This window comes from Cynocephalus volans, chromosome 6 (genome assembly GCF_027409185.1).
Source record: "Cynocephalus volans isolate mCynVol1 chromosome 6, mCynVol1.pri, whole genome shotgun sequence".
Classification (NCBI taxonomy): Eukaryota; Metazoa; Chordata; class Mammalia; order Dermoptera; family Cynocephalidae; genus Cynocephalus; species Cynocephalus volans.
This window is the reverse complement of record NC_084465.1, coordinates 20,181,724-20,325,902: the sequence shown is the minus strand read 5'-3', so window position 1 is coordinate 20,325,902 and position 144,179 is coordinate 20,181,724.

Below are 144,179 nucleotides of genomic sequence, written 5' to 3'. Positions count from 1 at the left end.
TTTTTTTTTTTTAAAGCATCAGACAACATGCCAATTCCTTAATGGCAACCAGTAGCTGGGTCTCAGTAGCCACTGCTATCTTTACATGAGAGAGCACTCTTTAGTGTGCCATCTCATCTGTCGCTGTCTATCATCTGATTGACTTTCATCATTGACATTATGTGATATCAATCAGTGAATTCATATCCGGTCCTATAAGATATTTGAGTTTACCAATTATGGCCTAGAGTCTTTACCTCTAGAGTCTCCGCCCTATCAGAATTGTTATTCTCTCCACCCAATAGAACTCTACTAGTAGACTACTTTCTCCTAATGTCTGTCTTCTACTCCCCTCCCACCTCTTATCTTTTTTAATTTTACATGTTGTAAAACTTAGTTAGGGTCTATAGCACAATTGCTTCCTTACCCTAATATTCTATGTGATGGCTCCTCAGGTAGTTTCCTGGAATCTTGAGTACCAGTGGTTCTTGTTGGCCAAGGATTTTTGTTCTGTTGAATCTGTCTTTGGTAAATAGCATCAATTTTGTCTTTATACAAACTGTCCTCAGTGGCACTGGTTGGTATGTACATAATCTGTTACTTGGTATGTAGCTCCCTAGGTGTGAAGCAGATTCACTATTTGCTTCCCTGGTGGAAATCAGAACACTAACTAGTCGTATCTATTTCCCCCAGGGCTTCCTATAGAAGTGGCTTTCTGGGGGGTCTTACAAAGTTAATTCCTCAGTGCTGTATGTTTTTCAGGGTGTGTTTCTTGAGGGGAAATTATTCAGAGTCTTTATGATCGTCAAGAGGAAGAAAGACAGTTCCATTGCCTCTCTATCTTGAATATTTTCTCTTGACACAGTCAGCTAACCTTGTCCGTATTGGTGACTTCTCAATGAGAATAGTATAGAATAGATTACTTTTATTCAGCAAGGTCAAATTACAGGTTTCTAAGGAGCTTGGCAATAGCTTCAAAGTTTTCTACATTCAAACTATGTGTAAAAGGGTGTATATAAAAATAAAGCAATAGAAAAAGACTTGTCTTTAAAACCCAAAGTAAATATTCAAATTTCACTCCAGTCACTACTTAAATAAGAGCAGTCTATTTGAATAGAACTCATTTGTATATTACCTTCAGTCAAAGTTTTCATTCATTCAGTCAGTTTGACAGACCTAACTTATCTTTGCGTCATAGGTGTAAGAATCCAGTGCTATTTTTCCATAGTGGAGGCTATACACATATATTAAAATAGTTTTTATTACTATTTTTAATTCATCTTTTTGATGTCTATAAGTTTTAGATTAGAAAAAACTCTGTATTCAGGATGACAGAATGATGTTACTGAATGGTCAAATCAGGAATTCTCAGGATTATTATATTTCATAGGCTGTCTAAATAGGATCCAAACCAATGGCGATAAAACATTAAATAAGTGCAAAAATTTTAGCTCAGAAATTATACTTCTAGGAATTTGTTCTAAGAAAATGATTAATGATTTATTTATAGGTTTTGCTAAAGACTTCTTGCTAGAATAGTTTTATTGTAATGATAAATGGAAATAACTTAAATGTTTGAAAGTATAGTGTTGGTTAAATTAGTTATATTATATTCATATCATTTACCCATTAAAAAGATGTTTTAAACAAACAAACAAAATAATCCATTCACACAATGAAATTCTATGAAGCCCTAAAAAGGAATGACAACTCCAGGGTGTATTGTCAAGTGAAAAAAGCAAAATTCAGAAGAGTATATTTAAAATGCAATCATTTGTGCACGTGTGTGTATATTTATATACTAAAATAAAGCATCCAAAAAAAGGAAAGATTTATAAAAGCAAGATTTCTCTGAAAATACCTTGTTAAATACTGTTGACATTAGAAACTTATGAATGATTTACATTTTCAAAACTAAATTGAATCAAAAAGATACACTAGAGTAACTTCTATAAATTAAAAAATGAAATGGATGAACTTAATGATTTATCAAGTTTATGGCATTAGCCACAGAGAGAATGAATTAATTCAATTGGCATTAGAGACAGTACTTTAACCTATGTATATCTAGTGTAACATATTATAAGGACAAATAGCGTTGAAAAAATATTTGCAAGTTTATTCTGTTCTCTGGTTGTTATTAATAACATTGTTATTATTTTAAAACTCTTTTACATCTATTGTAAGATAATGTAAATATGCAGCTATTTTACTGTTATCATTACCACGATTTTCAATTCATAGAAAAGAAACACAAGTAGAAAATCAAAGAAGTTAAGTAAAGATCTAGTAATATACATTTTTTTTAATGAAACATAGCTAATTGTACATATTTGTGAGGTAAAGAATAGTAACATACAGTTTTAATTGACATTTTCAGTGTGAACACATTTTATTTTTCATTACACTGTATTTCCTATCTCTGTCCATTTAAAAGGCCGGACAGGTAATGACAATTCATTAACAAGGGTATATCTAGTGCCCAGAATGTGACTTTAAATATTATTTTAAATTAACGGGGGAGATGGCTGATTTCAGACCTGGGATGAAATATTTTCAAAGCTGAGCCTGGGACATGTTCTGCCAGAATGCAGGAAAGGTGTGAATGATTACTGCATTATATCAAAATGACAGAAGAACCAATGTGGAAGAGCTACCATTGGCCAAAGTCAAGACAACATTGCTTCAAAACAGAATAGTGAATGAAACTTACTGAAACATGTTTATTATTTTAAAACCTATTAATTACAATGATACTAAGTAGAAGAAAGAAAAAAAAAAAACCCAAAGAACAAAAACAAAAAAGCTCATTGCATTAAGTGTTCCCAAGACCACTTCCTCATTCAATACTCTACTTAGCATATAGTTGTACTCATGGCTAAGATTTAATACAGTAAAAGGATATAAAGCAAAATCAGCAGGAAAAGTCACATGCGGGAAAGCCTGGAGAAACCAAGCTCAGGCTTCTAGGAGTGCTTTCCCGTTGGAGTCACACACAATGCACTTAGTGCTGCCAGCAATGAGTTATGACAAAACATATGAAATGCTGTCTGTCAGGGAATCTTGTTAGAGACTCAGTGCCCAAGGTTTTTATAGGGCTGGTCATACAGGAACCTAGCGTGTACTGAAATTCCAGATGCCCAAAAGGAAGGCTGGTGTTCAGTATAAATTACGTTGTTTCTACAAAAAATTTAGGTACAGTGAACCACTCTTATTAGTTCTGCCATTGTTAGTAACTCTCTCAAAATCTGAGTTTCTAGATGCCAGCCAAAGCCTAACTTTTTAAGCAGGACTTCGTAAAGATAGTCACATTCAGCCATAAAAAAGAATGAAATTCTGCCTTTTGCAGCTACATGGATGGATGAGCTTGGAGAAAATTGCATTAAGTGAAACATGCCAGGCACAGAAAGAGAATCCTGCATGTTCTCACTCATAAGTAATAGCTAAAAAAATTTTAAAAAGAAAGAAAGAAAGGAAAAAAAATCACAATGATGCATTGAACTTTCAGAAGGAGAAAATAAAGCAGTGGTTACTAGAGGTGGGAAAGGGAGATGGGGAGGGGGCTAGCGAGAAATTGGTTAATGGACACAAGGAATGATTATCTTCTCTAATGGTGAATATTAGATCTCACAATCAGCTTAGCATAAGCACAGCCATGTTAACCACTTCCTCACCCTGCCCCCTGCACCCTCCCTCTCTCTTAAGCGCTTTCTAAGAAAAACTGGATTCTGTGCAGAACAGAATCTTGTGCAAAACAAGAAAACCGCAGAGTAGCAACAAAGTGCTGAATGCTCAAAATAGCTATGAAACCCCTTCCCCTAATTCAAACCCTATAAAACCTCTATTAGTTTGTATGGGGGTGGGAACTGATCTTTCCGTCTCTCCTCCAGGTTTGCAGGAAATAAACTCCCTGACGTGGTAAGCATTTGGCTTGGAGTCCTTTGATCCCTTTGTCTCGCCTACCTAACAATAAACATGCTAGTTATCCTGATTTGATCATCACACATTGTACACAGGTATTGACATTCAACTTTGTATCCCCAAAATATGTTAATTATTTTTCAACTGAAAAAAAAAGGCAAGCAGTCACAGACCTGTTATGTTAACTCTTTTCTGTATACTCATTTTATTGGATATATTGAAAATGACTAGGGTAGTAAATAATTAATCTGAAAGTTGACAAAGACAAAGAATTAAATTTTTATTTTGGCTTTTCTCTGTAAACTATATGTCAGAGAAACCAAATCTACCTAGCTGATAAAAGAAAGTTCTCTACATAAAAATTCCAGCTAATAAATTTGAAAGAAATAATAGAACTAGAAAATGTTCACTGTGTAAACTTCAGTGGAAGAATTAATCCATACAATTATCAATGGATGAAAACATTAGATAAATTGTTAATGGGGAACTTTATAATAGTAGAATCATGCTGTCACAGAGCTAACTTCCATTTAGAGAAATAAATGCTGCCAAAAGAAAAAAAAATGATAAACCGAGAATGTGCAACATTCTACAAAACTGGTTTTCCAAGTCAATGGCTGGTGAAAAAAGAAAAAAAAAAAAGAAAATAAATAAAGTAGATCATGTGTACTTTGTGGGGTCCTGATTCAAATGATCCAAATGTAAACAGATATTTTGAACAAAATTGGGGTAGTTTGATTATAGCTAAGTAGTAGATAACCCCCCAAAATTGTTATTAATTTATGTAGCATGAAAATGGAATTGTGATTATGTAAGAAAATTTAGACATTTTAAAAGAAGATACACATTAAACCTTAAAATGAAATGCAAAGAAGTCTGGCATTAATTTCAGAATGTATTCAAAAGGAAAAATAAAAGAGAGATAAAATAGGGGATTTCTGCTTCTGGCAGGGACCAGATTTACTTTATAATTTTTAACAAGAAAACCAGACAAAATAGGCCAAATACACAGTTTAGACATTGAATGACAGTCAGCACAGTTGAGTTCAACAATTGCTGTCTTTGAGGCAATTTCTAGGCCAGAGTGTAAGGACAGGAAGCTCAAGCAACCATGTATTCTTGCTTAGTCAGTGAACTTGAGAACAAAGTTTGAGGAGGCCACAGTGGCTAGAATTCTGGGACAGAATACCAGAGTGTAGAGAGCTGAGGAGAAAAAGAGTGCACACTCTGGAGGCCCCTGTGATGTTCCTTTCTGGGTGAGTGAAGAACTGTGCATGCATATGAGAAAACTAGCCAAGGAACATAACCTCCAGAAATCTGTAGGCTAAATAATTCCTGGAGCTATTTTAAGGTTAGGGATAATTCACATCTCCAGTAGTCACAGTGGGAAAACTTTCTACTGTGTGGGTCTTCTAGAAGAAATCAGAAGGGTTTGGGTTGTTGTTCTAAATTAGAGAGGCAGCTCTAGATCTGCTTTGTTAAAATGTAAAAGCATGCCTTGAAAGGATCAAATTGACTGACAAGCAAGCTAACTGTATGGCCAGAATAAAGCCAAACTATTTTTTAAAACACAAAAATATACAGCAGTATCTAAAAACATGATATTCACAATGTTTGGTATAGAATAAAAAAATTATCAGGCATGCAAAGATAAATAATAATATGACAAATAATAAAAAATTAATAAAAACAGACAAAAATGCCAGAGAGAATGGAATTATCCAGCGAGTATAATAAACAGCTATTTAAAATATACTCCATAACAGAATAAACTGAACATCATGTGGATAGAAATTGAGGATATTCAAAAAGTGACAAAAATGGGACTTTAGAAATAAAAAAAATGTAATGTTTGAAATGAAATGTGTATTGGATAGGATTAATAAGAGATTAGATTCTACAAAAAAATAATCAGTGAACTTGATGGCATAGCAAAAGATACAGTCTAAAATGAAACACATAGAGAAAAAAGAATGGGAAAAAAAATAGCCTCAATGAGCTGTGGGAAAATAATAAGCACACGTGTAATTTAAGTATAGAGTCATAGAAAGATATGAGGAGGTGGAGAGGGGACACAGTAGAATACTACTCAGCTGCTAAAAAATGTTATATTGTATCATTTGCAGAAACATGGATGGAACTGGAAACCATCAGGTGAAGTGAAGTAAGTCAGGCACAAAAAGACAAATACTGCATGACCTCACTCACATGTGGGTAAAAAAAGTGGTTCTCATAGAAGTAGAGAGTAGAATAATGGTTACCAGAGGGAGAGGGGGGGTGGTGGGGGAGGAAAAGTGGTGGACTAATGGGTATAAAACTATGCTACCCACCCTAAGTGAATCATTGTGCAGTATATGCATATATTGAAACAACACGCTGTACCCCACAAACAGGTACAAGTAAATGTTAAAATATTTTTAGTAAAGTTTTCTAAAAATTCCAAATTTGCTGAAAACAAAAAACCTTCAAATCCAGGAAGGTCAGTAAACCCCAAGTAGGAAAAACATAAAGAAAGCTACATTAAGACAACATTATGAGCAAATTGTTATTAATTGATAATAAAGAGGAAAATTTATAAGCAACTAGACATAAAAAGACATTAAATAAAGAGGAACAGTGATAAGAATACAATAGACTCATCATTAGAAACTGTGTACACCATAATAAGATATGGGAATGATAGTCTTTTTTTTATTATGAATATTCACCAGATACAAAGCTGATTGTCACCCCTTGTGCCCATGATGTGAGGGCCAGATTCATACTGGCAGCATACCCATTACCACAAGTTGCTTTTGTGCCCTGTGTCCCCCATCCAATTATCCCCAACTTTCCTCCCCCTCCCTCTTCTCCCCCACTCCACTTTGTAGCCTAAGGAATGTTCTCTCCTTCAGCAAGACCAATGCACCACTGTGGTCCTTCTTTCCTTCTTTCTTAGCTCCCACTTATGAGTGAGCACATGTGGTATTTATCCCTCTGTGCTTTGCTTATTTCACTCAACATAAGTTTCTCCAGGCTCATCCATGTTGTTGAAAATGGGAGTATTTCATTCTTTTCTATGGTAGAGTAGTATTCCATGGTGTATATATACCATGGTTTCCTTATCCAATCATTTAATGAAGGACATTTAGGTTGGTTCCATTCTTGGCTATTGTAAACAGAGCTGCAATGAACATGTGAGTGCAGGTATCCCTTTGACATGATGATTTCCATTCCTCTGGGTATGCATTTTTTCATGTCCCTGTTGGCGATTTGTATGTCTTCCTTTGAAAAAATGTCCATTCAGCTCCTTTGCCATTTTTTAATTGGGTTATTTGTTTTTTTTAACTGTATAATTGCTTGAATTCCTTGTATATTCTGGAAATTAATCCCTTGTTGGATGCATAGTTAGAAAAAACTTTCTCCCACTTTGTAGGTTGTCATTTCACTCTGTTGATTGTTTCCTTTGCTGTGCAGAAATTTTTTAGTTTGATATAGTCCTATTTGTTTACTTTTTCTTTTGCTGCTTGTGCTTTTGTGCTCATGTTCATAAAGTCTGTGCACAGACCTAATTGCTGAAGTGTTTCACCTATATTTTCCCTTAGTAATTTTACAGTTTCAGGTCTTATGCTTAAGTCTTAGTCCATTTTGAGTTGATTTCAGTGTATGGTGAGCGATGCATATCTAGTTTCATTCTTCTGCATATGGATATCCAGTTTTTCCAGCACCACTTGTTGAAGAGGTAGTCTTTTCCTCAATGTACATTTTTGTTGCCTTTGTCCAATATCAGATGGCTGTAAGCCTGAGGGGTGATTTCTGGGTTCTCAATTCTACTCCAGTGGTCTGAATGTCTATATTTATACCAGTACCATGCTGTTTTGGTTACAATAACTTTGTAGTATAATTTGAAGTCAGGTAGTGTTATGCCTCCAGCTTTACTTTTTTTGCTCAGGATTGCTTTGGCTATTTGGGGTCTTTTGTTGTTCCATATGAAAGGTAAGATTGTTTTTCCATTTCTGTGAAGAATGTCATTGGTATTTTGATGGAGATTGCATTGAATCTGTAGATTTCTTTGGGTAGTACAGATATTTTCACAATGTTAACTCTTCCAATCCCAGAGCATGGTACATCTTTCCATCTTTTTGTGTCTTCTTTAATCTCTTTCAGAAGTGGTTTGTAGTTCTCATTGTAGAAGTCTTTCACCTCCTTGGTTAAATTGATCCCTAGGTATTTTATTTTTTTCATGACCATTATAAATGACCATTGAGTATATAAATGCAACTGATTTGGGGGCATTTATTTTGTATCCTGCAACATTACTGAAGTTATTAACCAGCTCTAGGAGTTTTTTGATAGAGTGTTTAGGTTTCTCTCTATATAGTATCATGCCATCTGCAAATAGAGATAGTTTGAATTTGTCTTTTCCAGTTTGGGTTCCCTTTGTTTCTTTCTCTTGCCTGATTGCTCTGGCTAGTACCTCCAGTACTATGTTAAATAGAAGTGGTGAGAATGGGTGTCCTAGTCTTGTTCCTGTTCTTAAGGAAAGGACCTCAGTTTTTTCCCATTCAGAATGATACTGGGTATGGGCTTGTCATAAATGGCTTTTATTGTGTTGAGATATTTTCCTTCTATACTTAATTTGTTGAGAGTCTTTATCATGAAGGGATGTTGAATTTTGTCAAATGGTTTTTCTGCATCTATTGAGGTAATCATATGGTCTTTGTCCTTGAGTTTGCTGATGTGATATATCACATTTATTGACTTTCATATGTTGAACCATCCTTGCATCCCTGAGATGAATCCCACTTGACCATAGTTTATAATTTTTTAAAATATCTTTCTGTATTCTGATTGCTAATATTTTGTTGAGGATTTTAGCATCTATGTTCATCAAGGATATTGGCCTATAATTTTCATTTTTTTGTTGTGTTTTTATCTGGTTTTGGTATCAGAGTTATGTTGGCCTCATAGAATGAGTTTGGGAGAGTAGTGTCTGTTTCAATTTTTTGAAATAGTTTGAGAAGAATTGGTACTAACTCCTCTTTAAAAGTTTGATAGAATTCAGCTGTAAAGCTGTACAGACCTGGACTTTTCTTTGTTGGAAGATTGCTGATTACTGCTTCAATCTCCTTCCTTGTTATTGGTCTGTTCAGATTTTCTATCTCTTCTTTATTCAGTCTGGGTAGTTTTTATGTGTCTAGAAACTTATCCATATCTTCAAGATTTTAATATTTGTTGTTATACAGTTGTTTATAATAGTCTCTAATGACTCTTCATGTTTCTGTGGTATTGGTTATAATGTCTCCCTTTTCATTTCTGATTTTTGTTATTTGGGTCTTCTCTCTTCTTCTTTTTGTTAACCTAGCTAATGGTTTGTCTATTTTATTTATCACCTCGAAAAACCAACTTTTTGTTTTATTGATCTTTTCTATTGTTTTTTGGGTCCCTGTTTCATTTAGTTTTGCTCAGATCTTAATTCTTTCTTTCCATCTATTACCCTTAGGTTTTGGATTGTTGTTTTTCAAGTTGTTTGAGGCATAGTGTTAAGTCATTTATTTGAAGTCTTTCTGTTCTTATGATATAAGCATTTATTGCAAGAAATTTGCCTCTTAGTACTGCTTTTACAGTATCCCACAGGTTTTCGTATGATGTATCTTTATTTTCATTAGTTTCTAGAAATTTTTTGATTTCCTGCTTAATTTCTTCTTGGACCCATAGGTCATTCAGGAGCCTATCATTTAGTTTCCATGTATTTGTATAGTTTCCAGAGTTTTTCTTATTATTTATTACAATTTTAGTCCATTGTGGTCTGAAAAGATACTTGGAATGATTTCAATTTTTAAAAAATTTGTTGAGACTGGATTTGTAACCTAATATGTGGTCTATCCTGGAGAATGTTCCATGAGCTGATGAGAAGAAAGTGTATTCTTTAGTTGTTGGGTGAAATGTTCTATATATATATCTGCCAGGTCTACTTGGTCTAAGGTGTAGATTAAGTCCGGTGTCTCTTTGTTGACTTGTTGCCTGGAAGATCTGTCCCATCCTGAGAGAGGGGTGTTCAGATCACCCACTGTTAATGTATTAGGTCCTATTTCTTTCTTTAAGTCTAAGAGTGTTTGCTTTATATATATGGGTGCTCCAATATTGGGTGCATACATGTTTATCATTATTATGTCTTCTAGCTGGATAGGTCCCTTTATCATTTTATAGTGGCCTTCTTTGTCTCTTTTTATGTTTTTGATTTAAAGTCTATTTTGTCCAGTATAAGAATAGCTACTCCCACTTGTTTTTGGTTTCCATTTGCATGGTATATCTTTTTCCATCCCTTCACTTTTTGTCTTTGTGTGTCTCTACAGGTGATGTGGGTCTCTTGAAGACGGCATATACTTGGGTCCAGCTTTTTAATCTAATCAGTCAGTCTGTGTCTTTTAAATGGGGAGTTTAGTCCATTCACATTTAGAGTAGTTATTGACAAGTGTTGCTTAATTCCTGTCATTTAATCACTCCTTGTTTAGATGGTTTAAATATGTTTTGATCATTATTTCACCGTTTATTTCACTTCTTCAATGTTAGTTGGGAATTTAACGTGGGATGATTTAGCTTCTTGCTCTTTCTTGCTGGCATTTTTGTTTTAATGGTGAGTATTGCTCTTTCTTGTGTGTTTGTGATAGTGATCACCATTATTCAGATTCCAGATGAAGGAGTCCCTTGAGAATCTCTTGCAGGGCTGGTTGTGTGGTGATGAACTCCTATAGCTTTTGTTTGTCTGGGAAATACACTTTTTCTCCCTCATATCTGAAGGAGAGCCTTGCTGAGTAAAGAATTCTTGGCTGGGAATTTTTTTCTTTTAGTACTTTGAATATAGCATTCCACTTTCATCTGGCCTGTAGAGTTTTGGTTGAGAAGTCTGCTGTTAGTCTGATGGGGGTTCCTCTATAAGTGACCTGATGCTTTTCTCTTGCTGTTTGTCTAGTTCTCTCTTTGTCTTTGAGCTTTGCCAATTTAACTATAATGTGTCTTGGGGAGGATCTTTTTGGGTTGAATCTGTTTTGGGACCTTTGAGTTTCCTGGATGTGAAGGTCTGTATCTCACCTTATACCTGGGGGCAGTCTTAAAATACTAAAAAACAAACAAACAAACAAACAAACAAAAAAACAAAAAAACAAAAATATCCCTCGAACTACAGTTCTATATCAATTCTACTCTTTACTTCGTTTATAGTTTCTTTATTTAACTATTCTTCATTTTAACACTAAAGTTTTTTTTAGTTAAAAAGTAAAAGACATTTTTAGACAAACAAAGCTGAGAGAATTTAACCCCAGTAGACCAGTACATCAAGGAATGTTAAAGGATGTTCTTCAGGAGGGAAGAAATAAAATACTGGATGGAAATGTGAATCTAAACAAAGGAATAGAGAGCACTAGAAATGATTAACATGTGGGTTAATACAAAAGAGATTTTATTGGTTTTACGTCATTTTTAATGAATTTCAAAGATAGTTTGACTACTTAAAGCAAAATAAAAATAGCTATACATTGGGGGTTTGGAGATATAAAATGTATGACAACAATAGCACAAAGGCTGTGAGGGGAAAATGGAAGTATACTGTTGTACGGTTCTTGCACTGCAACAACTTATCCTACTGTTGCAACTTACCCTACTGTAGTAGGGTTATGAGGTGGTATAATATCATTTGAAATTAGAATGTGATCAGTTAAAGATGGAAACTCTGGAGCAACCACATAAAAATAAAATAGAGTTACAGCTAATATGTCAATAATGGAGATAAAATGGAATTAAAAAAAACTCAATGCAACAGAAGGCAGAATAGGAAAAAAGGAATGAAGAACAAAGGAAGCATATAAATAAAATCTTCAGAAAGTAGATGTAAACTCAGTTACATCAATAATGACAATTATTCATGGAATAATTCAATGGAACCCCCTACAATTTGATAATAAGACAGACAACCTGATTAAAAAATGGGCAATGATTTGAATAGACATTTCACTAATGAAGATATGTCTAACAAGCACATGAAAAGATACTTGTCATCATTAGTCATTAGGAAAATGCAAATTAAAATCACAAAGATGTACCATTTCCCACTAGAACGTCTATAATTAAAGAGAAAGACAATACCAATTAATGACCAGGATTTGAAGAAATGTGAAATTTCACAAATTGCTGGTATACATGTAAAATAAAACAGCTATTTTAGAAAAAAGTTTAGCAGTTTTTAAAAGGTTTAACACAAGTTTAGAATAGGACTTAGCAATGACACTCCTCAGTATTTCCAAGAAAAATGAAAATATATGTCTACACAGAGAGTTGATATTGAATGTTTATACTTGTAGTTATAGTAGCTATAAAATCTAAGTGATCCAACTCATCCATCAACTTGTAGATGGTTAAGAATAATGTGGTATATTCATTAAGTTGGATACTATTTATCAAGAAAGAGAATAAAGTATCGATATGTGCTCCATCAAGAATGAATTTCAAAACCATTAAGCTAAGTGAAAAAAGCCAGACACAAAAATGAACATATGATTCAATTTATATAAAATGCCCAGAAAGGAAAAATCTATACAGACAGAAAGTATATTAGTGGTTGCCTTGGACTGGGCATAAGAATAAGGATTACATGTGAATAAGCATGAAGGATGTTATGTGATAAAAATATTCTAAAACTGGATTATGGTGATGGTTGCAGAACTTGGTAAATTTACTAAAAATCATTGACCTGTACACTTACAATTGGTTAATTTGTGGCCCCTAAATTATATTTTAATAAATAAAATTGTTATTACAAAAAGTAAATAAACACTTCTAATAAAAGGCAGAGATTTTCAGATTGCATAAAAATCAGGATCTAATTTATTCTGTCTAAAAGAAACACCTTAAATATTAAAGACTCAAATAAGTTCAAATTAAATGAAAAATGAAAAAGATACAACATTAAAACACTCATGGGGCCGAGCCCGTGGCGCACTTGGTAGAGTGCTGCGCTGGGAGCGCAGCAACGCTCCCGCCGCAGGTTCGGATCCTATATAGGACTGACCAGTGCACTCACTGGCTGAGTGCCGGTCACGAAAAAACGACAAAAAAAAAAAAAAAAAAAAAAAAAAACACTCATGAAAATAAGCTAGAGTAAATAATATCAGACTAAGTAGATTCCAAAACAAGAAATATGAAAGAGACAGAGTATTATTTCATAACAATAAAGAAGTCCATTCATCAAGAGAATATAAATAGTGTTAATATGCGTGCATTTAATAAAGGAACTTAAAAATTAGGAAGCCAGAAATGATAGAACTGAAAGAAAAATAGAAAAATCTACAATTAGAGTTACAGATTTAACACATATCCTTTTAGTATTTGATAGAATCAGTAAACAGACTCCACTGTACATTTCACAACACTTAACTTCACTTACCGATAGCCAAATATACATTATTTGAAAGTGCACTTGGAATATTTATCAAAATAGATCATGTACTGTGCCCCCAAAATAAGCTTATACATTTAAAATAATTGAACTTAGACAGAATATGTTTTCTTTCTTTATTTCTTTTTTTTCTAGATCATGGTGAATTTATTTTATATTTATTTATTTATTTTTATTTTCATTTATCAATATACAATGTAGTTGATTTTCGTGCCCCTTTACCAATTCCTCTTTTCAGAATATATTTTCTGAACACAATGGAATTAAACTAGAAATCCATAACAGAAAAATAAATAAAAAGCTTTTAATATAGACAACTGAAATTTAACTGCACACTTTAAAATAACCATGGGCCAAATAACATATCTGAAAGGAAACTAAATGATATTTTGAACCAAATAAAAGAAAAAAAAAATACGAACATGCCAAAGCTTAGAGGATACAGCTAAAGTAGTGCATAGAGAGAAATTTACAATACTAAATGCTTATATTAGAAAAGCAGAAAAATCCAAAATAAATGACTTAGGATTCACTCTCAAGAAGCTTGAAAAAAGAGGAACAAATTAAACTGAGAATAAAGAGAAAGATGGAAATAAGAAGAAAATAATTCCAAGAAATACAGGGTTGTATGAACATTTGAGAAACACTTCACATAGTTCATCACTTTATGAGACTAAAAAAGGAAAGTTATATAATACCTTAATGGGTATAGAAATAGCATATCATAAAATTCATCATTTATTTGTGATAAAACTCTCAGAAAAATAGGAATAGAACAGAATTACCTCACGCTGATAAAGAGCATTTATAAAAAATCTTCACCTAACATCACACTTAATAGTGAAGTATTGAATGCTTTGCTCCTAAGATCAGGAAGAAGGCAAGGTTGTCTGCTCTCATCACTTCTATGCCCATTGTTATAGAGATTCTACCTGTGTAATAAGCTAAGAAAAATAAGTGAGTTACGCAGACTGGAAAGAAAGTGAAACTGTCCTTATTTCTAAAAAATATAATCATTTATGTAGAAAGTACTAAGGAATGTGCAATAGCTATTAGAATCAATAAGTTATTTTAGCAAAATCACAAAACAGAAAGTCAAAAGCCAACTGTATTCCTATATACCACCAATGAACAACTGAAAAATAATATTACAATATCCAGTACCAATTACAGTAACATCCAAAATAACAAAATACATGTAAGACCTCTGTATTATAAACACAAAAATATTACTGAGAGAAATTAAGGACGACTTACATAAATGGAGACATATACCATGTTCATCAGTCAGGATACTTGATATGGTTTTTATTTTAATTCCCTCCAACTTATCTATAGATTCTTTGCAATCTCACTAAAGTCCCAGAAGTTTTTTACACAGGAATTGACAAGATGATTCTAAAATGTACAGAAAAATAAAATGACTTAGAATGGCCACAACAATATTATGAAAAATAAAAAAGTGCAAGACTCATATTACCTGAATTCAAGACTTCCAATAAAGCTACAGTAACTGACAGTGCATTACTGGTGAAATAACCAATATACACCAATTACCTTTTCTTTAAATGAAACCGATAAAAATAGTAGAGTTATAAAATAGATTAATTACGCATAATCCTTTTCAAAAGGAGCCTAATATCTCAGAAATAAGCAGATTCAATATGTTTACATTAGAATTTGACCAAATGCTGTTCAATGTAGTAGGAGCTGAGGAGCATGTTCATATACGGAGTTAAATGTCCAAACTAGAATGAATGAGTGAATGGGACTAGGACATGAACGGCTGGTGCGTTAACAAATACATCGGCAGGTACTTATATTCACGCATCAGTGTGACATGCTAATTTGAGGGTAACAACAAAAGTGTAGAAGTTATATTCTTATTTTGGAAGGTGAAATTTACCTGGAAAAGATAGAAAGACATCTCTATATAGCTCAAGAGTATACTACAAGTGCTCAGTCACACACATACAAACATATACTTTCTGGGAGAATCCAGGAAAAAAATAATTAGAAGTGGCTAAGACTCTTAGAAGTGTTATTGAAAATGGGGTGAACGGGGCCCATTTAATATTCTTTTACATTAATTGGAATTTTAATATGTGTGTGTTTTATTTTTACAATAATAAGAAAACAACATGTTGAAACTTTTATCTGGATCCATCCAGTGCCTAACAAGAGCTAAGCTTATGAGGTACTTAATACATATTTGTTATCTTGCTACACATGTAAAATAACTTTTAAAAGCTTAAATAGGATAATAAGTTCAAATTAAAATTGTACAAAATAAGAATTGAGTGGAAAATGAGAAGGAGAAGCTGATTAAGTGGGAAGAGGTGTTTTAGTTGCATGATCATGGTGATTTTTGTTGTATGGTGAGAAGGGTATTACACATAAACAAATTTGTAAGCCCGTTTTGTAAATGCCTCCCTAGGGGCTTTGGTGTGCCTGTCAGCAAGAGGCGGATCATGCAGAGAACTCAGGGGAAAAAGCTAAACAGCAATTCACTTCAGTCCTTTGCTTTGCATTCAGATGAATATGCAGATAGGTTCAGTGAAGTGAACCTGGTTACAACATCACTTTGACATTCACATTAAATTATTTTAAATGGGCAGAATACAGATCAGCTCATGAGTTTAATTTATCTTTTTTTGCGTCATGTGGTTTTAGTATCATTTTGTTGTGATACTGTCATGCATGAGAGATAAAAATGTTTACTTCTTTGTGCTTATTATCTTATGATAAATACGTATATCTTTTATACAAATTTAAATCAAAAAATATATATGATACTGAACAGTAAAACGTACATTTATGTGTATATATATTTCAGGGGTCTTCAAAAAGTTCATGGACATATTCATATTATCTCTTAATTCTATTTTTCCATGAATTTTTTTTATATATAAACCTCCATATGGGGGTCTCCATCCATGAAATTTCTGAAGACCCCTCATATGTGTTTGTATTATGCTTCTCTATCTATCTATCTATCTATCTATCTATCTATCTATCTATCTATCTATCTATCTATCTATCTAACTATCTACCTATCAATCAGTCAATCATATATCTCTCATCTCCTAGTTTTTCTAGAGGAGAATAATACCATTCAATCTTTGGGTCTAAATGGGAATCTCATTTACTTAGCTATACTCTTATTTATTCTTTTACCCATCCTTCTATGTACAAAGGTTATAGGTTTAAGAAAAAACAAAAAAGGAAAAAGACATAAAAAAGTTCCAACAGTACTAGGGTAGTTGGCTTCTTAGCTGTTTCTGAAGTCAATCCTAGCTATCACCCACTAAATTATAGCTACTTATGTAAAGACAGTAAATTGATTGGTGAATCATATCAAAATCCAGAATCCTTCTAAATGTTTTTTTCAGAGCTAGCTGGCATGATTATATAATAAGTTACAATCCTTCAGAATAAAATCAATGCGTTTGTAGAGAGAGAGACTAAGAAGACAGAAGAGAGAGGAACATTGACTCTTTTCCAAATAAATAAATAAATAATAAATAAATAAACTCCAGTATCTTTTATTCTATAATTGTATAGCCTCTTTAAGCCTCTATTTCCCAATACACAAAATTACAGTTATGATTAGAAACAAAAATAGTTTGGGAGATTGTTGTGAGAATTGAAGTAGTGATGAGGAGGTGGAGAAGACAAGTGTCACCCTATCACAAAGTATGTCACTGAGAACACACTTGTTACTCAAAGTGTGGCCCTTATTCTGGCAGCAGGGCATCATCTGGAGCTTGTTAGAAATGTATTCAGCCATCCCTGCAAACCAGTTGAATCAGAATTTGCATTTTAACAAAATCCTCCATGTGTTTTATGTGCCCACAAAAATTTGAGAGGCACCAAATTAATAAATAGGCTTTACTTGGGAAAGAAACTTTTTGGGGAAATGGACCAGCCAATGTTCAGCAAGAATAATCTCACTGTCTCCTGTATCATGCAGACACCCACAGTGGTCTGGGTATGTGTTCCAAGGGAGGATCCTGTCTCCTTTTTTACCTTCTTATAATACAAGTATGAATTTGGGATTAGGAAATAAACTAACAGAATTTAGACACCAGCTGCAGAGAGGTGTCTGAGAACCAGCTGGTGACATTCTGAGAAATTGATTTCAGGCTATGTATTAGAGGATATGGAACCCTGGTAAAGTGGCAGGTTGATTTGGACACAGTCAGCTCTTACTGGGAACGATAATCCCCCTTTCTCATTTATCATGAACTTGCAGAGGCTTTCTCTGGACAGTCCTGTTTGTCTCTCTCCATACATTAAATGGAATAATGTATATAAACAGCCATGATTTTTGTGTGTTACACTGTATTACAGTACCCGTCACATGGTAGACTTCAATAAGTAATTACTGTTGTTTACATATGCCTTGAGATAAAGTCAAATTTTGGCAGTCATCATTGACTTGCATTTTATCTAGAATCAACCAAAACACTTTGCTAAGGACTGAATTGTGCCCCTCCTCCTTCCAAATTCATGTCGAAGCCCTAACCGCCAATGTGATTGTATTTGGAGATAGGGCTCCTGAAGAGGAGATTAAGATAAATGAGTCTCTAATCTGATAAGTCTGGTGCCCTTATAAGGAAGAGATTCTGGAGCTCTTTCTCTGCATGCACCAAGGAAAGACCCTGTGAGGACACAGCGAGGACACAGTTGTCTACAAACCAGGAAGACAGTCCTTACCAGGAACCAACCATGCTGCTACTCTGATCTCAAACTTCCAGCCTCCAGATCTGTAAGAAAACATGTTTCTGTTGTCTAAGCCACCCAGTCTATGGTGCTTTGCTGTGGCAGCCCAAGTAGACTAATACACACTAAATTTTCTCAACTTCAGTTCATGCTTCTTCATCTCTCCCTCATCCTGTAAGTGTAAGTTGGCTTTTTCACCTAATTCCAGGTATTTATCTTTTTTCCTGTTAAATTTTGCCTGTTGAAATCAATATCATTCCAACCAACGCAGACTGTTCTTCTATTTTATAATAAATTATCTTGCACAAGATTTTTTGCTTATACTGCTACTACCCATTGTGTTTGCTGCTCCCAGCCCACCCTTTTTTCCTCTCCATTTTCTTGCCCCTTCCTTGCTGCTTCTTAGGCTCTGTGCTCATTAATTGATCAGGAAATTTGTGTTGTTAAAAGGAAAAAGGGAATGGTGTGAGGGTCATTGGAAAAACAGAAGATAGAGCCATGGTTCTCAACCTTCACTGCATATTCACTGAAGTCTGGTCCACACTCAAAGAAATTCTGATTTAATCTGACATGGGTGGTCTCTGAGCACTGGGAGTTTGAAGAGATTCGTAGAACGTTCTACTGAGTAGTCCAAATAGAGAACTACTGAGCTGTATGCGGGCTAACCTGTATACTGCACACCAAGAATAAATCATGCTTCAAAAAGGTGAATTTCATTGTTTAAATTCTTCTCTCTACCACTCTTTCTTTCTAGTTTTGGATTGAAAAGCTCTGAAATAAAAGCAAATGGAAGTGAAGTAGTGCCAGTCCACTTAATCAGGGTTATGTCACGATCTGTACAGCCTACTTTGCCAATCCAAACAAGGATAGAAATGCAGGATTCGGTAGAAGGCCATGTCTGGCCCTGACCCAGGCAAGTACGAAGAGAGACCAAGAGAATTGGTTAAAGACAGCCCAATGTTAACGGTGGAATGAAATTGGACGTGTTCCTGTATAGTGAAGTGTGGGGAGGAATTGAACGTTCCTGTCCTTTTCACTGATACCACAACAGTGGTTTCCAGTGTCAGAAAGAAGTCTCAGTATAAATAATTTACTTGTACTATCCTGACAAGTTTTTAGAAAAAGGTACATTAAATAAAAATTATCATTTATTACAGAAATAAAGTGAGGTAGCTTAATGGACAAAAAAAAAAAAAAAAAAAAAAAAAAAAAGAATTTTGTGGTATATCACAGATCTGGGGAAAAGATGAAGACCTGTGCTTAAAGATGGGTGGAAACAAGAGAAGATACTCTGGGTGTCAACACTTGAAGTTTCAAATTCACTTCGTGAGTGGTATCACTAAAATGACTCTACCCCACCATTATACATCATGACTCAGAAACTGATTAGACATCATCAGAACCCAGTCCACATTTCTAAATATGAGCACTCAGTTGGTCCAGCTTGGTTCAGATATCTACTGCTGTCCAATCCATTATAGTCTCAGATGTCAGCATCATTAAAAAAAAAAAAAAAAAAGATACTCTTAGGGAAAAGTCTCAAAGGAAGGGAAATGGTTGTGAGTGGGCAGACACCTAAAATGTGTATGTATCTACCACAAACACTGAATCTCAGTTTTCTTTGTTATTAATAACAAGAACAGCCCCCCCCCCCCGGCCGCCACCCGGATATAAATATATCAGTGAAATGGGGATTATCTTCATAAAGAAACTTCTACGTCCAAAGATTTCAACCTCATGGCCCCGTTAATGGTATTGACACCTTTAAAACTCAACAGTGGGGATAGAGATGAATGTGGGAAAAGAAATGAAATGCCCGTGGGGAGAGCCTTGCAGGAAACAGGTGGTCACGCTCCCCCAGGAGGTGCCGCAGAGGAAAAGGGGCCTCGCAGCCTGTTCCTCACTGCAGGTCGCTCTGCTGACAATGACGAAAAAACATCAGTGCGCCACGATAAGCATTCTGAGCAAAGAAAAAAACCGCTCTGGGTAAGCACTTCCTTTTTCCTTGAGTTCTTTTGAAAAGGCAGGTGACTTAAAATAAGTTTTCTTCCAAGAGAAGGAGCATCGTCTCCACTGCTTTCTAGGACCGAAAAGACTGTACGGGGAGAAACGTTCCTGGAAAACAGAAGAGGGCTGTGAAGGTGAACTGAGTCAAAGGAGCATTTGCCCACAGGCCCATGCCAGTCGTTCTCTGACACGAACACCCTCAGAATTCATTCTTAGCGATGGGTTACCGAAACTGGAAAATTCATTATGATATATTTGGAGAAAATCGTATCTTCTAGGCTTCCACTAGGTTACAATCAGCTCTTCCTTCTTTATTTTTTTTTACTAGTAATAGATTGCTTGGGAGAGTTCTGTCCTCAGTCCAGCTGCTGTTTCGACTGCTGGATGCTGAACTCAGACTATCAAGAGGGAAGTTCAGGTGCTCGGAAGTAGGAGAACAAAGTTAAGAAAGGACACATAGTCTTACAGAGGTCCTGTTGCTTCGTGATTCTCAGTTGTGGGTGGCTGAGTAGACTGGTTGGCTACTGCTGTGAGATTAGGATTGTGGGTTATATTGCACCCCTTCGTAGTTACATCATCATTTCCAAGTCCATAGATTATGCTCTTAAACTTATTGTATTGTGCTCAGCTAAACAGTACGGGTTGAGCTGTACACATCCACTCCCATAAATAATTTTATTTATTTATTTGGTTTATGGAGTTGCTTTAAATCCCGAGTCAAAGGTATCTAATACAGAGAAACGTAAGCGTGTCTTCTCTTCTGCTCTATTTTGTTTCTTGCAATTCATCAAATTCATGATGCTATTTATAAAACTTATTAAAAGTTAAGCAGGCAACTGAAATAATTTACGATATTTCTGAGCCTGCATGATTATCACTCAAACCTGTGAGTTACTTGTCTTGACAGAACTATCTTTATGGAGAGGGTTGGAAATGCTAACCAGGCTAGCAGTTTGGGGCATCTGTCCTTGGAGTCCTCCAGAGTTTCATGTGATCACGTGTAAGCTGGGACTATTTTAACTCCTCTGTCGGCAGCCCCTTCCTCACTTGGCTCCCTGTGCACATAAGAGGCAGGCAGGGGAGGAGAGAAAGAGCCACGTCACACAGGAACGTTCCCTTGGAGAATTACAGGGATGGCCTTATCATCCACATCCTTCATTTAACAAACTCTAACTGAGTATTGATGTGGAACCAGGCACTGGTTATGCAGTGGCAAACATGCAAAAAACTTTCCCTGAACAGAGCTTGTCATCTAACAGAGAATACAAATCTTCAATAATCACATACCTTTATACCCCAAATGCAGTAAGTCCTGTGAAGGAAAGTGGAGGGTGCTGTGAGAGTAGAGGTGGCTTTGATTTGGCCGGTGGGGCAAATGTCCAATGTCCAAGGCAGTCCAATGTCCCTGAGAAGCTGGAACTTTCCTGTGGCCAGGGGCAGAGAAGTTATAGTCTCTAGGGTTTCCTGGAGGTTTCAGGTGGCATCAGAACATGTAAATGAGGACACGGGGCTCTTGGAAAGACGGGGCTGACCATGAATTCTTCTCAGTCCCATACAAATGCACTTTGCTTCTGCCTTCTGTTTCAGACCCTCACATGGGCTCCCCATTACACCCCACCTTCCCATCCTCAGTGTCACTGCTCTGCTCCTGGCCTTTGCTCCCCATCCTTTTCCCTTGCTAATCTTGCATGTGGCCTTTCTTTCTGACTGTGCAGCATTACTACAGAGGCTGACACAGAGGGATCATTTACTTTGCTTATACTGGAGTGTTAATTACTTAGTTTCCACAGCAAAATATTCTCTTACATGTCTGCTCAATATACTTTTAATTTCAAAAATGCTCTCAAAAACGTGTGATAAAGAGAGACAAGAGGGATAGGTGTATTGTGTAGACTGAGATGAAGCATAAACACATCTGGGGAAACAGAAGGAATGATTTGCAAGAACAGTCAGCTGCTGTCTGTGTGTAACAAGTTTATGTGTTTCTCAGAGTGTTGGGGAGAGAGAAAGAGAGTAGGTTTATATTTTAAGTGAGGTAGTTAATCGATGTCAATTTCATACTTAATTACGCATTGCTTTTGAATTGGTTTGAGACAATGCTTTTATCTTAATAAAGATAACTTTGGTGATATACTGTTAACAAATAGAACAATAAAGAGAAGAAAATAAAATGATGAGTAATCCCATCACCCATAAATAGTCATTCACAAATTTTAGTTACTTTTACCGTAGCAAAATTAAGTAACTTGTAGAGAAGCTCTTTGAGAAGGAATCCCGTCTTAAATTTAACTAATGTTAAAATGATATATCTTTTACTTACCTTTACATTTAACTTACTTGTATCTTTATATTTAAAGTGGGTTTTTTATAGGTGGCATTTTTTTCTTATCAACTTATTTGATTCTGTTAACTATTATAATTTTTTTTCTACTTAAGTCCAGAAACTTTGCAGATGTCTTACTAACTCTTCAGTTGATTTGAGGTAAGTCTTCAGGAAATTACTTAAATTTGGTCGAAGATTATTATACTTGAGAATGTAGTTGTGAATTCAGAGAAGACACTGGATAAGTGAGAGAGGTGATTGAAAAAGGGGAGAAATGTGGAAGAAACTTTTTTTTTCCTGTTCAAGTATATAAAGTTTTTCTTTTATTGATAGGTGTGTTTCCTTATTAATGCTGCTTAGGCATTCAAGAAGCTAAAAGACATTTTTAAGACATTACTAATAATAGAAATTGATACGTAGAAAGCACTTTGCATGTTACAAAAAACATGTGGATATGTTACTTCATTTAATTAACACAGTCCAGCATAGGTGACATTCACATAATTGATGGAAACACTGGACTCTTATTAGACGTTGGTTCCAGAACTCACAAAGCTCCACAATGACCAACCTAGGACTAAGTCAGACTTGGGACTCTTTAGGTCCACATTCTGTGTCCTTTATATACAGTATTTCAGATAAGAATCAGATCATGGAAGACACAAATCATTCCAAACAACGCCTCTCTCACACACCCAAAGGATCCCAAACAAGTGTTTACTCCTTCCCAGTAAAAGAAACTTGCAATCGGAGTGTTTCTCCACTGGAGGGCACCCCTGCGGAGTTGTGCTCCACGCTGTCTTTCACCAACATTGTGTGATGTGGTTGTGGTTGAAACACTAAAGCTGTGGGCATAGGGTGCAGTGAAAAGCACTTTTAATAACAAGTGGAAAAAAAATAAAAGTTTTACTTTTCTCTGCTTGGTGATGCCTTCCCTACGAAGTATGTTGTAAATCACGGCACTCCTAAAAACATGCTGTTTCACTATTCAGCAAAGCCTTTTCTTGTCTCTGATGTTTGTTGGGTTAGCAAGAAGAAGGAAAATAGTTGTATTTTTTAAACACATTATTTCTGTTGACCTAACAGACTCCAGGTAAATTAGTATTCCTTGAAAGAATCAGTGGTTCCCATTTGTTAGAGTTTATGAAGATGAAAGCACAAAATATTTTATAGAAATTCCTTGAGGCGCAGAACATCAAAACTGGAAAGGATGTTAGAAGCCAAGTTCCTCATTTTATAGGTAATAAAACTAAGTCTGAGATTTGGAAATGACTTGCCCTTAATTTCCCAGCTAACCTGAACGAGAGGCTGACCTAGAACCCTGGTCTCATGTTTGCATTGTCTCATCTGTTCCATGAACCTGTGAAGAAGTGTTTTAGTGACACTGGTCCATAGAATCCTTTGGTGGCCTGATTCTGTCATGTTAATAAAACTTGATCAGAGATTCTTGATAAAGTACATTGTCCACATACATTTTAATTTCCATTAGGAAATGCTATGGTTGTACCAAATCAGTTGGTCCACTGCTAGATTAGACCGGGGGGGGGGGGGCTTTCGCATCTCCATGCCCAGTAGATCTCGTTGCAGACAATTCCTAAGCATATCCTGCAGGTGCATGCCTCCACATTCTTAGATTTCCAGAAATGGAGATCTCACAGTTATGTGATTATCTAATGCTACTGAGTGAGTAATCACACCTTGCTTTAGTTGGGGGAGAGAGGATAGCTTGGGGAATGGGGGTGGGGGGTACAGGGTAGAGAGAATAATTTAAGATTGCTGCCTTCTCTTATCTGATGACCAGGAAATACAAGAAGGGCTATGTGATTCATCCAATGTTCTGAAATTAGATATCAGAACAGGCATCATATAATGCAATAGAAGCCTCATTAGACTTGTAGTCAAATATTGTAAGTCATGACTCCATGGTATAATTGGCTTTTCAAGTCTGAGAATCCACCTAGACACTTTCCTTCTTCAAATCTTTTGTCTAAACTCTGGAATATGTTCCCCTCAACTCTTTCCTCTTAATCACCGTCATATTTTTTCATCTGGATGTGCCCTGTACCCTCCAATTCCTCCCCAATATTGCAGTTAGCTGGACATTCTCCCAAAGCAAATATGATCTTCTTTCTTCCCTGATGTAAATTCTTTGTTAGCTCCCGAGTGTCCAGACTGAGAGCTGTTTAACTGCAGCTTGGAAGGAAGCAATTCCATTTACAGAGCCAGAATGCATCCTTTTTTCCTCCTCCTCATTTGCTTTCCCACCTGAGAAACTCTCTCTCTAGTTTGTCCCCTCTTCCTTGCTGAAATTACATTTCGGTGTGGTGAAAGAGACTGGAAGCTGAGGAAGTTTTCGCAGGAATGGGCTTAGTCTTAGTCACGTGTACCAAAAAGAGGTTTGGTATTTTAAATTATAAGCAGCAGATGCCTGTACAGCATAGTGAATCAGAAAGATTCTAAAAGATTATACCTCCAAGAAAAAAGTAATACACATACATACATACATATGTATCTGGGCTGAGCAGTCACTAGGCTCCTGATGTGACTTGACCTACATTTCTCGCCCCCTGGGGAACCACATAAGTGTTTTGCAACCTCCTTTCCCACCTCTGCCTACCATGCTGTGTTGCCTCTGGACATTTTATATCCCTCCTCCTCTTTTTGTTTGTGGTAATTTTATACATGACAGCTACTAACAAACTAGGGGAGAAATGATAGAGAGTCCTATTTAAATGACAAATGCAAGGCTTTAGTATAAGCACATTCCCTGTAAATAGTACAGCATTCTCAGCTAAAAATTTAAAGCAGGAGATATTCAATAACAAGATTTTTTAAAGCGAAGGAAACTGGGGCTTTATTTCATCCCAGAGTCTTTATAAATACACTTTGGAGATTCATTCAGTTGCCTTTTTTAAAGCACATATCCATCTCCACCTCCCCAACATATATAAAAGATGGCGAGGGGATTTTTCTCACCCATGTGGGAAGGGATCTACAGCAAATTTGGGAGGTAATTTAGTAATACATTCAATCAACATGTATTCATTCCACAGCTCCCAGAGATCAGGTACCTTGCTGGGTCCAGTGGTTGGAGATACACAGATAATGGAGTGTTGCTCTCCATCTCTTCACATTGTAGAAAGGGACATTTGCTGGGAAACTGACATGTAAACAAATATGCACATGGTGTTCATGCTATAACAGAAATGCATGTAAAGTGCTATGTCAGTAGAGTGAGAGAAAACTTAAAGCTTCAGATAGCAACTGAAGCATGCTTCCTGGAAAAGATACTATCACTGGTGGAGACCCAAATGTGAAGGAGGCAGGGGCTGTCACTCAGGAAGGAGAGTGGCCCAGGCAGAAGTACTGGGTTTCTTTACGTCTGACACATGCAGTAGTGTAGAGCTGTTAGAGCACAAGGTTCCAGTGGACCAAGGTTTCTTAAGGGGCGATTTTTGTCCAGGAACCACTGACATACTTCAGGAAGTTAACCAAGCATATACACAAAACTGTTCATTACCTTCTTTGTATGCACTTTTGGAAAAAAATTTTTAGCCTCTTTTAATTTACATATTATTATTTTATTTTATTTTAATTCTAAATAAGTATAAAGTGGCAGGGAACACTATATCTGGTCAGGTAATATTTTACTGTGATTATGTCCATGGCATGTCAAACATCCAGACCAAATTCCAAGTTGACAGACGTGAAAGGAAACCTACCTTAACAGGATGAGAGGAAGCCTGTCTTCATGGTGTGCTGAATATCTGCCTTGAATAACAGCAAACCTGGTTGAAGGTAGAAAAATGAAAAGAAAGAAAGCCCAGTGAAACAAATATCTCATGGATTTATTTTCATCATAAGCTGTGTTGGCACACCAAAACTAATGTGTTTCTGTGCAATAAGGATCTTGGCCACAGGAGTATGAGGTCAAGAAAACAAACAAAACAAAACTCCATAAGCCGGTTAATTCTGAGAGCATGTCAGTGTTGAAGCTCCACGAAGGTTGTTTAGTTCATGTCCAAGCAGAGGAAGATGCACACTTTTGGAGACACCTTGGTGATATACCATGACCTAAACTTCACTTTGTGACTTGCAACCCAGGAAGAAGTAGAAATGTATCTGAATGCCTATCAAATCAAAGTCTGCTTATGGTTTTTTATTTGTTTATTTTTGGATGTTTGTTTGCTAAAGGAAATTTACCACATGCTGGAGAGTTTTTGAACACTATAATGAGGCTTGAACCTTGATTTAATCATATTGATCAGAGCGGTGTTAAATTGAATTAAATTTGGCCTAAAGCTGCCTCTGTACATATATTAAATTTGGCCTAAATATTTCTCCATACATAGTGAATTGTAAACAAACTTGATGGGTGAATAGACTGTAACCTACTCTTGAAACAAGTAGTCGAATCTCAGCCAATCACAGCAGCTGAGTTTCAGCCAATCACAGGAGGCCAACTGTTCAAACTCTGTTCAAATAAGGCAAATGCCAAGCTGCAGCAGATCCAGCTGTCCCTGTACCTCACTTCCGTTTTCTGTACGTCACTTTCCTTTTTCCATCCATAAATGTTGTCTGAGCATGTGGCAGAACTGGGGTCTCTCTGAACCTACTCTGGTTCTGAGGGCTGCTTGATTCATGAATTGTTTTTTGCTCAGTTAAACTCTGTTAAATTGTTTAAAGGTTTTAACAGAGGAAATAACTATTGCCGTGTGAGTAGATGCTGTTTATTGTCTGTATGCTATTTGAAACCAATTTGGGAACCTGGGAGAACATGCATCTCACTCTGGGAAACACTGGTCTATGTCTATGTACATACTTGCATTTTATTCCAGTCCAATTTTGGAATCCCACAGGTTCCGAATAGCTATGCTGGTTCCTTGCCTTAGAGCTGCCCCAATGCATCCCATAGGACTATTTTATCATAAGGTCTTTTTCAAATGCTGGTATCAGATTAATCTTTTCATGGGTTGTAAAATGCCTTATGCTGATTCTTGTTCCTATCGATCGATCCATCCATCGGACAGTTTTGTGATTTGGTGTGTGAATTGGCTTGAAGATTTTCATTGTCTTTCCAGGTGTTAGGAGCCACTCACCCTTCTTTCCACCTGTTTCTACTCATTGTGTATCTTGGCCATTGACACTTAAGGCTAGATCTGTATATTTTAGATTTTTTAAAGCTGTTTTCTTATTTTTTTGCTTAAAATAAGACATTACATAGATGTTTGTTTCTAGGCAGATTTAAAATATCAAAAATATAAGTGTTTAAAGCAGCTTAAAAAAATCTATGCTTTGTACAAATGCAAAGTGGTTTCAACAATACTTTTCAAGCAAAAAAACGTGTAAACATGACTATCTAATTGATCTTTAAATGCTTATAAATGCCTCTCCTTATTTCACTATTTTTACCCTGATAATCTTTTGCTCTACTGATAATCTTATAACAAAATCATAAAATATGGGTTTGACATCTGAGTAATTAACAGTTAAATGGTTAGAATAATAGAATGCACAAAATAGACTTAGTGATAATTTTAAGTAATTTTAGATGTTTGTGTTTGATAGGGAATCTTGATTTTGTCTCTTGTAACTATGACTACACTTTTTTTTCTGGGTGAAAGCATGGGAAGGATGACTGCAGGTTACCACTTGCCAATTGGTTTGTTTATTGGGTGGACATCATTTTGTCTTTGACTGTTGCTGTCCCAGTTAATGCACACTGCACGGAATGCCGGATAGAGATAAAGTGCATTGAAAAAATAGTGAAAAAAACTTGAATGGTTGGATAGTTCCAGTACACTCTATAATAAAAGCATAACACATACTTTATATTTTTAAATGGGACCTTGCAAAAATAAAGCATTCATCCCTTTACTTGCTTATTGTGAGTCCATATTGCTTGGAGAAAAGCATCTCTCTCTGTCTCTGCCTCTTTTTCTCTTTCTTTCATGGTAAGATGGTCAGTAAGCTGGTGAAATGGCTGGCCTGTAGAAACTTTTGCCAGCCAATTGATTGATTGTTTACAAAATTGGAAAAAATACACGTCCATAAGCAGATACATTCAGGCTTCATCTATACAAGTATGGCACAAATAAATCAACTGCTCTGTTATTAATTTTTATTTCAGATAGCATAAAAGACAATGGCCAAATAATAAAGAAGATCACTGCCCAGTTTATCTGAATCTATTTTTACAATGACAGAAATAATTCTCTCAGATATGTCGTGATTTGGCTATTTCAGTAGCCTCCAAGAACAAATCAAATCCTCTGTATTTCATTCCAATTGATGTCATAGGGATCAATGATTATCAGTTAAATAAATGAATTGAGGGTGACTCAGGGCTGTCATTCTCTACCTATCATTCTAGTGTAACTTAGCTGTCCTTCCACAAATTGTCATGAAATCAAAGAGTAGACAAGTATAATTAAAATTAAATGTAGAAGATTTGAAAAAATTAATTCAGTGCAGGTTCAGTTACTTTGGATCATGCTGACGCACTCGGCCCCCTGGTGGACACACAGGATAGTGATTTTTGACCTGCTTCTCCAAGGATTCTGGATATTTTAGAGAATGGTCAGACATCTGTCCATTTTGAGTGAATACCAAGGAGGTACAGAGTGAGAAGTATTTGCAAGGCTGTCTTATTCATGCCCTTAACTTAGGGCTTCGAGCGTTTTAGAACTGTCCAACCAAACATCCCTGTGAGCAATTTTAGTTGCTGAACAGGGACATTTCTGTCCAAATGAACTGCCACCTGGTCTAAAACAATTGAGTTGCCTTTGCTCTTTTGAATAGGTAATAAAAAAATGATAATGTAAGAATGTTTTTCCTTTCTATCCTTTTAATTTGTAATTGTGCTGTCCTGAGATACTGATTTGAGAAAGATGAAGATATCTCAAATGAGGGTGTCAAGTAGCATCTTCTATAAGTTAATTTAAAATGACATGTCCACACATATATAGACTATGTTTCTCAGGAGGTTGGGGGACACAAAAAGAGGTAAATAGGATATGAAAAAATAATACCCCTTCTTGTCTAACTGGAGTGAGACTCCTACCTGGTTCTCAGTTAAACTACCACTCTAAGCTGTGTTCTAGCTGCTCATAAGTTCTTTTCCACATCTATATCCAGGGGAGAAATGCCCAAACTAATTTTATTTCTAAACTTGTAGGGGATAAGGATGGGAAGAGGGCGGGGCAGTAAAGGGGAAGGTGTGGGCAAGTTCACCTGTCCAGTTCACCGTGCAGGTATGGACTGACTGTCTACTCCGTGTTCTCGAGGGGATTATCTAAAAGTGGGTAGAGGTGCTATGCGTTTCCCCTCAGCTCAACATGATCACTGTCCCCAGAAAGTAGGTTCTCCCAAACATTTCCCTGGGAAGAGCGGGTCTTAGCAGCAGGTAGAACGAAGGGGAGCTTGCTTTCGCATGGCTGGAGCCTCGTTTCTCTGCTACATCTGCAGGATTATCAGCCACTCTCCCTGACATGCGGAGCTGACTCATATGCTGGCTCCTCCCAGAGCAGGATTCTCTGTTCCCACTTGCCTGCTTTGAATTTGGGGTGGTTTCTCGTGGGCCGAGGTTGAATCTCTGAAGACTCTTGCGGACCTCCTGGAAAGTGAGGTGAGTTTGAGCCCCCGCCCTCTCCCTGTGGGCCACCCATCTACTTGTCCTTATTGCCAAGTTACTTAGTACAAATTACTTATAAAGCATTTCCTGGCCTGAGTCTAAGGGAGTGTGGAGTGGACAATTATTGCTAGAGCCACAATGTCCATCACAGGGCAGGTCAGCAACCCTTCCTTTCCTAGTGCTGTCCTAGGGAATGACACATTCACTTAACCTATGGCTCCAGGTCTCCTGGTTCCTAAGGTTTCTGGCTGTGGTAGAGTCTGCCCAATTAAACTTATGCACATAGTCTAAGTATACCTTAATGATTCTCTATAAATGGGAATTTCCTCTTAAATGGAATGGGATATAAGTCCTCATGGCTGTCTCATCAACCTCTCACCACTCCTAGCGCAAATATTCTGTGGAACATGTAGCCATAGTTTTGCAGGTCAATTTTTTAGAGTCCTATTTTACAACCACCCCCACCCCCATTTTTTTTCTAAAGATACACAGAGGAAATGATTTTCCGCAGCCTTACATACTCTTGACATACAGTAGCTCAAAAGACTGGTGCATAGACATAATAGGATAAAGGTTTATGCATAATTCCCGGTAACCTTGTTGTAACTCAAACTCTAATTTGCCTGTTGTAGTTGAGTAGTTAGGCATTTATGTTCCAGAGCAATGTTTCTCAAAGTTTAGCATGATTTTGAATCACCTGAGAGAACTTGTTAAAATGCAGATTCTGATTCAGTAAGTCACGCTTAGGGTTTAGGATTTTGCATTTCCAGCAAGCTAGCACCCTGGTGATGCCAACCTTGATGGTCAGTGAACGACCCTCTTTGTAGGAAGGCTCTAGATGGTGATATGTCTAGCCAGACACATAATCTGGCCCTTTTAGCTTTTAGCATATAGTTATGCCTTGACCTTTTCATATCTATATATTCAGCACTTTCCATATCTATATATTCAACATTTTCAAAGCTGTCATTCATTATTGCACTTGTCCCTGAAAACTGCGGGGCTGCTCTTATAATAGAAACCTTACCATAATCATTATCCTCAATCACTATCCAGAAGAAAACACCTGGATAAGGTATCTTGGCATAAATTTTTATCCCTATTTACTTACTGCTTCTTCTGCCTTATTTTTTGATTCAGTTCATACATTTTCCCTTGTGCTTTCTGTAAGAATTAAATTATTATTCAGGAACTGGTAGAGTAACTGGCATGTGGTAGATTCTCAAAAAACATTTACATTAATTGAAGCATCTTTCCTGCAGGGCCCTTCCACCTGCTTTCGCTGAACACTGGGTCTCCGCTTAAAGCAGGGATTCTCTAGTATCTCTGACCTTGGAGGTCCCTCATTCCTTGGACCACAGGGTCTAGGGGTGTGGACATTCTCCCAGCTCCCTATTTCTCCTTCCTGACTATAACTTTTCCAACCTCTTACCAAAAGCCTTTGTTATTTTAGATTCAAACCACCTCAATGCTCCTTTATGTCCTTTCTTGTCCACCACTTTCTGGATATTTTTAATGTGATAGGATTCACTCTCTTTCTTTCCACTCTACCTCTTCCTAAAATCATGTATGTGAATGACATACCCAATTATCCAACCTCAAAGATGATTAAACTCAATTTCAATAAATTTCAGCATTCTACTTCATCCACCTACTTATATGGCTACATCTTCACTTAGGGAATATTGGAGTCTACTACATTGAATCATTTGATTGATTTTGCTGATCACAAAATAATACAAGCCCATAATTCATAAAGTTAAAGCCTATCTTCATGGAGTAGAAAGCAAAAACTTCTACATAATTCTACATAATCAGCAATTAAAAACATATCCTTCCAGACTTTTTCCATAAATAGATTACCTAAATAGAATGATATCAAATATATATTATAGCATAGCATTTTGTATATATATTTCAATTTCATTTTTATTTAATATATAATGCCATATTAATACATATTAACACATAATGATAAATTAATCCTTTTAAGCAGTTATCTAGAATTTCACTTTATATATAAAAACTATAATTTGTTTAATCTAATTCCCTCTCATTAGGCATTTAAGTAGTCTGCAATATTGTAGTAAGCAATGCTTCCTCAGAAATTTTGGATTATTTCTTTTTACTCTTTCTTCATTTAACTTAGAATTTTTTGTACAAGTGAAGTAACTGGATCAAAAAGTATGCACAATATATTAGATTGTACTTTGCAAAGTTGAAAACTTTACATTCCTACAATGTACTCATTTTGTCACATCCCCGCCACTAGTAAATATTATTCATCTTCTTAATTTTTTTCCAATCCGTTAGACAGACAGTATCTCATTAATTTAATTTGGATTTATTTGACTAGTACTGAAGTTTCACGTATTCTCACTCACATATTGGTCATTTAAAAACACAGATGTTTGACTAAAACCTCCGTGTTTTCCTTTATATGCAAAAATAACAGAAAGAGATTGAAGTTTGGGGGTTTTTTTTGTTTTTGTTTTTTTTTCTGCCTCTTGCCTTAGGCTTTAGAAATTTAACTTCCTTTAGTAGGTAATTTCAGCTTCTGGAATTTTAAATGCATAGGATGTAATCTGCAGGTTAAAGTAAAACTGTCATGTCTATTGACTTTATGACTTCAAACCCATCATAGGGATATTTAGAAGCCAAATTTCTCTCTCTATATATATGTCTAATGAATCTCTTTTCTCACTCTCTGATTCTCTCTCAATACTGCATTTGGATTTGGATTTTAATCAGACCAAGTCAACATTTAATTTTCACTTGCTTTAACTATTGTGTTCAGTGAAGCAGAGAATCCATTCATCTTAACAAATACAGAGAAACACAAATACAGCAAGAAAAAGAACCTCAGACATGCTTGTGTCCTCTCTCTCAGAACAAGCATCAGCTTGGAGTTTCTTATGCCCAGAGTCTGTTCTACGGGCTAGTTTGACACATAGTATCAACTCAAAAGATCAGCCTTTCTTTGTAAGATCAACATTTGATCTTCTAGTTATTGCTATGATTGTTGATATTTAATTGTTCTTTTCTTTATTAAGATGTCACTTACCTCCTCCTCTTAATTTTTCCTTACACATACAAAACCAAGTTGGGATTTGGGCTTGACAATAACTATCTTTTCCACCTTTTCTTTCTCCCTGAACACTCTTCCCACCTGCCCTTTCTTTCCTTTTCACAGAACTGCTTTACCATTTCAATCTCGTGGGCAAATTCTGAGGATGTCTTTCCTTAAATTACCTCTCTTTGTTAATGACGTGAACAAGGAAGCAAGGCATTCTACTCTAAAATGTATTCAAAATACCATGTTCTAGCTTTTGCCTCAGTATAGTAGAGTATTAAACCTCCTATCCTAATATCAAGTCTCTTCTTACTAACCCAGGCTAATTTGGGTGCTATTTCTTAATGAGAGCACTGTACTTTTGGCAGGTGGGTATCTAATGATAGATGTTTATGTGTGTATGCTAGATGTGTTAGTTTCTATTGCTTATAACAGAATATCTGAAACTAGGTAATTTATAAAGAAACAATATTTGTTGCTTACAGTTTCAGAGGCTGGAAAGTTCAAAGTCCAGAGAACACCTCTGGTGAGGGCCTTCTTGGCGGGTGGTGACTCTCTACAGCAATGCAGGGTGTCACATAGTGAGTGGCTTGAGCAAGAGAGAGAGCCAGCTTCCTCACTTGCTCTCCTTTTAAAGCCATTAGAACCATGCCCATTACTCCATCAATGGATCATTCAAAGGGCACAGTCCTCACAATCTAATCACCTCTTCAAGACCCTGCTTTTCAAATAGGATAACAGGATTCCCCACCCTCTTTACACTGTCACAGAGGGGATTAAGTTTCTCATACATGAAACTTTGGGGGACATATTCAACCCATAGCACTAGACATAATTAAGTTTTTTTTTTTTTTACTTTTACATCATTCCATCATTAAATATGCTATCTCTTCCCCAAACTTATTCATCCCTCCTTGACTTTTTTCATTGCATCTCAAATATTTTCACTGTTAAGGCTGAGTTAAATTTCACCTTCTCCATTCTCTAGTCAGTGACATCTAGTCCCATTTCTCACCTAATGGGAGAATTTCTACATGACATCTCTATAATTTGATGGTGCATCCTCCGCTCAATTAGTTCCTGTGACGGGTTACATGGTACACCAAGAGATAACTCATACCATTATGCACTAACTGATGTATTGAACTTTTTTCTTAAAGTATTTCTACCTCATTGTAATTTATATACATTGATCCTAATTTTTAAAACAGTACATTTTCTGTTTCTCTTTCTCTTGTATGTTGGAATATTTCAAGTATTTGGAAACTACTGAGTTTCTTCATGTTAATGTTCTAATCTATGATGTGTTCTGGGGAATCTCTCAACAGATTTGTCTCTCTTTTTTAGGTGTCTTCCTTAGAATCTGCCATTCATAATTGAACACAATATTTCAGATATGGTCTGATTAGTATGGCACATAATGAGGCTATTATTTACAATGTCCTGGATGTTGACTTCTCTTCATGTAGTCTAAAGTTTCATGGAATTTTTAGTAATCATTTGACAATACGGCTCACACACTTTGCAATAAATTGTATATATCCACCATCCGAAAAGTATCTTAATACTCCTTTTCAGTCAATAGCTCTTCCACCTCTGACTCCAGGCAACCAGTGATCTGCTATGTTACTATGGATTAGTTTTCATTTTCTGGAGTTTTATGTAAATGGAATCATACACACATGTATAGTCTATTACAAAAAATTTTTCTCCTTTGGAAAATATGTGGCTTTTTCTTAAGGAAATCCAGATTATTCTGAAACTATGTTTGTACAATTGAATTTTTAAACCTAAATTCAAAAGATGTCTCCTTTTAAATTTTATCTTGTTGGTTTCAGTTGAGTGTTCCTGAATGACAAAATGACGTTGAGTCCTGAATCTGTGATTCAAAGTATTAGCTAGCTGTGCTTTCTAGCTGTAAGCTTTCTGTAGTTTTGATAAATAAATTTTAATACATTATTGCAGAACACAGAATCATAAAATATTAGACCTGAAAGGACCTAAGTTACAGATAAAATAGCTGATCAGAACAACCAAAGATAGAAGCCTATGGCGCTGCACTGGTGATGGCCTGTCAGGTTGATTCACAGCCATGGGCCTGGCTTTCTCCTTTCCTTTCTACCTTACCTAAGGCGCTATGGCAATTTTTATATCTACCACTAAGCTCTGACATGTTTTCTAAGATGAATAAAGCTTGCTTTCTTCAAATTCCCTAACCAGGCTCTTCATTCTTCCCAGATACCATCTGTGCATTTGTATATGTGTGTGTTTAAAATCTTTTTTTCCTGAGGTATAATTCACATAAAATTCACCCACTTTATGTGTAAACTTCAGTAAGTTTTAACGAATGTAAACATTTATGTAACCACCCCTCCAATTAAGATTCAAAATATTTTTATCAGCCCCCAAAAGTTCTCTAATGTCCTTTTCAGTCAATATGCCCTACCTGTGACCCCAGGTAATCACTTATGTACTTTATGTCTCCATGAGTTAGTTTGCATTTCTAGAGATTAATATAAATGGAATCATGCAGGATGTATTCTTTTGTATCTGGCTTCCAGAATGTTTTTGAGACATATCCATGATGTTGCATGCACCAGTAGTTCATTCCTTTTTGTTGATTAGTAGTGTTCCATTGTATGAATTTGTTCATCCATTTACTAGTTTATGGCCGTTTGGGTTGTTCCTAGTTCTAAGATACCATGCATAAAGCTGCTCTGAACACTGGTGTGCAAATCTTTCTATGGATACATGTTTTCATTTCTCTGGGGTGCATACCTATGAATGAAAATTACTGAATCATATGTTTAACTTTATAATAAACTGCCAGAGTATTTTTCAGGCTGACGACTTCATTTCACCTTCCTTCCAGCAGTGTGTGAGAGATCTAGTTGATTCACATCTTTGCTAACATTTCGTTTTTCTTTTAGCCATTCTATGGATGCATAGTAGTAACTCATTGTGATTTATATTAGCATTTCTCTGATGACTATCAGTGGTGAGCATCTTTTGATGTGGTTTTTGCCATATATATATCTTTTGTGAAGTGTCTTTTCAAATCTCTTCCCAGGCATTCATTCTTTTTCTCTCTTTCACCGAATTGCTGTTATCTCCATCTTTCTCTCATGCCTATTTTTTGTTGTTGTTTAGAATGATTCCTTCTGGTAACTCACCCAAGCTCTTCCCCTTCTAAGTTGCAAGCATCTCCTCAAGCACATATCTGCTTAAAAATGTCTTCTGTGAGCGCCAGAATAGTCCCAGTTGTTTTCCCAAGCAATATCTTCAAGCCAGGGACACTACCGGGTGGACGTATTGAGAGAGAAAAAAATGCTACATGAAAATGTGTGAAAAATGCTTGTTCACTAAACTATCTTCACGGCATAATCTCTCATATAAAACAAAAGAAACCAATTTTTAACAGACAATTGAAATTTCTGCCCCATAAATATTGGTGCTTTGAATCAAAGCCAGTTAATAAAGTTGAATTAAGACAAAAACTTCTCTTCTGTGGTTTGCTGGGTTACTTTTATTGAACTTGTTAATATAAAGCAATGTTCTGTATAGAAGATTTTTAGCATCTTTTCATGAATTATTTTTTTAGTTTCTAAAAGCTATAACTCAACTTGACAGTAAGCCATATTCAACATTTTATTTGATCAGGTTAGAAACGTTCAATTTCTTAGAGATACGTTCTGCTACCTATTTCAACTACTTGGAACGATTTGCAAAATTTTGGGGGTGATTTGCACTATTAGAACATAGAAGGAAGATAGGGAAGGTGAATATAGAAGAAAATAGTTAACCAGTTAAAGTCATAGCATCACATTTCACACCTAAAAAGCTTGCCAGATCACAGAATAAGAATCTGCCCACCATGGGCGATATGGTACAATGACTGCACAATACTCAGGTTTGGAGAAAGTCTGCTTGTGAGCATGTTCCCTTCAAAATGCTTTTCTCTCCCATTTGGAAACCTAGTGCCTACCTGGTATTCTTTTGTCTTAGTGTCTTCCCCTGGCTATCTGGGGTTCTGACAACAACGTGATTCCCACCCAGGACCGCCTTATCAGTGATTCTGGTCTAAATGACAAATACTGGGCCCTCTTTCACTAGGCTTCAAATTCATTAAAATATATAATAAGCTCAGCTTTTTTCAGGCAACCTATTTCCATTGATATTTTAAATATAAGTGGATTTCCTCCATTATGCCCCATAATGTCTCTGTGTGTGTATTAGTTTGGTTTGACACTTTTGGTATAGCTACGCAATACCAAAATAGTAAAAAAAAAAAAAAAAAAAAAAGCTAAGAATATTATTAGCAAATATTTCCTCATAGTTAAGGTGTGGGAAAGTGGGGATCATTGTTCCACAAGTAGATCAGAACCTGTGAGTATATATTAGTATCTTCTGGTCTTAATGCTTTATCTTTGACTACCCTGTCTTCATTTTTCAACATGTCAAAGGACCCAGTGCACAAAAAACAGTTCCAGCAAATTGTGATGCTACTAACAACTCCTTACCAAGGTAGAGCAAAGGCAGCATCACTCCTGAATTCTCCCCCATACCCCCAAAATGCATTTGCACCAATGATCTTAAGAATTTCAGAAAATGCAGTTATCACCAATGTTTGGGGACTCTGGTTTATACAGTGCTAAATTAATGGGCTAATTGTTTTTATTTATATTTTTTTCTAAATGAAATTGACTCAGTGTTTGTATAAGTTGATTTCCTCTCTGGGATTGGGTCTGAACTAACTCTTGGTTTACGAGGACGTGTTCCCATTTCTGGCTCCAAAGACATGTGAGGTTAAAATTTCTTTAACAAGGGCTCCTAACGTGGGAAGAAAAGAAAAACAATTTAGTAGGGTTTGGCAAACCACCTCAAATTATACATAGAATATAATGTAAAGATTCTTTTCTTCTCTTTAACATTATTATAATTTTAGACTCATAAAGTGTTTTGCACATAGAAGTGAATATATTACATGTGCAGAAGGTATACAGTTCCTCTGCAGAACCCCAGTGTGCATACCATCTAGTATGATAAATAGAACAGGACCACAGTCTTCAAAGCTCTTCACCTCCCCCACCTGACTGGGTTGTCCTCCAGCAGGTCACCACTGTCCTGAATTGTGACATTCTTCCACGTTGATGCATACAGCTTCTGTACATTCCTTTTCATTTTTCTGGCTGTATTTTAGTGCATATGAACTTATTTACTTATCCATGCTCCTGTTGAAAGTCATTTAGATTGTTCCCAGTTTTTACTTTTGGTTTTTTAAAAATTACAGAAAGGATTGGTTTGAACATTATTGTATGTATTTCCTGGTGCACATATGCAACAATTATTGTAGGCCTTGAAGTCAGAAATGTAATTGTTGAATTTACATGTTTTCAACTTCACAGATCATCATTTTTTACCCATTATATAAGATGTATAAAATGCTACCTCATATTTGTCTTTATTTCACCTGAGTTGACTGATTGTGTTAGCATTATTTATTGAATTTTCTCTCATATCTGTACTGATTTACAATATCGCCTGTATAATATACAAGGAGACTTCAAAAAGTTCATGAAAAAATGGAATTAAAAGATGAAAATTAAAAATATAAATTTTATTTCTTGACATGAATTCCATCAAGTTCAGAACACTTTTGTAAGTGATGATACCGGCCATTTAGTCCACCCCTGAAGAGCTGAGGGTCCTGGTAATTTAACCATGTAAATGCAGTCTTTTTTACAATAACTGAAGGAAAATGGGTATCCTTTAAAGAATTTTTAAGATTAGGAAACAAAAGTGAGTCAGAAGGCGGCAAATCAGGACTATAAGGTAGGTGCCTAATCATTTCCTTTTGAAACTTTTGCAAAATTGCCCTTGTTGGATGAGAGAAATGAGCAGGAGCATTGTCATGGTGGAGAAGAACTCTCTAGTAAAGCTTTGCTGGATGTTTTTCTGCTGAAGCATTGCCTAACTTTCTGAAAACACTGTCATTCTTCCACCTCAGCTTCACCCTAAATTTGATGTTTGTTTTTGCTTTAATCTTAGCAGAATTCACATTGGTCTCATAGGGACTTTTTTCAAACTGATGTTATCCTTCTTAGTACTTCAGACTAGATCCTCCTCAAACATATTATGCAAAGTTAGTACGAAGGAATTTTGAGATCCATGCATATTTTTTTCACGATATGCATTTTCTATGTTTTTTGGAAGACACCTCATATCAGTAGTTTTCTAACATGTTTCTGGGTTCTCAGTTCTATTCGTTTTGTCTTTTTTCAATATTATTTTTTGTTGATGCTATACTCTGCTGTAATTTAACTAGAATTGCATTGATTTTAAGGATTAATTTGAAAAAAAAATTGACATATTTACAATACTAAATATTTCTATCTGTGAACATAGTGTCTCCTTTTCTCATTTAGCATTCTTTTAAATTTTTTATAATTTTTTCCATAAAGGTTATGTTTATTTTTTGTTATATTCATGTTACATATGTTATATTTTGTTACTATTCTGAAAATTTTCTAACTCTGTATCCCTATTGCTATGGTTTAAATGTATGTGTCCTGCCAAAACTCATGCTGGAACCTAATCACCAATTTGATGGTAATACGATGTCGTGGGCTTCTGCGAGTTGATTGGGTCAAGAGGGCTTTGCCCTTGTGAATGGGATTAATACCCTTATAAACGAGGCTTTAGAGAGCTGCCTTCCTCTTGCACTCTTTTGCCATGTAAGAAAGCAGTAAGAAGGTGCAATTTTTTAAGCAGAGAGCAAGCCCTAACCAGACACCAAATCTGTTGGAGACTTGATCTGGACATCCCAGCCTCCAGAATTTTGAGAAATAAATGGCTATTATTTATAAATTACCCAGTCTAAGGTATTTTGTTATAGCAGCACTAACAGATTAAGACAACTCTTATAGAGATGCAATCACTGTTTGCACATTGACTTTTTATCTTGTAACCCTGCTAAAATCTATTAATCCCCAAAACTTGTGTACAGAATCTTTTTGCTTTCTAAGTAGACATCAGACCACCAGATGTACTATCTGAGACCATTAGTTGTTTTTGCTCCTTCCTTTCAATCCTGACCATTCTGGTTATGACCTCAAGCCTAATGATAAAAAGTAACTATGATGGCTGGAGTTCTCTCCTTTTTCTGATTTAAAGGGAGATTGATAACTGCTGTAAAACTCTGGTAGATTACCTGCAAAAGGATAAAGAAGTTTACATTTATTCTCAGTTTGCTAAGAGGTTTGTTTTTGTAATCATAAATAGGTATGAGATTACATTGAGTACTCTTTCTGCATCTTTTCAATAATCTTGTTTGTCATCTTTATTTTGTGTAGTATGTATGTATGTATATATTTAAGGTATACAACATAATGTTTTGTTATACAAATATATAGTGAAATTATTACTACAGTCAAGCAAATTAACCTATCCGTCACCTTCTATAGTAACTCTTTTGTGTATGTGTGTGTTTAAGAGCACCTAAAACATGTTCTCTTAGCATATTTTCAGTATATAATAATATGATTAGCTGTAGTCCTCATGCTGTACCAGTTTGTCATCTTTAACTTGTTAAAGTGGTGATTTAATTTAATCAGTATTTCTCATGTTGACTGACAATTTATTCCTGAAACAAGCAATTGGTCATGATGGATGTTTTATACACACACACACACACACACACACACACACACACACACACACACACACACATGCACACACACACACACACACACACACACACACACACATGCAATATTGCATCTATTTTCATATGTAAACCTTCTGTTTTTCTTGCTTTAATGTTCTTATTTAATTTTGGTATTAGTTTTGTATTTGTTTCCTAAATTGTTTTGGATTCATCTTCTCTACTTGAATTTTCTGGAAAGACTATATAAAATTGGAACTGTTTCTTGATAATCCTATAACTGTTAATTTCTAAAACTGCTTATTTGTGCCTTTATTTCTCCCTCTGCTTAATTCATCTTGCCAGGGATGATTTTTAAATTTTATTTATTGCTTCAAAATGTTAACAATTTTTTTGGCTTTATTGAGCCTATTATACCTTTGCATTTTTGTCTATATCATTAATTTCTGTTCTTTTTTAAAAAAAATCCCCTTAATTCCACTGTATTTATGGTTTATTCTGTTATTTTAACTTATTAAGTTGAATGTATAGCTCATTATTTTTCATGTCTTTGAAAAAATTTCAAATATAAGCTTGAAGACTAAATTTTTCTTTAAAGACAACTTTAAATTAATAAATTTTTAATATGGTTTATTTTTATTGTTTTTCACTTTTAAGTATTTTTTAGTTTTCATTATGACTTTTTCTTTGAAGTATTTTTTTAAAAAAATTTAATTTAGGAAATTTAGAGTTTTTTCTGTTATTTTAAATTAATTGCATTGTGCTTCAAAGATAGTCCATAATTTTTCTAATTTTTGGCGTGTGTGTGCGTAATTCATGGTTTATTATATGGGCAATTCTTATAAATATCCCCTTATACAAAAGAGGAATATATACTACAATGTTGGGTACGTGGTTCTATACAAGTCTATTGATCAGGCTTGTTAATTGTGTGCTTCAGTTTTTTTCTATCTTAGCTGATCTCTTTTTTATTTGATTGATTTACTAGTTACTGAGATTCATTTATAATGATAGAGAATCAGTTTCCCCTATACTTCTTTCAGCTTTTGCTTTATGAGTTTTGAAGCAATATTATTTGGTGACAAACAATTTCAAGTTGATATATCTTTTTGATGAATTGCATTCTTTATGAATATCTTTTCCTTAGGTTTAATTTACCTAAAAGCAACAATAGTTTCACTTTAGTAGCATTTACCTTGTATATAATGTCTCATCCTTTCATTTTCAACTTTTTCTGTCTTTATCATATATGTGTGTCTTTTGTTAGCAATATAGAAACAGAAATTCATTACTTTTTTTCAGAAGAAAGGTCTACCATGAAAGAGGAATGGCAAGCAAAAACTAATTGCAAAAAGTGTGGATAAATATATTAATATAAATATGTGTAAAAACAATAACAACATAATTTGCAGGATTACCCAAATAAAATCATATTAAAAGACCGGGTAAAAATACAGTGATATTGTGACATGAGTTGAGTTAAAGCCTTCTAAGCTACTTGTTTTGGTAGGAAGAAGGATAAAGATATTGATTAGTTTTAGAATTAAGTGCATATTAAAATTTCAAGAGTAACTATTAATAATCTAAAATAGAGTATATGACTTCCAAATGAGTAGAAAATAGAAAAGACAGCAATTATTTAATCTTAAATTAACAAGAAAGAGGAAAAATAGAACAGAAAATGTACTACAGAGTCCAAAAAAGATGATAGGGATAAAATAAAATTAGGAATCCAACTAATTTAAATGCATTAAGCTTGTTCATTAAAAAGAAAAGAAAATAACATGAATTTCAAGTCAGAAAAAAAAAAAATGAGGCTACTACTAACAAATACTCCACTTAACATTTTAACTTGGACAGGTTACTTATTTTACTGTTTTTAAAAATTTTTAAAGAGATCTTTTTTTAGAATGGTTTTAGATTGACAGCAAAATTGAGAGGAACACACAGAGATTTCCAATATCCTCCCTGTCCCTACACATACGTGCCCTCCCCGATTATCAATATCCCCCACAAGTGTAATATGTTTGTTACACTTGATGAGCCTAGATTAACACTTCATTATCACCCAAAGTTCATGGTTTACATTAGTGTTTACCCTTGGTGTTGTACATTCTGTGGGTTTGGGTAAATGTATAATGGTGCATATCCACCATCAGAGCATCATACAGAGCTAAAAGCCCTGCTCTAAAACTCGTCTGTGCTTCATCTATTCAACCCTCTCACCCCCGGCCACCACTGGTCTTTTTACTGTGTCCATAGTTTTGCCTTTTTCAGGATGTCATATAGTTGGAATCACACACTGTCATAAACCTTTTCAAATTTTCTTCTTTCACTTAGTAATATGCATTTAAGGTTCCTTCATGTCTTGCCATGGCTTGATACCTCTTTTAATGCTGAATAATATTTTGTCGTTTGAATGTACCATGGTTTATTTATCTGTTTGCCTACTGAAGGACATCTGAGTTGATTACAAGTTTTGCCAATTATGAATAAAGCTGCTGTAAAAATCTACGTGCAGGTTCTTTTTTTTGGTTAAGTACCTAGTACGATTGCTGGATTATATGGTACAAGTATGTTCAGTTTTGTAAGAAACTGCCAAACTGTCTTCCAAAGTGGCTGTACCGTTTTGCATTGCCACCAGCAATGAACAGCAGTTCCTACTGTTCCACATCCTCGACAGCATTTGGAGTTGTTGGTGTTCTGGATTTTAGCCATTTTAGTAGGTTTGTAGTGTGTCTCTTTGTTGTTTTAAGTCACTAATATTTTTTACATCCACGGTTCCTCACCTACAAAATGTAGATGGTAATACCTACTTCAGAGAATTCCTGTGAGAATTCACAAGTGACATAATTCATGGAAAATAGCATAATACCTGACATGCTTAATCACTCTAAAAATGTTAGCTTTATACGTAGCTATGATTCCTGAATTGGGGAGTAGGGTAGGTAAATCCCCTACCTGAATATAAAACTACCAAAGGATTTTTCTTTTATTCATCAACCTGACCTCTAACGTGTAGGCTAAAAAATCAGAAATATAGACAAGAATGCTGCATTGAAACCTCAGTTTGCATTGCTCAACTGACAACAGATACTCATTAGAACTAAATCTAACATTTGGGACCAATAACATTGACTAGAGGAAATAAAATACACTGTTCTTTCCATTAAACTTTCTTCAGTAGATTATCTATCTTTGTGTGAAATAAAAATGTAGGGTTTACAAAACTGCTGATGAGTTTGTATTGAATGGTTTAATCCTCACCACAATGATTTAATTCAAGGCGTAGATGGGGTGTACTGTTGGTTTCTTAGTTATGGTCTAAGCATCTGAAGTTAAGTTGTTTTGCAGTTTTACTTTTTTGAAATTAGAGCTTTTTTCTTACGCCAAAGGACTACAGGGAAAAATGATTCAGTTATTGACTCTTTCAATACACCAAAGTTGTCACCCCTGATACTGCTTTGGCATACTGAAGAAACAATTTTGAATACATGACTTCACCAAAACATCACAGAACTAACTTGGGCATACTTGGGAATGTACTTTGTATGATGCACTCCACTGATTCCCAAGACAATGTTTCAGACTCTGATCTCAAGGGAAGACCTTTGTTTTTGTTTGAATCAAAGATTTCATCACAAAGAAGAAAATATGAAGAATGACAGTGTCTTGCTGTTTGTTATGCTCGGTAAAAACTGCAAAGAAGGATTCATAGAATAGAATCTAGCACTTAGGAAATCTTTATTCTTTTTGTCGTTTATCTTTTTTTTGTGAGATATCTCATTCTTGTGAGTTAATATGGAGCTGGACTATTCTAAGTAAAGTTATAATTCATACTTATTCATGTGTTATACGTGTTATTAAAATCAAATTCATTTTGGTCACCGGCCGTTTTGCCAATTCCTCCTCTAGGACACTAAGATTGTGTTTGATTCCAACTAATTTTTCCCATGTTTCTTTTATTTGTCTATGCTGAGACAGACCAGAAAATTAAATAGTTCAGTTGGATTTATCTTATTATCCATTCACTTCACAATTCCATATGTACCTGTTAGCCACACTATAGGGTCCAATTTAGAACACAGGAGAGAATATCCTAACAAAATGCAATGGCTTTCCAGTGATGTTCAAGTATATACTTGTGGCAAACAAATGAAATAAGAGGTCAAAAGTAAAATGAGCACAGGAAAACAGCATTCCAGGTATATATGCAATATCTTCTTCCTCTCCCTCCACTAAGTCTAAGTCAGTTATAATGGTGACTGAGTTTTTTTTTACCTTCTACATAATTATGATCACCCTCAAAGCTGGCCTTTACATTAATAGTCATTGGATTTTGTCCCCTTTGGGAAACAGGCAAATCAGGGAGATCATATTTAGGGGACTACAGGTGGCTGCACAGTGGCTTGGGGAGGTGTCCCCAGGAAGAGACAGCTTTGTCATCTGGAGCATTCGTGACATTTGAGGTTAACAAAAATGGGTTGCAGGTGGTTGTGGTGCTGGTTGTCTTTTCTCTATTCCACATCCCAGCAAGAAGAATGAGCCTACATTGTTGGACTTCTCTCACCTGTGGCACATGTCATTTGGATTGCTTCTTTTTTATGGCATTTTCTTCTTTTCAAAGTGATCATCAGTTTGAAAATAGAAAGTATACCTGTAATGTGTTGAGGGTGGGAGGGAGAACACTGTGATTTTTTCTGGGTCTACATCCATTAAAAAACATGTGTGAAAATGGACTTTTGAGCTTCTGTTAGGGAATAAAAAAAAAAAGGTGAAGTCTGGATAGAAATTTTTTGCTGGAAGCCACAGCATCACTTTACAGTGTTCGCAGAACTAGACTTCTGTGGCTCTTGATTTTCTCCTGGATACTTCAGCCTACTTCTAGTCATGTGGAATTTTTAAGCCCATTTAGCAAGACCATGTTTTTGAATGATATTGAAATCAGACCCTACACTAAGGGTTTATTCCTGATTACAAAGAGAGAACAAGTCTCCCATATTGGGAGTGCACTTTGGCTGTTTGCTTACAGAGTTTAGGGGAAAGGAGGCCAGAAGCCAGGGCACAGGGCCCACCAGCTGTCCATCTGAAGTTTTCTTGCAAACAAGCAATTTGGACTAAAAAGCACACCAGCCAGGGACAAATGAACCACATGTGACCCAAGTAACAATTTGATGAAGTATTTCATTGATTAGCCTGGTGGTGTATCAAGATACTATGGCCCACATCAATACATGAGATTCACTCTTCAAAATATTTTTTGGCTCAATGTTTAGGCTTACTTAAATGTATTTGAAGTTTCTGCTTGGGGATGTAATGTCATGCATTTAAATACATTTTTCCTCTGGGAACTGATAGAAAATAAAAAGTTTGAAACAATAAAATATAGTGAAACGTGAGCCTATCAAATTAGATCATATATATTTATTGAATCATTAAGAGGAAGAATTGCAAAAACCCAGACATGCAGCCTCCTTGGCAAAATTGTCTGTCTTTGTTGGTGCTGGGAGGGTTGTTAGCTGATAAACTGCAATCAGCTGATAAACTGCAATCAGACGAACAAATGGTACTAAATCAAATCTTACATCACAGAAAGAGCACTGAACCATCGCAGGTTTCTGTTTTTTGGAGAAGCCAAATCAAAATATAATTTTAAAGGTAAGTCTAGTCTATATTAAGATGATAATTCTCCTTTCACCGTAGTATGTGTTTTAGCCAATAAAACAAGTATAACTGGGGTAATCATTTTATCAATTTTATGTGCTTCCTCTTTGCTGAACATTGGAGAAAGCCTGAGAATATGAAAAACTCATTTATTGCCTTGCTCTTGAGATGTTACCTCTCTTTGGAGAAACCAAACAGAAAGTCATCAAAAATTAAGTAACAAAGAGCGAGATATCACGTAGACCATATGCTTGAGCAGACCTTGTATAGAAACCTTCCATTTTCACTGGGTGCCAGTTAGTGTCCTGGTTTTAACCTCCATCAATTGTGCCTCTGGGCTTCCTGGCTCTGATCCTTGTAAATCACAGGTCACCCTGACTTACTCTTTTTCATTGTGTTAAAGACAATGGAGCTTGACAGCAGAATTGTTGGCAATAAGGAAAATTTGAATTTAACCCAAATGTCCAAAAACAGGTTATTAATAAAAAATTATGGAGCATCTATCCAAAGAATATTATATAGCTATTAAGATGATTTTGTAGTACACATTATGGATGTAAAAAAAATGTTAAGATATCAAGTGACAAAGGCAGGTTATAGCATTTTTATAAAACTATTATACAAGTAAGATTTTTTTCCTCCACATTTTGGATATAAGAAATGCCACTATTTTAAAACTTCACTGCAATATATATTTGGGTGGCACACGATCTGCCCGTATCACCTTGGAATTTGTTTTGGCCATGGACATTTGCTGAGCTGGATTTAGACCTTCTGAGAGGTCACGGCAGCCATTCTCTAACTCCCTGCTTTACCTTCTACTGCCCAGGACAGTCCCCAGAAGAAAGGATCTAAGTGACCTTCCCCTTTACAGTCAAGGGAAGTTTCTCTTTTGGGGAGTGAATGGAGAGAAAGAAACGCCCCAGGTATGAGATTTGAGTTTGTGAGACTCAATTTCCAGTTTCCCTGGGAAAGAAAAAGTGAACCTGTTTCTGTTCTTTCTGATCTCTTTACAGCAGTGGAAATAAAGAAGAAAAAGTCACTAAGTTTTCTTGCCATACTTTATATGCATAGTGTTGACTGTATACGCATTACAAGATGCAAAAACTGAATGTCTAGAAGGATATATACACCAAAATTAGTTTAGAATGTGAAATTATGCTTTTTTTCCTTTTTCTTTAAAAAAGATCTGTCTTAACTGGTTTTTCTATTGTTTGTTTTATAGTAAATATAGATTGCTTCTGTAATAACAAAATGATAAGTTCAGGCAATAAAGTCTTATCCTTTGTATCTTTAAAAATTATTAAAACTAATTTAATAATTTAGGCCTCTCGGAAGTTCTAAATCCAGCTCAGCAAATGTCCATGGCCATAAGTAAGGGATACTTTTTATAAAAAAATTAAATCTTTTCCAATTCTCACAATGACACTGTGACATTGGTATATTTTTTCCACTTTCCTATGTGGAAACCATGTTAAAAGGGCTTAAAGATGTGTCCAAAGTAATATAAACTAGTAAGTGGCAGAGTGAGAATTTGGGTCCATGCCTTCTCAACATCTGTGTATGCTCATTTGTTTTACCAATATAATTTTAAGAAAAAATACTAATCTGAATAATTTGTTTTTGGTTAATTTAAATTTGTAAGATGCATCTGCAAAGCGTAGCTTTTTCCTCCTGTGGATCCACTGAAAACTGCTCTTGCTACTATAGAGGGGGTGGGAATAGAAGGAACAGAAGAAAATGGGGAAATATTATTATTTTAAGTATTCGATTAATGTTGTATTGCTGCCACAACAAATTATCACACATTTACCAGCTTAAAACCACACAGATTTATTTTACCACAGTTCCAAAGATCAGAAATCTGATGGCTCAGCTCAGCTCTGCTCTGGGTCTCACAAGACCAAATCAAAGTCCTGGCTGACCTGGGCTTTTATTAAGAGGTTTGAAGATACGATCTGTGTCGAGGCTCATTCAGTTTGTTGTAGGATTGAGGTCCCAGTTGCCTTGCTGGCTGTCATTGTCAGCTTTTGGAGGCCTACCATGTCTCCCTTCCAGTCTCTCCGACTCATTTCTTCTGCTACATCTCATCTCTGACTCCAGCTGGAGAAATTTCTCTGCTTGAAAGGGATTGAGTGATTATTTTGGATGCACGGCGATAACACAGACTAATCTCCCTCTTTTATGGTCCTTAACCTCAATTATGTCTGCACAATTTCTGATGGCCCTACGTAGACAGTGTTTGACTGAATGACCTGGAGAGAAATTCCTGGGGGAATGTCTTTAGAATTCTGCCCACCACAGTTTTTGTTCCCACTCACACCTTGGGGATAGAAATGTTTACACTCTTCTAAAAAGGTTAATATGGTATTGATAACCTTCAATGTGTATGCCTAAACATCGGACACATTTCAGATGTTCAGAGAGATATTTACTCCAAAATCCCACCTTGAATAGCTTTTGTCTGTAGATATTACAAAGTGGATTTTTTTAAGTGTCACATGAAGTTTTCATTTTTAATCCTTCCTGGTAGAATGGAACACAGATATGCTACTCCCAAATAATATACTAGTTCACTGAGAGTTTCGTCTATAGAGGACTTGGGGCGGCAGTGATCTGGTTATTACACAGTGGTTATATTTCCACAGTCTGGTTTCCAGCTCAAAAGTACAGCTGAACTGTAATGTCTCACTCAGTTCAATGCATTTGTCTTCATCTAAACTGTTTTCATCACCATTACTCTGGCTAGGAGATACATTTTGCTATGAGTTTGGTTTTTACGGACCAAGACTAGGTTCAAAGAAATAAACTCCCAGACTAGATAAACTGTAAGTCCCCCAGGCCTCTTCCCAGGTATAAGAAGAAAAATATTTCCATTTTTTCTTGTTCTTTTCTTCAAGGAAGTAATTTAGCTTCATAAACTTTTTTTCTGACCTGCTATAGACCATTTCCAAAAGAGTATTACTGTCTTTAAGGAATGAATATATTCCCACAAATTGTCTAAAAAGTGGGCCCAATTTTGCTATTAGAAATTATAGATGTGTTTCTCTAACAATTAGAAAAGCAATTTAAATAGGGAGGCAACGCCTGGCAACAAACCAGAAGACAGATATGTAGACAGACAGATTATGGGAAGGAGGCAATGGAGAATCTAGAGAGGTTGCATCATACATTTTGATAAGAAAAGCTGAATAAATCCCCAAATGGACATAAAATAATTGCATATTATAAAAGTATATATTCTGGGAAAATTACTAAACAGGGCCTTAAAGCTCTGGCATTGTATGGACCAAAGTGTCCGTCTTAGGAGAATAAATGAGAGTATTAGATTGTGGTACTGGGGTTCTCAAGAAAGGGACACAGAGTTCAATTTGCCCTTTATCCAGTGGCAGTGGCCTATCTGCCTGCCAGGTAGGAGCAACACCTATTAGTATGAAGGACCGTGATGCTAATATCACATCTGCCAACTGCTATGGTGTAACACATGACATAATTTTTGGCCTGAGGAGGTATACTGGTCAAGGTTCTCCAGAATAATAGAGCCAATACAATGTGTATATATAGAAAGAAATTTATTTTAAGGATTTGGCTTATGAGATTATGGAGACTGGCAAGTCCAAACTCTGAAGTGTGGGCTGGTAGGCTGGAGAATGATGGAAGAACCCATGTTATAGTTCAAATGTAAAGGCAGTCCTCTGGCAGGATTCCCTCTTGCTGGGAGAAGTAAGTCTTTTGTTCTAGGCAGGCCTTCAACTGATTGGATGAGGCCTCCCCACATCATGGAGGGCAATCTCTTTTATTCATAGTCCACTGATTTCAATATGAATCTCATCCAAAACCACCCTTTCAGAAACATGAGTAATGTTTGACCATGTATCTTAGGCACTGTGACCAAACCAAGTTGACACACAAAATCAACCACCACAGGCGATTGTAAGTTTTATATTTTGGGCTCTGTGGTCTGCATTCTCATCCATTTAAAAAGTTTTATTTACATGGTTATACGAATCATGTTAATGCAAGCTTTGTGTCTAGGTTTACATTACTTAGCCTAATAGCAGCAAGTATCAGGGTATTTCAAAAAGTTCATGGAAAAATAGAATTAAAAGATAATACAAATGTTTCCATGAACTTTTTGAAGTACCCTCATGTGTGCAAGTTACTTCATATCCATTATAAATATTAATATCTATCATCTCCAAGTAACTATTATATTCCAGGCATTGCACTGAGAGTTTTATACAATAAGCCTACATAGTAAATAATATTATCCTCATTTTATAAATGAATAAGCAGTTTGAAAATAATTGACTGACCTGCTTAAGAGATAGGGTTAAGTAGCAGAGATGAAAGTTCAAGTCTTCTCTCACTAAATCTCACACTTTCACACTGTGTTAATCAGCCTTGTGCATAGCATGAACATTATCTGGAAACTCATACTCCTTTCTCTGTCTAGGCAGTCCATAAAGCTGGCTTTAACACAGCTAAAAGAGAGCAGCGATGTCATATATTTTTATTGTAACTTAAGATTAATTAATATGGTTAATGGAAATTGAAATATTTAAAGAAAATGTTTCAAGATCCTGATTATTATGCAATAGTCATTAATTCTTAGCTGAAAATAGGATATATTTTAGCATTTTCAGATGGTTCTTATCTAATTAATATGAATCACAGCGCTGCCAACATTTCTTGAATAACTGTATATTCTACATAAATGGTTGCAGCAAAGGGGCTGTCAGAACAGTGAAATGATTTGCTTTCATGTCGGCAAAAGCACATCTAATTTAAACCTTCATATCGGCTGGCCAGGCTACTGTCTTGCTGAAATTCTGGTAAAGTCAATGCTCTTTACCTGCCCCTCTGCATTCATTGTCAAGGAGCATATGACAGTTCCCAAGGAACAGAATTTGAGTAGTCCTATAATTTATTTCTTCATGTATTTATTTATGAAAGGAAACGAGCAGTAGCCATTTGGGGAAGGATTTGCATAATTTAATTAAATGCAACCACCGCCTTCCTATCCTAATGTGCTGATGCAGTGGATAACATTCCAAACACTGTGTAGTCACTGTTTCCTATCTACCTTGAAGTCTCCAGGCAACCATCAGCAGAGGGGAGACTTTATTCGGATATGAAGAGTGAGCCTGCTATGATGAGGAACATATCCTTGCATTACCTATCTGTTCCGACAATGAGATACACATCCTTGCATTACGTATCAGTTCTGACTGGTAAGTGGAACAGGCACTACTGGTTACTAACCCGATAGGCTTTCCCCTTTCCCTCCTGGCTGAGTCCTGACTCCATTGTAACTCAGGTGTAAAACCTGATTTGCCTGTGTGAATCAGACTAATCTCATTACCTTTTTCACTGATAGGTTTAAGGAAGGGAACATGACCTAGTTGTGGCTCCTAAGGAACTTTGGGTGACAGATTTCTTATTCTTAAAAATGGACCCAGAGGAAGAGATGTTCCCATATTTTTTCCCGTGAATATTGTCATTTCTCAGTGGATGAGATGTTTGGAGCAGTGGTAATCCCTTAGTGACCATGAAGGAAGCTACTTTGAGTAATTGACACGTTGTTGGTGTTAGACAAAAAAGGTCCTGAATTCTTGATACATAAATGAACCAACTGCTTGAATAAATCAACCCCTGAGCTGTCCCTTCTGTTTCACTATTTGAGATAGAAATGTTTCCTAATTTCTTAACTTGTTGAGTCAAGATTTTTCTATGACTTTGGGCTGAATACATCCTTGCTGATATCATTGACCCTTTTGAATTCCTCCTGTTGGCTGTGCCCTTTCTTTGAAGGATATGTGGCTTATTTACTTAGTTTTTCTACCAGTGACCTTACCCTTGAATACTGGTGAATCATGCACAGAGTCTCTCATTTCCAAAGAAGCGTATGTTGTGGAGGATGTGTTACATGAGAGGCAGGCTCGTGCTACACTGTGAGATTGCAACCCATGAGGACTGCGGAGTGTGTACAGAATACCAGCCAAGTTTAGACTTCTTCTATGTGAACCACTACCACCAATTTCCCCTAAAACAAACACACGTGTGTGAGCACACACACACATTCATAGGGAGGAAAAAATACTCTCAAAGGACCTGAATGCTTTGCTCAATTGGAGCATGTGGCTGAAGACATTCATGATCTTATATGTGTTGCGGGAGGATTTGGTGGTGGTGGTTATTAGGACCACAAAAAGTGCAATGTGCTCAGAATATTACCCTATTGAAATAAAGACCAGAATGGAGGGCTTGGTTTTAGGTCTGTAAGCCAAATGGAACTGTTAATACAAAACCTAAGAATCAGGCAACTTATCATTGAGGCTTACAGCATGGAGGAACAAAGGAGAACTAATGATTTTGGTGGGCAGGCTCACTCCCAAGACCAGAAAAAGGGTTGAGCTGAGCATACTGTTATGGACTGAATTTTCTACCCCCAAATCTATATGTGGAAGCTGTAACTCCCAATGGGAGTTATATTTGGAGATGGGGCTTTTGGCAGGTAATTGGTTTTAGATGAGGTCATGAGGGTGGGGTCCTCATGATAGAATTAGTGCCCCCTTAAGAAGTAACACCAGAGAGCTTGTTTCCTCTCTCTCCACCATGTGAGGACACAGCAAGAAGGCAGCTGTCTACATGTCAGGAAAAGGGCTCTCATGGGGAACTGAATCCTCTGGCATCTTGATCTCAGACTTCCAGCTTCCAAAACTTTGAGAAATAAATGTCTGTTGTTTAAGCCATCCACTCTATGATATTTTGTTATAGCAGCCCAAGCAGAACACTACACATACCCAGTTATTTTTCTCAGACATACCAACTATATAAAGAGTAAATAGGTGGAGTAAACAGGTGGAGAGTTATCAGGCATTGCATTATTTTGACCCCCCTTCACAAGAAGGAAACTTGAGGAATGAAAAGATATACAAGTGTACTTCCGAAAGTTCATGGAAAGATCCATATTATTTTTTAGATTTCTTTTTCCACAAACTTTTGGAAGTACCCTTGTACTTAGTTAAAACTGTAGTTCTCTTCTCTCTCTGGTTGTGAATCTCTGTGGGGCAAGTGCAGTAGTTAGTGGGTGGGGGAGGGGAGTGATGATCTTTCTTCCACAGTTCAGTAATTCTGCACAAGTTTCTCTCTTGAATGTTTGTTTTCTTTCTGCACTGGAGAAAAGGGCTCAGCTGGTAGACAAGAGAGGGTGGTGATGTTTGTCTGATGTCCTCCTGCAGAGAAGGAAGAAGGCTGAGGAAGACCTTAGACTCATGAAGTCTAACTCTTTGATTTTGTTCTTGGAGAGCAGACACTCAGAGAGGTGAGTCACAGTGTGGTGACCCAGGTCATTTATGCTGGAGTTGGCGCTTCATGGCATCCCACTGCTACGAGTCAAAGACATGTACTCCAACTTCCACATGATAGGCTCAGTCTTCTGTTATCTTTTGAACTCTTTGAAACTACCAACTACAGGAGCAAAATTTACTAAGCATGAAATATATTTTGTTTTTTCCATTCCTCTGAGTTCATTGCTATATGTCCCTTAGCCTTTAATTAAGGAATTAATGTAAACTTTTTTCGTGTTTGCAGATTTAGATGTGAAAGTACTTTATAGCTTTGATTTAAAATTTATCCAGATTTCTTAATAAAGTGTTAAGTTGTTCATAAAGTATATTCCAAGTTAAGCAGAAAAAAAGGCAAACCAACATTTATGTTTTTATCTTAAAAATTTTTGCAAATATAAATGGGATTTTGCCTATGGTATTTATCTCTGTGAAGGGGACTGCGTTAACTGAGAGTAGGAGGCAGAAAGGAACTTACATTTTTGACTTTATATGCTTCTATCTAAACTTTCTTTGAGTTATCATGTTGTAAATGATTTGTTCTTCAGGCCCTTAAAAAACCTGGTTTTGGTATACATGGAGATTTGTATATCTCCTCATTCTGTTTTAGAAAGTTACTAGTTGTTGAGGAAAGCACTTACCTGAGGAAAAGCTTAGATATGGAAACCAAATAGATCAGGATTTGACTTTTGATTCTTCCTCTTCCTGTTTGTAAAAGGTTCTGCAAACAACTCAATTTCTCTGTTTCCTCATCTGCAAAATAAGGATAATAATAAAACACTGCAGAATTTTGTACTGATTAGAAATGATATATGTATCAAGTCAGTTATAAAGCAGGCATTCATGAAGCACTAGCTGTGTTACCAGAGGCCAGATCATAAACTGCCACATGTGGGGAATGACAGATGTCCCTGTTTGATTGGGGCAGTCCTGGTCTACCCAGTCATCTCACTGTAATTGATACTAGCAACCCTTTTCATTCTCAAATCATTTGAATTGAATGATAAATTACATGGTCACCTTCTCATAAGCCATGCTAAGGAGTTTGGGCTTTAAGCCAAAACCCGTGGAGAGATCCTGAGGGACAGCAGCAACTTCCGAGGTAGTACTTCTACGGTTTCTGAAATTTTCAACAACTACAGGGAACGCCTGCATGAGTAGTTAAGTCTCCAAGTTTCAAGAAAAGAGGGTACTGTAAGCCTAGAAGAAAAAAGAATTGACTCCACTGGTCTGAGGTGGCACTGAAAGATGAATCTGGAGATGGAAGGAGACAGGTATGAAATGAGGCCACTGCGGAGCTGAGCATCGTGCCCCGGCCAGCCTTTCTTCTGTTGCTTGTTTGTTTGCTTTTTTGCTTCAGTACTGACAACTATGAAACTGTGTGAATATTCTCACAAATTCACATTAAATTGGATTCACTAGATAATGTTGCGCTACTAGGCACCAAATCATTCACTCTGAAACAATTATCTGATACATTTCAGAGATAAACATTTAGTAGATAAAAAACTTTTCCAGTTTTTACTCACTGGACAGAAGACAAACATCAAAAGGTCATATGGGGTATGAATTAGAGGGCAGGATCCCTCCTATGCATATAGACAAATGTGATGAAAAATGTCCCTGGTAAAGATTTTCTTAGAGACAGTCTCAGGTGCAGACATAGCAGGTTACCCTTCCACAGTGGGGAGTTTCCTAAAGTAGGGAATAAGTACCTGTGTGCAAGGTGGGCATGTATTTATTTATAAAAAAGCAGAGAACCGGATCAGATTTCATTTTCTGTTCCGGACAATCTTAATCAGAGGATGCACCCAGGGAACTTTAAAAAATATATACAAGTACTTTGAAAAGTTCATGGTAAGATTTGTATTATCTTTCAATTCTATTTTTCCATGAACTTTTTGAAATACCTTGTACATGCTGGAACACCACACCAGACCTACCAAATTAGAGTGGGTGGGAGGAGGGGTAATGAATCTTGAAAACCTTCCAGGTGAGTCTAACGTGTACCCTGGGTTAAGAACTGATGTTCTAGGCCTGCGGTTCTTAATCTTTTGTGTGAATTGGAATGTTCTGAAAGCCTTGGTAAAATTCAGATTCCTGGGCCCTGTGCCCAGAGTTTCTAATTCATAGGCTTAGAGTAGGGCTTGAGAATGTACATTTCTAACAGGTTCCCAGGTGATGCTGATGCCACCAGCCTGCCCGCACTTTGGGAACCACTTTGTCCGGATGTACCCTTCTTCATTCCTGCCCTCACTGCTGTAGTCTGGGAGGCCTTAATCATGTCTTGCCGCCTGGACTTTTACTGTAGGTTCCCATCTTGTGTTTTTACCTTCTACCCCAACTGTTGCCAAAGTGATCTTTCTAAAAGAAAAAATTGATCATGACTCAATACTTTAGAGTGTTTCAATGGCTCCCCGTTTTGAGAACCCCCAGCTACACTGGGGTTCCAATGGCATGGTGGCTAGCCACCCTGCCCTAACAGGAAATGAAGGGGAGCTGATCTGGGTGTTCACAATGTTCCTTTTATGAGATACTTCATGGTGTATGGCCTAATGCCTAATTGACCTGCAGCCAGGGGGTCTCTCACATGGGAAACTAGTTTATGCTGGCAGATGCTCTTATGGCTCTTGTCTGACCTGTGCCCAGCTTCTGCCTGCCTGACCACATCCTGGGAACCCAATCTTGTGCTTCCTGGTCCCAAGACACTCCGGCTGGGGCAGCCCATGCTTTTTCAGATGGAGAGCACAAATTCAATCCACCACCACAACAGGAAAACAAGCTCAAGGATTTGTGCTTACCGATCCTGGGCAGGGAGGGTGCAGTGAGTCGGGAGGGTGGTCCTCTGTCCTTGTCTCCATCTCCGGGTCATGAGAGGCAGGTGTGAAGAGTCAGGCAGAGAGAGAGAGTGTGTGGCAACTAGCAGTACATATCAGGGAACAGGATCACTTTAAGTTCACAGGCAGGTGCCTGAATGGCCCCTTTAAAGGAAGCAGCATTGGGATAGCAGGAGCCTAGTCTGCTAGTCCAGAGACATGCCTCTGAGTGTCTATCTGTGGCCCCTGGCTGGAGCCACATGGATGTTGTGGGAACTGGAACCTGTGTCAAGGACGACTGAGTCCTGATTCTGGTAGGTGAAAGTTTAACCTGTGTTCAGAATGGGAGCCTAGGCAAGGCAAAAGTGTAAGAACTCACTGCACTTGCCCCTTGATCAAGTCCAAACTGTGGAATGCTGCTTTATGGTCCCTGCTACCCCACCAGCCTCATCCCTCACTGCTCAGCCATGATGATGCTTGTCTTCAGAAGAGGCCAACTTCTCCCATATGGGAGTGATTTTATTACTACTGCTGCAAAGCAGTTAGGAGCACAGACTCCTAGAGTTCCTATTCAGACTTCTCCAGGTAAGGTACTTTACCTCTTTGTTTATTTCCTCCTCTGCAATGTAGAGTTGACAATATAGTTGCTATCTCTTAAGACAATTGAAAAATAAATTTATACTCACACACACATACTGCAAAAAATTCATGGAAAGATGTATGTTATCTTTTAATTCTATTTTTCCACAAACTTTTTGAAGTACCCTCATATATATTGGCCTCTTGACAATAAACAGCCAAAAAAACTGGGACCCTCAGTCCCTCAGTCCCAAGGAAATAAATTCTTTGAACAACCTGAATGACCTTGGAAGCAGATTCTTCTTCCTCAGTTTAACTTCTGGCTGAGAACACAGTCCAGTTGACACCTTGCTTGCCACCTTGTAAGACCCTGAATAAAAGATACAGCTAAGCTGTGCCCACATGCCTCTTCTGGAAAGTGTAAAATGATAAATGGGTGTTGTGTTTAGCTGTTAAGTTTGTGGCAATAAAAAACTAGACCACAGAGGGTATGCATATGCTCAACATTAGTAGATAATGTCAAATTATTTCTAAAGTGGTGGTATCAATTTGCACTACCAATAAATGAGAGTTTCAGTTGTTCCACGTCTTTGCCAATGTTTGCTACTCTCAGGATTGTTTTTAATTATAGCCTTCAAGTGAGTGTGGCTTCAACTTGCATTTCCCTGATGATAAATGACATTAAATATATTTTCATAGGCTTACTGGCCAACTGTGTGTTTTTTGAGAAGTGCCTATTTGAGTCTTTTGCTAATCAATTTCTTATTGATGCGTTATTTATGCAGTCTAGATATTAGTTCTTTATCGCATGTATATTGTAAAAACATTCTCCCACTCTGGTTTATCTTTTTATTCTCAGTGTTCATAAATAGATGTCTTGATTTTAGAGTAACCTAATTAATCAATATTTTCTTTATAGTTAGTGCTTCTTGTGTCTTATTTAGATGTTCTCTTATATTCTAGAAAATGTGTTGTTTTATCTCTCACATTTAAATATATTGTGTGTAATTTACTTTTGTGTATGGTGTATTTTTCCACATGAATAGGCAATTTTTCCAACAATATTTATTGGAAAGATAATTCTTTCCTCACTGAATCGATTTGGAACCTTTGTTGTATTTGTGGGAATGTGTTTGATGACTCTGCATAGCTCTCTTTGTCTATCTTGTCTCCGTACCATACTGTGTTAATTAGTTTTAACTTAAGTCTTAATACTATTTAACATAAAATAAGTCTTGATACCTGTAACATAAGTCCTCTTTTCATAGTTCTTTCTAAAAATGGTCTTCAGTGTTCTTGACTTGTTGGATTTCCATGTATATTTTAAAATTTTATAATAATTTAAATTTTATGACTTTATAATTTCACACAAAATCTTACTGGGACTTTGGTTGGTATTGCATTGAGTCTATAAATATATATGAGAAAAATTGACATTTTTGTAATGTTGAAACTTCCAATCCATAACATAATATAATGCTTCATTTATTTAGGTCTTTTTAAATTTTCTCGATAACATTTTATAGTTTTCTCTGAAGATGGTTCGTATTCATTTTATCAGGTTTACTCCTAAGTATTTTATGTTGTTATTATTTTCAATTTTAAACTTTTTAATTTCTTACTTGATGCTAGTTTTTAGAAACAATAAATTTTTAATAACGATTTTGTGTTTGTGAGACCTAGCAACTTTGCTGAATTAATTTATTAATGCTAATATTTTTAGGTCATTTGGAATTTTCTATGTACATAGATTATGTTGTCTAAAAATACTCACATTTCTGTTTCATTCTTTCCAGTCCATCTGTTTTTCTTTCTTCTTCTTTTTTTTTTTTTTTTTTTTTTTTTTGCCTTCTTACACTGGCTGGGACATCCAGCATGAGGTTAAATGTAAATTGTGATAGTGGGACATCCTATCTCATCTTGGATCTGAGGAATTAAGCTTTAAAAATTTCAACATTAGGTATTATGTGTTCTATAAGTTTTTTTAAAGATACCTTTTTATTCTTGGTTTACTAAGAGTATCATGAATGCTCATTGAATTGTATTAAATGTTTTTTCTTCACCTATTGAGATGATAATATGCTTTTTCCTTTCATTTTAATAGTATAGTTAATAATATAGATTGAGTTACAAAAACTAAGCCAAACTTGTCTTCTTTGAATAAACCCAACCAAGCTTGTATTAACACTACCTTAAATGTTTTGAGGAACTCACCAATGAAACCATCTGGGCTTATTTGATTATGAGAAGGTGTTAAATAACAAATTTAATTTCTTAATAAATATTAAAATAGTCATTTTTGTGTGTTCTGTCTGCTGTGATAATGTAATTTTGGGAATACTTGTGCATTTCATCCTAATTATCATATTTATTGGTATAAAGTTGCTTATAATAGTCTTTTACCTTTTTGATATCTGTAGCATCTGAAGCAATGGTGTCTTTTTTATTCCTGATCTTGATCACTTGTGTTCTCTCCCCTCCCTACCTGCAGAGTATCATTAGGTGTTTAAATTTTAATTAATAGTCAAAGAATCGACTTTTGGCTTTGTTGATATTATCAATTTTATGTCTTCTGTTTCACTGAATTCTGCTCTTATTTAATTTCTTTTCTGTTAAATTCAATATGCTGTTTTTTTCATGGCTTCTTCAGATAGAACCTTCAGTTACTCCCTCTTTTGTGATACATATGCATAATGCTATAAATTTTCTGCTAAGCACTGCTTTAGCTACTTTTAACAAGTTTCAGCATGTCATTACTTCATTAACATTTTGCTTTCCATTGGGCTTAGTTCACTGACTCATGAGTAATTTAGATGGATAGTGCTTAATTTCTAAAAACGGGGGTTTTTAAAATTCAACTTCTGTTATTGATTTCTAGCTTAAAATTACCATGTTCAGCAAATGTACTCGGGTTTTCAAAATTTGTTGAGATTTGTTTAATGACACAGCATATGGCCTGTTTTGGTCTATGTTCCATGAGGTTTGGAAAAGACTCTATCTTTGTAGCTCTTGAGTATAGTGATATGACTAAATAGATTATATTTAGCAATCAAGTAATTCAAATATTTACCTCCTTGCTGATATTTTAATCTGTTTTTCCTTAGTTACTGAGAGGGATATACTAGTATCTTGAGATATGATTGTAGATTTGTCTATTCCTTTTTCGTCTGTCATTTTTTGCATTAATATTTTTCCTTAAAAGTCTACTTTTTAATTACTAATGTACTTAAGTGGCTCTTTTTTGCTTACTGTCTACATAGTGTATACATTTTTTTCCCATCTTCTGACTTGTAAACTTTCTATGTCTGTATATTTATGTCCCATAAAGTGCACAAAGTTTTCATTTTTTATCCAGAATATTATAGTCCTTTAAGTGGAATATATAGTCTAGTTATGTTAGTAAAATTACTAATATAACTGGATGAAAATCTGTAGCAGTTCTACTTTTTTGTTTCTCCAACTCTTTGTTCCTTTTTCTTTTTTCTTGACTTTTTTTGTATTTTTCAAATGTTTGAAAATTTTTAACTATTTTTTCTTATTAGCATGTAGTTGTACATTCTTTTATCATTCTTTTAGTGGTTAGTCAAGAGATCACATGTAACTTTTGACTTAGATCCATCTTTATATGCATTGTTACTAACTGCTAGAATAATGCAAAGGCTATATAGAATTCTTCAGTGACAGTTATTCTCTTTTTGCACTATTGTTGTCATGCATTTTCATTCTAAATATCTTTTAGAACTTTTAGATCATTATTATGATTGTTTATGCAGTCAGTGTTCATTTAAATTTATCAGCATGTTTAACCTTTTCTGTCCTCTGTATGCCTTCTTACATTCCTGTGCTTTTGTTTGGAACCATTTTTTTCCTGCCTGGGAAACTTCCTTCAGTATTCCTGATAGTGATAAGTTATTATCTTCCTAAAAATATCTTAATTTTAACATTCATTATTTTTGAAGGATAGTTTTACTCATTATAGAATTCTAGATTAAGTATTTTCTTTAAGTACTTTAATGATATCTTTCCATTATAATTAGAATTAAATTGTTTCTTTTCAAGTGTTACCTACCATTCTCACTGTTGTTTTTTCAATTTGAATTTTATATTTTATTTTGGCCTCCAAAGAGAGCTTAATAATTTATTGTAGGTTAATTTGATTTCACCTTTTGATTGGAGAAGATGATGGAGATTACTGGACCATGCACAGAACCAGACTGTGATTCAGTAGATCTGGTTCTAATTCTTACTACCACTAATTAGTTATGTGGTTATAAACAAATTAAGGCCTCTATTTTCTTGTGTTTAAAATAAACTTTTTGGACCTGATGAAAAGAAAGCTTTCTCTTTCAACAGTTTGTGGTTGTATGGTTCTATAATTCTGGTCAAAATTGTTCTGAGCAAGAGGAAGAAAGTGGAAAGAAAAAATTTTAATATTATTATCACATGTGCAGGTACATGTAATTCTAAAATATCTTGGTGTATATAACTGTCTCTAGACTACACAAAAAATGAATACATTACTTTTTGATATTTCTATATATTTTTATGAATTAATTGAAATAATTTCAGGTTAATTTAATAGAGTTAATTAGAATTTTCTGCACTTTGGAAAATTATTTTCCCTATTATCACTGAATGGACTTGGCAAAGAAAGCCTGTATTCACTCTTCACTGGATGCCATCCTTGTTAGGTCTTTCTAAGGTTCTTTGCTTCCAAATAAACATGAGTTGCAGTATCAGGAGTATCTAGATTCAAATTCTAGCTAGGTGGACTAGGAAAGTTATTCAAACTCTCCTTACTTCAATCTTCTCAGCTGTGATGTGTCATTATAGTAACATTGAGGTGGGTGATTGTGAGGATTCAGAAGTATACATACACAATGGAATACTACTCAGTATATATAAGATATATGTATATAAGATATATATATATATATAAAAAAGAGAATGAAATTCTGTCATTCACAGCAGCATGGATGAACTTGAAGAAAATTATGTTCAGTGAAATAAGCCAGGCACAAAAAGAGAAATACTGCATGTCCTCATTCATAACTGGGAGCTAAAAAATAAATAAGAAAGAATGAAAGGAAAGAAAGAGACAACCACCACAACAATCCATTGACCTGTCAGAAGGAGAGAACAGAACAGTGGTTACTAGAGGTGGGAGAGGGGGAGGGGGAGGGAAGTTAGCAAGAAATTGGTTAATGGACACAAAGAGTGATTATGTTTTATAACGAAGAATACGCTAATTATCCTGACTTGATCATCACATATTGTACACAGGTATTGATATTCAACTCTGTACATAATAGATTGTTTCAATAATAATAATATAAAAAAGTGTCGGCTGAGGCTGCAGGCATTCCCATACTCAATTCTGGGTGGATTCCATGCCAAGCTCACTAACCCGGCTGCTGGCAGGCCTCAGGTTGTTGCTGACGACTGGCCAAAACTTCAGTTCCTTGACATGTGGGCCTCTCCATATGGCTGCTCACAACAGAGCAGTTTGCTTCCCCCAGACCAAGGGCAGAGAGAAAGACAGGATGAGAGAGAGACAGAGAGATGAATTCCAGTCTTACGTTACCTAATCTTAGGAGTGACATCCCATAACTTTTACCATCCTCTATTCATTACAAAGAAGTCACTAAGTTTAGTCTCCTCTCAAGTGGTGGAGATTACACAGGGAGAGAAATGAGGAGGTGGGGATCGCTGGGGCCTGTCTTAGAAGCTGCGTACCACACCACCGGGATGAAATTAAGATCATTCAAAATATTTAGTCTTTCCACTTGGTAAGGGGAAGGGACAAACGACCAAATACATACCAAATGGCAATTGATTTACATGTTTTTATGTAGCACTCATCAACTTCATGAATTCAATATTTTTATCGTATTGAAGATTGTGGGAGAGACTGAAAGATCTTACTTATTTAAATCCCCATCCCCTCAAACAATTTCTGTTTGAACTCCACAGCCTAACAGGTTATATGTCAATGGGATTATTATTTTAAAAGTAAATAAGCAGATTTTTCTAGATGACTTTAAATCTTTGAAAGGAAGTAGTTTCTGGGCTCTAAGCCTCCCAAGGTTAGGAGGGTAGGAAGTATCTTGCCACACCTGGGCAATTCAACATCTCAACAGCACCCTTTTAATCCGGGAAACAGAATTGTCTCTGAAAAACAGAAGAACTGATTAAAATTTCTGTCTCTGTGATTACTTACAACATCTTTTTTGTGCCCTGGGGTCTTCCTTTATCCTTAATGTGCCTAGAGTTTCAAAGATTTCTTTCTGCACCTGGTTTCAGATGAATCTGTGACTCTCATCAGAGATGATGTTAGAGTTAATTTATTCCACAGAAAAGCAAAGACACCTATGCTCCTCAGAGGTAAGGAACACTGAAAAAGGAGCACAGTCCTGTTCTTTTGTTCTGTTTGTGTAATGCAAATAGCGTGGGGAGTTCAGAATGCAGGCGTACTTAATTCAAATTAGTTGAAGTATGCTTAATTATAAAGAAGTGACACGCAGACAAATAAGGCCATTTAACAAAAGTTTAACTGCTAGGCCTTGTACTTTATTATGTTGTAAGCACCCAAAAGAGTTGTTGAGAACAAATCTATCTTTCCGGATGGACATTATCTTCTAATTTTGCAACTTCAAGGATGATTTGGGTTATAGAATTCTGTGGGAATCTTGAAATCTATGGATGCTGTTTCTAGAAAAAATGCATGTATTCTCATGCATGTAAAATTTAATAAATGTAGGAGGTTTCATAGACCCTTAATAGCCTACACATGGACCTCCAAGTAAGAGACTGCTGTGATGGGAAATGGGAATTGTAAAGCTAGGGCTTACAGACCCCTCGAGTCTGTTGCACAGACTAGGTCACAAACCCTCCACACACAGGTCTGTGAGCTAGGCAATAGAAAAAAAAAAAGTCCTGGGAGCCGTGGGTATAAAAAAATGAATGGGTTTCATTCAGATCTAGGAGCAACTGTCCTAGTGGCTTCTCTGAGAGTTCTGAGAAGCACTGTGAACCAGAGCTGTTAGTCTTTTATACTTAAGTCCACAACCCTGGACACCTGGGTGCCCATACACAATTTACATCAAGTAGTAACAAGGAGCACCTGAGGATATTTACAGCAAATGCTTGGCAAGATTCTGAACATTTGAGGGGCCCTGACATTTTCCTATTTTTCCCAACAGGAATTTATAAAATCAGATGTTTGCTGGAAGAAGTGTGTATAAGTATTTGAGGCTTTTGAAACTTCACTGAGAGATCTCAATAATCTTACCCTATGACAATGTTTGTATCGTGGAGTAAAGGAAATATTTCTATTATAATAGTTCTCAAACTTTTGCATATCAAAGAATAACCCGAGAAACTTGTTAAAAAGGTAGATTCCTGGGCCCCACAACCAATATTGATTCAGTAGGTCCTAGGTGAAGCTCAAGAATTTGACTTAGAAGAAAGTGTCTGGGAAGATACTAATGCAGGTGACCCAGCAACCAAGCTTAGAGAAAAGCCTTGGAGAAGATTTCACCGACCCATGTGTCAGGGTGTCTCTCTCCACCTAGATGAGTCTGGGTCCCTGTGCCCTTCTCTTCCATAGACTTTCAGGAGGTTTTCTATATATGAAATTATTTCAAAAAATTCCAGTGTAACTAGAAACAAAAGAGAGAATAAATAAAACATAACATCTACAACTTATTGCATACCTATTAGCACCAGGAAATCTCTCCTAAAGGTACTAATTTAATCCTTGAAAACTCAAGATGGATCTTAACTGTCAATTCTACAAATGGTGTAAGAGAGCCTTATTAAATGTTAAGCATTTTTTTCTTGGTCATAAAGCTTGAAAGTGTCCACAGGAACTGGGATTCAGAGTAGGATTGCTGAATTCCAGAAGAACACTTTCTTGGGGGGCTGTTTTGTTTGTTAGTTTAATGTCTAACAGAGTCTATAGCATTTCCTCCCAGCCCATCATATTTTTACATGGGGAACCACCACTCAGTCTTTATTGTGTTTTTTTATTTATTGCCTCAGAACCTTTATTAAATATCAATGTTACTCAAACATAAAAAAAGCAGACAAATAAGATCATCTGAGATCCAAACTTAGGCCTCATTCTGTTGTTTAAGTAAAGTGACCTTACTGGATTATCTGATGATCAGTTCATGACTTGACTCTGCATTTAGAATGTATGTTCCATTGAGCAAGTGTACAGCTTCTCCTCATTTAGGGTAGAGATTATCCTTACAATTGGGAGCTCTTTTGTAATGCCCTTCCCTAACAGCTGTGTTTACCAAAATTCTAGAATTCATAAACCCAGTAGTATTTACTAAAATTCAAATTTCTGGCTCCTCCTAGGACCTACCAAATTTAGAATGTCCTTGGCAGCTTGTTTGAATAATACTGGCCAGTGAAAAGAAAAGTTAGACTTTCTTATTTGGGATATTTAATATTAAAAAACATTAAGGCCACGAGACCCATCAGTAAAACCAGAAAAAGCTCTTGGACTGGATTTAGAGATGGACTGTGCTGGCCTACCCCTTTTAGCTCAGGGGTCTGAGAAGGTCTATGGGAATATTTGCTGGGCTCATGCAGATGAGAGATCTGTGGGTTTTCTTGTATTGATGCAGAGTTTCCAAAATGAAGGAAGAAGGCCCACAAACAAGAAGAATTAATGCAAGCCCATCCATAAAAATATCCAGGCAGTGTTACAATAAAACTTAACTCACTGTATTATTTTTGTCCAGAGAAACAGAACCAATAAAGAGAGAAACAGCACATGCACACACGCACGTGCACATACACACATACATATACAAGGGTACTTCAAAAAAGTTTGTGGAAAAGCAGAATAAAAGACAATATGAACCTTTCTATGAACTTTTTGAAGATCCTTCATGTGTGATATGAATTGGCTGAAATGAATATGGAGGTGGGTAAGTCCCAAGATCTGCCTGTAGTGTGTGTTGGAAGCTGGAGACTCAGAAGGGCCAAAGGTTAAGTTTCCATCCAAAGGCCAGCAAGCTCAAGACCCAGTATGAGCTGATATTTCAGTTTATGCCCAAAGGCTGCCGGAAGGCATAAACTCAGGCCAGAGGAATCTTCTCTTACTCAAGGGAGGGTCAGCCTTATTGTACTATTCAGGCCTTCAACTGATTAGATGAGGCCCACCCCACGCTAGGGAGGGCAACCTGCTTTACTCAGTCTACCAATTTCAACATTAATCTCACCTAAAACACCTTCACAGAAATACCCAGAATAATGTTGACCAAATAGCAGGGCACTCCATGGCCCGTTAAAGTTGACACATAACATTAACCATCACACTCACCAAGTCTGCTAAAGGTGAAAGGGGACTTTTGAAGACACAGGATGGGGAGGGAAGCTAGTGGGGGGCAAGGACGATGGTGGAAGAATCCTCATCTCTGACCAGTTCTCTGAGTAAGTGATACATGAGACACGAACAAGTAGATGTGGTCAAAATGTCATGTTTGTTGTCACACAAATCTTGAGATCTATTATCTAAAGGGTTTACTAATACTAGACTCTAGAATTAAACAGAATTACCTAATGCCACCATGTAGAAGTAGTGAAATCTCTCAGGACAGACTTGCTCAGGCTTCATTCTCAGGTTTAGTAAAATGTTTGGCCTTTCTACCTTCTCAGGAGTGAGTAGAGAGACCAAGACTGGGGTTAGGAAAGATTACTCTTTGTGGAAGGGAAGAGTGGGGGAGAGTGTTCCACACAAGACTTCCTTGGTCTGCCAGTGATGTGGCTTTTTACTATGATTATTTTCATGTATTTTGATAATTACAATGTTGTTATTAATAATAATATGTTGCATTGCATGCCATTTTTATTATTGTACTTTAAGTAATTAGTTTTATTCCCTCTTTAAAGTTCTCTTAATTTCAAAAACACATTCAAATCAAAGCTGGCCCAATCTCTGTCTCTCTCTTTTTCACACACACACACACACACACACACACACACACACACACACGCACGCACTCTCACACATGCACGCACACAAACACACACAAAGACATATATACATATCTCAGATATACACACAAAGTCAGTCTGAATTTCTGCTGTTTATATTTGGCATGGTGCTTATAGCATTATGCATATTTTTAAAAGAAAATTGGTATTTTGGGGGAGGGGGTTGGAGCTGGGTAAATTGCTTTCAAAAGTATTACTTATCTGAAGAACTAGGACAGCAGAAGCTAGGACGTGATTTCACAGCTAAGACACACAGATTTGAATAGTACCAATTTTTTTTTTTTTTTTTTTTTTTTACCAATTTCTTCCTTCTTACATAGTTAACTTTTTTTTAAATTAGAGAAATACCTTCTGAAAGTATATAAAATATTAGACTCATGTTTCTCACAAATGCTCATCAAGAGTGAACATAACTGCTTGACAAGACAGCATACTCAGCAAAGCATTTAAAATTAGGTGTGTGTGTGTGGGGGGGGGTCTTCTAAATAATTAGATATGCTGAACACATGGGGTGATTTTGAGGACCCCATCCCATCTCTGGACCTCAACTTTTTTATATTAGGTAGAAATACAGCTTCTTTCAGGCCAAACCATAGTAAGTAGATTTTATAAGTGCAATGCTTTTCAGAACTTGCTCACCTTTCTCCAGTCCTTGAAGACCAGTGTGGATCTCTCCAGGCACATATGGTGGTTGGGATTGGAGAGAGCCCAACAGAAAGACATCATTCACCTACACTGTAACCTCAGAAATGTCACCAACCTCTAACAAATTTGCCACGAGCTTATTACTTCATCTCTCTGGATTTTGCCTTTCTGACCTGTAAATTCTAAATTATCAGTAAGGTCCCTTCCAGTTTTGTAATCAAAGGTTTATTCTTGTATAGACACTTTTGCTTTAAATTCCTGGGACCATCAAGAACTTCTTATAGAGAATTTCAGGAGTCCCCAGAATTAGGTGGCTTCCCCAGGATCTGGAATGATTTGGATCTGACTCTCCTTGGTATAAATGCTAACCTCCTTTTAGGGAATGCCACTGCTATACAGGTTTGCCTTCCACCATGTGTATTAATATGTCTCAGAGTTCCTTTTGATTAAAGATTCCTAGTTTATCAGGTAGTTCATGAAGTAGGGGGTTAGAAAAGCAGGTAACAGATGAATTGAGGTATATAGGACATAGGAATAGTAATGGTAGAGGATGGAGAGCCAAGAAAACAGAAACATTGGGGCTGGAATGGGTCTCAACTATATCAAACCACTGGGGGCACCTACTAAAAATGAAAATGCTAGGGCCATCCCCGTGGCTCCCTTGGGAGAATGCGGCGCTGGTAGCACTGAGGCTGTGGGTTCGGATCCTATATAGGGATGGCCGGTGCGCTCACTGGCTGAGTGTGGTGCAGACCACACCGTGCCAAGGGTTGCGATCCCCTTACCAGTCAAAAAAAAAAAAGAAAAAGAAAAAAAAAATGAAAATGCTAGAGTCCAACCCAGACCTATTGAAGCAAAGTTATGTGTAGGAGTGGGGACAATCTGCATTTTACACAATTTTGTAAACTGTATCTCATGTACTTTGATCTTTGAAAATTATCAGGTAGGAGTTCAGTAATCATAGAATTAAAACATTGGGAAGCAGAAAAAAAGTGCTTAAGGGGAAAACTAAATAAATAAGTGGAGTATTGAAAATAAAGCAAGCAAAATTTGTGATTCTCCAGGCTCTGCTTGTTTGGGGCAATTTTATCACCCTCCAGGGACCTATACTATCTTCTGCTGGACCTAGTCAATCTTCATTGCTTTTTATTTTTTTTAATAATTTTTATTTCATTTCTTATTACAATAATGTTGCATATTTATTGCAAAACAGTTCTGGAAGGTAAAAACAGAAAGAAGATAAATCACCTGCAAAACCACTACATTGAAATAACCACTATTTAATTCTGTTTTATATAATATGCAACATTTTAATGTACTTTAAAAATACACTTTTAATCATTTTTTAATTTAGTTTTTATTGGAACATATTGGGATACAGCATTGAATATCAATACCTGTGTGCAATATGTGATGATCAATTCAAGATAATTAGTATATGCAACATTATACAATGTAATTGGTTTTCATGGTCCTTTACCAATTCCTTCCTTTCCCCCATCCCTCTCTTACTTTCCTATGTCTGGTAACCTTAGTTGTTTTCTTCTCTTAAAATTTCAACATATTATTGTGATTATTATATCTTTCTTTCTATTTATTTATTTATTTATTTTAGCTCCCACATATAAGTGAGGACATATGGTATTTCTCTTTCTGTGCCTGGCTTATTTCACTTAACATAATTTTCTCTTAAGTTCATCATGTTGCTGTGAATGGCAGTATTTGTCATTCTTTTTATGGTGAGTAGTATTCCATTGTATAACTATACCACATTTTCCTTATCCAGTCATCTAATGATGGACATTTAGGTTGGTTCTGACTCTTGGGTATTGTAAATAGAGTTGCAATAAACATGGGTGTTTAGGTGTCCCTTTGACGTGATGATTTCCATTCCTTTGGGTATATACCCAAAATGGGATTGCTGAGGCAGAAAAAACAATTCTAACATTCATATAGAACAACAAAAGACTCCAAATAGCCAAAGCAATCGTAAGCAAATAAACAAATAAATAAATAAACCCAGAGGCATAACACAACCTGACTTCAAATTATACTGCAAATCTATATGGTAACCAAAGCAGCATGGTACTGGCACATAAAAACAGACACATGGACCAAAGGAGCAGAACAGAGAACCCAGAAATCAACCCATATACCTACAGCCAACTGATCTTTGACAAAGGCACCAAGAACACACATTGGGGAAAAGACTGCCTCTTTGATAAATGGTGCTGGTAAAATTGGACATCCATATGTAGAGGAATGAAACTAGACCTGTACCTCTTGCCATACCCAAATCAACTCAAAATGGATTGAAAAATTAAATATATGTCCTAAAACTATAAAACTCCTAAAAGAAAACAAGGGAAACACTTCAGGAAGTAAGACTGGGCAAGACTTAATGAATACAACCCCCAAAGCACAGACAACAAAGGGAAAATAAACAAATGGAATTATATCATACTAAAAACTTCCTGCACAGCAAAAGAAACAATTAACAGAGCACAAAGACAACTTACAGAGTGGGAGAAAATATTTGCAAACTGTGCATCTGACAAGAGATTTATATCCAGAATATACAAGGAACTCAAACCACTTAACAGTAAAAAAACAAGTAACCCAATTAAAAAAATGGGCAAAGGAGCTGAATAGGCATTTCTCAAAGTAAGACATACACATGGCCAACAGACACATGAAAAAATGCTCAACATGTCTCAGCGTCTGGGAAATGCAAATTAAAAGCACATTGAGATATCATCTCACCCCAGTGAGACTGGCTATTATCAGAAACAGAGACTAAAAAGTGCTGGGGAGGTTGCAGAGAAAGGAGAGCCCTCCTGCACTGTCAGTGGGGACTGTAAAATGGTGCAGCCATTAGGGAAAACAGTATGAGGTTCCTCAAACAACTGCAGATGGAATTCTCATGGCTGATGTAGAGAATACCTAGCGGCTGATTGCATTGCTAACTGAGTTTCCCTTTACACTTTTAGCTTAATACTTGTTTCAAAGTCCCTCTCCCCTGTGAGTTTGTCAAAATCCTGGGAAGGAAAAAAGAAAAAAATCAGTGCAGCTGCTTGTTAACTTTAGTAGGACAAGAATAGTTCCTAATTAACTTCTCATACCTTTGATTTAAACCTCCATTTAATCAAATTATTCAACTTCAGGCAGTTGTTGATTACAGGGAAAGTATACCTTGAATCTTTGTAAGTTACAATCTTCTTCAGGGCCTCATCAACCCCCCAAAAGGAACATAAACATGTGCCATCTCAAGGAAAGCTGAAAATCTTTCAGTTTCACTCCTTCCTCCTTGAAGCTCTTTCTTAAATCACCGAGAGGCTGGCTGAATTCCAGATGTAGATGATTATTCTTGCTTCCACTATTTCCAACCTGACTCCAGAGCCTGCATAGCTTCTAAGTCATGTAAAAGCCACAGCTTCTAGGTTGCTAGGAAGCTAGTTGTACAAGCAGGTGAGGAGGTCCAGTAGCACCTGGTGGAGCTTCTAGTAGTCTTGTTGGCAGTGATTGCTTCAGGGTTAGGTGCTTTTTGGGCTTTTCCAACCTCGGGTTCTACTTCCAGCAAATCCCTTATTAGAGACAGGAAGACCACTTATGAGTCTTTTTCTGTCCCTTCTCTTTCTCAGGACCCTCAGGGGACTCTACTTCCTAGGGCTTCCTCCTCATGGTTTCCTGTTAGGGTGCAGTGTCAGAAGGACAAGGTAGTAACTGTTAAGAGAAAGTTATTTAGGAAAGGGCAGCTGGTGTCTCCTGCCCAGCTGGCTGCCAGCACAGCCATGTAAACTCAGTAAATGATGCAGCTGTCTTGGAGGTTAGGCTCCATGACCATGGCAGTACAATACAGGCTCCATGACCATGGCAGTACAATACAGGGTCACTGGGCCTTTGTCAAGATGCCATAGTTTGACTAGGAAACTAACAGGAGACACTGGGACAGTGGGAAGCAGAAAGTTGTTTTTTGTTTTGTTTTGTTTTGAGACCTGGCTTTTATTAGTTGCTTAGTTGCTTCTAGGATTCATTTTGGGAAGTTGGTCCAACTACCTAACCACACCTTTCTCATCACTTTTCAAATCAACTTCTTTAGGGGTCTTTGTGCAAAAGATAATATAAAAGGTATGGTTGGCAGTCACAAACCCTCTCATTCTCGGTAAGTTTTGGGGTGAGAGCTTATGCTGTTAAAACAAGTGATGATGATGAAGTGGCCCTATGGGGTTCAGGGATTTTCTTTTACTATGAAGGAAGCACACAGTCCTTACTTGGAAATTGAGGCTAGATTTTCCAAGCATACTCTGCCACTTTTTGTAAGAAAACACAAGTCAGGCCATTTTAACCACATAAAATTGATATGCCCAAAGCAGAAGCTCTAAAGTTTTGTACCACCTCTGTCAGCATCATTTCAGGTGGTCAGAGTACTGTCCAGCTCCTATAATTTTTTCTTTAAATGTGGATTACGTTAAAGTTGCTTTGTTTTTATGTCTTCTACCCTTGAAAGAGTCAATCATCTCATTATGCTAGATCAAGCGATGAGATGCAGTCATTTCTATGAGCATAATCTAATTATGAGGATAAATTGCCTATAGGATGGAGGGTGAAATGCAATGTGCCAACAGCTATTTTCCCGCAGCATTTCAAGGTAAATGTCATTATTCACCATGTTATAGGTGAATAAACTGAGGCTTAGAGAGTTTGAGTAGTTTGGCTGAGGCCATACAGCTAATAGCCATGTTAGGATTAAAATGTAGATTTAACTTAATTCATTTCTTTAACATTTGATCTATGCCTCAGTTCTTTTTTATGGGTCTTTGGAGAAACCAGTCTGGAATGTAAGTTTCATGGGGCATTAACATATCAATACCAGTTGGCTAACTGTATAGCTTCTTAAGTCTTAAGAGATGGTAGAAAATGCCACAAAAAGTATTGCTACAATGTGTTAGCTCCCATTCCTAGAAGTCATCCTAAGAAGGTGATAAATATTTGTCTGATGCTTCCAGATAACTCCTGACACACTGATGAGTGCCACAATTCTGTGCTACAATCCGTTGCCTGCCAACAACTCGAGTATCCTGAGAACTAATCCAGCTGTCATTCCAATAAACTGTGCTTACCCCAGGTGCGGTGTCTCGTAGCTGCTACTGCCCTGCCGTGCCTCCCCCTCCACCCTCTTCACCTGGCTCATTATTGATGCCTCCTTCAGAAGAAGCAACGTGAGCTGCAAAGCCGTCCAACCCACCTGGATTCCACTTAGTTCTACTCTGTCCTCACAACATAGAGTGCAGTTCTCTATCAGGCTAATGCCTGGTAGATGGAAGCACAACTAAACTGGAGGCTACTTCTTACTTCACTTACTATATGGGTGGTGGTACCTCAGTACAGATTCTTGGAGTGCTGAGAGGAGTTCTTCTAGCTTCCTACTTGGAGATGTTATTTCCATTCAAGCAGATGTCAAGCAGATGGGAGTCATGTTGCTCTAAGACTTTTCAGTGATACTTGATACTAACTCCAAACACAGAATCTACTCCTTGATGTGTTCTTATTGATTTCAATGGGTAAATTACATGATGCTCCCTTGTCAATTCCCAACCAGCAACTCGCTTACTAGTGCTCTTTAAATACCTAGTTGCCTGGTGGATGGTCAATCACAAGATGCTGCTTCTGTCTTCCCCGTCATCCAGGCTCAAACCAGATACTTTTCATTTTAAAATTGATACTTTTAGATTTTCTGGTTATATTGACAATCTGGTAAATTACTTTTCTTGCTCCTCTCTGGTTATCTAGGAGTCCAATCTAAGTTTAAACTACAAATTATTCCGTAAGTATATGTTACGTGCCATCTGAAAGCTACTGAAGCATCAGCAGAGCCAGATTTTTCAAACAAGGCTCGCTCTTCCAGTGGATAAAACAATGTGTGAGTATAGCTGTTGAATCATCTGCAGGTTTTGACCTAAATGCCAGGGATGCTAGATAACTCAAGGTGCAAACTACTATGACCAGGCAGAGGCAAATTCACTAAAAATGCAGAGTTCTTAGGAAGGCAGCAATGGCCTTTTGAGTCCACGTAGAATAAGTTAGGTTATTCCCAACAAATTAGGTATTAGGTAACACAGGGAAAGAATGAAGCCATAATTTGTGACCATACATGTAACCTAACTGTTTAAAGTCTGTCAAGGAACTCAGGACATACAATTTTAATATAGGAGATAGGCTTTTTTTTTTTTTAATATGCAAGTAAGGTAATCAGAGGCCATTATAATGACAAAGACAACTGGCAAATTAGTATTTCAATCAAGGTCCATGTCTCTTAAACCATTTTCTTTCTCAATTAAAGAATCTAGGAGCATTCTTAACCTTAGCCGCATGTTAGATAACTTTCTAGGTGATTCCAGTGTACATCTACCATTGAGAAACTCTCATCTGAAATAAATACTATTAACAGGTAGCCTGTGAAAAGACTAAATTAATATCTGTTGCTTTGTTCATTAAATTTTGCCGTGTTCTCTAATATCAGGGTACTTCAAAAAGTTTGTGAAAAAATAGTATTAAAAGATAATACGAGTCTTTCCATGAACTTTTTGAAGAACCTGCATACTAAGGTTTGAAACAATAATGAAAGCTAGTTAGTAAACTTTCTCAATAGATATAGACAAATCTGTCATATTACAGATGACATCTGATACCTGTAGTACAGGTGGTCCAGTAATTTGGACAGCTCCAGTTTATTCTTATTAAAGATAAATCAAGTTAAATAGGCTTCAGTGATCCTTCCAAAAATGTTGTCATCAAAGTGTAAAAAAAAAGCACACCAACTTAGGACAAGGTCAGAGTTATCTGTAATAGGAGCAGACAGTGAATATAAAGAGTAGAATCTCAGATTTTCTCAAACTCACCTTGGAGAGTTCTCCTTTATCTACTACAGCTTATTTATGGGTAAACCCCCACATTTCTAGTTTGAACTCAGTTTGCTGTCCTCTCCCTTACTTTATTAGGTCCTGAACTGTCCAATCAACTAATTGTCTTATGTCAACCATGGGTACAATACAACTAGGGTTTTAATTTAATTCAGAGGAACTGCAGGTTCTTCCAAGCAACACGTAGAGCACTTTGTAGCTCTCATTAGCATGCCCTTTTGACCATCTTCAGGAATGATATTGTCTCTTTTGAGAATTCATGCTCTAAGCTGAGGATGGCTTGAGTTGTTTTCTATTAAAGAGGTCATCTGATCTGTATTATTACCAAATTCGGGAAGCTCTAGCGAGAGATGGAGGCAGCTGCATTAGTCGGACCTCTCTTCGTCATTGATGCACTCTTGACACCAACAATAGTGCTGGCCAAATGGAATTAGCTTCATCTCAAGGTAGAGTGTAGATAACACAGATTCTAAGCATTCTGGCATTCTTTCTTTTTACCCCAGGTAAGCAGAAGAAATCAGAAACCATAGTGCCATTAGCTTTTGAAGCTGGAACCATAATTATTTCTGTTGGCTCTGCAGCTTTACTATATGGAAGACTGAAGAAATCTACTGAAATTGAAGAAATACGAAATAGTTTTGTCATCACCCTAATAAACTGATGTACATGATAAGTAGAAGTTCTGTGTTTCAGTGCTTTCTTTAAGAGTTCTTAAAACTAGCAGAGGAACAAAACCGTGACAGATTACAAGAGTTCCGGACTACGGAGTGATCAGCGCTTATACCGTAACTTTAACAATTCACACTTTAGTGAAAATAAGGTTTTCTCTCCTGGTATTCCATCTCCTTCCCTTCCCCTCGGTCAGTTCTTGCATCCAATCAACTTGTTTTTAGTGGAAGCCCCTGGGTGTTAGTTCTCTCCCCACCCTCCAAGCCTTAGGTCTTTTAGCTCTCATCTACTGTCTCTTGGAGCTTTAGAACTGTATGAGGCTGAGTTGACTTTGTTTGGGTGTATGAATATAAAGATACAGGTTATATACACAAGACATTGTTTTTAAACTTCTTTCACTGGGAGGGATGAAACTGTTATTTCTCTAATCATCTCGTTTTTGGATGGGATTTTCATGCTTCCTCTGCATTGCTTTCTAGCATAGTACTGGGGCCTGTATTTCTCAGAATACTCTGTAATGGCACAGAGACTATGGTCTACCTATGGGGTCACAAGAGGGTGGTGCGAGGAGGAGTAGGGGATAGGAAGTGAGAGAAAGCAGGACATTAGAATCATCTGAGGAGCTTTTTCCAAATACCATCTCTATCTGCCACACCCATTCCCAGAGCTGTCTCTCAAAACAAACACAGTTAAATAGTCAGACAACTGGACCAAGGGCAAAGGAAAACAATGCTGAAATTTTTCTCACTTTTAGGGGTGCCTTTTATATTTGAGCTGTAGAAAGTCTTCATTGCCTTTTAAAATTCTAGAGTTGGGGGGGGAAATCAAGCTCTGTAACCATAAGTGCATATTTTAGCTAACTATTCTTACCATTAGGTGCTATTATCGGGAGAAAATGAAACTGAGTTTCCCTAACTATGGCTCTTTTAGAGAATGCCATGAATCCATGAATCTGGTTCTCATGATAGTCTTGGTTTATCCTCTCTTGGGGAAGGGAGATAAACACAGTCTTCCTTCTCCAGCATACCAGAACTCATATAGAACGTACTTGAAGAGACAGAATTGCTGCACATAAGTTTCCTTAAGCAATCCGTAACAAAAATGCAGGAAAGACAAATTCATTTGTTTCTGCTGAACAAGGAAGGCCACTTCCAGATGGCAGAGCTCTGTGTGTGACCTAATTTGAGGTGACCATTTCTAGGTCTGACACCTCAGTGACTTCTCAGAGTAGAATAGTAAGCTCATTTTAATGCAAAAGCATTACTTTTTTAGACAAGGCTGTAGTTCATTTCTAGATTGAGTTCACACATATAGTGGTGGGTCACAAGCAAAAGCCACTTAGTGCATAGGACCCTCCATTAGAGAAGGGGTGATGTGGCCATATTAAGAGTAGATTAAGATACTGGAAATGTTGGGGCTGGCTCTGAAATATTAGCAAGCATTAGAAAAATCATTTGGAGGGCTGCTGAAGCTCAGATTTCTAGGTCCCATCCCCAGAGTTTCTGATTTAGGAGGTCTGACAATTTACATTTCTAACAAGGTCACAGATGATGCTCATGTTGCTGGTCTTGGGGCCACACTGGGAACCCCCTGTTTAGGGTTTAGAGAGCTACAGATGTTATGGGGCCCAATCTTAATAAGAACATGGATCATACCTTAAATTGCTTAAATTCTCTAACTACAATCGTTGCTGTGTAGAAATTACTGATTTGAGACACTTCATTCTTTTCCCTTTTACTCTAGCTCAGAGCTAGAGTCACTGATGTGGTTGTGGGATGTGGGATATTCAAGTCACTTCCCATCTCCAGTTCCTATTTTCACACAAATGTTTGGGACTTGGCTCTTCCTCTTTCTCCATCCTGATACGTTCTGGCTCTTTTGATCCTCCTCTACTGAATTAAGCTAGTTTGTGCCCGTAGATCTTTCTTGTCTTGTAGCCTCTTGATGATATCTTTAATGAAATAACTTCTCATCCCCTTGAAACTCTGACACCCTGCGCTCTCTGAGTTGTGTGTCTTGTGAGTTAATTGGAAAGAAATTTCATTAGTGACTCCTTCTAAATGCAATGTTTGGCATCCCACTGACTGCATTCCTAGCACAGTATAGTACCTAGACATATTAATTGGCAACTTCCCCTGAAAATTCCAGAGGTGCATTACTTATTTACTATAAATACCACAAAACCTAACACTTAATAATTTTTGAAGACAACTAAACTGTATACTTAGCACCCACTATCCCTTTCTTACCCATATTAGGTGAAGGACACTGCCTTGCTAATTATGAAAATATTATTTGCTTACAGAGTGAGCCATTACCCAAATGGTCCTTGCAGCAAGACCGCAAGCCACAGAGAATGAAATGTGATTGATTTAAGTCAATCATGAAAATCAATTTCTTCTTTGCCAGTGATTTGTCTAGGGAAGAATATGTGACTAATTCTCACTAGTGACATAAGAAAATATGGAGCTTTTGGGGATTATTTTCTTTCCCTCAGAAAAGAGTAAGCACAGCTCTTTTCTCTCTACCCTCTTTATTGCTACTTTGGATATTGCTGTACGAGGATATGATGCTTGGGACCACAATAGCCATTCTGTGACCATGAGGGACAGGAGAACTAATTTCAGAGATGCTCACTCAAAGTACTAACATTGCTGCGCCACTGAACCATCTCTGGAACTGCCTAATTTTGGACATCTTTTTATTTGAGAAAATATCATTTACATAAGTCACTCTAATTTTTTTTTTTTTAAATAATAGAAGTTGAGTGAATTCTAACTGGCCACCAATGTAAAGTTTGTCAGGTCTTTGTCAAATAGTAAAAGCCTTGGCCACATTTTCTGGGCTTGTGTTGGAGTACGGCCTTTGCTTCCCCACACGAGTAAAATTGGCCTCACGTTTTAATAGGGAAGCAGATGACTGACTCTTGGCCTGAACTCACCAAGGGTGGTGAGAACCTTCTGGCTTTCTTAAGCCCTAATTAGTCTCACCTGGTTCACAGCCTCCAGCAACATTGCCTAACTGATTTATTTTTAAATCACCAAGTGCTATAGCAATTACCATAATATTATGACAGCACTAATACAATGGTGCTAGGCTGAAATGCAAAGCACTCCCAGAGAGAAGAGGAGAGGGTATTTTGGTTGAGCTGGTTCTGAACTTTCTGTCCTAACTGACTCCATTGGGGGGATGGAGAGGCCAGGTGGAACTCAGGGTTTCATTCTGTTCCAAATCATCAGTCTGTGACTAGTGCGAGGACACTTGTTAGCTCTAGAGGTGCCCCTTAACAGATGCCGTTGCTCAAACAGCCTGTGACTTAGTGTTGTGGCCAGCTTTACTGGATGAAGTGTGAGTGTTCTCTAGTCAAGGACCATTCCTCCAGCTGGGCACAACATCAGTTCTTATTAGGCCCTTCAATTCCCTTCTCTTTCTACTTTGCTATATAGCCTGAAATTCTTCTCACTGGTTTCTCTTTTAGATTTAGAAGTTAGGTGCAGAAAGTACTATGTGGGGAGATGGGAGTGGACACTTTTTTTTTCTGCAGAAGGGGGAATAATAATTTATTCAGGTGAGGGTTTTGCAGCTATGCTAGTAGACTAAATTCTTTTAGATTAGCTGCTTGTGCTTTGTAGAGCCAAGAACAATTTATCCACTTTTTAAAGAAAGCCTGGTATGTAAGCGTTTTGGGGAGCTATGTGGTTCTTGGGAGATGTACTACATGGGCTGGGTGAAAACTGTATGGCTTTTCCCAAGTTATGACGATACTTACAGGCAATACCAGTGAGGATAGTGTGCTGTGTTGGGCTCTCTCATCACTGACTATTAGGTTCCCAGGCCAACTATCTTTGGGCAAAGGGTCAAGGTTCCCATACCTGTCTGATAGATAGAACCAATTAGTAATCTGTTTACTACAGACTTATAGGTTCTACCTTACAGCTTCTAAATCAGACTCACAGAATGCTTGGGAACTAGCATAAGCAATTATTTTTAGAATTTAGCTTTTTTTTTTTCCTGGGATTCTATAGTCTAGATGGATCCTTGGGAGTTCATAATCTCACATGACCCCTTTTTATGGAAATTCCAATCTAGGTGATGGTTGTGGTAGGTATAGAATTTTGTCTCTCAGTTTTATTACTATGCTACCTTCTCATCAAAAAGCCCTTTAGAGACAGATGGGGATATGATGGTCACAGTTAGAAGGTATGAAGGAAAGGCATGTTTAGGAAAAGGGGAGTAGGTACCTGAGGTGGATTTACATACAGCAGTGAGAGGTGATCAGGTAGAAAATATATCAATGTATTGGTGGTAGGGAGCTCTCAATGTGTGGTTGAGGTTTTAGCCTAGGGAATTGTGTGTTGGTGAAGGTTTGAACAGAATTCAGTAATTGGAATGATTACTCAGCAGCAGTACCTTGTCTCTTTAAACAGGTGGTGATTAGTAAGGGAAACTAGGGTGGTTCGTTCCAGGAGTCCAGGTCACCTGAATTAGGGTGGTGACTGGGATAGTGGAAAGCAGAGAATGCATGAAAGGGTGTGAATTGAACGACAGTGACTGTAGGCAGCAAAGGAGAGAGGCTTGCAAAAAATGACTTAAAATTTCTAAACCTTGTGCTTTATGGGGCAATAGGGGACTATTAAGTGAATTGGAACAGATATTTGATTTGGGAGGAAGAGAAGATTGGTTTTGAGCATTATTAAAGATACACTAGCAACACCTAGGTGAACAAACCATGTGCCTGACTGAGGCTCTCTGGAGGGAGGTTATACATGGAGGGCAAGTTTCATTCTGTATTGTGTATCTGGCACACAAGCACTTTATTTTTGAGTGGCTAGTAGGACTGGGAAAGGAATGGCAAGGGATTTTAATGAGTTTGTTTAATTGGTTGAACTCTGGCATAAATGAAAATTATTTTATTTTGGTTTTATTTTTTCCAATCACCTTGTTTAACCATTCTCTATATCTCATTTCTGTGTCCTTTGATGACATCTTTGCATGGATCCCATAGTTTTCTAATCATTTTGGTTATTATAATAGTCTCATTTTGGTCATCAAAATTATTTTAGGTACTAAAATCCAATCATGTATGATTTAAAAGTTGAATCTCACATGCAGATTGAACTTTCCATTTCTCACCTCTCTGACCCTCAGGGATACATGGGAAAGGGGTATGATCTGCTCTCTTTCCTTTTCTGAACTTTTACTCTTCCTCTGACTGCTTGATCCCCAAATCTGTGAGATAATTCAGTGTTGGGGAAGGAGAACAGATGGACAATAGAAAAAGGAACTAATGTTTACCTGGCTGATGTTTTGTGTGGTTATCAGCAGGTGCCCAAAAGGTTGCTGTCTTCTGAGCATATTTTGGGGCAGTTCTGTGGCCAGCCCTTTTTAAAGATCTCTTCTCTAAACAGTATATGACATGAAAAATATACTCTGGCTGACTGTAGTGTTTACTTTTCTCAAGTCCTGTCCAAGAAAAGCTGTCCAGCCTGTATCCCCTCCCATTAACAGCCAACGTCTTCACAAGGTGTGTTTCAGATGCCCAGAGGCTGACCTCTTGCATTTTGTTGTTCCAAGTAGCAGAAGTGCACAAGTGCTTTCTCTTCATGCCTTGCTATCAGGCTGCTCCATAAACCTACTCCCTTCTGAATACTCCAGGCCATAAATAGGTACCACTTTCCATGATGTTGTTTCAGTATCATGTACACAGCTCTCACAGTGTATGGGCTTAGGCCTGTGAGTTTCTGAAGCTCAGAAAGCAGCCAGTAGGGAATGATGTGCTAGTTCTCTTTTCTTCCAGACCCCCCATTATCTTAAAGAGTAGGTATCTCGGAGCCACTGTCACTTGGCTTGGAAGAAGGTGAGGCAGAAAATGCAGCAAAAACCCTTTCCCCCAGGCCGATGGTTCCATGACTCTCCATTGAATATCAAGTCCTCTCTCCATCTAGGTTGAAGGTATGGGGGAATGAGGTTAATCCACACTGTAGCAAATACTGTGAGGATGCATCTTCTAATTTTTCTTTACAGTATGGGGATATCAATTGTTTATTGTCCAAAGCTTTAGCTAAAACTCCGAGATAATAGTAAAAGCCTTCTCAATGCTCTAGTATATGCTTATTCCACCAACATCATTTACTGGTTGTACGAAGTGCCAGATATTGTTCCAGGTACTGAGGATCACAAACAAGGTCTTTGCTTCCATTGGACTTACATTGTTTCTGAAGAGTGGTGAGAAGCTATGGGAAACAGACAATAAGCAAATAGGAAAATAGAAAATTCATATTCGTGTTAACTATGCAGTTAAAACAGTATGTTTCAGGTGGCTGCATGAATCTGGAGGGGCTGAGACAAACTGCAAAGGAGAAGGTGAAGCTATTGAGTGTTGATATTTACTTAGTACTTTGAGGATTTAGGGAGAATTTTAGGCTCACACTACAGAACTGGAGTCAGCAAACTACAGCAAGCCAAATTGAACCTGTGGTGTAAGTACAGTTTTATTGGGACACAATCACACCCATTTGTGAACGTATTGCCCACGGCTGCTTTCATACAAGGACTACAGAGTTGAGTTGACGAGACAGAGATTGCATGGTTTGCAAGCCTAAAATATTTACTCTCTGGTCCTTTACAGAAAACCTTTGCCGACCCCATGCTATAAAAATAAAATGTGTCACAGTATGAGAATACATGAAGCATCTGGATAACCTACCAAGTTGAAAGTTAATTTGTTCTTCAATAAATTACAGAGTCATATTTATTCCTGCTATCAATCAGTCCATCCCAGAATCATTGAATTCCTACATGTAGTTGCTTCATACTGATTACAATTGCGTATTAAATCTGTTTATTGATTAAGTGTCTGGCAAGTATGAGAATTTGCTTGGCCTGCCTATTGGATATATCTGCTTGTCATAAAGGGAGATAATTTACTAATTTAGATGATCCAGAATCTATCATAAATATCAGGGAATTCTCAGCAAGGTTTAGGTTCTCAAGTAAGGAGCATGTCTATTCTTAAGGTACAGCGTTTGTGCCAAGCAATGCCTTTAGAGATGTGCAAGACCATTTCCTTACTTATTTGCTTCCTGCTGTTTGTCTGGCTTCTCTAAAACATTTTTAAATGTTTGCCTTTCTAATTTGTGTCCTTTTACAAAATGTTTGCCAAATATTGATTCTCTTCCACAATGGGGCTTGAATGCAGCTGACGGCCGTTTTGTTTCACAACTTTGATTCATGCAGCTCCTGCTGCTGCCAAAGTACGTCTTTGTGCACCAGCTTTGTCCATTGACCTCAGCTTAGCACTGGGAATGGGTTTGCTTCATGGATGCAGCTGGGGGAACACACTCCCTTTTCCCGATATTTTAAATTGAATTGCTGTAGAGCTTTTTTATCTATGGACTCAATGCCTTTTAACAGCGTTCTAATTGAAGTAGCATAACAACTCTGTTGTAGAAGATATAATTATGCTCATTCTTTTCTATAGAAGCCAAGAACCAGGTAAAGCAATCTGTCCAAGTTCATGCAGGGAGTTCTCAGTTATCCCAAAACCAAAGCATATGGTGCTATTTTTTTCTATCAAATATGCAAATGTGATCTTCCTTTTTTTTGTGATCACAGTTGTCCTTCTCTTTTCCTGATTTCCACCATTTGACCTCTTGCTAATGAATTTCCTGTTTGTACTCACCAATTCCTCATGAGGCTTTCTGGAGCTTTTTTCCTAACATGACCCCAAACTCTATTGTTTATACCAATTCCAGTACTTTTTATTATTAAACTCTTTCCACTGGGACTCCTAGATGCATTCAAACAGGCATAGGTGTCCATTTTCCATCATGCTATAAATCTGAGCCCTCAGGACCTTATCTTTGCTGATAGTCTTCAGCATTACTGGACTCACTCGATGTAGTAAATGATTGTCTCTAGTCTTATTTTCTGCCCGGCATTCTTGTTACTTTACTGTAATTGGCCTTAATCTGTGTTTTATGAGTTTTGTGTGTTTTTCCCCCCACTGTCTTTCTTCTTGATTCTGATTGATTCCACCTTACTCCTTTCATGACCTATGCTTCTTTAAATAGTTCAGTACATTTTCTGTCTCCCAGATCTCAACCTTACAGAGTGAAAAAGAAAGTTTGCTTGGACCTTAGAATCATCTTCATTACAACAGATTATTCTAGTCTTCTGAAACTTATAGTCATTCCTGTTTTCTCCCCCCCATGTTTTACTGTGTTAAAATACATATAAAATTTACCATCTTAACCTTTTTAAAATATATAGTTCAGTGGTATTAAATACATTTGTAACGTTGGGCAACCATCACTGCTATCCATCTCCATAAGTCTTGTCATCTTGTAAAATGAAAACTCTATATAACCCATTAAACAAGAACTCCCCAATTCTCCTACCCGCTGGCAGCCACCATTCTATTTTTTGTTTCTATAATTTTGATACTGTAAATATCTCATATAAGTGGAATCATGCAGCATTTATTTTTTAGTGATTGATTTATTTTATTTGCACTCCTCAAGGTTCATCTGTGTTGTAACATATGTCAGAATTTCCTTCCTTTATAAGGCTAAGTGATATTCCTTTGTATGTATATACCACATTTTGCTCATCTGTTCATCTGTGGGTGGACATTTGGGTTGCTTCCACATTTTAGCTATTGTGAATAATGTTGCTATAAATGTGGGTGTACATTTATATTTTTAAGACTCTGCTTTCAATTCTTTTGGGTATATACCCAGAAGTGAAATTGTTGGTCATATGGTAATTCAATGTTGAATTTTTTGAAAAACGACTATCCTGTTTTTCACAGTGACTGTGCCATTTTACATTCCTTCCAACAGTGCACATGGTTCCAATTTCTTCACATTCTGGCCAACACTTATTTTCTATTTTTTGTTTTGTTTTATAGTAGCCATCCTAATGAGTGTGAGGTGGTAACTCATTGTAGTCTTGATTTGTATTTCCCTAATGATTAGTGATGTTGAGCGCACCTTTTAATGCGCTTATTGGACATTTGTAATTTTTTGGAGAAATGTCTATTCAAGTTCTTTGCCCATTTTTGAATCAGGGTGTTTGTCTTTTTGTTGTTGAGTTTTAGGAGTTCTCTACATATTCTGGATATTCATACCTTATCAGATACGATTCGCAAATATTTTCTCCCATTCCACAAGTTGCCTTTTTACTCTGTTGATCTTGTCTTTTGGTGCACAAAATTTTAAAAATTTTCACAAAGTCCAATTTGTCTGTTTTTTCTTTTGCTGCCTGTACCTTTGGTGTCATATCAAAGACATTATTGCCAAATACAATGTCATAAAGCTTTATCCCTATGTTTTCTTTTAAGAGTTTTATAGTTTTAGGACTTACGTTTAGGTCTTTGACCCATTTTGAGTTAATTTTGCTAGATAGTATTAGTTAAGAGTACAGCTTCATTCTTTTGCATCTGTATATCCAGTTTTTCCAGCACCACTTGTGGAAAAGACTATCCTTTCCCCATTGAATGGTCTTGGAACCTTTTCCAGAAAGTCATTTGACCATTTATACAAGCATTTATTTTTGGGCTTTCTATTCAATTCCATTGGTCTATACTCATATGCCTGTCTTTATGTCAGTGCCATACTATTTTGATTACTGTAGATTTGTAATACATTTTGGAATCAAAAAATGTGAGTCCTCCAGCTTTGGTCTTCTTTTTCAAGATTATTTTGGCTATTTGGAATCCTTTGAGATTCCATATGAATTTTAGAATGTTTTTTAAAATTTCTGCAAAATGTTATTGGGATTTAGATAGGGATTATTATGCATTCCTGAGTTTTAAGAAAGCAGATCAAGAGATCTTTCCTCAATGATTTTTGTTCATATTTTAAATACTTTAGAAATTCATGCTTATAGAAGACCAATACCAACGTGGAATGATTGTGTCAATCAGATATAATCTGGAAGTCAAACAAAATATAAGAAAGTGTTTATTATAAATGTTCCAATTAATATGATCTATCAGTTGTATACCATGAGAATAATATTAAATTGATCCTTAGGTTTGATTTAAAGTTTTTAACATTTTATTTTCTGTTAGCATTTTTTAAGTAATTGTTTCTTCCCTCAGTCCTCCAGTCCTCTTTCTACACTGCTTGTCATAGTAATCTTTGTGAAATGTGAATCTTAGTCTGTCATTGCTCTGAAATATGAGTATTCCTTCTTTGGCTCATTGCTCACATGTTAAGGTCCACACTTTATAGTGATTGATACAAACTCTTCATAATCTGGCTGTGAATGTTTACCTTTCTCTGTTTGGAATGCCTTCTCCATCTCTCCATACTTTCTAATGTAAGAGGGAGTGCCCACTCATCTGCCAGTATTAAGTTTATCATCACATCCTTTACTACTTCTTTTATGGCTCCCTTCTCTGCCAGAATTGACCATCTTTTCCTTTCTGCTAAAGCAGTGTGAGTACAGAACTTATGACCAGCCTCTCTATTCATGTATAGAAATTGTACATTATTTAATGGAAAGTCTGGAGTCAACTCCTGCACCTCAGATATGGATGTGGAGAATTTTAAGAATCCAACTAAGTATTTGAAATGAATGAGAAACCATGCTGACCAACCCCAGTGGTGAACTTCCATTGCTTGTGGGATACAGACAGATAGGTTATAAACCTGTTGGTTTGTTGTTTTTAATCTAGCAAAACATCTTTAACTGGAATTGAAATGAGTACACAACAGCATAAAATACTGATCTCTGAACTACGTTTTTGCTTCATTCTAGTCCCTGATCCTTATCTTCTGTTTATCACTAGCTCAGTGACACTGCCGATGTCATGGACTTTACTCAACTGATGCTACCTTGCTTCAGTGCTCTACTTGGAAACTTGTCCTAAACAAGGAGCACATGCGAGGCACATCTTATTTTCTGTGCTGAAAATATTTGATGTCTCACACCCTTAGACAAAGTAATGGCCTGAGATAAATTTTTTTTTTCAAATATGGAAAAGCCTCTATTTTTCCTAATTATTCTTCTGTCACATAGTGATTTCTAAATACTTTGAAAAATGCGAAGAAAAATAAATGGAAAAGAAATAAATTACCCATGAACAGTTTTCTGCCCCTCCTCAAAAACAAGGTATTTTATTTTGGATGTATTTTCTTCTATCTTTCCACATACTGTCTTTTTATAAAATGCTTTAAAAAAAGACATACAACATACATGTATTTTAACTCTAACTCCTCAATTCAGACTTAAAGACCATCAAAACTAGAAGAAACTGACAACATGATCTCATTTCAAATGTTTCATTTAACTAATAGGACAACTGAGACTTCACAAATGTCATATGCCTAGTAAAACATGGAGCCAGAGCTTGGATCCTGATGTTTGTGTATAAAACTAATTTTTGCTATGAAATTTAAACACATTTATAAAACCTGAGCATTGTTTATATTAGTCATTTTGGGTTATAGTGGTGGCATGATATGATTAAAAATAACTTCACACTAGACTATGTAAACAAAAGTCTAATATTTTGTCTTTAGTGTACATTAGGTCTTATTTGACTTAGTTATGTCATGCCTTCATAAAATCTGGCAAAACATCTAGGGTAATATAAAAGCAGAATTTATCCCGCATGGGAGAAAAGTTTTCTATATTTATTATTTCAACTAATTGCTCAGTTAGTGTGTTAGGGAAAAAAGCGGAAAAGAATGCTTAATTGTGATGCTACCCATGTTATACAAAATTTAAAGAAATTGCTAGGGCAAGAACTCAATCATCTCAGAATAATGTCAACATTATGAATTGTATTTCTTTCTTTTTCAAGGGCTGGCAGTTGTCACACTTGGAGGTCAAGGAGTGACAAGGGAATAATGCAGGATTCTGAAAAAGACATAGACAAAGTATACCCCCTGGCTCAGAGTTCCTGAAGTTCTTCTGTAAATTAGTAATGTAAATCCACAGAGCAGAGTTTCCACTTAGATCACACACACTGCTATGTATGTAAGCCTTTTATTTCCACTCAAAAGTTTTCACATAATGGCTACAATTTACTTGCCATGTTCTTTATCCTGATTCTTCCACTCCCCATCCCCATCATTTATGCTTAGGTGTGTATATATAGAAGCTTTTTCCCTTCTAGTCACCCATCTGCTTCTTGCTGAGCTCAAACTAGGTAGCAACCGCCTATCTGTAATCTAACGCTGTACTCCAAGCCACATATCACAACAGTGAATACGTCAGGCAGGAGGAGGAAACGGTGGCTAATTTTAAAGAACGGAAGCTGTGATTTGGACACAAATAAATTGGTAATAACCTCTGAAATTACCTGCCATTTAGAATAAGAAAAAGAAAGGCCAAACAAACAGAGGGGTAATAATAAAGTATAGTTCTGATTTCAGACTATCAGGGTTGTAAGGAACTGAAAAGCATTTCCTTTATGACATAACAGCAAGAAGGTTGTCCAGTGTGTATGTGCACAGCTCCAGTGAGGGGGGACCTCTGCCTCATTTAGGCAGGGCTATATACAGATCAGTGTTTTGCATTGTCATTGGTTTTCATCTCCCTGTAATCCTTTCCCACTGAGCTCAATAGAAAGGAGCTCCTCATTTATGTTGTGGCCCTCCCATTGTCTTCATTGACCTATCAAGCCACCACGCTCCCCACAACCTGAGCTCACTTGCTGCCAGCTTTCGTGTTCCCCAAAGCCTTCTGTTTACTAAGATACACATATTTTATCTCAAGCTTTCCTGATGTGGCAGATCTTTTTGCTTTCTAGCCATCTAATTTAGTCCTATAACCTTTCTAGTCTGGTTAGCTAGCCCCAAGGGGCATGACATAGGAGGTGTGTTCTAACTGACAGAGAGCAGACTGGGACTGACTCCTACCTTGTTCTGGTACATGGCTATGAATTCACTGAAATATTCACTTTCTTTGCAATAGCCATATTATATGGTTGACTTTTGTTAAGCTTCCTGTCTACTAAATTATCTCATACTCATGTGTTACTTTCCAAATCCTTTATTTTGATTTGTAATTGCACAGATGTGAATGATATTACATAGACTTCTATTAATTTTCATTTTAATAGATTTTATCTCATTAAAAATGTTTTTGGATCAAAAAATGAACACTGAATGCTCCCAGATGATGGAGGGGACACTCTTGACTATTTGGATTCCTGTGACCTTTTAGAGAAGATGTTAATTTCTTCTGGTTTTTATCAATGTGCCCAAAATAGGATATTTAACCAACTGCCATGCTCTAGGACGTTCTTAAGAGTCATCAAATCTATTCATCACACATTTCACTGGACAGTTGTACCAAGAATTTTTTTAAAAGTATTTTACTTTGGATGTTTTTAAGTGCATACAAAAGTAAAGAGAAAGGTATAATAAATCCAATATACCCCTCTTCTTCAATTTACTTAAGTTCGACAATTATCAACACACGGCAATCTTATTTAATCTATACTCCTACCCACACTGCATTCATTATTTTTGAAGCACTCTCAGAAATTATCTTTTTATCTCTGAATATTTTATTATTACATATTAAAAGATAAGGTCTCTTTGTTTTAACAAAACCACAATATTATTTTCACAACTAAGAAGCATTAACAATAATTCCTTGCCATCATCATTAGATATACAGGTAGTGTTCATATTTCCAAAATTGTCTTTTATATTTTAATTTATTTTTCTTTTTTAAAAAAATTTTGTTTGTTTGAATCAGGATGCAAATAAAGTATATGTATTACAACTGGTTCATACGTCTCTTGTCTCTCAAGGCCTTTTTCAGCTCTATCATTTTGTGTTTTTTCTTTTCTTTTCTTAATATATTATTTTTGAAGAAACCAGATTTTTTTTTTTTTTTTTTTTTTTGTCTTGTAGAGCTTCCCGCAGCCTGGATTTTCTGATTGCATCCACATGGTATCACTTAATATATTTTGTATGTTTCTCTGTGCTTTGATTTTCCTATAATTTATTAGTTAGATCTAGAAATGATGAAATTCAGTTTCCTATTTATTTACTTTGGCAAGACTACTTCACAGAAGATGCTGTGTTTCTCCATTTGGAGGTGATGATGTTTGGAGGCCTCTCTGTGGTAGTAGCAGCCCTGCTGATCATTGCATAAGTTCATTAATCCACTAGGCATTCTGTGATGCTCATATTCTAATTCTGTCATTCATTTTTCATTTATTAGCTGGAATACTTACATAAAAAAGAAATATCTCTTCCTCAACTCTTGGTTTACCATGAAGTGCAGATTATGTAAGAAGATCAGGGTGAATGACCATTTTCCTCTTGTATATCAGTTTCAAAATAAGGTGGCATTTCTCTAGCACCTAACAAAGGTGACTACTGGGTATGCATGTTGTGTTTAGTGTCATTATGCCTCTGTGGACTTAAACACATTGAATGTGTTTCAATCTATTACTACCTTGATTGGTGCTTAAATTGTCCCTTATTTAGTAAGTAGCCATTTCACTTGGCTCGTCAGTCCTTTCTAGGGGACTCTACTAATCTCTGATAATTTCACTACTTTCTGATATCCCAGGGTCATCTTTATATTGAGGGGCGAAGAAGTTGTAAGTAGAGTGAAAAATAATACAACAGGGTCAAATATTCAGAGTATCTTTATTGAGGGAATAAGAGGAGTCACTTTTATTGCCAAATGAATTTTCAATTTTACCTTCTAAAACCCAAGAAAGAGAGTTACAGTTGAATACTTGGTTTTATATTCAAGGACGACGCATGGGATTGTCCCGATGGACTTTTCTGGGACAGTAGAATGAGACGTACCACAAAAAAAATAATAATAATGTGAAATCCCAGCCAAACAAAATAACACTTTTAACTTAAATGTTTCTTTTTTTGTTTTCAGTGGCCCCATATTCTAAGTCCATAATAGTGACAAAATAACGTAATCAAAGGCATAAGTAGACGTATAAATTATAATAAAAGTATCATCTTATATTTACGTAACATTTTGAACTTCTCACAGTGCTTTAACATATATTATCTTCATTTGGTTATGATATTTTTGACAGTTAATTAAGGGGAAGAATTAACTAAAAGATTATGCAAGCAGGTTGTTGTTTTCGAGGGAAATCTCAGTGGGTGTCGCTTCTCTGACTTAAAGAGTGATGAATTATATGAAATAGTAGACCGACACCTTCCTGACCTCGTTCTGGTAGTCTCGGTGTTGCAGTATTTAAAGAAAAAAGTGAAGTTACTTAGGACTATCAAATTGAAAGTCTTGCCTACAGGATTAGCAATTTTTCTTCTTAGTATACAGATGTGTCATTTTTATAATATTCATACTTATGAGCATAGTTGGATGCACCAAGGATTTTTTGTGCCAGGATGAAAGTCAGCAGGGACAAATCACCAAATGTTTTGACCAATTGCTTTTCCAGGTTTGAACATGCCCCCCCCCCTTATATCTCATTTATTTCATTTTTTTATGTCTTCTATTATTATTATTTTTTTAATTCAGTAGGAAGCTGGAGTGTTGAATATCTCCAACTAATTTAATAACATGTCTGGAAATTAAAGGAATATTTTTCTAAGAGCTGTTTGCAGAGATCCACACTCCGGGCTTGAAGGAATTCTAAAGAGCAATTGTAGTTAGCTTTACTTTTATTATAGCACTAATCACCACCTGATTTTTCTCATGTGGTTACCTTAGTTGCATATTTGTCTGTCTCTTCCACAGGACTGTGATTACATATCCTCATTCAACAAGGAATTCTGGAATGAGGGCGGAGGCTCCATGTGCGGCAAACACTAGATATGCTAAATGTTGAGGACATGAAGATGAGTAAGACACTGTCCCTGCTCACAAGGGAGTCCAGTGTAGTGGTGGTAGGAGGAGGGAGAAGATGCATAATTACATCACAACATGATGAGGTCAGTGTTGGAGGAAAACACCTGATGCAGCCTGAAGGATCCAGGCAGGAGCGATACCTTCTTGTCTTTCTCCAGCAGGTGTTAGCATGGTGCTTGTGAGCATAAAGCAGGTGTTCATTGTTTATCTGCAGTAAAATTATGTTGAGGTGTCCTATTGTTCCACGAGAGAAATGTTTCCACTGTTCTTACCAATACATTTTCATCAGTGACTTATTTTCCAGAAAAAAAATAATACTGTTAAGTAGTCTGCATTAGAAACCTATTTCAACAAAGGGAATAGAACATGACAGAGGAGGGAGAACTACTCTTTATGCTAGGATTTAGTGATCTGAGAGGATCTTTCACTCCCTTGGTACCCGTGGTTGATGTAGCTCGTCCCATTAACTGGGATGTGTCTTCCTTTCCTACCACATTCCCATATGCCATATGTGTGACCACCAGTGATTTTTTTTTTTAACAATTAGAGTATCATTTACTTCTGAAAAATTGCTAGAAATGATTCTAAATTTCAGCATTTGGGCCAAGTGCAAGAATTTACACTGCTTCATATCACTAAGCTTTTTTGGTACAATCCACTAAACAGGGGATACAGAAAACTTTGTTTTTTAAATCTTTCTTTCAGGAGGAATTGCTGATCAAAGAATTTCCTATTAAGTAGATGAGAGCATTAGCCTTAACCAAAAGGTCTAACGTCTACGTGCTACTTCTAAGTGTCTAAATGTTAATGACTGCTGTCTGGCTTTGCCTATAAAGCACATTGATACAGCTTTCATCTCCAAATGCACTTAAACTGTGAGGTTTAGAATCTGTGAAGGTCTCCTACTTATCATTAATTGCTTTTATGGCTACATTTAGCAAGATTTTGATGTTGGATTGTTTTATTCGCATGCTGGTAATTTCAGAAGCACCAACATTCCAAAGGCTTGTAGTATATTTACTTTTTTTGGCTAAAAGTTGGAACTTGTTAATTGATTAATGAGGTCTATAAGTCATCTGATACATTTGACATTTCCAACAGCTAACACTTTTAGATGATGAAGAATTTCAGGTCTAGAGCATTCTCAAGGTCCACCAAGGAATATTGAAGGGAAAGTAAGTCTCCACCCTTCAGTGACAGTTTTCAGGAGCTTGCCATTTCTCTGATTAATTTACATCTATTTTTCCTAAGTTTCTGCTTTGCTGTCTTTCCAGTTCTACTTTTAGGTCAATGAATTCCTCTTTGCTCCAGGACTCTGCAGATGACACAGTAGATTTTACAGAGCTAATTTCTATCCCATGCCCTATATGAATAAGAATGATATAATCAGGCTTTATTTAGATAAATAAGAGTCTTAGTCCATGTGAGCTACAATGGAGTTAGACTAGCAGTCTCTACTATATCCTCTTCTAACTTCTCATTAAGATAACAACAACAAATAAGAGAAGGATATTCAATTAAATTTGAAAACTATGAATAATGGCCAATGATATGGATAAATTTATAGCCCCCAAATCACAATTATTTGATTAGAATAATTATTAGCTTCAGCCAACAAAATATTGTCTGCACCTGACTTTAAAATCTAGTACCAAGGAGATCTCTTGATAGAAATTTAGAAGTTGTCTTCTGAGCTTGTCCAGGTCAAGTTTTCTCTTTATATCTTACCACTTTATACCTCATACACACATTGTACCCCATTGGAAATGCTGTTTCTGTACTTAGTTAGTTAGAAATTATAATTCCTAATATAAAATAAGGAATGTTTAAAAGGAAATAAGTGGTTGAGGACCACAGTCAATGATGTAAACTCTCCAAAGAAACTTTTCCCTGAGGAAGGAGCTATCATAGAATGGGAGAGATCTGAATAAGAACTTGTTAATGGTGTATACTATATAAGGTCAAGAAGAACTGCATCTACATTTCTACAAAATAAATATTCTTAGTATAGTTAGGTAACTATAACATTTAAAGACAGGTGAATGGGGGGTTATAAGAAAATTTTCTGCTAATATAAGGAACAGTCACTTGAACATTTGGGAAAAAATCATACCTCTGAAATACATTTCTACAAAGCAAGAAACAACAAAAAATTAGGATGTGTCTTCTTTGCATTCCCATAAAGTTGTGGGAAGCCCAAATATATATTTAAAAATCACGAAGTTGACAATTGATAACATTTTAAAAAATGATATCAAATTTTCTTTTCACTGAAGAGTAAAAATAAACAGAACTTAAACCAAAATGCAAGATAGATGACAAAGGAAAAATCAAACGAATATAAAATATGAGCAAGAAAAACTGTTATGACAATATATTTAAGGGGTGGATGCTACTTTATTATAAAAGTAAAGTGTTTGGAATTGTATTAAAACTAACCACTATTGCCACTTTCAAGATACATTACACAAATATATAAAAAGAACTTAAAGAAAGATCAACAGCATAAAAAGTAAAAGGAGTGTCAATATTGTTAATCTGACAATGTAGAACAGAAGTAAAAAATGAGAAGTCACTATATGTTGATAAAAATATAATAGAAGAGTTTTAACTTCTACTGTGTTAGCATTCAAAATATATGATGCAAAACTTAGTTCAAAACTCTATCAGGAACCTATTTGTGGAAGACTTTCAACAATCATATGGTCTAGTTCAGATCAACAAGACGTAACACTGATTTAAGTAAGATAGATAAAGCTCAGAAAACACAAACATTCCTTCCCATAGAATACAATTATGACTCTAATTGAGTTACATGTAGTTTTAATTGGGTAAAATCTTCAGCTTGGGAACTTATTTGATTTTAATTGGGAGAATGGAAAAAAAATTACAGATAAAAAATCCCTAATGATATTAACATTTTAAAAGTACATGTACATGTATCTTCTGGTCCACCATAATCATAAAAGGTAACTTTGGGCACGGTGGCATGAGATGCTTAATTCATGCAACTGACATTAATGCTTTCCTTCCTTAAATATTAATGGCACTTACTGAGGACTTTTTACTGTTTATCTTGGCCCATCTTTTCATGTTGCAGGATATCCTCTGCTTTTGTTTTCATTGAGAAAAACTAAGAGATTGCTAAAGGCGACAGGGAAAGATTTACTATTGGGGGATAATTAATTTGTAGAAGAGGAAGATACTCCTAGCCTTCCATTTGGCTCTCTCCCTCCAGTTCTACCTCCCAACTTCTGTTATCTGTACTTTCATTTTAACATTTCTAAGGTTAAACCATATATAATTGAATCATAATAAAGGGATTTTGGGTGTGAGATTTGTCTGTGGGTTAATTCTAGAATATCTAAAAAAATATTAAACAATATTTACATTATGGTACCTGAGAAAATGCTGTCCACCACATAGCCAAGATTTGTGCTAGAACTACACTTACAATTCTTGTATTTACTATCCCTCGTATAATTTATGATGTCTTTTAGTATTGTTCTTCTACCTTTGTCTTTCCCACATTCTCATTTTTTCCCTCTCTGTCCTGTACCCAGTACATCTTCGGTTGAGTCCATTTTGCCCCTGGGACCCGCCTCCTGCAGCCCTCAGCAACTCTGCCCCAAAGCAGACGCTGTTCTTTAAAACTTCCAAACAACCATCACCTTGACATTCCTTCCCTGCTCTCATAGGTCGGTTTCTTGACTTCCTTTGTTTCATGTTTCTTAGTTCTTCGATTACTCGTTGGTTTTGTTAAGCATTCTCCTAACTAACTTCATAAGGAAGGGTACGTGAGAGAGGAATTTCCTAAGTTTTTACATGTCTGAAACTGTTTTTAGTCTACCATGGCACTTGATTGATAATTAGGTAGAGTATAGAATTCTTGGTGAAAATCACTTACCCAAAGAACTTCGAAGGCGCTTCTGTATTGTCTTCTAGGATTTAGTGTTATTAATGGGGTATGACATGGGTTTGATTGTTGTTTCTTTTTGGGTGACTGTTTTTCTCTCTATGGACATTTTTAAGGTCTTTCCTTATCTGTGATGCTATTAAATATCACTATAATATTCCTACAAATAGGTCTTCCTTAATTCATTTGGTGCAGTCTTTCCAATTTGGATATTCAGAAAAAATGTCAGTTATTTGTCCTTGCATAATTTTCCTGCCATTTTTCTCTATTAGACAGATGTTCTCCTGGATTGAACTAACTTTTAAAAACCATCCAAAAACAATAATTTGAGACTTTATAAAAATTATTATTTTTCCTCCCAATTCATCATTTTTCTCTGGGACTTTTCCTTTCCATTTATCTTCTTCTCTCTTGGTTTCCAGGATTTCCTCAAAAGATGTTCATTCATGTGTAAGCATGAATAAATGAAAGGCTGTTTGAAATTGCTATGTACTTGTGCTGTGTTTCTTAGATGTTGAGCTATAATTGGAGTGACAGGGACAATGCACATTGGGACTTCTAAATACCAGACACAGAAGGTTTGCTCTCACCCGTCAGCTCAATGTTAGCATCATAAACTCACCCTTACCATCTCTCCGTCCTATCTGGTGTTTCTCATTCCAAGTCTCCCTGGGGATCTTCTAAGTAGATCAACTCTTCTTCAGCATGTGCACCGCATACACCTCTACACACATTCTAGGTCGGTACTTCCTCTGACCTGTTATATCAGTTATTACATCTCTATCACCATTCCAAAGCCTATTACTGGTTGAAATCTCTCATTCTTAGATAGCCCATTAAATAAATTACTAATAGTTTAATGCTCGTTGTATGACCATACTTTAAAAAAAGTTCTTTTACTATAAATGTAGTGGTAGTCTTAGTACAGAAACAAATTAACGTATGATCAATCACCATCTTTAAGAAGCTCAATTTGGTTCTTTCTTAACTTTATAGTACTTACAGACACAGAAAATACCATGAAGGATAGATGCTTTATTGTATTGACATAGAAGAAAATATAGATATTCAAAGCATACACTTTGATAAATTTTGACTTATGCATGATTTTGTGAAAACAACACAGTCAAGATAATAAACACAGCCATTATTCTCAAAAGTTTTCTCATGACCCTTTGTAATCCGTCCCTTCCATTCTCACCCCCTTTCTTTAGCTTCTCCAGACAATCACTGTTTTGCTCTCTGTCATATAAATTAATGTACATTTCCTATAATATTATCTAAATAGCATCCTACAGTACATAATCTTTTTGTCTGGCTTCTTTCACTTGGTATAACTGTTTTAAGATTTACTTATGTTGTTACATATATCAGTAGTTCATTCTTTTTATTACTAAGTAACTTTTTGTTGTATGAATATACCATAATTTGTTTACTCATTATCCTGTTGATGAACATTTGGGTTGTTTCAAATTTGGGACTATTAAAAATAAACTCTCTATGAAAATTTGTATGCAAGTCTTTGTATCGACATATGCTTTTATTTATTTTAGTTAAATGACTACAAGTGGAATGTCTGGATCACGAGGTAGGAGTACGAGGTGGCCTGGGCCTGGAGTCTCCCTCAGTAGTCATGTTTTGAGAACCAAGACTACTACAGCTTGGAAATAAGAGCTATTTTAATTGAAACTGAATTTATTTAAACCATCAAAAAGATTTAGAAAAAAATGACTTTTAATACCTATCATTGAAATTGCCATTTCCAATAGGAACAAAAATTAAACTGCCAACATGGATTGAATTGTGTCCCTCCAAAACTTATATGTTAAAGACCCAACCCCCAATGTGACTACATTTGGAGATAGGATATACAAAGCGTCTTCATAAAGTTCATGGAATAATTGTATTATTTTTTAATTCAATTTTTGCACAAAATTTTTGAAGTACCCTTGTGTATGTATATACGTATCCTACACATGTTGAATATATATGGAGGTAATTAAGATTAAATGAGGTAATAAGAGTAGAACCCTGATACAATAGGATTAGTGTCCTTATAGGAAAAGGCACCAGAGAACTTGCTGTCTCTCTCTACCATGTGAGGGCACAATGACAAGGTGACACTGTGACAAGTCAGAGTCTTCACCAGAAATGGAATTGGATGTCACCTTGAGTTTGGGTTTGCCAGACTCCAGAACTGTGAGAAAATAAATTTGTTGTTTAAATTACTCAATCTATGGTATCCCAAGCAGAATAATATAAATATCTAGAAATAAATCTCACATAAGAGGTGCATTGTCTTTATTTAGAAATTTATAATTTCATTATAATTTATAATTTTCATAAAAACATTAAAAAGATTTCAGTAATCTGAAAATTTTAATATTGTAAAAAAAATGGTTATCCTTGAATAGTCCATGTTTTCAGTGTTATTTTAATAAAAATCAGGACAAATTCATAAACTTTTTATCAAAAGAAAAGATTCAAGATTGATGAAGACACATTTACAGAGGTGGTGAGGGAACTTGCTTTTCCACATTTCAGGGTTTATTCATAGGCTTTTAAAATGTAAAGAGTATCCTACTGCTGGAAATCTAGACAAATAGATCAAAGGGGAAAAGATCATGAAAACAGATCTGTGCATGTTGATAAAAACTTTATATTAGACCAAGGTGTTATTGTAGTTTAGTAGGGTGCTATGATTTGAATGCATGTGTCCTTTCAAAATTTATATGTTGAAATTTAAACCCCAAGGTGAAGGGGTGGGGCTTTTGGAAGTTAATCAGACCATGAGGGATCCTCCCTCACTGATGGGATTAGTGTCTTTACAAAAGGGCTTCAGGGAGTGAGTTCGTCCCTTTGGACTGTCCAGCATGTGAGGACACGGCACGAAGGCCTTCACCAGACACTGAATACCAGCACCTTGATCTTGGACTTCCCAGCCTCCAGAACTGTGAGAAATAAGTTTTTGTTGTTTATAAATTATCCAGCCTAAGATACTTTGTTATAGTTGCATGAACTAAGACATGGGAAAAGAACGTACATAAAATAAATGATGCTGGGAAAATGGATTATAGACATAATGTAAAAAATAAATATCTACCTCACATTATACATGAAAGTAAATTTTATTTTGATTAGAGACCTAACGAAGAAGCACAAAGATTAAGATTTTAAAAAGCAAATATAGAAGTTTATTTGTTTGAATGCAGGACAGAGAAGAATGTCCTAAATCTTAGACCTCCAACACACAAACCATAAAATAAACATTGTTAAATTCAAAATAGGTAAATTTTAAGGTTTCTGTTCCTCAGAAGATACAGTGGAAAAGTGATAAAGAAGTCACAAACTAGGAGAAGATATTTGCACCAAATATAATCAACAAAAGGTCAACATATCATGTATATGTTATGAATGATATATATTTACATATATGATATCTGTGATATATACTATGGGCAGAGAATACTATAAATCAAGACAGGTTCTTTGTTTCCCAAGATGGCCAACTACAGAGGACTAGTGCTAGTCCCCACCCCTCCATGGAAAGAGACCAAAACAACAGGCAAACAAATATATTTTGAATGACTGAGGAAGCAGAGCACCAGGAGAGTGATGAGATCTTTGTAAAGCACAGACAGAAACAGCAACATTTAGAGCAGAGTGGGGCATCCAGCCTCTACCCTGCCACAGGGACTGGCTCAGAATCAGGAGGAGAGAAGGTAAGCTGGAAAAGACCCCAGGTGTTTTCACTGCTGCCACAAATGCGAGTGATCCACACCACAAGAGAGTCCCCAGTCTTTTTGGGACCCAGCTGGAGAGTAGCTGGGAAGTAGCGTAGCTGCACAATCTCATAGTGGAAGCCCAAGGAGAGGAAATCCCCTCTTGCCCTGATTGGCCACAATGCAGTGCCATCTTGGAATGAAATCCATGGATGGAGCATGCCCTGCCCCAGGCCTTGTGAGACTGACTCCTTTTGTCTGGAGGCCCCACCTGTATTCAACTGTGTTCACATGTATGTTGGCATGGACCAGACCCCTGGCTGCCTGGAGCCTAGGACAGACAGAAAGACCAAGACCCCAGCATCTGAACCCAAGCAGCACTCCACCCCCTCCTCCCCCATCCGGAGCAGGGAGACCAACTGAGCAGAAAAGCCACCAAAGTGTGGCAATTTCCCATATTCTTGCGTGTCCGCCCTGCATGGCCCAAGGGCCTCCTGAACCCACAGCTGACCACACTAGCTCACAGCCAGCCCAGTGGTAGCCTTGCCCCCTTTCCCATGACCCTCCATAAATTTGAATGGGTGCAGGCAGGATCACAACCCCAGCTGCCTGGAGCCCAGGCCAGACAGAGGGACCAAGACTCTGAGTTTTCAGTGTCTGGGCCCACTAACACTCTCACCCCTCCCCCTGGGCAGGCGGGCAGACCAGCTGGGCAGGGAGCCTTCCAGTAAATGGCTATTCTGCATTTCCATATACAGCCATCTTGCACAACCTGTGGACACTCTGGGGCCATGGGTGCCTGTGCCATCAGCCAGCATGACAGTGGCCCCCTCTCCACCTGCAGCCCTCCACAGAGCCATTGGGGCCTTTTGCTTCCTTTCAGACTTGCTACAGGATCAACAACTGATCTGGTGGCCCTCTAGTGAGCAGCCTTTTGCCCCAATGTATACCTGCTCCCAGATCGACAGTGGGCCAGGTGGGGCCTTCAACTTTTCAAGGCAGATCTCTACAGAGCTGCTGGGCTCAGCTGCACCCTTGCAGGCTTGCACCAGTTTCAACAGCTGATCCAGTGGCCCTTTGTAGAGCTTCCAGGACCTGCTGCCCCAGTGTACACTGGCTCACTGACTGGGCAGTGGATTGGGCAGGGGTTTTGACCTTCCAAAGCAGGCCTCTATAGAAACTGCCAGACCCACAACCAAAACAATCCTTCCCAGGGACACCCATCACAAGAAACTGCCAAGAGCCCCACAGCCTAGGCCACAAAGACACCCACAGACAACTCCAAGATTGAATACAGTTGAAGAATTCACACAAAGCTTGAACTACTGCACTCATCCAGATCCAAACTCAAAATGCCCAACCCAACTGTCAATACAGAACAATTCTACAGGAAAGAGTCTCTCACTTCAAAAACAGCTCCTAAAATTAAAAGAAGTGACTACAACACTAGGTGCCCAGACATCAATGCAGAGATCCGAGAAGCATGAAAAAACAGGGAAACGTGACTCCCCCAGGTAAAAACTACAATTCTCCAATCCAGACCTGAAACAACAGGAAATTAACAAATGCCTGAAGAGGAATCCTGAACAGCAATACTAAGAAAACTCAACATGACGGACAAAAAAAGATGGAAATCAAAATGAAGTCAAAAAAACAATCTGTGACATGTATGGGAAATTCAACAGAGACAGAAATAGTAACAAAAGAACCAAGCAGAAATCCCAGAACTGAAGAATTCATTCAATGAAATAAAAAATACAACCAAGAGCATAAACAGCAGGCTGGAACAAGTGGAAAAAAGAATTTCTGAACTAGAAAACAGGCTTTTTGAATCAACGTGGCTGGACCAAAAAGAAAAAAGAATGTATTTATTTATTTATTTTAAATCTCATTATTATTATTATTATTTTATTGGTTATGAATATTCATGAGATACAAAGCTGATCGTCACCCCTTGAGCCCAAGATGTGAAGGTGAGATTCATGCTGGCAGCATGCCCATTACCACAAATAGCATTTGTACCCCATGTCCCCCACCCAATTAACCCCAGCCTCCCTCCCCCTCCCCCTTTCTCACTCACTCCGCTTTGGATTCCAAAGAGTGTCTCTGTTTTAGGATATGTTTTATTTCTTTGAGCTCTATAATCTGGAAGATTTAAAACTTTAACTTTCAAGTTACCAGCTTGGATTTCAATACTGTTCATTTTATTTTTTAGTTTATTCACTGATCTTTCTTTCTTCTCTCCTGTCCTCCCCCTCCTTATGCATCCCTCCTCTCCCCTTTCCTTCCTTTCTCTTCTTTTCCTTCCCTCTCTCCCTTCCTTCCTTCCCTTCTTTATCATGCATCCATTTCCTAAGCATTATGTCATAGTATCTTTTCTGTTTATGGATGCAATATTTCCTTAAGTCTATCTGAGGACGACAATTAGATTTTTAAGACTAACTTGTTAGAATTCCCATTTGTGCTCTAAATTACCTGTTTTACCTGGGATCAGTTCCGTTTAGCTTGTTAGTTATTTTTCAGGTGGGTGTTTTTTCTTATATATCAAGTGAACCTTCATTTTTAATCCATATTTATGAATGAAGGATCTGATTGATTAGTAAAGGTACGAGCGTTTCCCTGGGGGGGATGACTGTGTGATCCCTATAAATCCCATGCTAATAGGTGGACTTTTGGAGTTTTCAAAACAACGACAATTTTAATGTGGCATGTGTGTTTGCATTTGTGAGTGTGAAGCTCTTGGGCTGAATTCATGAAATAAGGGAAACACTTTTTCTTTCTTTCTTTTTTATTCTTTATTATTTATTATCCAGATTTGCACACAATATTTGGCACATAGAAAGCATTCAATTGTTTGAATTGATAAGTGATTGCTTATTTTTGTTCTTTTTTTGCTGCTTCCTTTAGTTTTCTATGTTTTTGTTACTCGATCTTTGTTTTTTTATGTTACCTTCTTATTTGGAAGCTATATATTTCTAATAATAATTACCTTTATAACTTAAAAAAATGATGGGCTTAAAGCTATACATCAGATATAAATGTGCTTATATGTGTGTATATATTTATATAAATAGATATACACAACACATAATGTCAAATGTAAAAGCAAATATATTGACTTCCTTCATAACATATAATAAAGCTAGTTCATTTATATTACCTCCTTTCTTTTCTTTCTCCACTTCTTCTCTTATTGGCATATCTGTGATTTTCGACCCAGTTCACTATCATTAATTTATTATGAATTCAAAATAGGTAGATTTCTTTTAGAATTTACAAGATATCCATCTATTTGTCCTCATTATGAACATTGTTACTGACCTTCTTATACATTTATTCAGATTTTATGCTCTCTGCCAGGTCTTTCTTTCCATGATTTAACCACTTACCCAATTAGAATTTCTTTATTCCAATTCAGGTTTCGTTTCCCACAATTTTCCATCTGTAAGTGGGTGTGAAATGAAGCAAACATTACTGCTGTACTTCCAGATTTTTTTGCATGTTTGTTTAGGAAATGTCTTCCAGTTTATGAAAATGTCTCGCAACTGGAATAAAACTTAGACATGTGTACAGTTTTTGAGTCACATTTCTTTGTTCCCAACACAATCAATATCTTGGCATCTACCATTGCTTAGGAGAAGAGTCAGAGTCAGCTCTATTTATTTATTTTTCTTCCTGAATGGCATGCAGGTTTTGCCCGGATAATTAGAACATTCCTTCTTTATTTGTGAGTTTCTGTAAATCCACTGGGATATGCTTTAGTACCTATTCCTTTTAATCATCTTTTCTTTGAATCCGAGTTTTTGAGGTCTTTTATTTCAGGAAAATTTTCATATACTACATATTTAAAACTTTTTTCTTCCATGTGTTCTAGTTGGTTTTCCCTAAGAGCAATTTTCCATAAATTGGTCTCCATTGCCTCTTCTTCTTAGTGTTCTTTTCTGTCTAATCATTGCAATCTCTTTATGTTTTTACTCTGAATTTCATGTGATTTTTTCCTACCATGCGTTACCTTCCTATCACTGGATAGGCTTGCTCTACTGTAATTCAATTCCTTTCTACTCTTAATGGGGTTTCAAATACTTTAAAGCTTTTAATTTTCTCTTCAGTTTCTTTCTTAGGTTTGTCAGCTACCTTTCTTTTGTATTCTATTTTCGAATCTCTTTTGATATCTTGCGTTATTTTTGTTCTCTTTCATCAGTTCATTCACAGACTTTACGTTATCTTTAACTTCCTTAAGAATGCAGAGAAATGTGTGCCTTACATTTTCTTCTATTTCCTTTTCATAAATTTATTTTTACTTGAATAAATTGATTGTACATATTTATGGGGCACAGAAATACATTTCAATATATGTATACAATGTGTAGTGATTAAATCAGGGTAGTTAACAAATTCATCATTGCATTTGTTTTTAAATGGCAGCTGGCCATAGGGAGATTCGAACCTTTGACCTTGGTGTTATCAGCACCGCACTCTAACCTAGTGAACTAACCGGCTAGCCCCAACATGACAAAAATTTACAGCTTCTTTGTGATGAGAACATTTAAGCTCCTCTCTTCTGGCCATTTGAGAACATGCAATAAATTATTGTTAATTACAGATGGCTAGCACTACTGGTCACCATTAGAACTTACTTTACCTATCTACTTGCAATTTTGTGTCTATTAACTACGTCTCACTTTCTTCCTGCCTCCTTCCCTTTCCCACCCTCTAATAACTACAGTTCTATTCTCTACTTCCAAAAATTCAACTTTTGTTTGTTAGATGCGTTTTTCAAAGAATTTTCCTCCTATATTGCACTTGTGTCTTTCATCATCATCATCATCATCATCATTATTATTATTATTATTATTATTTGCTTGTCCCATATAAACAAACGCAATTCATTCCCTGTCTTCTACTTGCCCCCAAATTTTAAGAGGTAACTTTTCCGGGCTATTCTCTCTGTTAATCTTACCTTGGTTTTAATTGTCCCTGTCAGTCCTTGGTTAGGAGGACCAGCTGGCTTAAAACTTAGTACATTGATTTTGTTACTCAATCATTTGATGGAAATGGAAAGGGCTTGTGTAGTGTGCCATCAGGAGTCACATTTTGGCTGTGTTATCTCTGAATAGTTTTCCTATGTCCAGAGCAGGTGTTAATTGCATTGGCCAGGGGAATCAAACAATTAACTACACTAGTCTTTTAGTACACAATGAACAAATGATTAATGCATTATTACATATAAAGATTTCTATTAAAATGTTTAAAGCTCAAATAAAACACATCCTCTTTCATTCAACTTTTTCAACTACTGCACATCATAGTGGTATTTCCCATTTTATTATTCCTATGAAGTTTCCTGTTAGCATGAGATACCATGTTAAATATGTTCTACCATGTAGTGCTCTTTGTGGTTTCTCTTGAGTCAGTCATGACTTTCCAACTTCATGACAACAATGGTGCCTTTCACTTCTGTTCTTCCATGACTTATACATTGTAAGTATATATGTAATGCTTGTTGATTGAATTATTGACTAAACTTTTGGAAACATAAGTTTGGATTATCTTTTTGATTCGAGTAATTAGGTTGGAAGGAAACAAAGCATCAATGAATACAATGTCCCAGTGGTGTCCAGTGGCTGATGGGCACCATCAAACACATTGAGTCTTATCTTTTGATAGTGCACTTAAGTATTTTTAGCACCATTTAACAGATGAAATAACTGAAGGTGATCCGATGAAGAATTAACTCCCCAAGGTCTTGAAGTTAATAAAAAATTGAATTAATAATTAAGTGTAAATTTAACTTCAAAGCTCATGCTTTCTTCCCCAAGGTGCTGGTATTCCTGACATTACTGTTTCTATAACATATTCTCTCCATGACTTGAAAGACATTTCCTCAGCGTTTCAACAAGACGTGCCCATATTTTAGAATTTAGTAGTTTGAGATTTATATTTAGCTATAATTAAGCTGAAGGAAATTTCACACTCTTCTTCCCACTTGATCCTGCTGTTCCCAAAGTATGGAGCTCATCGTTATTATCCAAAGCGACTGCTAGAGCTGCAGCCGTCACTCATGTGCTGCAAGCAGCATAATGGAGGAAGAAAAAAGGGAGCAGTTTATTGAAATCATTTAGCCACTCCTAGTTGATGTTTAAATGCTAATTTTTCAGTGTTTCATTCTGATGTCAAAGAACAGGCAGAGGAAACACATGGCAATTGGGGTTTGGCAGAAATTCTAATAAACATCACTGCAGCCTAGAAGACCTGGAGATCATCTATATGATTGGATATACTGGAAGAAACTACAGCAAGTATCGCCCCATGGATTCAGAGCCTATGAAGAGAATAGAAAAATGATTGTGTTTTATGCCAGAATACGTCTTTGAAGAGACTATAATGAAAGGACCTTGTGTGACAGGGTTCCTGTTTCCAGAAACATTTCCCCTTCACTAATGAGGGTACACCTGAACTTCAAGTTCACCTTCCAGTTTACGCAGTCATTCAATGACTACTTCATAACTTCATTGAGATGTAATTCACCTACCATAGTATTCATAGATTTAAAGTGTACAATTCAGTGCAATCATCACCACAATCTAATTTCTGAATATTTACATTATCACATAAAGGAACCCCATAACCATTAGCAGTCACTCCCTATTTCATACTCCCTGCTGCAACTCTAGGCAACACTAATCTTCTTTGTGTCTCTCTATATTCCTCTATTATGGATATTTGATGTAAATGGAATCATAACATATGTAGTCTTTTCTGACTGGCTTCTTTCACTTAGCTCAATGATTTTAAGGTTATCCATATTGTAGCAAGGAACAGTAATTCATTCAACTATTTTTGAGTGTGCATTATGTGCCAATCCCTGTAAGACACTAGGGATATAACTGCAAATGGGGGTGGGGGACATGATGTTTGTCTTCATACAACTTGAAGTCTTGTGGGCAAAGATTTTAAACAAATAGTCATGCTAGTATTTATATAATTACACTTGTGATAAAACTACTATGAGAATCCTCACCTGAGGTGTCAAGGAAGGACTTTTGGTGAAAGTTACGTTTAAACTGAGGTCTCAGCTATAACAAAGAGACAAAGGAAGAGGCATCAACATATAATTATCGAGCTCCTGCTATATAATAGGCCAAACATAAGGTCAGGAACCAGAGAGATAAAGGGCAAAGTTATTGTATTGAAGCAGCTTATGGCACAGTGAGGCATCACAAGAAATAAATGCACAATAGCAATATTGTGATAAATTCTACAAGAGGGGTACACTCAGTGATGACTTGGGGCTTAGAGGAGAGGCCAGGGTGCTGAGGCCTAGAGAAGACTTCCTGTAAAAGTTGATACATTAGCTGAGCTCTAGCAGAGACAAGGGGCTTTTCACTTGAGGGATGATGAGAAGGCAGCTCCAAGCAACAGTAGTGAAATTGTCAGAGCCTTAAGATAACAAAGAGCAGGCTGCTTTCAGGAAGTGCATCCCGTAACAGAGCTTCTCGAAAGTGCTCTGATTAATTCAGGAATCTCCAGTGGGCTCTAATCTTCTATCTATTTTCTAACACCACATGGCTTTGGATTGTCTCCAGTCATGAGAAATGTAGCTCCATATTTTGCATGTGTTCATTTTATGTAAAGGATTTTAATGAAAGCTCCAGTATTCTAAGAATGTAACTACCTCATCACATGAGATTGTTCTGCACTGTTGCATGTCAAAATGAATCATTGTGTGTAGCACTTATTCCATATCTGGGAGATTACTCTGCAGATCCATATTTAGTTAAGCTTATTGAGTTTGGTTCATATTATTAACATTATTATGGAACTAGTAATGGATGTGTGTTTTATTCTTCACTGGCAGAACATTCTAGTTATAATACCCTAGCACTGGCTCAGGAGATATTTTCAATAAAATATTCCATTTATAATCTCTAGGGGGAAAATAAAACACATACTCCTTTGGCGTAAAAATTTAAGCATACTGAAGTGAATTTGACTTGGTGATTGAAAGGGTATTTCACTGAGTCTTACCATACAGATCTTTGAAGAAAAGGTTAGAGGGGAAGAGAACTTAGGGTTGGGACCAGAACCTATTGATCAAGAACTCAGCTGCCAGGCAGCTTTAACATCACAAAGAAGGTCTAATATATTGGCTGAATAATAAAATTCCTGAGCCTCAGATTCATATCAGGAATTTGGCTAGGATGCACTTTGATCCTAACTCTGCTTCTATCCTCTACTTCTATACAATGGAGAGGAAATAATGGAGCAGGCTTGGAAGCCAACATGAATGGTCAGCAGATTGAACTCTTTTTACGAAAATCTCACTTTGTGGAGGGAGATGAGGAGCTATTGCTGCTGTTGCTTTTATTTGGATGCTTTAAGATCTCCAACCAATGTTTTTCTTTTCAACATATCTGTTATATGATTAGAACATCTTCACACTTCCTGTGAAACTTTGGGGACAACTTGGGGATGTGAAAACAACCAAAGAGCCCATTAATGGATGAATGGATTATAAAAATGTGATATATATAACACAATGGAATACTATTCGGGCTTACACAAACAAACAAAAAACCAGGAAATTCTACCATTTGTGACAACATGGATGAACCTAGAGGACTTTATGCGAAGTGAAATAAGTCAGGCCCAAAGAGACAAATACCATATGATCTCACTTATACATGGAATCTAAAAAAGTCAAACTCATAGAAGCAGAGAGACAAATGGTGGTTACCAAAGGCTGGTGGGGGTGGATGGAAAAGGGGAGGCACTGGTCAAAAGGTACAAAGTTTTAGTTAGATAAAAAGAATAAGTTCTGGTGATCTTTTTCACAAAAGGGTGACTATAGTTAATAATAATATTTTGTATGTTTCAAAACAGGTAAAAACAAGGATTGTAAAGTTTCTTACCACAAAGAAATATTAAGTATTTGAGCTGATGGGTATGCTAATTAGCTTGATTTGTTTAGTCCATAATGTATACATGAATCAAAACATCACAGTACACTATAAATATATACAATTATTATTTTTCAATTAAAAATGAAATAAAAGTTGAAAAGTAACTTGGCCAGGAGACATTCACACAGTGCACCCAAGCTAAATAGTAAACTATTCCTTGTATGAAACATAATCTAACTCCAATCTAACTTTACATGCTTATTTTAATTTTGCTATTCTTTAGCCTTTCCTAAAGCCCCATTTTAAACTACTTATTATCTTCTAGATTTTTTATTAATTCATTGCCCTTTCCACATTAAAGCAACTCAGTAATTCTAGTCTTGTCTTCAGGGATAGATAAAGCAATATAACTCAAACTAAAAAAGGAGTTTCTCTCTAAGTTGTGTTTCAAAAGCTTAGGTCCTGAGGAAAAATAAAATCACTCACAACAAAAGTAGGACAATTGGGAAAGTGAGGTTAGAGCAATTGGAACAGAGTCATCAGTTTCTTCAGACTGGTTTTCCCCCGGATAAATCCTGGGTTGAGAAAAGGACTTCCAGGCAGGTTTGTGGGGTCTGAGAAGATGAATGAGTCAATTCTTTGGGTGGAGCTCCCAGGGAAGATGACAGGACCCTGAAAAAAAGAAATGGTCGGATGATGCATGTGGGCAGAGGTAGTCTTAGGTAACCTCACAGTGTTTCAAGCTTTCGCATGTTGTCAAAGCAGCAAACTGGTTGCTTTGCACTTAAGATGGTAGAGGTGTAGATGAGAGAGCTGCAAAACCAGAAGATGCCATGTGCACAGAAATGAATGCCATCTCTCTAGCAGCCTGTGTGGTCAGCTGTCCCAGGAGCAGGAGTGGGGATGGGTGCCTTGAAAGATTCATGTTTGGTCAAAGTGTGCTGACCATCTGGTGCTGCTTCCCACCCCCTAATACACACATGGATGTTCTGATACCTGGTATGTACATAGACCTTCTGTGTGTGGCAGAGACACAACTACAGCAGGATAGAGGTACTAAATAGAAACAAAGGTAAGTAAAGGAGGAAGGAAGGAGAGAAAAGGGGAGTGAAGGAAGGAAGGAAGGGAAGAAGAGGGGAAGATAGAGAAAAAGAGTTTATGGACTGAGATTCGTACTTGCTATACTTGTTGTAAGGTTTCGGCCCTATCTTGGTGAAGCTAGAGGCCATAATGGGGAGGGACCAACTTGAACCTGAGTGTCCTAAAGCAGCAGTACCTCTCCCTTGTCCACAGAGCAGCAGCAGAAAGAGATTCTCATGACTCACAGAGAGGGTGATTCACAAGGAAAGCATGCTGATTCTCGTGTCGACAACCTTTCTCACGTGGAGGATCTCCCTCTAACTCCAAATCTGGTGGACCTGTCTTCTAAGTAAAAAGGTAGTGATTTCTTTTTCTATGAGGCGTCTCTTTCTCATAGCTGTAATTTAGATGTTGTTGTGTCCTACTGTATTTTGTTTTCTCCAAAGCCATCTGGTCGTCCCCTACTCCTTTTCAAAGAGAGTAATAACACACATATGCATGAAAAAAGCCACAAAGTAAATTTAAGATATTTTCCATTTACCTTCTATTTTTGTGTATTTCATAAACATATCCTTAGCATACTATAAAATATTATATAATCTGGATCCTGGGGGATGGGACCCAAGTGACCTGTAAATTGTTACTATGTTTTCTTTAACTTTCCAAGTCTTAAATTAGAGTTCTTTTATTTATAGGTAGAGAAGACATTTCTTTACCATAGCCAGAGATATGGGGGGTGGGGAGGGTGTGTGTAGGGAAGGAATAGAATAGGGAAATCTGCACGTTTAGCATATATCGATACTGTTAAAAATTACCTCTTAGATTCCTTGCAAATACTGGGAAGATATGTCTCATAATAATGTGGTGACACTATTCTCTGGCCTTATCTTAGTTAATCGTATTCCTAAGAACCTCTCCCTTTGAGTTTTTTATTGTTCTCTCTTTTTGAATTATTAAGATCTGATAATGCTTAGTGAAGAACAAATCTGAAAAAGCACTCACGGTTCTCATTTAAAAGATTCAAAAAAAAAAAAAGGAACACGGGAAGCTGTTATCAAGAGCTTTGTTAGATTATTAAATGAAATGGAAGGTTAAATAGGGTATCTGTTGAATTTAAACTATTGGGAAGATACGCATTTGTAGTAGCATTGAATAATTTTACCTTCACTTTTTAATTTTGTATTTTGAAATGTCTCTGTGAATAATGAGATGTTTGGGCTGATAAAGAACACGGAGACCACAGGGAGAAGAAATAACTCATATACATAATGTGGAAGAGAGAGCTGGCACTGGTTATCTGGATTCACTGGTGATATGAGTTCGTATGGATCCATGGAGTTCTGGATGAGGAGGAAAATCCAGCTGAACGATTAATCTGAAGTGTCTGTTTCATTTCAATGGATGGGAATATGAGCTGTCTATGTATGAGAAGTGACACTATAAAGCAATTAGGATGAGGAAAGGATGGCTGTGGGGTCAGCTTCACTAATTTATATTTTATTCATGTGATGTCTGTGTGCCCTGCCGGTGAGTTCTGTATTTTCTTCCAGTTTAGTATATAGAAGTCACCCTACTCCGGGCTCCATGTATCATTGTGCTTCTTGGGAGGTTTCTGATGGTATTGCAAAAGGTTTCTCTGCCATATTCTTTACTCTATGTCATAAGGCCCACACGGAGTATCAGTAATAATCAGAGATTGGAGCAAGATTGTTAAATGGCTACACAGGATTTTCTTAATGGATGCAAGGTTCACTCAAAATTTCTCCTCCCAAATTGGAAAGCAGTATGTAAAGGACAGTCAAATTAACACCTTTAAGAAATGTGGTGATAATAAAGAATATAATAGAAGGCAAATAAAACCATCTCAAAAAAGTAACAAAAAAGAAAGATGAAGCTAAATTTTGCTTTATTTATAGAATTGACCCTTTCTATTGTCAAGAGATCATACAGTTGCAATGCAAGTTCAAAACAAGCAAAATAAATACCATTTCATTTTAATTAAAGCTTCTTAGAGTGATGTGTCTAAACAAGCACCTGCTTTAAGACAGAGCTGTGCCTATTTCCTTCCACTCCTATTCTTGGTCAAGACTGACATTCTTTGCTACCATTTGCACTTCTAGCTATTTAAAGTAAAAGTTTTTATCAGGCTTGATGTTACTCTTAAACACCCATGGGCATATTTTGGCAAGAGAATCAGAGCCTGGCAGCCTTTTTCAATAATTTCCTATAATGCAAGAGGGCTTAATGCCCCTATTATAGAACTGATTCTATTACACTCTCCTTTCCAGGACTAATGGAGCACTCAACTTATTCATGTTAAAGAAAATGATTGAATATGAAAAGCTTCCAGACCCTGCTTCTTCCCAGTATTAGAACTGCTCTGTTCTTTATACTGACCAGAAAAGTCACCACTTAATTAAGTTTATTGTTATTTTTCACCTGCCAGGAAGTCCCATACAAAGCATATAAAAGTCCATTTGTTGGAAACTATTTTAGATCTCTCTTTAAAACTGTTATTTTTGTTTTAAAACATACAATAGTAATAGCTAAAATTTATTGAGTGCTTACAGCAGGACAGGTACTCTTTTAGTTCTTTTTATGAATTGATTCAAATCTCATAAAACCCTAAGAGGTAGTTACTGTTATTATCATCATTTTATGTATGAAGAAAATAAGGTTCAAAGAGTTTAAGTAGATAGTAGAGTAGGTATTTAAATATATACTATTTTAGCTATTAACAACCATGCTAAACTATTTTTACACTTAGCTAAAAACATATGAAACTTAATTAAACTAGTGAGTTAGGAATCAACATATTTATTAAAAATATGCTGAGTGGCTGTTGCTTGCAACATAATCATAGCAGCAAAGTAGGCTAGATAGTAAGCCAGGTGAAATACAGTTGCTTAATGAAGCAAACTTTTCATCCACTGAATGAGATAGGAAAGGACAAAGCTAATTAAAATGTAAGGTAGTGTGTATTGTGTTGTAATAAAAGTACAAATTGAATAGCAGGCTCAGAGGGATACATTTATTATAATTATTCTTAAGGTGTCAGACAAAGCTTTATGGAAAAAATGACATTTGCGTATGCCCTTGAAGATTTGTGAAAGGTTTGGACAAGTAGAGTCATGGAGATGCAACTTCAGGGTAGAGGGAAAAGTTTGAGCCAGAAGAGAGAAAGTCCAGGCTTGTTTATTTTAGTAGGGCTAGGGCAGTTTGAGATGTTTATAATGTAAAAAGTGGTATAGAATCATATAATATTAGATTTGGATGACCCCACAAAGACTATTTACTCTATAGAAGTTTTGGTGATGTAGAAACCAAAGCCCAGGGAAATATTATGCACCTATTTTATTTATATGAGCTCTTGTTATAGAAAGAATGAAGGTTGAAAAAAAGAAACGTCAACTTGAAAAAGGTAAGTGACATTCATCTTATGGATGAAACTGAACGTCCAATTTAAGAATTTAGATTTCAGCGGAGAGCCAATGGAGTTTTTTTAAAAACTGTGTTTGGCAGTCTGTGTTGGTCTCTGGACTCAGACCAGGCTTTAAATTCCACCTCTCACCTCTGTCACTAACTAACTATATGATTCGGGGGAAGCTCATTAATCCCTCTGTTGATAAACTATTTCGCTCAAAGATTTACTTGAGAATAGCTTAGATATTGTATGTGAAGTGTTTAGCTAATGCCTAGAGTAGAGTAAGTACATGATTGTCACAGTCAATTTTTATATCAGTGGCTCGATAAGATCTGGGTTTAGAATAACAAGTGATGACAATATGGATCATATTTTTCAAGGTGGAGAAATTGAAAGAAGGTTGGCAAATATTTTAAAATCCTGGGAAATAGGTGAAACATTACCGAATTTGATTACTAACAACAGAAATCGGAGCTGAAGTTTAAAGAGTCATAGTCTGTAGTATTTCCCCATTAATTAGGAATGGAAAATCCCAAAAGGAAGTGTGGATGATGAACCTGATCTTCAAGGCATGAATGACTTAGAGAAGGGTGGTGACATTGATGACATAAGGAGCATGGGTCAAGACACAAGTTGGGAATTTGCGTGGTGAGTTTGATGTGGAGGTACAATTTGGGGGAGGCCTTCTGAAGGTAACCAGAAAGATTTAAAGATCAAGGAGAAGAGTCTGGAGTTGGGGGTGGGGAAGTTCCAGGAGTCATCCATGGAATTAAAAATCAAAGCTGTAGAAGAAAATTGTACGAAGGCTGGTAAAATGGAAAAAGCTGAGGGAGGAGGAGACAAAAGAAAAGTGAGGAATTGTCAAAAAGTGGAAATCCGTCCATTGAGTGTATGGCAAGGAAGTTGATGACATCATTTCCCAAATGCACTGCTTCATGGTGTCACCGCTGCAGAAAAGGAAAAGCACTATCAAGTGCTTACTGGATTTATGTTGGTGACATTTAGGAGGGCAATTCTTCTTTCAAAATACCGAGATTGAATGTGATTTGTTATATATTGGAGAATGAATAGAAGAAGAATTAGAAGCAGGGTGTAAACAATATTTTAGTGTATTTTTTTATTTTTTAGTTTAGTAAAAAACACAGTGAAATGAAGGCAAGAAGTATCAAGGTCACTTTTTTTTTAAAGAAATATTTTCCCTGTTGCTTTGGAGACTGAAGTTAAAAGCTGGGGAATATAAAATGCTTATTTTCACTGACATGTTAATTCATAAAGTAAATATGGTAGGATACCAAGTAGGAAAGAAGTTCCTGATCTCTAGGGATAAGATTTAATGTGGCCAACAGAAAGTACAGTCTTGATACAGATGTGAAGAGAAAACGGCAAGAATTGGAAAGTGCCAAGGACTAGGAATCATCATGAAGCTAAACTGAAATTTTAAAATAAGATGTGGAATGGTAGAAGTAGAATCAGAGTCCACTCAGAGAGATGATTCTTAGCACTTGAAATTCAGAGAAAGGAGATTTTGTATTGAGATTAGATAAATCGGTAATGATGGTGATATATGTGCACTTTTTATGAAGAACGGGACATAGGAAAGGCCAGTAAATTTTTTTTTTTACCTTCTTAATATATAATTTATGTAACATACTTGTTACCATTTGAAGTGTACAATTCAATAGTCATTACTATATTAAAGTGTTGCCCAACAATCATTACAAACTAATTTTAAAAATTATTTCCCCCCTGAAAAAGAAATTTCTTACCTATTGGCAGTCACTCCCCTCCCTCTTCCCTCAACACACCTTCATCCCCCTCCCACAAAAGCCCACTAACAAGTCCTAAGCAACTATTCTTATCTAACTATTAAGCAACTAATTTCTATCTCCATAGATTTGCTTATTCTGGAATTTCATATCATCAAATCAAACACTATGTGGTCTTTTGTGACTGTACCTTTTACTTAGTATAATGTTTCAAAGGTTCATCATGTTTAGCATGTATCAGTACTTCATTTCTTTATACAAGGATATTTCAAAATGTTTTTGGAAAATTAAAATTAAAAGATAATATGAGACACTTCTTTCCTATGGAAGAGAGAGAGAAAAGCGAAGAGGTTGAGAGATCCAGGGGTCTTCCAAGAACCCAATTTCTGCTGCTCAGGAGTGGTAAAGAAGAAATCCCCTTCAGCAACCAGAAAGGAGCTGGGATTCCTTACTTTCCATTCAAAAATGCTTTGGAGAGGAGAAGGCAAGATGGCTGACTAGAGGTGCCTGGTGAATGTCCTTCCCACAAAAGAGGACTAGAACAGCTAATAGACAACAAAATGTTAATGGGAGCATCTGTGGTAGAGCATACGAGTGCAGCAGGAAACTGGAAAGATCCCTGTGGAGCATGAAAGCCCAGGAAGGCAACATAGAGAAGGGAGAGAAGAACACTGCCTCATCCTCCATGTCTCTACCACCACCTGGATCAGCGCAAGAGGGACTTTCCCTTGCAGGGAAAAGGTAGGCAGAGGGATCACACCAACCCCAATCCTCACCACAGAGGCCTGCAGTTTCTACTGCAGGAGCATTCCACAGACCTTATAATTATGCCCAGAGCCAAGTGTAGTAAGCTGTGTAGAATAAATGCACTGCATTTCTTCAGAACAGAGCACACACTGTGTGTGCCCCACGCCTCACCCTTGTGATCCAAGCCCATGCTGTAAGGTGCCATCTTGAAACCAGAGCCTCTGTAGGAATTCACCCTGTCCTGGGGGCTAGTAGCCTTAGCCTTTGAGCTTCCCCATCCTTGAGGCTCCATTGTTACCCCAATGAACTCACAAGAGTGGTACAGTGCCCTGATCTGTGATTCCAGTCCTGCATGTTTGGGAAGCCAACCCCAGGCCAGCTGAACTCCTGCACTCCCATGTCCCTGGCACAAGCCCTTGACACAGAAAAACAGTCCAGGGTGGTCTACACTAATGTACATACCCTTGAGGTAGCAGAGCTGAAGCATGTCCACCCTCTCCTGGAGAAGCAGCTGGCACTTTCGCCACTGACAGGCCCATCTCTCACCACCCCAGAAGTGGCTAGGTGGCCCTCCTCTCAGAAAGTTTGCCCCATGACCTTCCCTCAGACCTGCTTCTGAACTGCCAAGGGAAGCACAAGTTGCATCTGGCCCTGAAAAGTGGCTCAGCAGACTGGCCCTTGGAAGACCTGTACCCAGCTGGTTGAGTCAAAATTTCCTATGGCCCTAGCTCAGTGAAACAACCCAGCTGTCATGATCCTGGTGGACACACCCTTCAGTCTTTGAGCCATTGCACATCCATGTATCCAAGTGAGAAACAGCCCAGCTGAAATGCCCCTGGCTGACCTGCCCCAAGTCACAGACAATGACATGCCACCTAAAACAGAAAACAAAAGAAAAAATAAACAAATGGGATTATATCAAACTAAGAAGCTTCTGCACAGCAAAGGAAACAATCAACAGGGAGAAAACACAACCTACAGAATGGGAGAAAATATTTGCAAACTATATCCAACAAAAGATTAGTATCCAGAATATACAAAGAGCTCAAACAACTTTACAGTAAGAAAAACAGAACAAAAGAAATAACCAAATTACAAATGGGCAAAAGAGCTGAGTAAACATTTCTCAAAGAAGGTCATATAAATGGCCAACAGTTATATGAAACAGTGCTCAACATCACTAATCATCAAGGAAATGCAAATCAAAACCACTCTGAGATATCATCTCACCCAGTTAGACTGGCTATTATCAAATGACAGAATAACAAATGCTGGCAAGCATGTGGAAAGAGGGGAACCCTTCTGCTCTTTTGGCAGGACTGTGAATTAGCACAGCCATTATGGAGAACAGTATGGAGGTTCCTCAAACAAGTACAGGTAGAACTGCCATATGATCCAGCAATCCCACTACTGGGTATATATCCAGGGGACTGGAAATCATCATGTTGAGGGGATACCTGCACTCTCATGTTCATCACAGCTCTATTTACAATAGCTAGGCTATGGAACCAACCTAAATGTCCATTGACGGATGACTGGATATGGAAAATATGGTATATATATCCAATGGAATACCTCTCAACCATAAAAAAGAATGAAATTCTGCCATTCACAGCAACATTGGATGAGCCTGGAGAAAATTATGCTAAGTGAAATAACCCAGGTGCAGAAAGAAAAATACCACATGTCCTCACTCACAAGTGGGAGCTGAATCCATAAATAAACGAACAATAGAGAGAAAAAGAGAAGGAAAGAAACAACAATCACAATAATATGTTGAATTTTTAGAAGAGGAGTAAAGAACCGTGGTTACTAGAGGTGGAAAAGGGGAGATTAGGGGCAGAGAGAGGGGGTTAATAAGAAATTGGTTAACAGTCACAGAGAATGGTTATTATGATGATGAATATGCTAACTATCCTGATCTGACCATCACACGTTGTACGCAACTATTGAAAGTCAGCTTTCTACCTCACATCTTTTATGGATAATAGTCTTAAAAAAGTTGAAGAATACAAAATCAACATACAAAAATCAATAGCATTTTTAATACACCAATAATGAACTAGCAGACAAGGAAATCAAGGAAGTAGTCCCATTTATAATAGCAACAACAACAACAACAACAACAAAATACCTAGGAATAAGTTTAACCATAGAGGTGAACGATCTCTACGAGGTAAACTATAAAACACTGATTAAAGAAATTAAAAAAGACACATGTACACAAATGAAAAGACATTGCATGCTCTTGGATTAGAAGAATCAGTATTGTCAAAATGATCATACTACCCAAAGTGATATACAGATTTAATGTAATCCCCATCAAACTACCAATGACATACTTCATAGAAATAGGAAAAAACAATCAAAAAATTCATATGGAACAACAAAAGACCCCAAATAGTCAAAGCAATCCTGAACAAAAAGAACAAAGCAAAAGGCACCAGATTCCCTGACTTCAAAATATACTACAAAACTATAGTAATAAAAAACAGCATGGTATTGGCACAAAAACAGACTGTTAGATCAATGGAACAGAATAGAGAATCCAGAAATAAATCCATATACCTATAGCCAACTAATTTTCAACAAAGGAGCCAAGAACATACATTGGGGAAAGTACACTCTCTTCAAAAAATGGCACTGGGAAAACTGAAGATCCAAATGCAGAAGACTAAAACTAGACCCCTATCTCTTACCATATACAAAAATTAACTCAAAGTAGACTAAAGACTTAAATGTAAGAACCGAAACTATACAACCTGTAGAAGAAGATAGAGGGGAAATGTTTTAGGAGCTAGGACTGGGCAAAGATTTTATAAATAAGACCTCAGAAGCACAGGCAACAAAAGCAAAAATAAAAAAGTTGGATTGCATCAAACTAAAAACTGTCTGTACAGCAATGGAAACAATCAGCAGAGCAAAAAGACAACCTTCAGAGTGAGATAAAAGATTAGCAAACTCTTCATTCAACAAGGGATTAATATCCCGAATATACAAGGAACTCAAGCAATTCAACAGTAAAAAACAAATAAATAATCTGATTAAACATCAAGCAAAGGAGCTGAATAGACAGACATTTCTCAAAAGAAGACATATGAGTGGCCAACAGGTTTATGAAAAAATGCTCAACGTCTCTAGTAAGCAGAGAAATGCAAATAAAAACCACAATGAGTTATCACCTCACCCTAGTTAGAATGGATATTAACAAAAAGGTAGAAAATAATAAATGCTGGAGAGGATGTGGAAAAGGGGAACTCTTACACACTGTTGGTGGGAACATAAATTAGTACATCTGTGGTGAAAATAGGATACTTTAGTAAGGCTCCCTTGGCTTAGTTCTGGTTGGGGGTCAGCAGCACATTTCTTGTAAACAAGTTGTGTGTGGGTGGGGTTAGTGTGCATGTGCACCCATGTATCTTTTTAGTTAATTGCTAGTGTGTGTTCTTCAGTTTGTGAAGCAGAGCTGGCCAGCAGAGCTCACGTCTAAAAACAGAGCATGTTTATTCTGCTGGCAGTTGCTCAGTTTTTCTTTGGACTTTGCTGGTAGCAGTTGAGTTTCTGAGTTTCTCTGTGGAGTGCTTAGCTCATAGGGTTGTGTGTGCTGAATAAAAGAATATTTGTTCTTCAACCAAGACTCCAAGGACCTTTATGCTGGTTACCTAGCTCATAGACCTGTGTGCAAAGGGTTTGTGAACAGGCTCAAGGGGTCTGTGAGCTCCAGACCCAGCCCTAGCTCTACAACAGCCATTATGAAAAACAGTATACAAATTTCTCAAGCAACTATAGATAGAACTACCACATGATACAGCAATTCCACTACTGCATGTATATCCAAAGGAAAGGAAATCAATATGACTTCTTGAAGGGATACCTGCAGTCTCATGTTTATCACAGCTCTATTCACAATAGCCAATATCTGGAACTAAACTAGATGTCCATTGACAGATGATTGGATAAAGAAAATGTGGTGTGATATATATGCAATGAAATATTACTCAGCCATAAAATATTAAATTTTGCCATTCACAGAAACATGGATAACTTGGAGAAAATTATGTTAAGTGAAATAAGCCAGGCACATTTTTTTCACTCATATGTGGAAGCTAAAAAAGTTGATCTCATAAAAGTAGAGCATTAAATAGTGTTTACTAGAAACTGGTAAGGAGAGGGAAGAGGGAGAATAGAGAGAGGGTAGTCAATGGATACAAAAGTGTAGCTAGACAGGAAGAATAAAGTCTAGTGTTCTACAGCACTGGAGAGAGACTACAGGCAACAACAAGTTATTGTGTAACTTCAGGTTGCTCGTAGGGAGGATTTTGAATGTTCCCAACACAAAGAGGTGAAGAATGTTTCGAATCTTATGTTACATATATTTTATCACAATTAAAAGAAAGATTAATTGAAAAACAAAGAAAATACACATCTTTCCATGACCTTTTTGAAGTGCCTTTGTATTGCCAAATAAATATTTCATTGAATAGATTGAACACATTTTATTTGTTCATCAGATGATAAATATTTAGATTATTTTCACTTTGCTGTCATAAATAATGCTTCTATGAACATTCATGTATGTTTTTGTGTGGATGTATTTTTCATTTCTGTTGTGTATATGCCTAAAGTGGAATTTCTGGTTCACAGATAACTTCATGTTTAACATTTTAGGGATCACTAAAATAACTTACAGAGCGGATGCAACATTTCACCTTTCCCCCAGCAATGTAGGAGGCTTTCAATTTCTTCACATCCTCACCAACCCTTGTCATTGTCTGTCATTTTGATTATAGCCATCTTAGTGAATGGTCATGAAGTGATATCTCATTGTGGTTCTGACTGACCTACTGGGTAAGCATCTTTTAATGTGTTTATTGGTGATTTGTATATCTTCTTTGGAGCAATATTGATTCAGATACTTTTGCAATTTTTGAAAATTGTGTTATTTATGTTTTTATTATTGATTTATGAAAGTCCTTACATATTTTGGATACAAGTCCCTTATCAAATATATAACCTGCAAATATTTTCTCCCATTCTATGGCCTTCCCTTTGTGGTATCATTTGCAATTTAAAAAAAAAATTTCATAACATTTAATTTATTTTTTATTTTGTCACTCATGTTTTGGTGTCATACTCAAGAAATTATTTTCCAACCTAAGGTCACAACGATTTAATGTTATAATTTTTTTCTAAGAATTTTATAGATTTATCTCTTATATTTAGGTCTACTGTCCATTCTTAGTTTTTGAGTATGGTGTGAGGTAGGGATCCAAATTAATTCTTCTGCATGTAGATATTCAGTTGTCCAGCATGACATACTCAAATGACAATTCTTTCCACAATTTGCTTTTCTTGACAAAATTGTCAAAGCATCAATTGGGCATAAATATAAGTGTTAATTTCTAATTTGTTGATACAAATCCATTGATGTACTTGTATATTCTTAAGCCAGTATCACTCTGTCCAAATCACATTGTTTTATAGTCATTTTTGAAATTGGGAAGGGTGAGTTTTTAAAGCTGGTATTTATTTTTTCAAGATTGTTTGGACTATTCCTAATCCCTAGCATTTCTATATAAATGTTACAATTATTATGTCAATTTAAACTAAAGTTTTGGTTTACTTTAACATCTTTTTATTTTGGCAGCTGGCTGGTATGGGGATCCAAACCTGTGGCCTCCTGTTATAAGGCTGTGCTCTAACCATCTGAGCTAATCTGCCAGACCCTTTTAAAATTTTCTTTATTGGTTTTCTATTGGAAGGTAAAGTTATTAATCTGAGATTTTTTTTCCTTTTTAATATAGGCATTTACAGACACAAATTTCCCTCTAAGTCCTGCTTTAGTTGCATTCACAAAAATTTTTATATGTTGTGTTTTCATTTACATTCATCTTAAAATATTTTACAATTTCCCTTGTGATTTCTTCTTTGATCTATTGAGTATTTAGAAGTGTGTCATTTAATTTCAACATATTTGTGAATTTCCCAATTTCCTTCTGAATTCTAATTTCATTTCATGTGGTCAGAGAATATACTGTGTATAATTCTAGCCTTTTAAATTTATTGAACTCATTTTATGCACTATTATGCATACTCCTTCAATGTATGATTTGATAATAATTCATATTCTGCTGTTGTTGCAAGGTTTGTTCACCATTCAAAAATAAATCAGTGGAATACATTACCTGAATAGAATAAGGACAAAAATCACATGATCAGTTCAATAGAAAGAGAAAAGCATTTGAGAAAAATTCAACATACTTTAACACTCCAAAAACTAGAAATAGAAATTTCCTCAGCTTGTTAAACATATCTACCAAAAGCTCACAGCTAATATCATATTTATTGTTCACTGGATGCTTTTTCCCTAAGGTAACAAACAAGACAAGGATGTATGCTCTCTCTACTTAATTATATTTGAAGTTCTACCAGGGCAATTAGAGAAAAAAATGAAATAAAAGGCATCCAAATTGTACAGGAAGAAGTAAAAGTATCTCTATTTGTAGAGACGTGATCTTTTATATAGAAAATCCTAAAAAACTGTAAGAACTAATAAGCTAGTTGAGCAAGGTTACAGGATACAAAATCAATATGCAAAAATTATATTCTATGTGCTTATAATGAATTATATGAAAATAAAATTAATAAAAATTTTATTTATGACAGCAGCAAAAAAGAGTAAAATAGAAATTTAACAAAAGAAGTGCAAAACTTGTACTATGAAAACTATAGAATATTGTTTAGAAAAATTAAACTGATCTAAATAAATGGAAAAAATCACATATTCATGGATTGAAAGATTTAATATTATTAAGATGGACTCGTTCCCCAAATTGATCTACAGATTCAACACAGTCCATATGAAAATCCTTCAAAATAATTCTATTTGCAGTATCCTCTCTGTGTTTCCCCTTCTTTCTCTCTTTCTCTCCTCTATGAATGTGTCGGGAACACACAAAGTTCTGCTTTTATCCCTTGGCATCTTCTGCCACGGTGGTTTCAAGAATTCAGAAGGGGTCATAACATACAGAACTCTGTGAGAGCTCCCTAACCTTTTATGGTTTTGATGCTGAAAATTGTATTTTAAGAAAAGAAATAAAATTATGAGAATAATCATTTTGAACATCATTGGGAACATCATTGAAAAGATGCTCATTGAAATGGAAGTGGTTGAAACATTAGCAAATGTGGGCAAGTAATAATTGAAGTTAAAATAGTAAAGAAAGTTAAATACCAGGCTTAATCAAATACGGATCATTGACTTTAGAAAACAGAAGTAAAAATGCTCTGTGATCTTACAAATCAATTAGAGTAATATGAATAATCAAAGATAATCTGAAACAAAAAGTCATAATAAAACAACTAAGCAAGCATAGGAAAATGTATTCAACACAACTGTTACTCAAAGAAATAGACAATAAAATCAGAGACCACCTTTCTTTAACATATTGCAAATGTGCAATTAAATTATATGTCATAAATATAAATATTATATGAGCATATTAATATGTTTTTGTGTACACATTTATTTCAGAGTTTGATAGGAGGCAAAAAAATAAAATCTCTCATATATTTCTAAGTAGAATGACAGTAATTTGTAACATGTTACCAGCAGACAGTCTGTACTGAGTATTTTTATGTACTGAGAGTGTTTAAAATGTTCATATAATTTGACCCCTTAATTCTACTTTTGATTAAGAACACCCTTAGATGTATACTCAAATATTTACTTATATGTACACTCATTGAAACATTATAAAATAAAATATTGGAAGGACTCTAAATATCCAAATAAAAGATGGGAAACTATGAAGTCTATAAACCTCAAAGTGTACTAAGAATATTGAACAATGCTGAAAGTATTTTAAATAAATTTTATTACGCAATATTTGACGCATACCAAAGAATTTTTGTCACGTGTGTGTAGAATTTGAAGCATAAGTAGAAGAAGATGCATGAAACACCTAACAACTTAAGCACTAGAACATTCTCAATTATCACTGAAGCTGCTACTTACAGGACTCTTGCCTATGTCACCAATACATGGAAACCTTTCCACGATCTCTCGATTATGTTTACCACTTTATTGACATACATACAGAAAAATACACAAGTCGTGCATACGAAGATAATGAATATTATAATTGAACATACCTGAGTAACCAGCATCCAGATCAACAAACTGAACATAACAAGGACTAGAGAAGCCCCCCTTATGCTTTCTCTGGAATGGCAGAGTAAGGAATTCTGAAAATCTGCTCCTCCATATAAACAACAAGAACACAGCAAAACATGGCCAAAGTCAACAGTTTCAGAACTCTGGAGATTAACTAAAGACTTGCAACAATCTGAAGAATGTTTTTACTTAGGAAAAAAATCTGAATCTTGATAAGAACAAAACAGAGAGTCTTGTGGTTTTTTAGCTTGGCATAATTATATCCCCTTCTCCTCCATGGTGGCCTTAAAAACAACCTGACAACTATGATAGTTATGAAAACCAACAGCCTAGCATCCACAGGATGGGGAGAATGAGTTTGGAACATCCCAAAAGCCCCATTCCCACAGATTTGTCACTATTTGGCTTCCCTGGAAAACTTCATTTTTTTAGAACTTGTCTTTATGTCACATGATGTGGGGTTTCTTCTATGCAAGCTACCCAGAGGGCATTTTACAAAAGAAAAAATAATAATAGCAAATGTTTAACATTGCACCTGCTTAAGATGGCATTTCTAGGTGGGGCTAAGAAGAGGCTATAAATCTTAAAAGGGAAAACTGGGGAATAAGATGTCCTTAAGAGGCTTTGAAAAGCTCTATTATATTCCTGGGAATCTACAAGGCCACACACATGTGCAGGACGGGTGCATGTGAAAACATTTGCATATACCCAGGAAAGACATGAGAAGGCCCCAAGCTCTTACCTCTGGCTGACTTTGAACCTCTGTAAAAGCAGAAAGTAAGGACTAAGGTAGAGTTATAAACTGCCTACTGAAGCATTAAAAACAAGTCCCAATATGTATTAAATATACAATAAACAAGTTCAGCTAGGTTGCAGGATACAAAAATCAATATATGAGTATCAATTGTATTTATGTACGTAGACCACAAACAATCTGGAAATACAATTAGAAAAATAACTCCATTTAAATAGCACCAAAAAATAAAATATGTAAGGAACAAATTTAATATAAGACATGAACTGAAAATAACCAAACATCATTGAAAGAAATTATAGATCTACATACATAGAAAAAAAATCTCATAGTCATGGATCAGAAGAATCAATACTGTTCAGATGAAAATACTTCCCAATTTAATCTATGGGTCAATGCAATCCCTACAAAAATTCCACCTCCCCTTTTGGCAGAATTTGACAAGTTTGGCCCTAGATTTTATACAGAAATGCAAGGGACCCAGAATAGCCAAACGAATATTGATACAGAAGAACAAGATTGGAGGACTTAAGACGTCCCACTTTCAAAACTATACTATACTAACTTCCTTTCCTACCATCACAATATGCCCTCCTACCTGATATCCTCATACTAATTGGGTCATCTAGACTGGCTGGTTGAAGACCTGTCATCTGACTGCCCAAGGAGGCATGATGATACTATTCCAGTGATTCTCCTTTACCCATCTGCAGTCTCATCCAGATCCTTTTTGGATCTTCTTGTGGTCCCTGCTGTAACTAGAAATCCTGCTAGTATTCTGAGTTCCTCCTCCTTCCACCCCACCAGGATGCCACCAGCAGGTGACAAAAGCACTTGTGGTGGCCCTCTTGGGGACCCTAATCATCAGGGTGGTGAGTGTTCCTTATGTTAGAGATGGCCAAAAATAGCTACAGGCAGCCCATCTGTCCAGAGCCAAGAGGATGTCTGATCAGGTATGGCTTCCATCCAAGCCTCTCGAGACCCTCACTGCCTCCCATTGGCTCTTGGGGGCCATGGTCTTAGACAATCTCTTGGCTTTCCAAGTAGGAGTATGTTCCCGGCCAATACCTTCTGCTGTTTATAAGTAGATAACACTGACCAGATATCTCAGGTGGTCTAGGACCTTAAACAATCCCAGGCCAATCACTCAAATCATCACCCATAACCAAGAAACCCCTCTATCCTCTTTGGATTAACTCTCCCAGTTGGACCCACATGACATCTAGAACATTTAATGCTCTATTGTTCAGGACTTCCTCTTCTTTGTTCTGGCATTCTACAGGTTGCAACTCCTCTTCACTGTCCCATGTAAAGATCAGTTTTTTGAGATTTGACTGACCACAAGTATGTTTTTAAGCTTAGACAATCTCTTGATTATTGACCTCTTCAGGGCCAGGGGGTGGGAGGTAGTATCCTAAGAGACATAATGTGGCTGTAAGAGTAATGGCAGTCATGAAGCTCACTTAAGCATCTTGCAGGGCCTATCCTGGGGATTTCCAGGAGAAAAGGATGCCTCAGCCCACACATAGCTCTCAGGAACTTTAAAGCAAAGCATACTCTTACAAGAATAGCTTAAACTTCATTTATGAAAGAAACACCTGATAACAGACCTGGACTGAACATAGGCATAAAAAAAAGAAGGATTCCCAAAACTTTGAGAATGGTCCCTGGATGGAGACCCTCCAAGTCAGTCAGTCATCTGACTCCCTGACTGTATCTGGCCTATGCCACCAGCCTGCCACAGCTATCCGTCTAAGAGTACTGCCAGAATAAACTGCTTGAGCATCAGATGGTGTCTAAGACTCATCTTTGGCTTGGATCAAACTGAAGGAGAAAAGTCACTCCTGGGGAAGCTGGTCAACTAGTACCACTCCAAATCCCTGACCAGAACAAAAACTTACTATGAAGCTGCATTAGGTAAGATAGTGTGGAACCGGCACAATGATAGAAATATAGATCAATAGAATAGAATTGAAAGTACAGAAGTAAACCCTTATATTTATGGCTAATTGACTTCAGACAAGGATGTCAAGACAATAACGTGGAAAGAACAGTTTTTCAACAAACAGTTCTGGGAAAAGTGGATAGCCACATGCAAAAAATGAAAAAAAAATAGATAAATCTTTCATGAAAATTAAAACTTTTGTGTTTCAAAGGACATTATGAAGAATGTGATAAGACAAGCACAGAATGGGAGAAAGTATTTGCAAATCATATATCTGACAAAGTACTTGTATCCAGAAAATACAACAGCACTTCAAAAAATTCATGGAAATATCTGTATTATCTTTTAATTCCATTTTTCCACAAACTTTTTGAAGTACCCTTGTATATATAATAAACTGTTACAACTCAATAGTAAAAAAGACAAACAAGCCAGTTAAAAACAGACAAAGAATTTGAACCAACATCCAAAGACGATGTTCACAAAAACATGCTCAAATTGACAGTAATTAAGGAAATGTAAATCAAAAACACAATGAGATACCAATTCACATCTAACAGGATGTCTGGATGGCTATAATAAAAAAGGTGGACAATGACCTTTTGGTGAGGGTGTGGAGTAATTAGATTACTTTGCTAGTGGTAATGTAAAATGTAGTTTCTTTAGAAAGCATTTGGCAATTCTTGGAAAAGGTAAAGCCATATTTACCATATAACCCAGCAATTCTACTTCTAGGTATATACCCTAGAGAACTGAAAATATATGTCCACACAAATACATGTGCTTGGATGTTCAGGGCAGCATTATTCATAATAGTAAAAATGCGGAAACAACTTAAATGCCTATCAACTGTTGCATGAATAAAGTAAGTGTAGGTATCCATATCACTGAATATTACTCGGCAATAAAAAGGAATAAAAATCTGATACATGCTACAACATAGACAACCCTTTACAACTTTATGCTAAGTGAAAGAAGCCAGATAAAAAAGGACACATGTAGTATGATTCCATTTATATGAAATGTCCATAATAGAAAAATCCGTAAAGACAAAAAATATGTTAGTGGTTGCTGGGGCCTGGGGTGAGGGGGAAGGTGGAGTGACTGTTAATGGGTGGGGGGCTTCTTTTGGAGGCAATGAAAATGTTCTGGAATTAGATAGCAGTGACTGATGCATAGATTGTTACATATAGTAAAAAATCACTGACGTATACACTTTAAAAGGGTCAACTTCAAAGCCTGTGAATTATATCTCAATACAGTTATTACTAAAATAAACACTGTAATTTTGATACTCATTGTCTTAGGTCAAGTTCTATGAGAAACACACTATGAGGTGGTGATTTGCATGCAGAAAATGTATTGAGAAGTTCTTGTGTGAACAACCCCTGGTAGGAACTGAGAAAAGGAAAATTTGCCTCAGCCAGTCCCACAGAGATCTCTGAAGCTGGGGATGGCTTCAGTGTCCCATCTGAGGCAAGAGGACATGTACTCTATACCTCCACATAGGTTAGTAATTGTATTTGGGCTACATCTGACAAGTGTGCTTAACTTTGGGGGATGTAGTTCCCTTTGGCTAATGGAAATACCTGGAAAGGTACTAAATGGTGAGCCTTCCTTTGGCAGGCAACACTCCTGGCAGCTGGGGGACAGGGGAGGCGTTCCTTGGTTTTGGAGGTGGGGGGTGGATCTGGAGATCTCTATAACATCCTCTACAGTCCACCCCTTGCAACACTCAGTTTCACCAGGAAGACCTCCTACTGGAGGTTTCACTTTTCCTGGGGAAATGTGAAAGGAAGGAGATTAGTTGGGAGAACCACCTCCACTGTAGCTGGTTTCAAAAGAGTAATTGATGTTCACCATTTCCTCCAATACTACCTATTCTGGATTTCCTTCATCCTGAGCAAATACCTCTGCTGGTCTTGGTGGCTTCCATAGTGGTTGACACCCTAAGGGGTTAGCATGACCTTCCCAGCCAGTGGTTGTTGCACTTGTCAATTACCATAAAAATTAAACAGTGGAGCACTGAGAAATATCCTTGTGGATTACCTGGGTGCCAGACATAGTCTTCCCTTTCCCCATAGTATAATAACAGCTCTAACTACTCCTTATGATCAAATCAATTACCTCTGCCAGGATGAAAATTCCTTTCCTTACATGCTGGTCTTTTAGCACAGAGAACTTAAGGTCACAGCCAAGTTTAAAGTTTAATGGGACTCTTGCTGTTGTCATCTGGTAAAAAATTTTCCCTTCTGGGAACCAGAACTGGTAGACCCACAAAGCTTAGAATTATGGAAAAAGGAGGTACAAATTTACTGATTAGAGTATTGGGAAGTTAGTGCACCCAGACCTACTACTACCCTTTGTTTCTTAACTCATGTATTTTATTTATTGGGGACACAACTAAATAATGGTCATTTGATCATCACATATTTAACATAAGTATTGATATTCAACTCTTTACTCTGCAAATATGTATAATCAATTGTGTTTCAATAATAATAATAATAAATGGTATCTACTTACCTTGGAAGATGAAATCCTATTCTCAAGGGTGTTTTCTCCAAACCTGCGCCTCAGCTAAACCTTCATTATGCAGTTTCATTGCTCTATAACAGTGTTTCTCAGCCTCAGCACTATTGACATTTTGGACCATATGTTTTTTTGTTGTGGGGCTATTCTGTGTACTGTAGTTTGTTTACCAGCATCCCTGGCCTCCACCCATTAGGTTCCAGTAGCACAACCAAAAATGTCTCCAAACATTGCCGAAAGTCCCCTAGGGCACTAAACCACCCCTGATTGAGAACTACTGATGTAAAAGTTTATAATTACATCTAGTGATTTTATAAATAGAAATTACCTCAATGCACACACAGAACTTCTCTAGACTTCATTAGCCTGTGGGTACAAATGGCATTATAGAAGTATAATAACCCAAATTTCGGTAAATCTTTACTCCTCTACTCATGTAAGAAGATCTAGATGTCTGTTTTAGGCATTATTAGTGCTCCACATTTTCCAGTTTAGAAAGAAGACAAGGGTGATTGGAAGGGCCATATGATCAACCCTGGCCAATGATATTAGTCACTTCTGGGCTCAAGTTTTTAATTGTCAGCATACACCTGCCAGTCTCTCTTTCTTAGCTGTGTTAACTGATGTTGCAGCAGAGAAAGCTGTAGCCTCCATGAGCCTGGATCACTGACTGGCAGTATGAGGAATAGTTGCCCTGGAGAATTGGTATGGGTCCTCTTGGGACTTTGTGTGAGTGAGAAATATACCTTTGCTGAGTTAAACCACTGAACTTTTGTAGTTGTTATCACAGTATAACTTAATGTATCCAGATTAATAGAACCTCTTTACAAATCTCTAGCATACACACAGCTACTTTTTGATGTCTTATCCCCATGTTGTCAAAAACAAATCCAGTCTTTTGCAATGCGGTATCTACTGGGCATTGCTGTTACTTCTGAAAGGTATCACTATTGCTGAGTAGTACGCAGAAAATCTGGGAAGCCAGGTTTGCATCCTTCACCTGACACTACATTCACCCATCTGGTTCTGCTGCTTCTTCAGCATTTCCAGTAGAGCTTTGAGGCACCAACAGTATTCAGTGATAAGAATGGGGGGGAATCAATCTTTCTCTCTTTTTTCCACTTTTTGTAAGCCAAAACAATAAGCTTGTACCCCCTTTGTCTTTTCATATCAGTTAGAAAAATTACTCTATTTTTTCCTCCAATTTTTACCTGCAGCTCTTTCCCTCACATCAGAACAAATATGTGAAGTGAGAAGATAATAATCTACATGGTAGATATCAAACCACATTCCAAAATACTTCTATCTTGCAACAGCTTGGGTTTTATTGCTGGATAAAGTTTGTCTGGGTCTGTTTTCATACAAATGTATTGCTGGCATTGCCTTCACCAATTCAGCAGATATATTCAGACATTTTTGAATTTCAACAGTAAATATTGTTTAGGCTTAAGCTGATAGCTTTAAACAGATTTAAATTAAAATTTTAGAGAAAAATGTAGGCATCATCCTAAGGCCAGAAACTCTAAGAGAATGTAATTAAGGAGTGTAGAGAGATTCTAGAAGATGGAAACCTGACTACTTTTCTTTGTACAGTCGTAGTGGTGAAAAAATAGGGTGATCTAACAAATTAGTGGAGTTATATAGGGTGCTTTCCAATTATGTTAGATATAAAAAGCCCACAAACCGAAGTTGGGAAAATCAACAAAGAAAATCCTGGCAAACACACATGTGCACACATACAATTTTACGTACATGTCCGTGTCAGAAAGACCAAATTCCAAAGTAAAAAGAGCCTTTAAAAGTATCAACTAGTGATTTAAACCTATATTTGGAGAAAGAGGAGGAGCAGTTACATTCTTCACCAGAAGAATCTGAAAAGAAAAGCCAAGCAGCAAGGAGTTTTACCGTAGAGGAATGGCTGTCTTTAGCACCAGGAGGATGTTCAACAGGGAACAAGAAAGAGACCCAGACACTGCATGCTAAGCCATTATCTTTATTGCCTATTTTCCCCAAATCAAAAGATGATGATTTTTGTTGAGGCTAGCTCTTCGTATGTATTTGCCTGCATGTGTGGTGAGTGTGTGTATTCATTTTATTTGTTCAATAACTGTCTTCCCTAATTTATTGTCAATTCCATAAGAGAAGGCACTATGTGATTTTTGTTCACTTCCAATACTTAGATACCAGTGCTTGATATTTCAGAGGTACTCAGTGAATATTTCAGTGAATGCATGAGCATTAGCCAGATGATGGTTTGTAAAATTCAGCTAGGAAATGCACATAAAAGCTGCTTGGAAGGGCATGACTTCTGATGCAGAGAATTCGCTTTTCATCTGCTTTCATCTTCTCTAGCAAAAAAAAAAAAAAAAACCGTGAGGAATAGGAACATTTTGATTAATTCTAAATTACAGGGATCTGGATTAAAATGGCATCTGACTTGAGGAGTCTGAAGAGGACTCTCTGAATTCCTAACAACTAAATATATATTGAAGAAAGAAAGATCACACCATTAGCAGAAACTCAGAGTGGCAGTACAGTTGTGCACATTTCAGGAAGATATACCAGTAAATTCAAGATCATTAGAACTGGATTGGAAAAATATAGTCAAAGATTCATTTGTGCTCTTCTGTCAGAAACAGCAACCTCAACAATTGAAAGGAGGTTGCTAGGTATTTCACCCTTCTTTTACTTTGTGATCTCTAGCTAAGCATTACAAGGGTTATGTTAACCAGAATTTGAAAAGCTACTTATTTGTCTATTTCGTAATATATAGACCTTCTGAAGTAGCCAACAGTAGCCAACAGACTCTTCCTGCCTTTCTTACATCAGAATGCCCTGTATCAGTCTGTTTCTGTTGCTTGTAACAAAATACCTGGACCTGGTTATATATAGGAAAACAAACTATCGCTTATAGTTTCAGAGCCTGGAAAGTCCAAAGTCCAAGGAACACATCTGGTGAAGGTCTTCGATGGTGGTGTTTTCAGCAACACAGGGTATCACATTGAAAATTGAAGAAGCAGAGAGAGAATCTCACATGCTCTCCTTTTAAAGCCCTCAGAACCATGTTCACCAGTTTTAATCCATTCATTAGTGTGTGTTCCTCAGAATCTAATCACCTATTCAAGGTCCCACCTTTCAATTCTCATAATAGGATTTCCCACCCTCAACAGTTACAATGGGGTCAAGCTTCTAATACATAAAACTTGAGGAACATAATTCAATCCATATCATGCCCTAAGTACTCCTCTTAACCTAATAGAACACCCCTCTTTTTTTTATTGCATCTGGCTGGAAAAGGGATTGAACCCTGGACCTTAGTGTTATCAGCACCACACTCTGACCATCTGAGCTAAGACGCCAGCCCCAATAGAACATCTAATCTTCCAGAAATGAACTATGTTAGAAGTAGGGTATATAGACTGCATCGCATCCTAGGAAGAGAAATCTTCCTACAGGTTAGAGAAAGAAAGATCTCATAGTACATTGTTGATGGTGATTTTTAGTTTGTTTTGTTTTAACTCTGTCTTTTGACAGTTCCTGAAAGCCAGTGAACATTGGAGAAGTTTCTTCTTTGGTTCAGTGAACTAACACTATATGAAAGCCTGCTAGATATTGGGCTATTTGTTGGATGCAATTTGTCATTCAGCTGTATGCCTCAAAATCTGTGTGTCAACTACTATACAAGTCAGACAATAGCCACAGGACTGGAAACTTGTGACTCTGGACAGATTTTTCCTATTGAAAAAAATATAAAATAAAATGTTTCAATAAAATGCACATTGAAAGGGAAACAGCATTTGTAATATTCACAGGGAAAGAAGACAATGAAAATAGTATATATATATATATATATATGAGTCAGGATACAATTGTACAAAAAAGTGAATAGAATTGTCAATAAAATACAAGATGGTAAAGAATCCTCCCTCCCCCGAGCCCCCCACAAAAATGACCAAGGTACGCAAAAAAGTAAATAGAATGTGATGAAAAACTATAGAATGAAATGAAAAGGGATATGGATGAGATGAAGAATTGCAAAAAAATTATAAATGCAATAGCAAAATTAGAATATTGGAATAGGTCGTTAGAGAGGCACTGAAAAATAATACTGTGAGTTATATAACAGAATTAACAAAATTGTGAAAATAATTACACAAGGTGTACAAAATACACTGATTAAAGAGAATAAGAGTTATAATAGAATTATATGTACTCTGAGAAAGAGACCAGAAAAGTTATAATAAAATCAGCAATCAAAGATATGATTAAGAATTTATACTAAATTCTGAGATTAGAGGATGATGAATCAAAAGAACTAGGCGATATCAACAAAAGAAGACCTATAATTAGGCACATGCTACCAAAATTTTGAAATACAAAGATAAAGGAAAAAGTCAACCCAAGTAAGACAGAATATCACCTTCCATGAAACAATAACATCAAACAAAAACAACAGTTTCCATCACTGGAGGATTGGGTTTGAGTCATCGACATTTATGCTGTATTTATTTTTCAATGTTTTTTTATTTATTTAAAATTGTCATGTGTTATTTCTATAATGGTGACAATACAATGCAATTGATAAAAATCAAGATATCATGCTGTATATAAATTATATTAACTTTGAAAATTTATATGTTTAGAGTAACTGTGGGTTTTTATCATTTGTTGTACATTACAATATAAATAATGGTTAAAATTGAATGGGAAATATAGTTAATTTATGTTCCTTTTATGCTTTTGCAAATAATCATGATTTAATTTTATCATCAAAAAAGAACATTTATTTTTGAAGTATAAAAATGCCTTTCATTATATCCAAATACATTTTTGAATAATTACAAATGTAAAATTAAAAATTAAAATCTTAGAAGAAAATCTTAGAGACTACAAGTACAATCTATCCTTGGGAGAGAACTTTTTAACCACTACAAGCTACTGGAAGGTGTAAAATGGATATGAATATATTTGGCTACATAAAAATTGTATTTTTGGTGGTAAAATATACCCTAAGCAAAATAAATGAGCAAATATTAGATGTGAAAAATATTTCCCAGCAAGAGGACAAAGATTTAATACTAGTAATGTACAAGGAACCTTTATAAATTAATAAAACTGACAAATAGCTCAATAGAAAAAATGAGTAAAAGGTATGAATACACAGTTCATGAAAGAGCAAAGCTGAATGTGCAAATAAACACATGAAAAATGCTTAAATTCAGTCATTATCAGGGAAATGCAGTTTAAAGTAACAGTGAGGACCAGATTGGCAAAAGTTTAAAAGAATGATAATACCTTTTTGCTGGCAGGATGTAGGGTAAAGGATTTGTCTTGTCATGTGTTGTTAATACAAATGTGAATTTTTGCAGGATTTTTCTAAAAGGAATTCAGCAGCATCTGTTAAAATGTCATTTGGCTTAGCAATTCCACTGCTGGGAATGTATGCGATTATGTTAAAGTAAACATTGTAGTATATAATGATATTTATAAAAGATGCATTCTCCACATTGGCAAAGAAAAAAAAAAAAGAAAGAAGAAAAGAGTGAAATTTTATCAATCAGAATCAAGTAAAGCAGAGTAAATTATGGTAAATCCAAACCAGAAATATCATACTGCTATTAAGAATGAGTTAGAGCAATACCAGTGACTTAGAGCGGCTGCTGTGAGACAAAGGTATGGAAAATGTGGCTTAAGTTTTGTAAAATAAATCAGTAACAATATAGTTATACTTATTTATATGTTTGTTCTTGCTCATAAAATTGAACATGTAAATGAGTAGCATGGGTTACGTGAAAAGCCAGAAGAAGGACAATGCAAGTAAGATGAGGGATGGGAAGAAAAACAGTAAGTTTTAAAGTTCCAGGCATTGGTCCAGTGCTAGACAGAGACTAACAAATGCCGGAGAAAGGGGGCCCCGCCTAAACTGTTGGTGGGACTGTAGATTTGTGCAGCTAATGTGGAAAACAGTATGGAGGTTCCTCAAACAAGTACAAATAGAACTGCTGTATGGTCCAGCAATCCCACTGCCAGGTATTTACCCAAAGAAATGGAAATCATCATGTGGAAGGGATACTTGCACTCCCATGTTTATCGCAGCTCTGTTTATAATAGCTGAGAATTGGAACCAACTTAAATGTCCATCAACAGATGACTGGTTAAGGAAAATGTGGTATATACGCAAAATGGAATACTACTCAGCCATAAGAAAGAATGAAATTCTGCCATTCACAGCAACATGCGTAAGCTTGGAGAAAATTATGCTACGTGAAATAAGCCAAGCACAGAAAGAGATACCACATGTCCTCATTCATAAGTGGAAGCTAAAAAACATAAACAAGTAAATGGAAGGAAGGAAGGAAGGAAGGAAGGAAGGAAGGAAGGAAGGAAGGAAGGAAGGAAGGAAGGAAGGAAAGAAGGAAGGAAGGGAAAAACAACAATCACAGAAATATGTTGAAATTTCAAAAGGAGAGACTAGAACTTAGACCACCAGAGGTGAAAAAGGTGGAGGAGGAGGTAGGATTAGTGAGAAATGGGTAATGGGTCACAAAAAATGATTACATAGTGTAATGATAAATATAGTAACTATCCTCCCCCCGCCCCCCCCAAAAAAATCCTTACAGCTCAGAGAGGGTAGGGATCGGCCAGCAAAGGAAGTAAGAGCACAAGGCACATTCCAATAAAGAATTACTACTGTGAAATCAGCACCCAAGAGATGTGTGGGCAGGAAATTTAAAATGTAAGACACATACAGCATATGAAATCTCCTGGTATCTTGGGAAAACCGGTGAGCAAGCATTTTCCAGATGATGCATATCAAGAAGGAGAGTAGCTAGCAAAGAGAGCCCAGATAGAGAAATGAGTGCCAGTGTTTTAGCACTCGTGTGAGTGAGGCTAATAATCGAGAATAAGATTGAGAGCTTCCTGTCTTTGGCATAAATACCCTTTGGCATAAGGATTGTGGGACTTGGAAGTGTGTTCAAGATGGTAGAGAGAGGACACTCCAGCTTTAAATTTCCTCAGTAGAGCAAATAAACTAACAGATTTAGAAAATTAGGGTAGATTATTGGAACATTGGCTAGTAAATGTTGCACAGATTAGGGATATTTCATGGTTATGCAAGGCCCACTCAAAACTCTTTTGCAGGGACCCTGCCTATATAAAAAACTTGATCAAAAAATTATAAAATTCACGAGCACATGTGAGGTGAAGTGACTTATCAAGGATGTACCTACATGTTTGTGTATTGTCCTATCTGCATATGAAGATTTTTTTATAGTGACCAGACACCATTGCTTCCTTTCCAGGTCATGAAATGATCTCTTCATGCTCTATATTGTCCAAAAGCATCATTCCTCATTAATTTCATATTTCCCATTGAGAAAAAAGGTAGTAATGCTGTTAATGCCCATAATGCCATGGTTATTAGACTTCTGTTTGTATGAAAACAATACAGATCTTCCTGCTTCTGTGGTTCCCCGATACCATTTATTTAATGCTGGTTACATTATTGCCTGTGATGCTGTGTCTTCCATTGTGCAGTCCACGAATACTGGCTTCTAATGCCTTACTCAAAGGTGGTTACTACGCTTCACTGATGATAGTCATAAACACAAGTATTATCCAGAGTATGAAGGAAAATGTGAACCAGAATTTATTTTCTGGTCATGCTAACTTTATGTTTTGAGGCATATGTATATATAAAAAGCACATCTCCAACCACATCTTCTTTTGAACTCTGTAGGCTGTAATCACTACATTCCTAGAAGGTGATTTTGTTCAACGTTGTCCATGTCCCTGACTTCCCTACATTGTGACCAGTGGGAAGGAAAGAAGTATTCAAAGCAGGAAGCATAGTCCCATTTCTTCAGCAAATTCATACAAGGAATCACTCATCCAGTGTTGCTTAAGCCTGACTAAGGAGGGTTCAATCTCACAACATTGATTGGAGGTGAGAGAGGGCAACTATAAGAAGGGCTCTTTGGCATTGTGGAGTAAGGTTTTCACTTGCCCTCTGTGGAATTAGATGCAGCTATGCCTGAGGGATTGCATAGAACACGGTGCAGAGCCAGTAGAGGGGATGGGTGACCTCCCTGGGTAATTATGGTAGTGGTTTTCATAGTACATATGTATTGGCTATACTGCCATCCCTATGGCCTTCGGGTGCTGTAAACTGGACACAGTATCATGATTCAACAAAGAAGGGTAAGAATCTATGAAGGGACCCACTCATGGGGCTTATACCCAAGGTTGACAGTTGGTAGCCTAGAGCCCAGAGCTGGTCCTGCATTATGCCTTATATAAAAGTCATCCAAAATCAGTGTGTCAACACCATTCTCATGGCCCAATATTATACCATGCCATGAAAGAAACACTATATTAGCCAGTGAGTGCAATCTACTCAATAGGTCACCTTTCTGGAACTGGAACCCAGCTACAGGGCTCCAGCAGGACTCCATTGGCCTAAGTCCTGAAGGTCACTGTGGCATCTGCTCAACTTCATGGCCTAAGTAGAGGATCAAGGAATACCATAATGGGGAAAAACAGGGACTGGCACCCACATAGCTCCTGGTATGGACTCAGGCTATGTACCTGGGAAACACTACTAGCCCTGACAGTTTCCAGCTACTGAAGTGGAACTTAGAAAATTTCGAGGTTGATGCTTCCAGTGATGGAGACCGTCATGGTACCAGGTCTAGCTCTAAGTGCACTGCCTGGAGAATACTGCTGGCCCTTTCAGGAAGGCATTCCAAAATATGAGGACAGACCAGGGTACCCACTAGCCTGACTCCAGATGATACTGGCCGAGACTCCTATTATTTGTGAATCTCATTGCCCTTCCTTCTACTCAGACAGCCAGATTGAAATAGTCCTAACCTAAGCCATAAACACTTCCTACATAACCTTCTGCTCTCTTTCCCCTTGCTTTATTGGATGTATGTCGATACGCAGGGTAAGCTTGGGGCCTACGTACTTACTGAAGACGACATCTCATGACTCGGCGGCCTGAATAACTTAGAAAAGCAGAGTTCTTCAATCTCCACCACAGATCAAATTTTGGGTAATCAATGCACTTCTATTGCATTAGACCGCTGAGATTTCAGGGTCTAGCTGTTATAGAAGTTAAGCTGATACAGTACTGCTTAAAACCTGCAAATATTTGTGTCAGAATTCTTGAAGTTATTATAAAACTAAGGCATGTGAAATTATTTAGAAAAGAGCATTGTTGCCACTGAAGGTCAACGTAAGTTTCCTTAGTATTTTGCCCTAAAATTACATGTAGATGATAACATTACTAACTTGGCACATATGATGTGGGTCAATTGTGTCCCCCAAAGTTCATGTATTTGAAACTTAATCTGCATTGTAATGGTGTTAAGAGGGTAGGAAATCCAATTATGGTATTTGAAAAGTGGGGCCTTTAAATGGTGATAAGATTGTGAGGACCATGGCCTTGTGAATGGATTGAACCATTCATAAAGTAATGGGTGTGGTTGTGATGGCTTTAACAGGAGAGCAGGTGAGGAGATTAGCCAACTTGCTCTGCCCATTCTCACCATGTGATACGCTGGTTGCCATGGGGCTCCACAGAGATCCCACTAAGAAGAAAGCCCTCACCAGAGGTATTCCCTGGACTTAGGACTTCCCATCCTCCAAAACTGTAAGAAATGAATTTTATTTCTTCATAAATTATCCAGTTTCAGGTATTCTGTTATAAGCAACAGAAACAGCATAATACAACTACAGTCATAGTTTATCTCAGTTTTATCAGGAACATTGACCATCCCTTTTAGCTGTATACTTATTAATAGAAGGGTGATGTGCGTAGAGCTGTGTCAACATGAAGGGAAGGATGTAGTCAAACTCCATAAAGCTCTGTTACTCATTTTTCAGTAGCAACTTAAATTCAGATTAGAAATGCTTATCTAATTTGCAGGTGATGAAAACCAGGAAGAGATAATATGATATATCAGAATCAGGATTCAAAATGATAGACTGAAAAAATGAACCAAAACAAAGAAAATGAAATTTAACAAAATAAATGTAAGATACTGAATTTAATTTTAACGTGAATTACCTTTGTAAGACACATATGACTTATACTAAAGGGAAAACTGAGGACATTTCTGAAAGAAGTAGCACTGCTTCAAAATCCACAATTTGCTACGTATACCACCAAAGTGATTCTGTAGTTGCTTATAAAAAATGACTCAGATGAAGAATAGGATTATAGATAGATCTGGACCCCTTAGAACAGTGTTTCTCAGTGGAGATGACTTGGACATTTGTGGGTGTATTTTTTTTATTATTCCAAAGCATTTGGTACTGTGACATTACTGGCTAGCAATGCTGAACATCCTCCAATGTACAAGCCAGGTCAAAATTACAAAGAACTGTCCTACATCATTAATGATCTCAAAATGTTCTGAAGAATGTGATTATAGGTAAAAATGGCTTATAATCATCTGAACCTTACAAAATCTCAAGGTATTTTTGCAAGATATCAACAGTATATTGAATTTTCAAGAGATATGACCTCTATGTGTAAAATGGAAGAATATACTTGGATTTTTGTTCAGAACTTTACCAGGAGCAATTTATAATTTCAGCAAATTATGTCACTGGTAGCTATATTATTCACTCCTTTATCAGCCTGCATTTGATGTTGGTGCATTGATGGAGATTTTATGTATAAATACAATCATCTCTTTTCTTTATTATATCCACCATCGCAGTCTGGTGAAATATTTACATACTGAAATACACGTTGTTTTATGTTACCTTTTAAAAATGTCTTGTTTGTATTACACTGAGGATATTATATTGACTTTTTGAAATTGTTTTTGTAAGGAGGCTAATTTTCTGTTAATGTATTTTGAGAATAGTAAGGAGGGCATTTCAAAAGATTCATTATAAAAGGAGGTATCTAATCATATAGGGTTGAAAACCACTGCTATAGATGTCTCCATCTCACCTATAAAATATTTAATGTCCTCTGGAATTTAGAATTATAGTAGACCTAGTAGTTTATGATATGATATTAAGGTATGTAGAATATAGGCCGTTTAAGGAAAATGTCAGCTATCTGGAGATGAAGACAGTGAGAGAGGAAAGTTTATTAAACATATATTATGCACCAAGTACCATGCTTATTTACCATCCCTAATTTACATCATTTCTTTTAATGTTCACAATAAGCTGTTTACCAGATATTGTTTCCCTATTTAAAACTGAGGAAACAGTCCAAAAGCAAAAGCTGTTATGTTGTGAATACAGGATTTACAACCCAACTCTATTTGGTTTCAAAGCCCAATCTCTTAACCACTGTGCAAGAAAAGATTCACAGGGAAATAGCTGTCTTGAGTTACTGGAATAGTTCAGAATAGAAAGAAGTTAAAACGAAGTAGATTTTAGCTCAATTTAAAGAATTTTATCACAATTGGTTATCCATTAGCAGAACAGACGGCCCCCAAAGGCACTGACCAAAAAAGATAATAACAAATAATAAAAACCAGTATTGATTATTATGTTACAGAATTATTGAAGAAGCGTTGCCTGCATTTGGGTAAGATACTTCATTCAGAGTTTCTCTTACTGTTACCTCTAGGATTCAGTGATGTTCTGCATTATTTAGTTTTATCTTGAACATGGAATTTGCTTCTGCAACACTCTTGCATGTGATCATGAAGACACGAGACTTACAACAATTCAGATAGTGAGAAGCCTACTATTTCTTGAATTCATATAACTTTCCAATATTTTATTTATCCTTGAATACCACCATAAATTATTTTTGGAGCAAGGTGGCAAGAAAACATGTTTTCCCAAAGAGTTGAGACCATCAGAAGACAACATAAAGGATCAGAAGAACTTTTCTTACATGTAATATTTTTTTTTTCTATTTGTTGGATCTTAAATATTTGAAGTTGGTGGTCATGTTTTCATACCATCTTTAGTAATGAGCCATTGCTCATTTGAACTAGCTTCCTATTTGTTGGTCAGACCTCTCTGGATGATATTTTCATTGAAAAAAAAATTCCTTTTATGGCATGTACATCAGAATAAAATTTAATTGTGCATTTTATACAAATCTGTATGTTCATACAAGCTTATTAGCTCTGGTCAGCATCTTGGCTTTTTTTCTGTCTTTCAGGAAGTCTAGGGAATCTAAGGGTTAAAACTGGGAAGCATAAGAAAAACCAATTACATCAAATCAGGTACACATTAAATACTGACTGGTATAATTAAAAGCCTCCCAGTAATCACTCTAATGATGGATTCTTATCCCACACAGCTATAAAAGTCTTGGGCAGAAGATGATTTTTTTCCCTAGGTGGATCAGAACATGAACTTAAAAAGGTTAAAGTCTTTTCAATTCCTGGAGGGTCACCTGGAGTAATGCCTTGTAGCACTAGCGGTAAAAGCACTTTTGACAAAAGAGTCAGCGGTGGATTGCCACTGAGCTGCCAAGAACACTGGTTGGGAGATTTGACCTCAGTGTTCTCAGGCTGTGTATTTCGCTGCCTTGAACCATGTTGACATTTGCTTGTTTGACTATGCTTCTTCTTGCTTCTACTACATAACGAAGTAGAAAGGAACGTAAACTTTCTTTCAGTTAGACATAGACGTAAGCCTTATAAAGGACATTTGTGAGAGAGTAAGCAGTAATATCACTCATTTGAAAAGAATATTCTGTAATTGTAAGCCAAATATTTAGGTTTAAGAGAATTAACGGTGTCTTGAGTTCCTAACGTCTTACTGCCACTCTAAAAATCAGTAGAACATGCCATAAACATGCCATAAATATTCAGGTATATAGGAAGTAATTATGTTTGTATAATAACTGTGACTTTCTAAAGTTTCAAAGAATTATTTCAATATGAATATATTACAGCCCAGAAGAGAAGGTAAATTTACAGGCTATATATACCGGTGATCATCTATTATATTTGTGTCATTCAATATCCAGAAAGTTATATGGTTTGCCAACGTCACATACTAGTTATTAGTACAGATTGACCTAAAGATGAAATCTTCTAACAACCAGGCTAATTCTCTTTCCTTGATTCCATGTAGTTATGAGATGCTGAAAAGGAGGATTCACATGTTAGCCTTTCTATGCCTCATATACCCAACAAGATGCCTAAACTCAAAAAGACTGTGTTATATTTGTGTTGAATGAAAGGACTTCACGTTTTCCCCAGATCTAAGTTTTTCTTCCCAATGGGCCTTCCTTAACATTACTCTGTTCCTTGGCTTTTTACTCCCATGAGCAAAGTTACCCTTCTAGAAAGACATTGTTAAAATGCCAACTGAGAGAAAAACGAGGGCCTTGGAGGGATTCTTATTATTGTCATAGCATAAATTTATCAGTCATTTAGCTACTGAGCACAGTAAATGCTGCAAGATATATAAACCTTACTTGAAGGGTGAAGAAATTATTATTATTTCTGGCAGGTTGTTGAAGTCAAGGTGCAGACAGTAAAAGAGTGGGCAAAATATGGAAACTGTTGTCTAGGCGGGGTGATCACATAATTTATGCACAAAATGAGACACTTTTTAGAATGAAAGGAGTATTAGTACCAACAGATTTAAACCCTACTGCCTCAGAAAACCAGATATATTGTTCTGCTACGCATGTGTGAGTGATGTGGAGGGGATCTCAGGACTTTGACAATGTAAAAAATTAGTGGCCCAAAGGCTGCCCTAGGGAACTGCATCATGGGTTTGAGGACTTGACATAAAAAGACAACTGATTGAGGCAGTGAAAAATATACTTAACGCACAATGTTGCCCAGGAAAGACTTTGGATTTCCATAGCCAAATCTCTAAAACAAATAAACCAGCACAAAAACAGGTAGACTAAACAGCACAGCACCACTTTGCTTACATCCATAAACATCAGAGCAAACTCTATCTCAGCTTCACCCTCCAACCTCCTTGCAAATGATGTCATTATGCAGACCTAGCTTTGGCATGAAGACATAATTAGTATTCAGTCTGACAGAAAACCATTTCATTTAATTCCACTGGCTGAGATCCAACCGGCAGTATATATATGACAGCATACGAAACAGGCACTTTGGGTAAAAGCAGGCTTGGCATTAGTATGCTGAACAGTGACCTGGAATGGGAACAGGGACAGAGCAAGGTTGGAAGGAGCAAAAGAACAGAGGGAGCTGTCATTCCAGTTCAGAAACTCACTGAATTTGTGTTTTAGTTGCAAAGAATGAGTTTTATTTAATAAAGATTCTTAGGCCCTGTTAGTCATGCCGTCTGACAAATTTATGAGCATAGTCATGATTAACTTTTAACCTGAAAAAATTACAGAAATTCTCCTAGGAATTTACCTGGAATGAGAATCTGATCCCACATATTAAATGTCTTTTGCAATATGAACTGAAAGCTCTACACTGTTTCTTTCACATACTAATTCTATCTCCATGACCTGAGTATTTTGATTGAGCTGGGAATTGTCTGTGAAAAGTATTTAATTGACTTAGAGATTATAATTAACCAATGATGGCGTTTAACGCTCCTGATCCATTCTCTAATCTTTTTCCCTTTCTGGACCCTGGGAGAATGACCTGTATAGATGCCACCAGCAGACTTCCTTATCCCATGGCTTCTGGTTGGATTTTGTCAATGGGAGCCACTAATACGAGATCTGGAGACTGGGAGGAAAGCGTCTGTGGGTCTTCTGTTTTCTTCTAAAGGCCTCAGTTTCTCTTCAGTGGCCGTCTCCATAAATTCTCTCTCTGAGTTTTGTTATAGCTCCTGTCTCTTCCTGTCTCTTATATTTTTCAGGCCTAAGGGTAGCCCCTGATGTCAGTAATTCTGGGATACTACATCATTGCATTTTTTCCCCAGTACCCGCCCATATCTTTGAAAATGTGTCTTTATTAAGCTAACTCTAAATTGTCTTATTTCGGCTTATAATCTGTTTCCTGCTGACCATTAGTGACTATTATATTTCTGATATTACTAGAAAGAAGTCAGAATCATTCAGTGGAAGAGAAGAAAATGCAGCCAGAGAAGGTCAGGAGAATTTTGCTTCACAGGAATGGAAAGTAATAGAGTTAATTGGTGGGATTATAAATGGAAAGGAGTATTAGATGTTAAAGATAGGCTGATAATTCATTGTCCTGAAATTTGTGATCAGGAATGTTTCTATTCATTCATCATCAGTAGAGTGTGTGCTTTGATAATTTTTATAGAAGTGAGGACAGATTTGGATTTATTTATTTTTTATTTTTGTTTCTTTCCATGATTATGGAATTCGTAGTCATAAATAAAAATAAGTTTTTACTTGGACAATATGAGAATCAAGCCTTCCATGATTGCCATGCTAACATTCTTTTCAAGCCCCATATCCCAGCATTATCATTCTTAGCTAGGGTTTTAGGGAAGCAAGGTCATCAGCTGAACATAAATATTGGGGCAGAGAGGTAATTGGTTGAGGAGAGGGTAATTTATGAAGCAGTTGTTTGTGAGGAAATGGAAACTTGTCATGAAGCGCCTACTTGAGATTGGTGGATGTCAATTAAACATGAGACCATCCAATGAGACTAATTATTCTCCAGCCACTTCTCACATACGGAATAGAAAATGTACTTGATTTAACCAAAGAAGTGGAAGCAAGTGAGGGACAAAAGATTTGAGGTGAATGCAAGGGGTGATTATGAATTGAACCATTATAATGTAAACTGGTTAGAGGGTGTATTAGTCCACTTCTGTTGCTTATGTCAGAAATACCTAAAACTGGTTAATTTGTAAAGAAGTGATACCTTTTGCTTATTTAATATCTTGCTTATGTAATTGCTTATTTAATTGCTTATTTAGTATCTCTTTTGTATTTGATATCTATTGTTTAGTTTGGAGGCTGGGAAGTCTAAAGTCTAGGGAGCATATATGGGGAGAGCCTTCTTGTTAGGTAGTGATGACTCTTCGCAGTAAAGCAGGGTGTCACTTGTCTGATGAAACAAAG